At 42.1% G+C, this 119,286-nt stretch overlaps 1 protein-coding gene across 1 annotated transcript; it reads left to right on the top strand.

The window, feature by feature from the left end:
* The first annotated feature begins 37,420 nt into the window (after nucleotides 1–37,420).
* On the top strand, nucleotides 37,421–118,900 carry LOC123750924 (macrophage mannose receptor 1-like). The gene is made up of 7 exons (XM_069316581.1): nucleotides 37,421–37,550; nucleotides 51,384–51,472; nucleotides 94,964–95,182; nucleotides 96,698–96,946; nucleotides 97,892–98,089; nucleotides 99,125–99,214; nucleotides 118,556–118,900. The coding sequence occupies exons 2-7, from the start codon at nucleotides 51,418–51,420 to the stop codon at nucleotides 118,708–118,710; spliced, it is 966 nt and encodes a 321-aa protein (XP_069172682.1). The 5' UTR covers nucleotides 37,421–37,550; nucleotides 51,384–51,417; the 3' UTR covers nucleotides 118,711–118,900.
* Nucleotides 118,901–119,286: the final 386 nt, after the last annotated feature.

Genomic DNA, 119,286 nt, shown 5'->3' with positions numbered 1-119,286 from the left:
TTGTATCTTGCACTCCAGAATGGCGTGTCCATAGGCACAAGCTCCCCTGATGAATACGTAAATTGGCTCGTGTGGTTGTTAAACATGCCATCCAGCCAGTAAGATGATTCGGTGTCTCCTGTGTAAGATCAATTTGTTATTCATAGGAAATTATTATATAATGCGAAACTTTTTATTTGATTCTCATATTTATTTTGGGATACAACAAAAGGCATGAAGTAGAAATGTGTGGCAAGAATGTTTTTCCTAAATAATTTGATAGAGCCTAAGAATGCTGGCCATAACATTTGTTGGATACCATATCAAATGTTTAACCAGCTTACTAAGTGCCGTTGTTTCGTATTATGAAATCCGATCAGCTTGACATCACACATTTGCAAGTTCACAGGGAGAATCCTAAATGAGAGAATCATTCACCATCTTTCAATGAAGAATCTTGTAAAATCGACATAACATGGGTTTGTTAAAAAATAGATCCTGCCTTACAAACCTGCTCACATTTTTAGAAACCATAACCAGCTCCTCAGACAAATGACTTCCGGTTGATGTAGTATACATGGATTTTGCTAAAGCCTTGGATAAGGTACCATATGAAAGACTGGCAAGGAAATAACATACATATGGAATAAATTGAAGAATACTAGAATAGAAAAAACAATGGTTAACACAAAGGAAACAGAGTAATGTTTAATGGGAATGAATCTGACTGGGGAAATGTGCTAAGTGGGGTACCACAGGGGTCCATTTTGGGGAAACCCTTTTTGGCACATACATCAATGACATAGATGAGAGTATTACAAGCCACATCATATTTGCAGATGACACTAAGATCTATGGTAAAGTGGGAAATGATGATATTGAAGCCTTACAAAGAACTCTACATGAACTCCACAAATGGTCAGAAGACTGGCAAATGCTTTTTATTATTGACAACTGCAAGACCCTTCATGTGGGGCACAACAACACACGCCACGACTACCAAGGTAATAACATAACATTACAGCAGATAGATGAAGAAAAGGACCTTGGAATCAAAATTCTCCACTCAATGAAAGTTGCACAGCAGGTAGGGGAAGCAGTCAACAAAGCTTACCAAACCCTTGGAATAACCAAGCGTACCTTTGACTTTAAGGAAAAGAAGGTAATGATTCAATTTTATAAATCTCTGGTGCGCGTCCATCTGGATTTCTGTATCCAATCATGGAGAACTTATCTTCAGAAGGACATAGCTGCTCTGGAGAAAGTGCAACACCGGGCAACAAAAAATCATTCCAGAATTAAGTCAATTCACGTATCAGGAACGGTTGAGGGCCTCAGGGCTAACAACACTGCAAACCAGGCATGACAGGGCGGATCTCATTGACATTTTTAAAATACTGAACAGTTTGAAAGATGTTGATCAGGACAATTTCTTCAAAAGGTCAGATACAACACAAACAAGGAACAACGGTTTCAAGCTCAACAAGCTACAATGTAGGACTGAGAACAGGAGATGCCTTTTCACCCACAGGGTTATAAACCCATGTAACCGCCGAAGCCGTAAATGCCAAAATTCTGTTAAAATTTGCATTCCAACTGGAAAATATCATTAAGGCAAATGAGGGAATCTTCGGCAAACCGCCTGCTTTCTGTCCTTGTTGAGGCCACTAGTGTTAGTGGCCCTCATGTAATTCAGATAAATTATTTCCAATTTTTACAAAATATAACTGTTCATGCCAGATATCATTCATATTATCCACATTTAAAAATCTTTAAATTGCCTTTTTCCAAGTACTTAGTAACTTTCCCTCCTTTGTAATTGCTGCCAATGGGACACCAGTACTAGCATGGGGGACCCAAAAATTGCCGAGCAGAGTGGAATGAAGTAGTAATCTCAGGTCGTCCTCCTTCCGGCCAGCTGTCTCATCTCTCATGGACCTCTAGACCTCAGCACTGCTGAATCTCGCAGCAGGACACTAACATGTAATGAATGGGGTATTACAATCTGCACCCTGGGACCACTTTAACTCATCTACTCTCAGTCAAGAATTTAAGTGAACAACCATTGAAACACTGGGGAGGATAGGTACCCCTAATGACTGCCATGCTATGACTCTGCAATGGGAATTACATCGGCAATGGCACTGTGGGTTTAAACAACACTGTGGAACATGGTTAATCGTCTGGTAAGACACTGCCGGCGCAAGGGCTCATGTCTGCTTCAACGAATTCGGAAAACATACCAGATCACCATAATGTGTCCCTACAGCGTATGTTTAATGTAAATTCAGCTCAGTATCAGTCAAGGAATCATATAAGTAGAGAGAACAGAAATTGTTTCGTAAAACACATTTAATGAAATAAATATCACACAAAAAATAACCAGAACCTCATCAACTGAATGACTTGAACAAAGCAGTCCTACTACTAGGCTGTGGTAATACTGGATTGAAATAGTTATTTTTTCAGACGCTCCCAAAGGACAACAAACATTGAGGAAAATATTCTCAAATAGTGTTATGAGTATTTTCTATGGAGTTTACATGAGTAATTAGTCTCCCATCCCTTAAATGCCTCCCAGGCGCCATAAAGACGAGCTAACGTCACCAACCTGCGTCGCCACTAGCAATGGCTTTCATTTGATTAGCAATGACTTTCACTAATTGCTTATAAATTATGGCTTAACTTAGTGCTAAGGTATTAACTAGAATTAATAAGTATATTATTGATCAAAAAATTTAATTAAATAAACTAGCGTTCCTTTAAACTCTCGGTTGAGTTAGGAAGGAGAAACACCATTAACCTCGCTTCCTGTTGTTGCTGCTCTCGCCACGTCGGAGTACTTCATGTTTACCTCAGAATTATGAACTATAAGCTTTGCTCTTGATCATACAACTGATAAATATTGTACAAGGACATTTAACTCTACATAGGAAGTTCTGAAGTATTGAAGAGCCAGAATCAACATTAATATAAATATAATCAAGTATAACAAGGAGCAACTGGCCTCGAGACAGGAAGCCACATGTTCACAGCTTCAAGAAATAAGATAGTGGTATTGTGCTCAGCTCTGCAGATGGAGGATTGAGTTGACTAGAAGAAAGTTAACTCGGGCACCCGTTCTCTACAACAGCCAAGGATAGTTGTGATTGTTTCATATGTTATTAATTTAACTGTGAAGAGGAGGCACACCAGCTGCTTTCAACTGTGTGGTGGAGGGCAAACTGCCAGTTCGGGTGCACGAGGAGAATGCACCAAAATCTCATTCGTTTACTATATACCGAAAGTTTACATTGTTGGGTGTCATCGGACAGTAGATGAGACCAGCTGTCAGAAAATGAAACGGTGGCCGCCGTAGCAATTTGGATAAAGAATTAAACTCATTGGAAGTATATATTACAGGAGTAAAGAATGTAAAACCAAGTTTTTAGAGTCAGAGGGAACTCTGGCCGTTTGCGGTCAGAGAAAGCCAGACCGACTTGCCCCCAATCAGCTTAACCCCCAACTCCATAATACAGGATTTCTGTCATCAATTGATGATTGACGATAGCCCCCGTGGCCGGTTCAAAATGATGCATAACGTCCTGTACATATACCACCGAATCCACAGTAGCCACAAACACTGTCGTATCATCTGCCTACCCACACACATACTCAGGTCAAACCCGTTGGGGAGACGATAGAACCATTGGTCCGCACCGCCCGAAACAACAGTTCCTGAAATATTAAATACAAAAGCATCGACAGGAGGCAACCTTACCGAACCGAGCGCCTAATGGCAAGCAGAGCACTAAAGAAGCTAGTCACACACACCTGACTACATCACTGCGCATGCAACATGCGCACCCAACCTATTTACCAGGAGACAAAGCCAAGCTTCTCCATAAACCGCAATAAAAAATCAGTGGCCTCACGGTCGAAGGCTTTAGACCAGTCTAGATTGACAAAGCTGCTGCTCTCCTGACTGCAACACACAGACAATCATATCCCAGACCAGGTTGTTGCAAGTGACCAACGACCTACCCGGCATCCCACAAAACTGTTCCCGAGAAACCAAGGAGGCCACCACCAACTGATAGTGATTTGCTAATAACTTCGATGTGATTTGTAATCCTTAGAAAGGCTTAAAAAAGCATCGCACAATGCCAACCGATTGGGACCCCCGTCAATCGCATATGCGAAAAACAAAACTGGCCCATCTCCAAGAAATCAGTCCCAATAACATCCCATCAGGACACATAAAACTCTGCCGGCAGCCCATCAAGCCCAAGCATCTTGTCCTTCCACAAAGACTGGACCACATCCAAGACCTCCGTACGACCAACCTCACCCTCCAAAAGCGAACACTCCAACACCGACAACCTAGGAGAACAAAACCCAAGAAAAAAATCTTCCATACCCCAATCCCCCTCCACCCTCTTATCAAGAATTTTATGCTACCGCCGAGCATATAAAGGTACACCATCCGTATTCGACAAAATCGAACCATCAGGCATACGGAGACTAGTCAAAACACTGATGAACTATCTTCCTTTTCCTTACGAAGCAAGTACTGTGAAAGACGTTCCCTAAACTACCGTTTACTCCACCATAGCCTGGATCTCCGCCCCCATGGCCAGCTCCTCCCATAACCCACGAATCTGGGCTTTATACAACAAAATCTCCGCAAACCTTTCACACCCCTTATTTACCAACCCATACAAATACGACAACCTAGCCTGCAACACATTCAACAAGCCAAACCATTCCACCGACTTCCGCTTCGCCATAGAAATAAACCTCACCCTTAAACCAATCCCACCAAGTCAAAATACAAGGAAAACTACTTATCCTTTCAACGAACAAAACACACCGAACCCGAACCAATTCACGGACGTTGCAACACTGCAGTAAACTGCAATTGAGTTAAAACCAGCCCTCCCAACCCGTTCATAGCTTCGAACCCCAACCTCAACAACCACCATACAGTAGTCAGAGAAAGCAACCAGAACTGTATCAAAGGAGTACACCGTCCCTCTCCAACTTATGAACATAAAACCTATCCAACCGAAAGCTCGAAGTACGAGAGACAAAGGTAAATTCTAGAGCACCCCCCTGAATCACAGCTGCATATCTAAACCCACAACAACGCAAAGTTTACACTACTGCAGTTGACACGTTAGCAGGCATCAGTCTACTACAGTCCTGCGCTGACTTTACACAGTTTAAGTCACCCTCTAAAGGCCATTGACCTAGTATTATGTCGCAGAAAGTACAACACCTCACTTGTAAAGGAAACCTCCCTCTACCACCGCCGCCGGGCAGAACCAGAAGGCGCATAAACATTTAACAAAGGAATAACTGATCCCAAATACGAAATCCGCACAAACAGAATCCGACCATCATCATCCATCTCCGAATGCAGCACCGAAATCAGCTTTTGTTTGAATATGAGAACGAGTTTACCCCTTTCAACAATCTGGTAGGGTTCAACAAAATCCTAAACTCATCAGCTAAGCCCTGCAACAAGCTTATATCACTGACATTATGCTCCTGGATAAAAGCCTCGTCCACCTTCTTGCAAGGAAGCATCGACACCAGACCCATCTGAGTGGCCAGAGAACGAAGTCCATTGACATTTAGGGAGGCAAAAATAAGATGGGGAGCCATCGGAAAGGAAGAGCCATCGGAAAGCACAACGATCTAACTAGCGGGCGGCGGGAGCCCTGATTGCAACGGAACATCACCCAGGAAATCACCAACAGAACCAGGCAGAACGAGGGGTCTCAAAGAAGGGGAATCACCCAGAGGCTGGGCAAGCACATCCTTCTTCAACATCGCAAGTCACGACCCTTGTGACCACTGGCACCAGGCTTCATAACCTCCCACCTCCACCCCCACACTGGTTTTGATTGTTGCCGCCGGAGGCGGCTAGTTTAATGTGCATCCTATACACATCTTATGAGTGGTAATGCAAAAGGATAGGGCAAAAAAGGTCTTTATCAGACCTCCAACGGAGATTATTACATTAACAATTTCATCTATCCTTCACACCTTATAATTACAGTGTCAGCTAGTTACAGAGAATGTTCTATTTCAAGAGCTATGTATTTACATTAAATCATTATACATTTATGGTAGGTCTTATCGCTGATACATAATTGTTTGAACAACGGAGATATTACAGAGTCATAGGGGTTATTATTATTAGTAGTAGTAATAATAGTCTTGTTATTATTAGTCATCACAAATACTACTTGTTTCTTAATCTCATTATGTCGTTTATCTACTTGAAGCGAAATATGGATACAATGCAAGGATTTCTGATGTTTTATCCTTAGTAATTAGGTGGTTTGCCATTTCATACAGTGTGAGTTTAGATTTAGCTCTAAATGGCTCAATTTTACTACAGTCCAAGATATAGTGTTCGAGTGTGTGTCCCTGTCTTTGTGCACATACTTTATACGTTACTTCATCTAGATCCTTATACAAGCTAAACTGCCAGAGATACCTGTAGCCAAGTCTTATCAGAGCTGTGACAACGTCTGTTAGTCTGCTGATTTTGTTACTTGCCCCATACACATGTTTTACTTGACACATTTCATTGTGATAAACAATGCACCTGCTTGTTCCAGTTTGCAGTTGAGTTCAAACTGCAGGTGAGTTTGCAGGTGAGCTTGTTCCAGTTTAGCTGGTAACTGCTCACCGGGTTATTATCAAGTTGGCGGGGGAGGAGGTGTACCGTGCGTTCCTCCGCGTTACGAAGGGCGTTCCTTGTCGCTGCCGGATGGTGCCGGCTCTGTGACCATTTCAGACCGTAGTGGCGCCCTGACCTACGTGAGTGTGTATGGGGCGCCCTTAGAGTTTCCCGAAAATCCACTCCAGCGTTACTTCCAGCAAGTTTGGCGCGGTCGTCAGTGTGCGGGGTGCACATGCTGTCCTCAGGGAGGTATAAGGGTATGCAGGCGAACATTCGTACCCTTGGGATGCGCCTGAGGTCTGACATCCCTTCTTCGTTCCGGCTTCTGGGATACTACGTCTGGGTTACTATGCCCGGCAACCCCGTACCTGCTTTCGGTGTGGCCTGTTGGGGCATCAGGGCTGCCGGGTGCTCGGAGGCTGCTGTCTGCTCCTGTGAACCTGTTCCGGGAGGATGATTTCCCGCCGCTCCCTGTTGGGGGTGGTTCCGTGGGCGGGGATGTGGACGTCCCATTGGCTGCTGCGGCTCCCCCTGCGTCGCCCGGCAGTCCTCCTGATGGTGCGGGTCCATCCTCCGGTGTTCTGGTGCCGTTGTTCTGATTCTTCCTGCCCCTGTCAGCTGTCACAGCTGCTCCCGGGGGTCTTCCAGATGGTCTCTGCGTGTCGTCGACGTCTTCGTCTTCCTAGTCTCCTGCTGCTGCGTCTGGCCTGCGCCCTCGCAGGGTGTTTCGGCTGAGCTGGGTGCTTGGGGGCTGCGGAGCGTCCTGTTGTGTGCGGCCCGGATCCCCCTGCGGTTGAGGCGCGGCCGTCATGCGACGGGCATCGGTTCGCACGGCTTGTGAAGCCCGAGGTTCTGGGTCAGCCTCCGGCTCTGAGGATGTGCGGCCGGAACCCAAGCGGTCCTGTCGTTCTTCTACTGCTGGGCTGATGTGGAGATTTCGACTCCGGTGGGTCTTCGGGCGATGATGCGGTGGATCAGGGTGCTTCGCGCTCTATGTCGATGGTGGTTGCTGACGTCCATGTGCCTGCTGATGACGATGATTGTGCTTATGATTCACCTCCTGTTCTTTCTTCTGCAAAAGGTTCTCCACAGTGGGGGGTGGTCGCTCATCCGCACGTAGGTGGTGTGGGTGCTGGTGCGGGCTGCGGCCTCATGCTGTTGCTGAAGAAGGATGCTCTGCGTGGGGGGTCCCTGCAGGTGACGCGTCCGGTGGTTGCCGCAGAGCCTGTGGGGCTGCCAAGGAGGCTACCAGTGCGCTACCCGTTGCCCGGCCCCGTGGGGGAAAGCCCCTTCCAATCATCTTGGCTTCCGGCGTGGTGTATGATGGGAAGCAGAATCCTTTATCATTTCATTTTGCTGACCGTGTGCAGCCTGTTCCGTGGTGCCCCTCGTCCGTCTGTGTTCGCAGGCTCGGTGTTTTGTTGTGGGTGTGCCGGACTTGATGCCTAATCCTCGTACGGCTCATAATCACCCCAGTTCCGGATAACATCATGTTGCTTTGGGAGGCATATTGTATTCGTTTCCCGGCGGCAGAGTGGCTGGAAAAGTATGAGGCTATTGAGTAGTTTGTGTGCTTGCTGTGTGTTTAGTGTGTGAATGGGACCTGTGGTATGTTTTGCTCTGTGTTATATTTATTGTGCGCCCGTCAGGCCGTTGTTATGTTTAGTTTTCTCATGACCCAGTTTATAGTATTTCTTATATTTCTTACCATGCTTTGCGTGTAGCTGAACCTCTCACTGATCATCTGTTACTTTGATTGTAATGTTATGTGCCCCTCTGGCTATGATGTTTGCCCTTTTGTGTTTTGTGCTTGTGCCTCTCCTTTTATTTCGTGCACGGCCGGTGGTTAGTTGTGCGTGTTGTTATTGTGCCATGTTTGGCTTGTTTCTGTTTCTTTAACTTGTTGTATATTTTTATTATTTTTTTGTTATTTGTTATCCTTATGCTTTCCCTATGTATTTTGATGTTTGTTTGTTTGTTTTATGTGTTATTATGTTTTGGTGTATTGCTGTCCTGTTTACGCTATTTTCTCTTGTGTTCTGTTGATGTTTGCTGTTTTTTGTAGCTGTGCTGTCGGTCCTTATGGCCGGTGTTTTTTGTTTTGCTTAATTTGTTTTTTCTGTTCTTTTATTGTACTTAATTGTCTTAAACTTGCAATGCTTGCATGTAAAAATAAAAATAAATAAAAAACTTCAGTGGTTTTCAATAATTTCCGAGTGCTAATAGTATTGCTACTAATTCAGCTTGGGCTCGGTCCTTCAGGCCGGTGCTTGTTTGTTGTTGTGTGTGTTCCTATGTTTTGTTTTCTTGATTGCATGGATTGTTTGTTTCTTATTATTGTATATTTTGGCCTCTCCCTTTGTTTGTTGCGAGGCGGTTGGTTTGGTGTGAGTGTTTTTTATTCATGTTTTGTTTCTGTGAATGTACCTTGCACTGGTGTTTTATTATTGCATTACATGTTGTGCTTGTTTGTTATTTTTGTTTGTTTGTTGTTATTGTGCTTTTCTTGTTATGTTTCATGTTATACATCTTGATGTTTGTTTTGTTGTATACTGTTATGTTTTTAATGTTACTGTGCTTGCTTGTTTTGACATTGTTTTCTTCTTTTGATGTTTGCTCTTGCATTTCTCGTGTTTGTACTTTGTTGTCCTGTGCTGTCGGCCCTTCTGGTCGGTGGTTTATTATTTGTTTTGTTTTGTTATGTTTTCTAATGTACTTTTATTGTTGTTATTGTATTTAAATTGCATGTGTTACATGTAAAAAAAAAAAATCAGCTTGGATTGTGGATGCCCAGTTACTAACTCTATATTCCTTTCAATTGTGCTGGCCATCGGGCTGATGAGCAATAACAGCACTTCCTGCCCTCCCTGGTAGCTGTATTGAGTGATCCGTCAGTGTATATTTTCTGTACGATGTTGGTTTTAATTTGTGTGTTGTGAATGTATTCCAGGGTGCTTAATTTAGCAGCAAGCTGAGCAAGAGGGTTGTTTGTGATTAGTTTCTTGGTGGGGTATGCAGGCGTCAGGATGACAAAAGGTACTATCTGCCAGGGTGGAAGAAAATGCTGTACTCTTTCATCTGTACATACATCGTGCAGTCCCATCATTTTAATATGAGTGACTGTTCTTTGAATCCATTTAGACTCGCTGGTTCCATTACGTATGTGTTTTAACAGTTCAACTGACGTAATGTTGCTTTTGTTATCACGCAGAAGCTTCAGTCCCATCATAGGTATATTTAATTTTTTTTTGCTTATTGAGAACTTTGGTAGTTATAGGACAGCCAAGTATAATTCTGAGTGCTTCATTTGCATTTTTTTAGTCTATCAATACATTTGCTATTTTGCAGGACTAAAGTTGGTGCATGATAGTCTATATCAGAGACCTTATATATGCTAAGTATATCATTTTTGCTATTCTAATATTAACACCGTATTAGGGCTGTACTCCACTACAGATGTGAGAGCCTTGAGTTTGTCTCTACATAGTTTGATGTAACCTACTGACTGCAGTTAAGGTACAATGGACAAAGACACCAAGGTATTTGAAAGAAGATACATAGTCTATTGTATTTATCTTTAGTTTTCGTGGTCTACTTTCGCAATTACCAATTTGTCTGTTAAATACCTTACTTTTAGCAGCGTTGATTACAAGACCAAGGCTCTCACAAGCTGTATGTATATAAATTGAAGATTGTTTGCATTTTGTGGTGGGTTTTAGTATGTACAAAGATGTCATCGCCATAGCTTATAGCTAATGTTTGCCGGACTAGTTGGGATTAATTTAGTAAAGCATTAATTAGAACATTAAACAAGGTAGGACTGAGTACTCATCCTTGTGGGGTGCCTAGTTGCATTAAGGTTAGTTCACTCTTGTAGCCTTGGAACAGTTCAGAGGACTTCCGGTTGGTAAGATAGCCACGTATCCATTGTAATAACTGTCCATCTATATCCATTCTTGTTAATTCATACAGAATCACTTCCCTATTAGCAATATCAGAAGCATTTTTTAAATTAAGAAATGTTGTGTACTTGTGCCTTCTATCTCCATGCCTAGTGACATAACTCGCATTAAACAATTCTAATAATGTATTACCGGGTACACGATGTAGTAACCTGAGAATATCATAGGTGATACCGTCCTCACCAGGAGCAGTGCTACTGTCCCTGGAGAGGGCTGCATCCAATTCATAATCTGTATATGGAACGTCACCTTCATTCATGTTGCTTGCTCAACAATGCTTGTTCATGAAAGCATTTCTGCCTTTGAACTTCGCCTGCAAATTTCTCCCTAGTGTTAGATAGTAATATTCAAGAGCTGGAGACCTGATTTGTAATTAACTGATTGTTTCTGTAGCGGATTTAGATGTGGACACTTTTCCTACTATTTTTACCAATAATTTGCCTTTCAAGGCTTTACCCAGGGAAGTATGTAGGTAAAATCCGCTAACAAAACCCTCCCATTCATTGTGTCTCAGTTCAGTCATTCTCTTCCTTGCCGCTGCAAGCGCGGTCTGAAACAGTTTTACATTTGAGGTGTTCTTAGGCTCTTATATTCCTTACCATTATATATATGTCTAACAATTGATTTAAGTTCTTTCAGTTTAGCATCGTCAAAGTACTGGTTGTGTCTGACCTGCTTACCGCTAAGTCTTTTCGTTTGGTGTGACTGCACTATGTTTGATGGACTCATAGATTTTATTCACGAGGTCATCATAAAAACCGTTATACATTCTCAGAGCCTCATAATTGTTTTACCAATGTTTAATGCTGTCTATAAAGATTTTTTCTTGCTCTTTTCTTACTGTTAGCCTGCATCTACTTAGCTTAGTGCCAGGTAAGTCAACATTAGCCACGTGTATGTTAGCTATTATGGCTAAATGGTCAGGCATTAAGTCAGCCATAATATCAGTCTCATGAGTTGTGTATGACAGGTTAAAGTCAATGCACCTATCGAGCACTTCTCCATATATTTGCGTTGGCTGATTCTTACTGATAAGTTTGAACATCATCATATGCATCGAAAAGTACCACAATCTTCTACCGTTGGTGTTTGTGAGTTGATCCCTAATTGTTTGTGTTTAGCAATTAGGGGATTTTAACAATTAGGAGATCAACTCACAATTGGTGTTTGTGAGTTGATCCCCTAATCGTTTGTGTTTACCATATGTCAGGACGGCAGTCTCCATGTCTCAGAGGGGTTTTATTATTCATAACATTTACAATGGATATCTACACTTGAGAGCCTTGACGCTTAACACTGTCTTGCTATCATTTGTGTCCACTTTACCAGACGAACATATCTGTCTTTTATCTCCTTTGCCTCTAATTACCGTGTCAATCACCGCTAGAACATGCCAACAAGTTGGTGGAATGACTTTGGTGCTTTACTGAGATGGATTTGTGTTTAGCATTCAAATCCCCAATTAAGATTGTAGGGTCAGTATGTGCAAAATTAGGTAGGTGTGTATACTAGAAGAGGCCAGTAGGTGCATAGGCATTTCAACATTTAGTGAGCAGTTACCAAGGTGTACCAGGATACCATGACATTGAAAACTCTCTCATTGTTGAGCGGGAAGCGGCTCATGTGGCAATGACTGTTTAAACACACGTATATTTTGATCTGGATTATAACACTGATTAACTTGGCAGATTCTGCGGGGTTTTACCTGCGGGAATTAGGGTTCTTGGAGGCAGACAATATCTATGTCTTCAGTCATAACTTTATGATGGAGATCAGAATACCGTTTTCTGAAAGCAATATTCCAACTGAGTATCTTGATGACACTGTACTTGTTTTTATGAGATTGAGTGGTCGCCATTATTCCTTACTTTTACTTTACTTTACTAAAATATATTATATTCCGATACTCTTTGTAGTGCTTTATTACGGCGTTTTGTTCCCATATCAGTCAGCTCATCACCTTTCACCAGATCTCTAATACCCTTCTAACCTGAACCATCTGAGATGTGGTGTGTGCTGACCGAGGTTATCCACGTCCGGTTCGACTCCTGCATTATAACTACAAGCATCACTGGTTGCGATTTCGACTTGATCACAATCACTTGCATCATCTTTTTCACTGCTAATTTCCTTCCAATAACTTTTATCAGCACTTGTATTCGCTTCATAGTCTCCAACATTTTCATTACAATTTTAACTCTCATTAGAATTTGGTTCCATATCATGAACAGTTGCATTGTTATCCGCATCTACAACACTTTTATTTCCCATATTGAATATTTCCCCTCTATTCATTGCACACCACGTCGATGAGGCTGGAGTGTGGGGAGTGGTGGACAACCCATTGGGACATAAACCCAGTTGGTGTGAGGGCTGATGGTACCCTCAGTCTGGGTCCGCGCATAGGTACTCGCTGCCAAAGCACTCATGGTGGTACTCCGGGTTGGTATGGCCTACATTAATAACGCGTTCAACACTCACAGATTCCTGAAGAGTGGTTATCATTGTCTTTCGTTGCAAGATTTATTTCTACTGTATTCATAAGCTCAATATTTTTCTGTGCCTGATCCGGGCCCCTCGACCAACATGTATTGCTACAGACTGCAGCTGTGTCACTTGGGATACCGGTTGTGGCATTGGGGTGGTTGGGTAAGGTAGGGAAGTGTGGCTGAGTGACTGGTGGTGGCACTGTAGGTGAGCCAAGGCTGTTATTCGTGCCCCCCTGCTAGTGTACCCAGGGCAAACCCGTCTTGGCCAGAGTGCGGTGCTGTCGTTATGTCAGGGCGGAGACTCCGTCCAGATGACAGTTGGCACACTTCATTTTAACTGTTTCACCCGTTGAAGTTTTAGCATCATAAACAAATGTTGCATGCTTTCTGGCAAAGTGGCCACACCGCTCAAATTCCAGCAGTTTTTTGCAACGTGATTCCACCGTTGGCATCTGTAACACCTGCGCCTGGGGAGGGTTATACACCTTTATTGTAGAGCGCCGAAAAGCATTCGGGACAGTAAATTTGTCCGGCAGAGCCTCGGCACTGGTCCAATGGGCGAGAATCACCTCTCTGCCCAGTTGTTCTCTTTGCACTGATAATGTGCTCAAGTTGTTCGAACAGTTTGTGATCCTGGTAGGAGACAAGCCCAAAAATGATGACGTGTGTCAGCTGGGTATCAGCAGGCGGTGGAGGTTTACACATTATTACACTGCAAGCTCATTAGTACAACATATTGTACAATCTCCTCTTGTAATGAACACGCGGACATGGTTTGCATGTTCTTTTGTTAACAAATACCCACCACCAGGGTGTTTTTTGGCTGCCGCAGCTAACCATGCTTATTTCGTACAGTATCCATGTCCAGGGAAAAATGAAGGTAGATTAAATAAATCCACAAGGGCCGTGACGAGGATTCGTACCTGCGTTCAGGAGCATCCCAGAACGCAGACACAATGTATGCATGAATACATGCATGCATGTAGAACGTTTGCTAAGAGGCCGGGCACAAGGAGCCAGGCCTCTCTCTCCTCCACAGGCACTGATAGGAACGCGCCAGATTCCAAGGTCACACAGTCCGTGTTGAGATTTCTTGCCAAATGTATATTTCATGTCTCGTATGAAACACTTCAGTGTGCACAACACATCTGAGTCCAGTGCAATAAACAAGGCAAAAGATACACAGACAACGTACTGTAGTAGTTAATAGTAGGTATAGAAGTGTCTTTAAAGTACAGATACGCTTGGCAGCAACTGTTGCCATTATCTGGCACTGTGCATGACACCTATGGTATCTAACCAGTGACTTTCCAGTGTCATGCTGATACTTAATTCATTCTTACACAGTTAATAGTTTCAGAAGTATATTCAGCTCAGCACTGCCATTAGTCATATCAGCAAAGCTCTGCGAGGAGTCCGCTTTAGGTCAGTATAGCGAGGTGAGGATATCCTCGCCTCACTGTATACAAAGTGCCAGATGGGAAACGCAATTTTCTTGAGCAGGGTGGCTGGGGCACAGTTCACGTGTCTGGGCCTGAGACCAGTGCCTGATTCCTTTGCCAGGGCGCTAGGCTTACAGCTAAGCTAGGCTGGCCGTTGCCTCACATGTGGAGGGCCCCACCAAGAGTATCATCATCCACACACAGTTATTTGTATGACCTGTTTAGACTGTCACCGGCACGGCATCAAGGAGCATTCCAGCGAGTCTTTCCTGAGTGTCTGTTCACCTCAAGGCCGTGTATCCTCAGTTATTTGAACGATCCATGAGCACCATATTTGGCGTGACCCCCTCAGGGTGACGGCTGAGGGAAAGCTGTGTGTGTGTAAGAGATGAACCCTTACCGGGTGTATGGAGAGTGTGTCGGCCTTCAGTGAGTCCATGATTGTCAGCCATCCCCCTGCACGGGGGGATGGCTGACAATCCTAAGCCGGCAGTGGGGCAAACTGCTCCCTGCTCCTGTTCCACGACAAACACCGCCTCCACCACCCTTCCTTGTTCTTCCTCCATCAGCTCCACGGCGTCCCTCACAATCATGGACGTGCAACCGCACAGTCCTCTTCTGGCATTTCTGGTCAGGCACCAACGTAGACAGAAGAGACGTATCCTGAGCGCGGCGTGGGGGATGCACACCTTCCACAGCAGAGGCAGGCGGCAACGCCACCCTAACCGAGGAGGGAACACCCACCTTTAGAGATGCCAATGGGGTAGCAGAAACACTGGACACTCTCTCTACAGCATCACAGGACATCTCGAGGGCACCTTCCTCCACCACCACCACCAGTGGCATACTGTAAACCTGCACTTTCATCTCAAGCAGGACATACAGCCATGCAGGTGGAACAGCATCCACACATACCTGCCGACCTTCGATACCCTGTACCACAGGACGCACTAACTCCCCTGCACCCGTAACCGGCGCACTCTCACACACAGGCCCATCAGGAGGTAGGTTGGGAGGTAGAACAACACCCGCCACAGAATCGTCTAGGGGCTTGAGAGGCGGAAATTCTTCCTTACAGAATAGATTAACCCTGGCGGCCACTCCCACTGTACAAGCCACCAGTATGTGACCCGGCAAACCGCACCTAAAACACGTACATTGCTTGCCTGCATACATGTAGTGCAAGGTAAATCCCATCTGGGTGAGTGACGATGGAACATTCCTGTCCATGGACATCGTCAGAGTCCTGCTACTGGCGAGCTTACCCTGACATTAGCCTGCATTGACCTTGTTCCATCGTATGTAGAGCACTTTCCCATTTTCAGTGTTTACAAGACGGTCGACGGGTGAAGACGTCGGTCCGCTGCTCTCGTTTCTCCTGCACCCTTGCCAGGATAACACCTCTACAACATATTGCATTCTATACATTTCCCTCCCCCCCATGCTGGGCACTGAGATGGAGAATCGCTCAACAGAAGAACTGGCTACTCCCCACGGCAATATTCACATGGACACAGACTCAGAAAGCAGCCAGCCAGTAGGGGAGAGTAATTTTCAAGAAGTTCTAACCAAGGGACAGAAGAAACGGAGAAGACAGGATGTGGGACGTAGTGTTGACAGTGATAGTGTTCCTAATGGAAACAACAAGAGAATGAGGACGACGCTGAGACTGATCAAACCAGTATCGACGAAAGGACAGGACGATGTCAGGGAGGTGAGGGTTAGCGGAGGTGGAGGCTTCTCTTCCCTGCCTCATGTACACTGGCCTACCACCACAAGCTGCTGTGGACAGTCAAACGTGGAAGAGAGCGCCGCAAGTTCGAGCCCCTGCTGAAGGAAGATGTGAATAGACCTTACTTAACGGTAGGTTCTACGGAGGCAGTTGTGTTTCTTACCCAGCAAGTATGATGGAAATGTTATGCAAATATCGGAAAAGAACGAGAAGCTGACGAAGGTAATTATCTAAAAATACCCTCAGATTCTAGACCACGAATTCATCCTCGACGACCAACGATTTGTGTGGGCTAAGCGTCACCTTATTAAAGGTGAGGCTAGGACTCAGGTTGTTGCCTTCACTCTAGTGAAAGGTGAAGTTCCCGAGAGTGTTCATCACCGGGGCTGGCTACAGGCATGTAGCAAAGTATGTAGAAGAGCCCATAATATGCCTGCAATGCTGCAGATGGGTGCATAAATCCTGGAGCTGTCAACATGATCCACGATTTCGTTTCTGCAGAAAGTCTCTAATGTGTGTAGAAATTGACTTAATCTGGGTGAGAAAATAGTTCCCAGATGCTGCAACTGTGGAGGTGTTCACAATGCCAGCTTGGCTGTGTGTAGCAAGAGGCCGAGTACGGATGTTCCCCAGCCGGTGAATATGACAGAGCAGGCAAGAGCTCTTACCCAGACACCGGGAGCACAGCAGAATAGTCTGCCCCATACAGCACCAGTGAACCGGACGAATGCGTGGGTAAAGAAGTCACCTTTACTTCATCAGGCTAAAGCAACAAGCTGCCACACCACCACTCAGGACTCCGGCAGCGACAATGTTACAGTGAGTGAAGTGGTTACTGGGACTCAGAAAGAGGGCCATAATGTTATGGTCAAGGAGGTGTGGGCTGAACTAAGAAAAGTTGGTGAGTTCCTTCGAAATCTTGAACAAAGAATCGAGTCCATCGAGGCGAAATTAAACGTTCAGGTGAAGATCAATGAAAGTCACAAAACAGTGAAGGAAAGTAAGTCAGGAAATAGTGGTTTGAAGACAATAATGCTACAATGAGTGGTGAAATGAAGGAAAGTGAAGTGTATGTAATTGATGGTAGTCGTAGTGAAAGGAAGAACTCTATAATTAAACATAAAATGAAGGAATCATTTGGGCCAATAATGGGCATCACGGGACTGAAAAAATCTCTTGAGAAACGCAATGTTGCTTTTATCTATGAAGTTGGGAGATATTATACAAGGTATGGCTATAATTTAGTGAACTTATTGGGGATGACTTAGAAAGGGAATTGTTTAATAATGTATTATCCTTGACCGAAAATGTTGTCATGGTATGTTAATGTTTAAGAAACAGGGTTACAGATGTTCATTGTTATGTGATGGGAAATGATATTGATGTTGTAGCTGTCCAGGAAACAGGGGATAGGAATGAAGGCATATTAAAATTAAATGGCTATAAAGGGTTTCACCTCTTCGCCGCAAATAACATCAGAGGGATGTCGATTTATGTTAAAATCTCTATACCAGCGGAGTTAGTAGAACCCCCCGTCAAAAACGTAAGGTATAGAGAGTGTCTGTGTTAAATTATCATTAAGGGAAGGGGAATTTATTGTACTTAATTTGTATGTATCCAGGAACTGTCGACGCTCACTATCTACCTGACTGCATTTATACTAATCCTTCACTGTTAATTGAGGACCTTAATACACGGCACACAAGCCTTGGGACAGTGGGTAGTATTAATGCTAATGGGGTCAAGTGGTTACAGTTTCTACAAGATCATCCAGATACCTGTCTCTTGGGAAACAATGAATCAACTCGCATCAGGTGAGGACGGCTTGACTATGCCTGCATTTTAAACTCTCAAGGGATTATGGGGAAGGCTCGGGTTGCTCAGGAACTACTTAGTGACCAGTTTGCCTTGAACGTTGAATTACCACTGGGGAAAAAAAACAAGTCCAATTTCAAAGGAAAAGACTAAATATTAATAAAGATATGAAAAATTATTTTATTCAAAATATGGGAGATTGGTATCAACAATGCATGCCGCTCTGCGTTGATAGTTTTTACGAGGACATGGTCGAAAACCTAGATAAATTAGTACAGAGAAAAAATAACGGGGGCAGGGGTAGTAAGATGCATGGAACTAAGAAATTTAAATATTCCAATGATCAGCAAGTTAAGGGATGGGAGAGAATGCTACGGAGTGCACATAAAGAATGGTTAAAAAACGGAATGAGGGATGAAGAGAAAAATACAGTGTTGGAAGTGGCTAGGGATGCAGTCAAGTGAGGACGGAGACGCGGGACAAATACTGGCAAGACTTTGCTCAGTTCATTGGTAATACTAAGAACCTTAAAGACATATGGAGAGCAGTAAATAAAATCTGGGGTTGTAAGCCCAAATTCATTGCTCACTCAGATCCTGGGAAGGTTGCTAATGAGTTAGTAGATAAATGGGCTAGTGCTGCTGGTATGGAGTCCTTACCTGCAGGCACGAGAGTCACCATTGAGTCATGGCAAAATATTAGAAATGGAATAACTTTATGTGCTTTAAATACAAGGTCTGTAACATGCACTGAGATAACTCACGATGAGCTACTGGATGCTATAAAAAGTGGCAGCTCTACCTCTCCGGGGAAAGATGGAGTAACGTATGACATTCTTAATTATTTAGCCGGTATGAAACCTAGTCCCTTACTTGATTTGTTTAACATGAGTTATAGGAAGGGAAAGTAATCAAGAAAATGGAAGGAGGCGGTCATCATTCCTATCCCTAAGTCAAACGGAGGCTACAGGCCTGTCTCCTTAACATCCTGCTTTTGCAAAATGATGGAAAGGATTTTGTTAAATAGGCTACTCTACCTTGTAGGTGATAACATGTCCAATAATCTCTTTGGTGTTATCAAAGGCAAAAGTACTACGGATTGTCCTTTAAAGTGTTTGTCTAATGTGGATGACAATTGTAGAGTTTTTGTTGATCTGCAAGGAGCATTTGATAAAGCCAATGGGGAAGTAATCTTATACGAATTAGCCAATCTGGAATAACAGGGAGATTGCTACATTGGATAAGGGATTATCTACAAGGGAGAAAAGGTCAGGTGTATTACCAGGGATACATGTCTGAGAAACGGAGGTTTCAGTTAGGTACCCCCCAAAGGGGAGTTTTAAGTCCCACTTTATTCAATGTATTAATGAACAGATTAGCATCAGAGATGTATCCTCCAGGGGTCACGACGATCATATATGCTGATGACATTCTTAAACAAGGCACTTCTTGGAACAAAATACAAACTGCTCTTAACATACTTGGTACAACCTGTCACAAGTTAGGCTTAGTTATAAATGCAGACAAAACCAAATATGAGTATAGGAAACGAAGAAATATAAAACTTATTCTAAATGGTGTGGAACTGAGCCGTGTTCAGAAGTACAAGTATCTGGGCATGACATGTGAGAGTAAAAATGCTGAAATAAATCATATCAGCACCTTATGTAAAGCCCGTCTACATCCTCTAAAAGCATTGGCTTTTTCTGGTAAAGATGTTGGAGTACCTATCTTGCGGATGTTATACATAAGCACTGTTCGGTCCCTGATAGACTACGCAGCACCCGTTTTGTCTTACACAGGCCAAGGCAGAATTAAAAAAAATAGAGCTGATACAAAACAAGGCTATGAGGATTATTCTTGGATGTCAAAGAAATGCAATGATTGAAATAATGAGAATGGAATTAAATTTACGGAGTGTGTATGTTAGAGTCCGTGACATTAACGCTAGAGTATCTATTCGTTTCATGTAGAGAAAAGGAGGGGATAAGCTGTTTCAGAGCGTTCAGACCTGCTTGAGTGACGTACACACTTCCAGGAAACTGAGAGAGACATGCTACATGAGGGGATTAGCTCATGACCTCAGGAAATACGATGTACTTGACTGCTGCAAACCCTCTCGACAGTGTAATAGGTCTGCTCCTTGGAAAGTACAGAAAATAGATGTCGAAACTGAACCCCTCAAGGTGAAAAAGATTCATCATGAACCGGGACAATTACGGTGTTTGTATGGAAGCATGATATCTCGGTTACCAAGAGGCAATAGTTTACGTGTATATTGTGACAGGTCGGTGTCGGAGGATGGCAAGGCAGGGTGTGGTGTCCTAATAAGGGAATATAGGGAGTTTGGGACTGTGGACAGGATAATTGAACTTCGACTTAGTAATTATATATCATCCACACAAGCTGAACTGCAGGCCATTCTGGTGTGTTTGGAGGAAGTACGTCATGACGACAGAGATGGTTTTGTATTTGTCGATAGCCGAGGAGCACTTGATTCCTTAAACAGTCGAAATCCGGTCTTCATGTCCATAGTTGAGGATTGTAAGAAAGGATAACTGAGATACAGCTGAAAGGTCACAATGTGAAATTCATGTGGATTCCATCTCATGTTGGAATAGTGCTCAACGAGGTGGCTGATGACTTGGCCAAACGTGCCACATCAAAACCACAAGTTGACATCGAATGCGAATTCACAATGAGACAAATAAGAAGCAAACTCAAAAATATTCAGGCACAGGCGGGAGTGGCGAGGAGAGGTGTAATGTACGAGGGAAGTCAAACCATGCAACACTACATGTATGTGAGTCAAAACACCCATTTCACTTATGGTAAAAGGAGAAATGCTTGGATTGACTCTGCACATGCGGCTCAGGCTTGGGTACAAATATTACTGGGAATATGGGATAGGTGTTCATGATAATGACACTTTTATGACTTTTTAAGTCAAAAAAGTATTTGTGCGTACGTCCGATACCATACTACGCGTGTAAAGGAGGAATTGTATATGTTTATCTCTCAGAATGTTTGGCAATATGTTCATTGTTTGTGATGTGTGTCTATATATGTATGAACACGTTGTACTGAACGGGGTGAGAATAGCTTGAGCTACATCATCCCTTTGTGTGTATTTTGCCACAATAAACTTATTTCAATTTCAATTTCAATTTCCCATATTGGCTAAACAACCGGGTCAACAGCAAATCCCCCATTTTGAACGAGGTACCACACAATGCCACATAAGTCATTTTCACACTACGGTCCAACACTCGCACTGTGCCTGCTCTGTCAGGCATAGGGAATGAGTGTCCCTCACAACGGTCGATGAATTCCTGGAACACTTCCTGTAGCAGAAATTTCACCAACTCGGCGGTTGCAAAGGAGCTGAATGCCCATCACATCTTCCAGGTTGACATGAAGCACCTCAATCGAAGCCATCCCGACCGCCGTATGGTCCACTGATGTAAAAACTTCCAGCCCATCCAAAGAGGACCGCTTAATAGGAAGCAATGACATCCCCATCATGAGCAAGACTGTACCCCACACCAGCAAGGCACCACGCACAGGGCACAAAGTTAGTAGTTAGTTAGTAAACAGTTGATTGACAGTTAAGAGGCGGGCCGAAAGAGCAAAGCTCAACCCCCGCAAAAACACACAACTAGTAAACACAAAATAAGCGCCCAACCATCGACTTCACGTCAAGCTCGTCGACTGAGGACCATATAGGGGCACGTCCGCACCCTCTGGCGGCCAGCAGCAAACTCCTGATTTCGGACTAGTGAGCGAATCATGGGTTTCCCTGTGTCTGGCGCTTGCTTATGAGAGTTTAAACATGTGACTTAATGACATCCTTATAAGACCCAGAAATACAAGCAATTTCTTCTACACAATATATGCCCCACCTCTGCAACCTGCATAAACATAATAATAGTACTAGAAATAATAATAATAATGATAATAATAAATACTCATACCATATATCGTGCAAGCTGCATTAAGCTCTGGCTCTATACCTAAAACTAAAAAGTTTTCTCTCACCTACTGTTCTAATCATATCCACACTTGACCAATTGCTCACGTGTATCTTTCCGTTGTTTTCCTTGTCCCTTGTACTGCAAACCTTTGGTTGTGCCTGCGACCGTCAGAGACTCCTTGGGACAGAGTGGCCTAGTTTTGATACACTTGAGGAGCTATCATGGCTCACGTAACCTATGCAAGGGACCTAGGTCATAAAAGTAAAAGTAAAAGTATTTGTGTGTACGTCTGATAACATACTCCTTGTGAAGGAGGAAATGTATATGTTTACCTCTCAGAATGTTTGGCAATATGTTTATTTGTGATGTGTGTCTATGTATATATTAACACGTTGTACTGAATGGGGTGAGAATAGCTTGAGCTACCTCATCCCTTTGTGTGTATTTTACCTCAATAAACTTATTTCAATTTCAATTTCAAAATGCAAGGGAGACATATTTCCCTCTCCTTTCTTGCATCGCAATACCAGCTCTTAGACTGATTTTCATATACCATCGATATTATTAGTGAAAATTTCATTATTTGAAAAGACAGTTTGGTCTTCATTGATGAACTTGTAGAACTAGTGAACAATGTAATGAGTGTGAGTCGCAGTATTTTAATTCCATGTGCAGGAAGTAGCATGCTCTTGATTGGTTGGTTCAGCAGAGGCATCGCTTGTTGCAGGTCGGCGTTCAATTCCCAATGGTTCGAGTGGCTGGGCACCATTCCTTCACTCCGCCCTATCCCAGATCCTTGTTCTCATATTCTTTTAAAAACTAAGCGCTTTTTCTTCAAAATTACCTAAGCTTCCGAACTATTGCATTAAGAATTTTGTGCTTACTCTACCAAAACTTGTCGGCATTTTCTCTATAACTGTATAAGAATATATTATTTAATAATTTTGTCAACATTACCTCACACAAGGAGTAAACATCAATTTCAAATGTCATAGAGAAGGAAGAAGATTAGAATCTGTTCACCTACCATCAGTATAGATGTAGTCCATGATGGCTTTCAGCTGTGTGGCAGTCTTGATAATGGCCAAGTTCCCCCCAAAACCTTGACATAGTGCCTGGGCGACATCATAGGTGTCCAGCTGGAAGTTAACAAACAGCAGACACTGGTCCCCCAGTTGCAGGTAGGGACAGTCAGCTCGATCATCACTGTTTCTTGAATGTTTTTCAACTCCGTCCAGCACTAAACCTAAAAATATGATGTTTTAAGTTAACTTTTTCATGGCATCAGATGTAAACTTTTCCACTGCACAAGTAAGAATTTTAACCCACTTCAGGTTGTATTTTCTTTACAATACAAGACTTACAAATGATTACATTTTTACTTTTTATCGAAATTTTTTTTTGTGTTTATCGTAAAGCCTATCAACCCCTGGAGGCCACAATAATAATTTAGTGAACAACCGTCAGTTTATTATAATCCAAAACATAGTCCAGGGATATAGTAAACTCTCAGTGTATATTCACCAAGATGGAAATTGCTCCTCTTGACAGAGAAGTAGGTTTTGGAGTTTGGCTTATAAGGCCCGTCAACCTATGGAGAGTTAGTAGTCCAGAAGTTAAGGAAAGTCTAAGTGCTTCTACACACGGAAATATGGTACACCTCTCAGTGCTACACCCTGCTTAAGGGGAGGGGGCATTCTTAAGCCATTGAAATGACTAAGAAGGAAGATCTCTTAAGTCTGGATCATAATCCAGAACTAAAGTAAAGACCTTAGAGCTTCCAGTGCCTCAGCGTTGCGATACAGAGGGGAAATTCACTCTGCATTCAGGGTTCCTCCCCGCAATATCATGAGCTGGAGGAACTCGACAACCTATGATAAAAAATATATACATGTTCTTAAACACAACAACACTGTGACTATTTTTAATTTTCATATTGATATTTTCGATTCTACACTATGACGAGAAAAATAGGTGTTAGTGCAGTCTCTCTAGGCAGATGGAATGTCAGTCACATAAAACAAAAACAATAGCAAAAAAAAAGGAAAATTTTTTAAACTGCAAGTTGTCTTCATGTTGTGGTAACTGTAGGATAAGACAGAGGGAAGAAACATTTAAAAATACCTTACTTTAAAAAAATGATGTTAAACAAATTACAAAACAAAATAATATCTAGGCTTGGCTCTAATACAACGTGTGCAAAACAAACAAGATGAGCAATCAAATTTACGTTACGTTACTACGCAAATAAAATATGGTGCTAGAATACTATGAGCCAGACTGAATAAACCTGCTACCATACTAAGATATGTCAACAGGTCTAGTCAGTACAGCACTAAATTGTGGTGGGCTAGGTAGCCCTATATATATGGAATGGCGGCCGTCCAGGTGGAGCTGGTAGTCGTGGATAACTTGGAACCGGCTCACGTTAACTGCTTGTTTCGGCCGATGGCGTGAGCTCCTGGCGACCAGGTGATGTGGGGTGACGGGCCGTGGTGTAGGGGGGAGAATGGTGGTACTGTCTAGATGTCTGGAAAGTAGTTGTTGTTGCTCTAGTAGCTGCAGTTCTTGAATATATAGGCGTGATATGATAAAATAGGTGATGATGTAGCAGGCTGAATCTTATCTAGAGAGGTTACCGTGACAATGCAATTACCTTCTACCATCTGGAGGGTGAAGAAATACTAGATCACCTAATCTTTCCATTTTATTGTTCATCAGCAATGTGACATCTTCAGGAATACAATGCATTCACAACCAACTCAGGTACACTGAGCTTACATGGAGAAATCTATGCGCAGAAAATTAGTCACAATAACGTTGCAGAAAATATGATGACCACACTACACACCAGAAGATGAAAAGACGACGACGTTTCGGCTCGTCTTGGACCATTGTCAAGTCGATTGTGTCTGCTGGATGATTATCCATGATTGATGAAGACTAAGCCATCCAAGAGAGGGAACGGGCATGTTGTGAATGAGATGTTGTGGTATTGAGAATGATATTGCTTAATACCTCCGTCTTGCAAATGAAGTGTAAAACGTCTGCTTAGTGTATTCGAGGTATTCCAATGTAGCATATATTTCGGAGCACACAGTCTCCAGAGCAGCATTTGTATTGACAAACTACATTAGTACACCTCAGTTAGTCAGAGGAGGCAGAGATGTTATTTCATAATGAGGGATGCAGTACGAAAGTTGTTGTATTAAGTGATAGAACGAACCCTTGCGTTTTCACTGCACGGTTTAAAATTCCTGTCAATAATATCTCATATCACCTTTTCCTCCTTCTAAAATGCTTGAGTAAATGTATTCTTATAATACACTATAGTGTCTTCCTTTGAACGCCGAATATTCTTCCCTGAGGCCTAATTACCCTTATTCAGCTGGCGGGTTGTCTTCTTACGATTTCGTTGAATTCTGTGTTGCTGTAATAGTTGTTCACAATAATTTGCCGGATTCGTTCAAGTTCATGATCGTGCTTTCTACACCGGCCGGCAATACTACCATGGCTCCAGTCGCTACTACAATCCTGCATGCAAAAGGACTCATTTTCTTCAGTCGACTTCAATGCTTCAGTTGATATCACCAACACATCCACCGCCACCACCAACCTGTCCCCTGCCAACCGAGCATCTTCACCTGAATTAGAATCAAATCTATCGTCGTCCACTTCGACTGAAGCCATCAGATCTCCAAATTCCATATTTTGTGACGGCGTAGAATATCTTCAAAAGAGTGGCCCTCTCTCGACCCCTATGGACAGAGAATATATAATCCGACCCACTTCGACAAGATGCTTTCTGAGGACAATCGAAAGAGAATCACCAGCAAGTGGGTCATAGACGCCCCGTCAGTCAACACTCATTGCGACATTTCCAAATTGGACCGAGAAATCCCTGACCTAGCGTACTACACTCTATACCCACAGCGTACAATAGACGACCATGTCAGTGGGGTGAGGAAGCAAGATCAATCCCAGCTGCAGAAAGCACGTGTACTACGACCCAGAAAATAACATTCCAGCACTGTTGAACCTCCTGTGCGATGAATGCGAGCGTCCTCACGAATTTCAATCAACTACAAAAGATCATCACCAGTTCAAATCTAAAGTGATTGGGCTACCGCTCTGTACCTCGTCCCTCAGCCTTGTCTCCAGTTCCTAGCTGAAGTTCTCGGCATCCCCGTCCCGTCCTCTCATCCCCTGCTTACCACCGGTATCATCTTTGAAACGAAACGAATAATAACTTGAATATTTTTGTTTTTGAGATATATACAAGAGTTTTTACATTCTTGTACAGCCACTAGTACGCGTAGCGTTTCGGGCAGGTCCCTGGAGTACGATCCCCTGCCGAGCAGAATCTTTTTTTCATCCAAGTACACATTTTACTGTTGCGTTAAACAGAGGCTACAGTTAAGGAATTGCGCCCAGTAAATCCTCCCCGGCCAGGATACGAACCCATGATATAGCGCTCGCGGAACGCCAGGCGAGTGTCTTACCACTACACCACGGAGACTTAAGTTCCTAGCTGATTTCTGTAAGAATATATGCATCAAAAGGTGCCCCACTTCTCGTTTATACACAGAGTTTACTGTAGTTCTGGAATATGTCTATTGGTAAATTATACTACCGGTTGGTCAGTAATCTTCTGTGGTGGCCTTAATAACACTACCGTGTTTGATAGACCCTAAGCCCAACTTCCAAGTAACCAATTTCTGCTGATATTTGTGAATTACCTGAACAAGCAGTTGCAAATAAAATAAACTTCCAGTTCCACGTCCATGACGCCATGGCTTCCTAAGGCAGTTGGTTGCTGATTCTTGACCTACTGGAATCAGATAAAATTGTCTATTATCTTTAGACAAAATCCATCTTGTAATACATAACATTTACACATATACTTAAACACACACTTAACAACACACACTTAACAAACACACACTAAACAACACACACTAAACAAACACACTTAAACAACACAACACATATGCACTAACATAGATGTATTACAAATAAAACAAGTTCACTCGGAGAATGGGCTCAAGAAGAAAACCCAGACATAATAGCACTCACAGAAACAAAGCTAACGAAAACCATAACAAATCCAGTGTTTCCACTGGATTTGGATTTGTCCTAACAACAGGACTACTATGTTGTGGGGAAAGAGAGAGAAGGGAGAGGAGGAGGTGGTGTAGCTTTGCTGATAAGAAAAGGTTGGAGTTTTGAAGAGTTGGTTAATCAGAACTGTGAAGGTTTCAGTGACTACAAATCAGGCACCATAGCAACTGGAGGACAGAAAATTATAGTAGTAGTCATATATAGCCCCCCACCAAACGACAGAAGACCCAGACAGGAAAATGATAGAAACAACATGGCCACCATCAATATAATAGAGAGAGCAGCTTCTGTGGCTAGCAGGAACGGAGCCAGACTACTAATCATGGGAGACTTCGACCACGGGAAGATAGATTGGGAGAACAGAGACCCACATGGAGGACCAGACACATGCAGAGCCAAGCTGCTGGATGTGGCAACAAGAAACTTTCTAAGTCAACACGTCAAGGGACCGACAAGAAGGAGAGGAGAGGATGAGCCAGCTTTGCTTGATCTGATATTTACCCTAAATGAGTCGGACATGAGGGAAGTTAATTTGAAAGCCCCCTTGGGAATGAGCGATCATAGTGTATTGAGCTTTGAGTACCTGGTTGAGCTAGGAATTATCTCCCCAAAAAAAGAACTGGGAAACAAAGGGCTGGTGTACCGAAAGGGAAACTATGAGGAGATGAATAAATTCCTAAGGGATGTACCATGGGATACAGAACTCAGAACTAAGTCCGTACAAGACATGATGGACTATGTCACCCAAAAGTATCAGGATGCGGTAAACAGGTTTATCCCGGCCCGACAGGAAAAAACCGAGAAGCAAAAGAATAATCTGTGGTTTAATAGGGAATGTATAAAAGCAAAGGAGCTGAACAAAAGGGCGTGGAGGAACTTCCGTAATAACAGAACACCAGAAAGTAGCGAGAGATACCAGCGAACCAGGAACGAGTATGTTAGTGTGAGAAGGGCAGCTGAGAAAAGGTATGAAAATGATATAGCTAATAAAGCCAAGACCGAACCAAAGCTACTCCACGTAACATCAGGAGGAAAATAACAGTGAAGGAACAGGTGATGAAACTTAGAACTGGTGAGAAAGAGAATGACAAAGAGGTGTGTGAAGAATTCAACAAGAGGTTCCAGGAGGTCTTTACAATAGAACAAGGAGAGGTCACGGCGCTAGGAGAGGTGGCAGCAAGCCAGGCGACCTTGGAAGGGTTCGAAATTACAAGAGATGAGGTCAGGAGGCACCTGTTGGAGCTGGACGTGAGAAAGGCTGTTGGGCCGGACGGAATCTCGCCATGGGTATTGAAAGAGTGTGCAGGAGCACTTTGAACAAATAGTGTAGTATAGTGTCAGGAGCACTTTGATTGCCACTCTCCATAGTAGGTCATTGGAAATGGGGGACCTACCAAAAATATGAAAGACGGCTAATGTAGTCCCAATATACAAAAAGGGTGACAGACAAGAGGCACTGAACTACAGGCCAATGTCCTTAACTTGTATACCATACAAGGTGATGGAGAAGGTCGTGAGAAAAAACCTAGTAACACATCTGGAGAGAAGGGACTTCGTGACATCCCAGCAACATGGGTTCAGGGATGGTAGATCTTGCCTTAGAGGCTTAATAGAATTTTACGATCAGGTGACAAAGGTTAAGCAAGAAAGAGAAGGATGGGCGGACTGCATTTTTTGGATTGTCAGAAAGCCTTTGAAACAGTACCCCATAAAAGGCTGATGCATAAGCTGGAGAAACAGGCAGGAATAACTGGTAGGGCGCTCCAGTGGATAAGGGATTACATAAGCAATAGGAAGCAGAGAGTTACAGTGAGGGGGTGAGACCTCAGATTGGCGTGAAGTCACCAGTGGAGTCCCACAGGGCTCTGTACTCGGACCTATCCTGTTTCTGATATACGTAAATGATCTCCCGGAGGGTATAGACTCATTCCTCTCAATGTTTGCTGACGATGCCAAAATTATGAGAAGGATTAAGAGAGAGGAGGACAGCTTGAGGCTTCAAGTAGACCTGGACAAGCTGCCGGAATGGTCGAACAAATGGTTGTTAGAGTTTAACCCAAGCAAATGTAATGTAATGAAGATAGGGGTAGGAAGCAGGAAACCAGATACAAGGTACCATTTGGGAGATGAAATACTTCAAGAGTCAGAGAGAGAGAAAGACCTGGGGGTTGATATCACGCCAGACCAATCCTCTGAAGCTCATATCAAGAGGATAACATCACCGGCATATGCCAGACTGGCTAAGATAAGAACGGCCTTTAGAAACTTGTGTAAGGAATCTTTCAGAACATTACAGACCATATATGTCAGACCAATCCTTGAGTATCCGGCCCCAGCATGGAGTCCATATCTAGTCAAGACTAAACTGGAAAAGGTTCATAGGTTTGCCACCAGACTAGTACCCAAACTGAGGGGTATGAGCTACGAGGAGAGACAACGGGAATTAAACCTCCAGTCACTGGGAGACAGAAGAGTCAGAGGGGACATGATCACCACATACAAGATTCTCAGAGGAATTGATAGGGTAGATAAAGACAGACTTTTTAACAAAAGGGGCACACGCACTAGGGAGACATAGGTGGAAATTGAGTGCCCAAATGAGCCATAGAGACGTTAGAAAGAATTTTTTCAGTGCCAGAGTAGTAGTCAAATGGAATGCATTAGGAAGTGATGTGGTGGAGGCTGACTCCATACACAGCTTCAATTGTAGATATGATAGAGCCCAGAAGGCTCAGGAGCCTGTACATTAGTTGATTGACCATTGAGTACCGGGACCAAAGAGCCAGAGCTCAACCCCCGCAAGCACAAGTAGGTGAGTACACATACTCACATTGCCATTTTTTATCAATATCTTCCTGAAGTGAAGTTAGAAATTTTGAAGGAAAAAAATGGACTTTCCTTGTCATATGCCTGCATGAAGTGTATGGCTGAACTAACACACAAACATAAAAAATAAGTAGTGCCATCTCACATATAATACATATTACAAGGTCATTCTCAAGTGAGGAATAATAGAACAATCTTCACTTGAGAATGAACCTTGTAGGTTCCAAACGTTGAGTAAAATATAATATGTAAACAAATTATATAGTAAGTTTTTGTTCTTTTTGTCCATCTTGAACAAATATGGCATTTGAAAAAATCCTCTTCCAATTAAATCAAGCTGCAAGGGCACTAGTTAAATGGATAGAAGCCCTAAACAAAAAAATAATCAACCTGGAACATGAAGTCATATTGTTTGTGTCTGCAGACTTAACACCTTTGTTAAGAAGTGTTAAGTCTGCAGACATAAACAGTGCTCTCTTCTGTCATGTTAGAGATTCTAATCATCCTATTGATTGGTCTTCCTATAAAAAAAATCTTTCCTCCCTCTACACAGACGCCGCCTCGTGGACTCGGCTCCGATACACAATGTACCCAACATGAACTTGAGTCCTGGCTTTGTTGCTGTTGACTCTTCCCTTTCACAGTATATACTCAAATGTTCTAAACTTTCTAACAAACGTGACCTAACATAAGTCTACTCTTCCTTTTATCTTTCTTTTTCTTTCTCTTGTTTTCTCTTACGATACCTTTCTTATTCCTATTATTACACCCTCTATTACACTTTACCTTCCATACCTTTAGCCTTGCTATTATCTTCCTCTGAGATTTCAATCTCCTCAACTCTCTCTTGCCTATTTATTGCCCTTGCCTCCTCCGTCTCATCACAATCTACTTGATAATGGTCCAGGACGGATCGAAACGTCGTTGTCAATTCTAGTGTGTGGTTTGGTCAACATTTTTCAGCCACGTTATTGTGACTCTTCATCTACATCTAAGACACTGGTACTCTGTGATGCCCACTTTCCCTTGCTGTCCTAACCACAGGCTTATAATGTTAATTGGTTTATCCTGGGCTAGTGTTGTGCCTGCTTTTAATTCTTTTAGTTAAATGCTCTTGTAGTTTGCTACTAAGGATGTCATATTTTTCTGTAAAGGAAAACACTACAGTCTCATGGTTTAGAGAGTCCCCTAGGACATTTTGGGTTAAATGTCTGTTATTATGACCGGAGAGCCTGTTGGATTGTCTAATTAAGTTTATGCCTTTTTTCTTTACATAAATGTTGATGAAATATTTATGTTGTTAAAATTCTAGTATCAAATATATATTCATAGATTACTTTAATAATTAACATTCAATAGTAAGTCATTTATGAAACTGAAACTCTAGACAAAATATTTATCAGCCTCAGCCTGTGATGAATATGAAAGATTTTATTCAACAGAAGGATAATTCGGCAAAGTTATAAATTCCACAGTAGGAAGACAAACCATAAGACATGTAATCAATACTGATACACACAGAGTAATCACACTAACGTGATGCATCAGTGAGAAATTCTGTTGGAGCTGTGGTGAGGATTCGAACCTATGCAGTGGATGTTCTAACCCACACGCCCCAGACAACCAGGCCACGACATGGTCAAAAGGAAAGTAACCTAGAGTTCTACTGAACACACAAGAATTTCCTGAGGCTTCCACTGAAGCCTGAACAGGATTTTTACACACCTCCCCCCCCCATGCACTCTGGCTCTGTCATCCAGGCATACACAGAGTGTAATCACACTAACGTGACTGCATCAATGAGAAATTAAGTAGGAGCCTTGATAAGGGTTCGAACCTGTGCGGTGGGTGTTCCCACACATACAAGAGAATGTAACCATGTTGGTCCGAAAATAAGTGATTATTTACTATCCTTAACTGTGCTCAACTCTTTAAGACATAATGGAAACATGCTCGTGTCTGAAGCTAAACACAAATACAACAAAAAAATTCTGAGGGTGACATTCCATTTCATGTTCTAGATAAACTAAATGTCATCTTTGTTCTAGATAAGCTAAAATAATATTTAACTGTTGAATGTATTATACATATTATAAATTTAGGACAACATTTCGAACCGACATGGTTCATTCTGAACTTATCCAATTTAAGACAACGTTTCGAACCTGCATGGTTCATTCTCAACTTATCCTATTTAAGGTGATTAATTGCCCTAGATTGTGTGCTTCTTTTTCTATATGTAGGATTTCAGTGATGAGTTTCACAAGAAATCACTTCTAAATTCATGGATTGTGAAATACTAAAGAAATTGTTCACGGCTTTTGTTAGACCAATAGCTGGAATATGCAGCGGTTGTATGGTGCCATATCTTGAGAGGCACATCAACAAACTGTAAAAGGTACAAAAACATGCTACTAAGTGGCTCCTAGAACTGAAGGACAAGAGCTACGAGGAGAGGTTTTGGGCATTTAATATGCCAAAACGAGATGATAGAAGAAAAAGAGGCGATATGATCACTACGTACAAAATAGTAATGGGAATCGATCAAATTGACAGGGAAAAATTCCTGAGACATGGAACTTCAAGAACAAGAGGTCATAGATTTAAACTAACTAAACAAAGCTAGAACTACCCACTGCCTAGATTCGAGCCTTCATCTAGGTTCTTAGGAAATTTCTCATTGGTGCACTCACGTTATTGATTACTCTCTGTGTAGTGAAAGGAGCGTCAGAGGTAGAACAAGCCTGGACGACAGAGCCAGAGTGCATGGGGGGATTGTGTGAAAATCCTGTTCAGGCTTCAGTAGAAGCCCCAGGAAACCCTCGTGTCTTCAGTTGAACTCCAGGTTGCAATTCTTATACCTGTCGTTGACTGATTGTCTGGGGTGTGTGCACGGGACTACCAACCCCATAGGTTTGAACCTCATCACTGCTCCAACGGAATTTATCTATAGTGACTTTATAGCAGTCAGATGGTACGTCACACGAATAAAATATTTTAACTTTGAACAGTAAAGATTCTTCCAGGAAAATGTCTAAACTTAATAAATACTATGCATAAATGATGCACCAGTCTTACCTGGAGTGTATGTACAGTGTAAGTACCCGAGGCAGGTATCGGGGAGAGCTGGTGGTGCAGCAGGTGATCTTTACAGCGTCACGGGGAGATAAGAGACAGCCCTCTCACGCTGCACATGTTGTGTTCCCTTCACTTCCCCGCCTCATATCATACTTCCTCTTCAAGGAAAACACACCCACCTCCCACACTGATATTGAAGACACAGATTATGGGTACATCTACGCGTTACCATGGGAAATAAAGATGGTGTGGAATGTCTTCAAAGTGGGATGGAAGGATAAGATTGGGGTATTTATCTGTACATTTGCATGGGAGTTAAAAGTGATATTATTCCACAACCTCTGATGGAAGTGCATGAACGTGTTATGGGTGGACTACACACCTCTGAGCTCTAATGTAATGGGTGGACTACACCCCTCTGAGCACTACTGTAATGGGTGGACTACACCCCTCTGAGCACTACTGTAATGGGTGGACTACACACCTCTGAGCACTACTGTAATGGGTGGACTACACCCCTCTGAGCACTACTGTAATGGGTGGACTACACCCCTCTGAGCACTACTGTAATGGGTGGACTACACCCCTCTGAGCACTACTGTAATGGGTGGACTACACCCCTCTGAGCACTACTGTAATGGGTGGACTACACACCTCTGAGCACTAATGTAATGGGTGGACTACACCCCTCTGAGCACTAATGTAATGGGTGGACTACACCCCTCTGAGCACTAATGTAATGGGTGGACCATACCCCTCTGAGCACTAATGTAATGGGTGGACTACACACCTCTGAGCACTACTGTAATGGGTGGACCACACCCCTCTGAGCACTACTGTAATGGGTGGACTACACCCCTCTGAGCACTCCTGTAATGGGTGAACTATACCCCTCTGAGCACTACTGTAATGGGTGGACTACATCCCTCTGAACACTCCTGTAATGGGTGAACTACACCCCTCTGAACACTACAGTAATGGGCGGACTACACCCCTCTGAACACTACTGTAATGGACAGACTACACCCCTCTGAACACTACAGTAATGGGCGGACTACACCCCTCTGAACACTACTGTAATGGACAGACTACACCCTTCTGAGCACTACTGTAATGGGTGAACAAGACTCCTCTGAGTATTGTGACCCCAAATCGATATGAACAATTAGTTATGGCTCCTCCAAAGTATAAGGGAGGCAGAAGCATTTATGATTGAGGTGTATGAATGAGAGGAGTTTGAAGGCTGGTATGGTGACGGGATGTGGCGTTATGGGACGCCAGTATGTGTCGAGTCTCCTAAGAGCTGCCGCAGTTATGAGGATCTGAAGGTAACTAATATGACCCCGCAATGACTGGAAACTGGTAGTTAGGTGTGGCTAATGAGAAGGAAATTTGACGACTCTTTCCTGACTGGCGAGTACTCGCACAGCTCTCTTGATTTCATTGACTATTGCAAGGTTTTCTACCTGTTATTTACTAAGGCTTTGTAGTGTTCTTTTTTAATCGGTGGAGATCACTGCACCGTTTTTGTTTCAAGGAATCTTAATGCCATAACAATGACAGTTAGCTTTGCTTGCATTGAAGAAGCATAGTTCTCACTACGTGCTTTTTCTTCCTTTCCACATTGAAAAGTATTATTCCTAATTACAGTGTATGCTGCTCCAACCCTTGCCATTGGTAGGCTATATATGACCCATCAGTGTAGATTTGATCAAATTTATTTCCGTCTTCTTTATTAATTTTCTCAATATACTTATGAATTATTTATTGTAGTATCATGTTGGAATTTTTCGTTGTCATGTCGTTTATAATAATCTTACATGGGTCCTCCTCCCAGAGGGGTATTACCCCCTACCCCTGGAGGGAGGAGGACCCATGTAATAGGTTACTCCTGCCTCTCATAATGGTTGGACTCATAATGACCCTCTAAGGGGGTCACTCGTGCCTCTCTACAGGCAGCAGCTCGAGGGCTTGCTCAAGCAGGTGAAGTTCTTCGAGGTAGACTGATCTGTGACACCATTTTTTGCTTTTTCTGTTTTCTGCTGTACGTGTTTTTTTCTTGGCAGTATCATTGTAATGAGAGTCTCTGGCTCTCTTAGTTCCAAGCTTAGTATTTAGTTCCTTGAACCTGCGGTACATTGGATGAATGAGAGTACATAATATTGGTTTTCTTTCATTCTTGCAAAGCTACTAACATGCGTACCGTCTCTAGTAACAATAAGTTTAATAAGAGGTATATTGTAGCAAATTTTGAGTTTAACATTGTAACTACAATATAAATTGACCGGTATAATTACGCTTGTGACGATGCATGTCTTAGGTTCTAATATTAGGGAAATGGATAGTACAAGATACAGTGTGTGTTTGAAGCACAAGGTAGGAAACTATGAGGATGAAATTAGGTACTTTTTAGTTTTACTTTTGATTAATTAAGGCAGTTGGACAGATTTTTTAATTAATTTGGGAGTGAGTTCCATAGACTCGGTCCTTTTATATGCTGTTTATTTACATATTTACTTCATCTCTAACCGGCTTCACCACCAATCAACACAATCCTAGTCTCGGGAGATCAACTTGACTCAAATTACTGTCCTTTTATTAATCATTTTCAGAACAACACACACATATTACTCACGATATCACCTCACAAGTTCCACCACGGGTCAGCCCACATAATGGGAGGGGAAGATAAGCCATTTAGGAAAAATGTCACCTTGTCCGAGCCACCTGTGGCTACGCTCCTCGACTGCTCAAAGAGGACTCCAGAACAGAATTGCCTCCCCCCACCATCATTGAACCAGTATGTGATGTCTGCCTCATCTGTGACATTCCCTCTGGCCCTCCTCAAGACAATCTTTTGGCTCTTAGCTTCCGATCACGCCCGGTCATACATGTTACCGTCAGGTCCTCGTAACTGCGGCAGCTCTTAGCGGACTGGACATATACTGGCACCCCAGTAATGTCTGGTCGTGTCACCATGCAGCCTCCGTACACCCATGCTGCTCAACAGTAAATACTTCCGCTGGCCTCATACTTTGAGAGAGCTTTACGTAATTATTCATATCAATTTCGGTCATAACATGAGAACTACTGTAATGAGAGAACTGGACTCCTCTCGTCACAACTGTAATAGATGGACAAAATTACTTTGGAGCATTACAGTAATGGACAGATTAGAATCCTCTGAACAATACTGTAATGTGCTGAGTCGACTGCTCTGAACATTGCTGTAATGGATATACTAGACTCCTTTGAACACTACTGTAATGGGGCGATAACACTCATCAGCTAATTCTTCCTAAAAAGTAATGAAGATGGAAAAAGAGAAAGGAGACCAGAAGGTATCTACACCTCAAGAGGAAGGAACTACAGGCTCGGTGAGGGAAAAGACCTTGGGAGTGGGTATAGTTCTAGCACACTCTCCAGAGCCACACATAAACGGGGTAACATCGGCAGCATATGGGACGCTGGCAAACATTAGAACATTGTTTAGAAACATAAACCAGGGCTCTTTCATGGCAATCTACGCAGTCTTTGGTAGACCACTATTGGAATCAGTAGCACCAGCTTGGAACCCCACACTGTGAAGTATAAAACCAAAATGGAAATGAATAAATGTTTCAACATCATTAGTGCCATAGCTAAGAGAGCTTTGCTATGAGGATAGGTTAATGGAATGGAACTTCGCATTCCTGGAGGAAAGAAAAAACAGATGGGACATGATTAGAACATACAAGATTCTGAGGAGAATTGACATGGTGAGGAAGGACAGTCTCTTTAAAGTGAGGAAAAGTATGATGTGAGGATGTAAGTGGAAAATGGAAACACAAATGAGTCTATGTAATAAGTAAATACACATACTCTGTACAGGAGGTCAACAAGGGGAATACAGTGAAAGAAGAAGTTATAGAAGCCACCTCCCTCCACAACCATAAGACTAGATTTAATAAAGCATTCGACCATCAGTATAATTAGATTATAATAACTAGGGTATTAGGCGGAGCATATAAAGAGCTTGACCTCACTTCCCCGTAGTCGCCGTTGGGTAGGTAGTGATAGGATGATAGGAAAGCACCCTAATCTTCCAAGTCAGGATTATATAGTCGTATATAATCCTGACTTGGATTATATACAACTATGACCTTCCATGTCAACGTGCAGATATATACTATTACCTCTTCACTGCCCAGGTCAGTGTGCAGATATACTTTACCATCTTCTGCGATGACAGCGTGTAGATATTCAATAACATTTTTAACTCTCATGACAGTGTGGGAGGTGGGTGTGTTTACCATGGAGAGGGCGCTTGATAGGGGGCGGGGAAGAGAAGGGAACACAACATCTGTAACATAAGAAGCTAAATCTTATCTCCCGTGACCCAGAACCGCCAGCTCCTCCACCACCACCTCTTCCTGGTCTCCGCTTCAGCTACTTGCACACTACATACACTCCAGGTAAGTTTGGTGCATAATTTATGTATATTATTTATTTATTACATAATATTCTTGGAACCATCTTTACTGTTGAACTCTATTAAGTTAAATGTTTCCTGTAAAGTTTGTAAAGTTGTTTTGGAATGCGGCCTTGTTCCATATTTGAAGGCCTTCTGGTGGTTCTAATTATCTTACAAGAATATTAACCAGAAAGTTTCAGCACACATTTGGCTACTATCAAGTTCCTTGCACATCCAATATTTCTTGACAGTTTATAGTCGAGTGAAGAAAGTGTCATTGTGCGACAGCTCTGTTCATGAGTTCGAGACCCTAAGTTTTCTCTTATGTTGATTTGTTACACTCAGCATATTGTGATTATCAGTTTATTTAGACAATAATAAAGAGGAACAATACACCACGATGCCTTGTGTTATAGGGACAGGTTTGTTGTTTAAGAAGAGGATTTGTATGCTAGTACATGGTGCTCAGCTCATGTCAGTGTTGGGTCAACTCTTGCCAAGTGTAGACATGTTACACACTTGTTTATTCTTTCAATGAATATGACGATGCATTTGTGTCAGGATCCGCATAAACTTTGTCTTTCTCTCTGTAGTTTGATTGACAATCTAAGAGAGAAAGCACAATGTTTGTGAGTCTGTGCAAAAGAATAACAAAGATTGCAGCAAAACGAGACATCGGGGAAGCTGGAAAGAGGTGAGAAGATGAGACAAAATCCTCAGAGAATAAAGAGCTGAAACTGTAGTTAAGACGACAACCACTTCAGCAGTACATTCACAAGAGTTCATTGAAGACGTAGTAAAGAATACGAAAGTTTGAATATCAAATATATCATTGTATATGTTAACAATAAGGACAAGAGGAGGATTACATAATAGCTGAATATTAATACAAATTCTTTGGTTCCCGGTATAGTGGTTATGATTCAGGAAAATTTAAGAATGAGGCATTGATCATATATTATTTTCCCTGAAATAGGATTTGCCGATGAATGGTTATCAAGGGCAGTTTGCTTGAACTGCCTCCTGCTGGCTGGAATAAATTAATACCTAATGATTTTATTGAACCCAAAATATATTGGTGATATTAATCAGCTCCTATCAGTATTCCAATATCCCTTATTTGGTCGGGACCGATTGGAGAACCTGCTAGTTTAAATCCTTTATCTTTTAGGAATTTAGAGGTGGCTTTGAGACCATACACATGTTGGTCTGTCGGAACTTTGTCCACCAATATTACTATGATTGTCTATTGGCATGTCCCTAGCCACTGCACTGCACAGAGCGTCTTGTGACGCTGGATCGAGGGCGTGCAGAACACCATGTGGCACTTTTAAATATAGGGAACGATTCAAAACTCCCGCAGGTACACGTAGTTCACATCCTGCGTCTCACGACTCCTGTAAACAGACGCCATCTTGAAAAAAAAAACGTCAGCATACGTGAGAGCCTAAATATTGAGAAAGCGACCAAGGCTGGTGCATGCAGGAGCCGCACACAGCACCGCTGTGCAGCTACGGGCCACAGCACCACTTAGTAATGATAAATAAAATAGGTAACTGAAGTTATTCTGCGTTGATAGTGTTATAGATGATCCCGACTGTCATAAAGACTATGAAGAATGTTCAGATATCAATGAACACATTGTTAGTTATGATATTCACAGCATGAGGTAGAGAGACACAGCACCCAGTCTTTGTTTCCTGCATCTGCGCATCATGAAACGACCTAATGTTTCGTCACCAATGTTCATTTTGTTATGGAAATGGATTCATATTCGGAAATTTGTGACAGGAATGTGATAATAACAGCAGTTTTGTAGCTAGTCATAGTGAGATGAGTAGAATATTGGTATCATTGTCTTGCATCATGTGACTGCTGGCGTCGTCTGCTTGAGGCACCCTGCTGTGTTTTGATTTCGTCACCATATCCACCAGAACTGCTTATTAGTATGTTATGATTTATAAATGTTGACAGTGATATGTAACATGCGTATATAGCGTAATAACAACAAGAACACTGTGGTTGATCTAAGAATATAATATATGTCACCATATATGAGCTCCATATTTTTGAGAATAGCAAAGTTCCACACATTTAGCTATATACATTTCATATATTGCACACTATTGAATAAAATTACTGCAAAAATCTAGATATAAAATCATTTACAAATACTGAAATAATTATGTAAATATGTATTTGGTGCAGCCTCTGCCACACTCACCTCTCGAACGCTAGGCTGACTTTGAATTCTTGTTCTGTGAATATAAACTTTCAACACACGATATGTGTGGTTCTTTATGGTGCTCCAAAATGTAGATTGGTATATACAACGTGTATGTGTATATAGTGTAATAACAGCAAAAACACTGTTTGATTGATCGTAGAATATAATATGCATGTCACATACATGAGCCCCATAACTTTTAGCATAGCAATGTTCCACACATTGAACTATATAAATTCCTCAACAACACACTTTTGAATAATATTACAGCAAAAAGTCAGAGAAGAAACGAATGAGAAACATCAAAATAATTCTGAAACATTATATTCGCAGCAACACTGCCGCCCCACGGGGTGGCGGGGCCCAGTGGCCCCAAGCGCTCTATCACTCAGAGCCCATTAATTAGTCCCGCAGGGACTATTAATTTGGTGGTCTTGGGGTAGGTTGTTAAGCCCCACATGCATTTGTTGATATAAAATGCCGAGGGGGGTTGGGGTGTATATATATATATATATATATATATATATATATATATATATATATATATATATATATATATATATATATATATATATATATATATGTCGTACCTAATAGCCAGAACGCACTTCTCAGCCTACTATTCAAGGCCCGATTTGCCTAATAAGCCAAGTTTTCATGAATTAATGTTTTTTCGTCTACCTAACCTACCTAACCTAACCTAACCTAGCTTTTTTTGGCTACCTAACCTAACCTTACCAATAAAGATAGGTTAGGTTAGGTTAGGTAGGGTTGGTTAGGTTCGATCGTATATCTACGTTAATTTTAAATCCAATAAAAAAAAATTTACCTCATACATAATGAAATGGGTAGCTTTATCATTTCATAAGAAAAAAAATAGAGAAAATATATTAATTCAGGAAAACTTGGCTTATTAGGCAAATCGGGCCTTGCATAGTAGGCTGAGAAGTGAGTTCTGGCTACTAGGTACGACATATATATATATATATATATATATATATATATATATATATATATATATATATATATATATATATATATATATATATATATATGTGTGTGTGTGTGTGTGTGTGTACTCACCTAGTTGTACTCACCTAGTTGTGTTTGCGGGGATTGAGCTCTGGCTCTTTGGTCCCGCCTCTCAACCGTCAATCAACAGGTGTACAGATTCCTGAGCCTATTGGGCTCTATCATATCTACACTTGAAACTGTGTATGGAGTCAGCCTCCACCACATCACTTCCTAATGCATTCCATTTGTCAACCACTCTGACACTAAAAAAGTTCTTTCTAATATCTCTGTGGCTCATTTGGGCACTCAGTTTCCACCTGTGTCCCCTTGTGAGTGTTCCCCTTGTGATAAATAGACTGTCTTTATCTACCCTATCAATTCCCTTCAGAATCTTGAATGTGGTGATCATGTCCCCCCCTAACTCTTCTGTCTTCCAGCGAAGTGAGGTTTAATTCCCGTAGTCTCTCCTCGTAGCTCATACCTCTCAGCTCGGGTACTAGTCTGGTGGCAAACCTTTGAACCTTTTCCAGTTTAGTCTTATCCTTGACTAGATATGGACTCCATGCTGGGGCTGCATACTCCAGGATTGGCCTGACTTATGTGGTATACAAAGTTCTGAATGATTCTTTACACAAGTTTCTGAATGTCGTTCGTATGTTGGCCAGCCTGGCATATGCTGCTGATGTTATCCGCTTGATATGTGCTGCAGGAGACAGGTCTGGCGTGATATCAACCCCCAAGTCTTTTTCCTTCTCTGACTCCTGAAGAATTTCCTCTCCCAGATGATACCTTGTATCTGGCCTCCTGCTCCTTACACCTATCTTCATTACATTACATTTGGTTGGGTTAAACTCTAACAACTATTTGTTCGACCATTCCTTCAGTTTGTCTAGGTCTTCTTGAAGCCTCAAACAGTCCTCTTCTGATTTAATCCTTCTCATAATTTTAGCATCGTCTGCAAACATTGAGAGAAATGAATCGATACCCTCCGGGAGATCATTTACATATATCAGAAACAAGATAGGACCGAGTACAGAGCCCTGTGGTACACCACTGGTGACTTCACGCCAATCGGAGGTCTCACCCCTCACCGTAACTCTTTGCTTCCTCTGCTTAGATACTCCCTTATCCACTGGAGCACCTTACCAGCTACACGAGCCTGTCTCTCCAGCTTATGTACCAGCCTCTTATGCAGTACTGCATTAAAGGCTTTCCGACAATGCAAGAAAATGCAGTCCGCCCAGCCCTCTCTTTCTTGCTTAATCTTTGTCACCTGATCGTAGAATTCTGTCAAGCCTGTAAGGCAAGATTTACCCTCCCTGAACCCATGTTGGCGATTTGTCACGAAGTCCCTTCTCTCCAGATGTGTTACCAGGTTTTTTCTCACGATCTTCTCCATCACCTTGCATGGTATACAAGTCAAGGACACTGGCCTGTAGTTCAGTGCCTCTTGCCTGTCGCCCTTTTTGTATATTGGGACCACATTCGCCGTCTTCCATATTTCTGGTAGGTCTCCCGTCTCCAGCGACTTACTATACACTATGGAGAGTGGCAAGCAAAGTGCCTCTGCACACTCTTTCAGTATCCATGGTGAGATCCCATCTGGACCAACAGCCTTTCTAACATCCAGATCCAGCAGGTGTCTCTTGACTACCTCTCTCGTAATTTCGAACTCTTCCAAGGCCACCTGGTTTACCTCCCTTTCTCCTAGCACAGTGACCTCACCTTGTTCTATTGTGAAGGAACCTGGAACCTCTTGTTGAGTTCTTCACACACCTCTCAGTCATTCTCAGTATACCCGTCCTCGCTTGTTCGAAGTTTCAATACCTGTTCTTTCACTGTTGTTTTCCTTCTGATGTGACGGTAGAGTAGCTTTGGTTCGATCTTGGCTTTGTTTGCTATATCATTTTCAAAACTTTTCTCTTCTTCTCTTCTCACCCTGACGTACTCATTCCTGGTTCTCTGGTATCTCTCTCTGCTTTCTGGTGTTCTGTTATTCCGGAAGCTCCTCCACGCTCTTTTGTTCAGTTTCTTCGCTTCCATACATGCCCTATTATGCCATGGATTCTTCTGTTGCTTCTCGGATTTTTCCCTTTGGGCCGGGATGAACCTGTTTACTGCCTTCTGACACTTTTGGGTAACATAGTCCATCATACCCTGTACAGACTTATCTCTGAGTCTGTGTCCCAAGGTATTTCACTTAGGAAACTTCTCATCTGTTCATAATTCCTCTTTTGGTATGCCAGCCTTTTGATTCCTAGTTCTTTTTTGGGAGAGATAAGTCCTAGCTCTACCAGGTACTCAAAGTTCAATACACTGTGGTCACTCATTCCCAAGGGCGCTTCCATCTTAACTTCCCTTGTATCCCACTCATTTAGGGTAAATATCACATCAAGCATTGCTGGTTCATCTTCTCCTCTCATTCTTGTTGGTTCTTTGATGTGCTGGCTTAGGAAGTTTCTTGTTGCCACGTCCAGCAGCTTAGCTCTCCATGTTTCTGGTCCTCCATGCGGGTCTCTGTTCTTCCTATCTATCTTCCCATGGTTGAAGTCTCCCATAATTAGTAGTCCAGATCCATTCCTGCTAGCAACAGAAGCTGCTCTTTCTATTATGTTAATGGTGGCCATGTTGTTTCTATCATATTCCTGTCTAGGTCTTCTGTCATTTGGTGGTGGATTATATATGACTACGACTATAATTTTTTTTCCCTCCATTTGTTACGGTACCTTCCATGTAGTCACTGAAACCTTCACAGCCCTGAATATCCATCTCCTCAAAATCCCAGCCTTTTCTTACCAGCAGAGCTACACCACCCCCACCTCTTCCTTCCCTCTCTTTCCTCATAACATAATAGTCCTGTGGGAACACTGCGTTTGTTATCGTTTACGAGAGCTTTGTTTCTGTGAGGGCTATTATGTCTCGGTTTTCCTCTAGTACCCGTTCTCCAAGCTCATTTGCTTTATTTGTAATTCCATCTATGTTAGTGTACATCGCTTTGAGGCTCACTTTCTTCTGTCCCTTCTCAAATCACCTCCTTGGTGAGTGTTCTGCTGGTTGGGGAGGCTGTTCCATGGGTGTGAGGACCTGCGAGGTGGATAACAGGGTCTCTGAGGATACTGGGATGAGGGGCGGGGGATCCAGTGAAGGATGAGGGACAGGGAGGGTATGGGGTGAAAGGGGAGGGAGGACGGGAAGGAAAGGGGGGGAGGGAGGACTCGGGTGGAGGGGAGGGGTAGAAGGGTGGGGATTGGGTGTGGGGGAAGGGAGATTTGGCTGAACATTTGAGTGGGGGCAGGGAGGGTTTGGGGTAGGGGGATTTTCTATGCAGAGGTTGTCCTCTGCAGGGGTTGTCCTCCCTTCTGGTGTTACTGGGTAGCTGGTTGTGGGTTCCCCCCTCGCCTCTGGGGGTGTTGTGTTGGGAGCTGTGACTTCCTGGTTTTCCCCTCTCGCTCTGCGCCTCTTCCTTGCTTCTGCCGCCACGGCTCTCTCCTCCCTTGTCATGTCTCTCTGGAGGAATACATTTTTTAATTTTCTCACGTTTTTCAGGGAGCTCTTCCTTGATAGGATATTCTCCTTTGTGCTCTCGTTTGCAAACACTATCTTTATCATTCGGTCTCGGTCTTTGTTGTACCAACCTAGCCTGAAAACCTTCTCAATGCTATGCTCAGCCCCTTCCATGTCTAGTGCCTTTAGTACTTCATTAACTGCTGCTTTGTCCTTGTCATTCCACTCTGTCCTATTAGAGTCTTCCTGCTCTTTAATACCCACAGCAACCACTGATCTGTTCCTTTCCAGCAGTTGGCTAGTGGAGCGTGCCGCCTCCTGTGAGGTGGCTGCTTTCATGGCCACCTCCATCACTGCAGTCATTACTTCAGAGTTTTTTTTTTTAGTGTTTCTGCAAATGTTGCTTTTATTGTGTCATTCTCATCCAAAAAACTATTACCACCTTCTCCCTGGATGGTTTTCTGAGTCTCAGCCTCGATACCATTCTCTTTGAGGGCTCTAATCTCCTCCTTTGCAGCTGTCAGTTCTCTTTTCAGGTTGCTTATTTTGTTCTTCATTTCCTGCATCATTTCTTGCAACTCACTCTTGATGTCCTCCAGAAACTGGGTGAACATTTCCTTCATTTCGTCACTTTGGCTCTTCCCTGTTCCCCTGGTACCTTTGGCTGCCATGCTTGCCCCTGTTCCTATAGTTTTGCCGTGATAGGATTCGTCAGAAGGGCAGAGCGGGATGGGGGAGGGAGAGAGAGAGAGAGAGGAAGAGAGAAAGAAAGAGAGAGAGAGAAAGGGAGTGATAAAGGGAGAGATATATGAGTGGGTTGGGGCGATCCGACCCTTCCACTGAAGTGAGAAGAAAGTAGAAGGGGAGGGGGGAGGAGATGGAGAGAGAGGCGGGAGGGAGAGAGAGAGGGAGAGAGAGAGAGAGATGGAGAGGGAGAGAGGGGGGGAGGTGTGTGTGTGTGTGGGCAGAGAGGGAGGGGGAAGGAAAGAGAGGGAGGGAGGGAGGGAGGGAGAGAGAGAGAGAGAGAGAGAGAGAGAGAGAGAGAGAGAGAGAGAGAGAGAGAGAGAGAGAGAGAGAGAGAGAGAGAGAGAGAGAGAGAGAGCAAGAGAGAGAGAGTGGGAGAGAGATAGAGAGTGGGAGATAGAGAGAGTGGGAGAGAAGAAGAGAGGGGGAGAGAGTGGGAAGGGGAAGAGTGTGTGTATGGGGGATGCGGGGGACTGGGGGTGGGGGGGGCGGAGATGGCGACCAGGTCAGGTCAGGTCAGAAGGGGGTTTAAGAGGGGGGGATAGTAAGGTCCTATCCCTTGATCCCAGGTGTCAATGCCTTTTCCCCTGACTGAACATTTGTATGTACTTTACTTTGTGTGTGTGTGTGCATGCATGTGTGTGTGTGTGTGTGTGTGTGTGTGTGTGTGTGTGTGTGTGTGTCTGTTTTAGCGTGTGCACGCTTGTGTGCGTGCATACGTACGTGGACGGGCGTGCGTGTATGTGCCACGAGATCCCTTAAGCGTTACCTCTACCTAAATGAGCCACCCAGAGATTTTTAAATATATATGATATCCTGAACAAGAATTTGATAATATTTTACCTCAATCTGTACGCCTGATTAATTGACCAGAGAGGGGGTACATACCAGTCTGCCTCCCGCTCACACAACCAGATGAGTAAGGACAATGTATGATGACGATGGTTATCCGTTGTTGTCTCCCACTAGGTGATTCACTAAGTGCTGGTAGATTGATGAGGTCGGTTCTTCTCTGTCTACACAAAGCTCTGGAGTCAGTCACTGTATCGTTGTGTGACAGTTCACTAATTTACTGTACCACTGATCACAGTCACCACTCAACAATACAATCAGGTTGGTCCACGGCGGGTCGCCCCACCCGGTCAGGTCGCACACTTACATGCACCGGTGATGCGACTAGCTCCACTTTGGTTTCTTCGCCAAATCTTCGCACTATCGCTAGCAATATGACTATGCTATGTTGCACCCTGTTAGCTACACACTGCAAGAGGCCAAATACTATGATCTAGCCTCTATACTCCTTCAATGTCCCGAGAAATTGACGAATTTCCGCGGACCTCACTAATCGTGTGTGTCCCACTACTGGTTCACGGCTACTGTCTGTGTGTGTGTGTGTGTACTCACCTAGTTGTGCTTGAGGGGGGTTAAGCTCTGGCTCTTTGATCTCGCCTCTCAACCGTCAATCAACTGATGTACAGATTCCTGAGCCTACTGGGCTCTATCATATTTATATATGAAACTGTGTTTGGAGTCAGCCTCCACCACATCACTGTCTAATGCAATCCATCTGTTAACTATTCTGACACTAAAAAGTGCTTTCTAACATCCCTGTGGTTCATTTGGGTACACAGTCTCCACCTGTGTCCTTTTGTTCGCGTACTACCCGTGTTAAACAATTTATCCATATCTGTCCTTTCAATTCCTCTTGAGATTTTTGTAGGTAGTGATTATGTATCCCCTTACTCTTCTGTCTTCCAGTGTCGTGAAGTGCACTTCACGCAGCTTTCCTCGTAACTCATTCCTCTTAGTTTTGAGACAAGCCTAGTGGCATACCTCTGAAATTTTTCAAGCTTCGTCTTGTGCTTGACAAAGTACGGGCTCCATGCTGGGGCCACATTCCTTACACAGGTTCCTGAAGTCTGTTCTGATGTTAGCCAGCCTCGCGCCTGCCGCAGATGTAATCCTATTTATGTGGGCTTCAGGAGAAAGGTTTGGTGTGATATCAACTCCTAGATCTTTCTCTCTGTTCGTTTCATGAAGTAATTCATCTCCCATTCTATATCCTGTGTCTGGCCTCCTGTTTCCACCGCCTAGTTTCATTACCTTACATTTACTCGGGTACTTTACTTTAGTAGCCATTTGTTGGACCATTTATAAAGTCTGTCTGGGTCATCTTGTAGTCTCATACTATCTTTCTCTGTTTCAATCCTCCTCATAATTTTTGCATCATCAGCAAACAATGAGAGGAACTATTCTATACCCTCTGGGAGATCATTTACATATATCAGAAACTGCATAGGTCCAAGGACTGAACCCTGTGGGACTCCACTGGTGACACCTCGCCAATATGAGACCTCACCCCTCACAGTGACTCGCTGTCTTCTGTTGGTCAGGTACTCCCTTATAGAATGGAGTACCTTTCCTTTCACTCCTGCCTGCATCTCCAGCTTTTGCACTAGCCTCTTGTGTGGTACTGTGTCAAAGGCTTTCTTGCAGTCCAAAAACATGCAGTCTGCCTATCCCTTTCCTTCTTGCCTCATTTTTGTTGACTTGTGGTTGAATTCAATTAATCCTGTGAGGCAGAACTTGCCATCCCTGAATCCATGTTGATGCTTTGTTTCAAAGTTCATTCACTCCAGATGTTCCACTAGCTTTTTCCGCACAATATTCTCCATCAGCTTGCTTGGAATGCAAGTTACGGACTCTGGACTGTAGTTCAGTGCCTCTTGTCCATCCCATTTCTTGTATATCGGGACTACATTTCCCGTCTTCCAAATTTTTGGCAGTTCCCCTGTTACCAGTGATTTGTTATACACTATGGAGAGTTGCAGGCACAGTACTTCTGCTCCTTCCTTTAGTATCCAAGGGGAGATTCCATCTAGGCCTATAGCCTTTGTCACATCCAACTCTAGCAAAAGCTTCCTTACATCCCACTGGTAATCTCAAACTCTTCTAGTAGTGCCTGGTTAACTATTCCCTCTCTTATCTCTGGAACTTCCCCTTGTTCTAATGTGAAGACCTCCTGGAATTTCTTATTCAGTTCCTCGCAGACTTCCTTGTCGTTTGTAGTGAATCTGTCGGCCCCTATCCTTAATCTCATTACCTGTTCCTTTACTGTTGTTTTTCTCCTGATGTGGCTGTGCAGCAATTTAGGTTGAGTCTTTGCCTTGCTTGCGATGTCATTTTCGTATTGTCTTTCTGCCTTTCTTCTCAACCTGACATATTCATTCCTGGCACTCCTGGTATCTTTCTCTGCTCTCAAGTGTCCTGTTATTTCTATCGTTTCTCCAGGCCATTTTACTCTGTTTCTTAGCTAGCCTACATCTCTGATTAAACCATGTGTTTCTCAACTGCATTTCGTTGTTCTCATTTTCGACCGGAACAAACTTGACTGCTGCCTCCTTACACTTCTGCGTGATTTATTCTATTATGTCTTGGTCCGTCTTTTCACTGAGCTCTGTTTCCCATGTTATATCTGTTAGGAATTTGCATATCTCCTCATAGTTTCCCTTTCGGAATGCCAGCCTTTTGTTTTCAGTTCCCCTCCTTGAGTTCATTAACTCTTCTTCGACCAGATACTCAATCGTCAGTACACTGTGGTCGCTCATTCCAACTGGGATCTCGAAACCGATTTCCCTTAAGTCGGAGTCATTCAGAGTGAAGACCAGGTCGAGTCTCGCTAGTTCATTGTTTCTTCTCATTCTAGTTGATTCCCCTGACATGCTGGCTTGAAAATTTTCTTGTCGCCACTTCCAATAGTTTCGCTCTCCATTTATACTCACCTCCATGTGTTTCCTTGTTCTCCCAGTCTATTCTTCCATGATTGATGTAGTCCATGATGAGCAGACGGATCTGTTTCTATAGGCAGCAGAGGCGGCCCTCTCAGTTATAGTGTTAAATGCCATGTTGTTGTTGTCATATTCTTGCCTGAGTCTTCTGTCGTTTGGTGGAGTGTTATATATCACTGCTACTACTACTCTTTGTTCTCCCATTGTCATGTTGCCTATTATGTAGTCTCTGAATCCTTCGCAGCCCGGGATAACCATCTCCATGAAACTCCATTCCTTTCTCATTAGTAGGGCCACTCTGCCACTCGGCCTCTTCCTGCCCTCTCTTTCCTTATTACAGTGTAGTCCTGGGGAAACACCGCATTCATTATGATTTCTAAGAGTTTTGTTTCAGTGAGCCCAATGATGTCTGGGTTTGCTTCTTCTGCTCTGTTCACATGCTTTGCTTGTAATCTCATCTATGTTTGAGTACATCAGCTTGATGCTGCCTCTTGTCTGTCCTTTCTCAGTTTCTATTGATTTCCCCCAAAGCAGGGAAACAGGGAGGGCCCTGGATGGGAGGGCCTAGGAAGGGTACCTGGGTGATCTGGAGTGTGAGAAGGCTGGGAGGATCTGGTATGGGGAGAGTGGTGAAGGAGGGAGGGGGCATGGGCGGCAGGAGAGGAGGGGGGGCAGAAGAGAAGGCAGGGCTTGGGGGGTGGGGGAAGGGGGGGATTAGGTGGGTAAAGAAGAAGGGAAGGCTTAGTGGAGTAGGGGAGAAGGGAGGGCTTAGGGGGTTGGGGGGGATTGGATGGTTTGGGAGGGTGGGGGAGAATGGAGGGATTGGGGATGGAGGAGAAGGGAGGGCGTGGGGAAGACGAGAGGGCGTGCGTAAGAAGGGAGGGCTTAGGGGGGGGCGGGGGAGATTTTGTACAAGGGAGGGTTTGGGGGGTGGGGAGGAAGGGAGGTCCTGGGGAGAGAGGGAGTGCGGGGGAGGGTGCCCTAGGTGTGCACTTAGTGGGGGTCTGGCAGGGGTTAGGGCAGGTACACCTTCTATTGGATGGAAGGTGGCTGTTGAACTGCTTGTGGAGGGTTCCTCATTCCCCTCTAGGATTGTAGGGTTCGGGGTTGTAGTTCTTAGACTCCTTTATTTCTCCCTGCACTCCATCCTCATGGCTGCTGCCCTCATTCTCTCGTCCCTTGTCATATCCCTCTGCAGGAATACTTTTTTGAACTTCAGTACATTTACTAGTCCACTCTTCCTTGCTAACTGGTCGTCTTTTCTGTTCTCGCTCTTAAATACCACCTTTATCAATCAGTCTCTGTCCGTGTTGTACTGTCCAATCCTGAAAACCTTTTCAACATTCTGGTCAGCCCTCTCCATCTTTACCCCTTTAAGGATCTCATTAACTTCGTTTTTGTCCTTGTCTCCCCACTCCGCTGGACTGGTTCCTATTTGCTCCCTAATGCCTTCTAATACTACTGCTCTTTTTTGCTCTATCAGCCAGCTAGTACATGTAGCTGCTTCTTGAGAAGAAGCCACTTCCATGGTAACTGTGTTGTAAAAAAAAAATGACTGTGTGGGCTTTTATGTGTATGTCCTGATGTGTGTGCTTTTGTAAACATGTTGTTGAGTGAGTGTGTGTTTTTGTGTGAATATGTGTGTGTGTGTGTGTGTGTGTTTTGAGTGTATGGGCGTTTTTTCTTTGTTTGTTCATTAGTTTGTTACTTGGATTTTGACTTTGGTTGTTTGATCCAAAGTTTTTATTTTCAATCAACTGGTGCACAAGTTCCTTAGACTGTTTGATTCTATCATACCTACACAAGGAAGTGTGTGAATGCAGTCCGTCGTCACTCTCCACCGCCTGTCTTATGACTCTCTAAACCCAGCTCACTGTTCTTTTTGGTGAGCGAACCATCGAACGCTTGATGACTTGTTATATATTTGTTAACTTTTCAGACACTGAAAAGATTAGTTATAATGTATCATTTCCAATGCCCCATTAGAGAACTCAGTCCCACTAGTGTACCTCATGATATAGTACTACTGATGCTAATGAGTCTGTCCTCGTCTTCTCTGTTTATTCCTCTCAGAATTAAACGTGGTAAACATGTCACCCCTAATTCTTGTTTTTTTTTCTACAAAGATGTTTAATTCCATTAGTCTTTTCTCGTAACTCATACCTCATAGTTCTACGAGTTGTCTGGTGGTTTACCTATGAACTGTTTCCAATTTCATCTTGCATTTGGCTAGATAAGAACTGTAGGCTCGAGCTGCATATTCTTGGATTTGTCTGACTTATGTGATGTACAAGTTTCTGACTTTGTGTCTCCTTACACAACTTTCGAAAGGCCGATTTTAAGTTGGCCAACCAAGCATGGGACACTAATGATGTAACTGTTTCATGAGGGATTCAGGCGACAAGCTTGATTTGATATCAACTTGCCGGTGCAAGGTCTACTCGATTCTTGAAGGATTTCCTCTCCCATTTGGTACCTATTTTTCAAGCTCCTGTTTTAAAACATTATTATGTGAGGATTTTTTCTTTCCGTAATAAATAGTTTTACCTTCTTCCAGTTGCTGAAGAATCGTCATCCAACTGCCGTAGATCATGGCGCCCAAAACGTTGATCTGGAAGGTTATTATATTGGCAGCTGCTTGTACAGGTAATATATATATATGCATCAGCATTGTTTTCAGATATTAATCTTAATGAGATTGATCAAGTTTTTGTGATTACGACAAAGACAATGATTACATGCATTTCATATATATATATATATATATATATATATATATATATATATATATATATATATATATATATATATATATATATATATATATATATATATATATATATATATATATATATATATATATATATAGACATATATATATATATATACATATATTATTAAATATGACCGAAAAAGTAAGATTAATAATTCTAACACGAATTTTCTCAATCTTTCGTACATTACGCTTCACTGTTGGAGGTAAATCAAAAATCACTTCTCCAAAATTCATTTTTTAGTCTGACGCGACACGGGCGCGTTTCGTAAAACTTATTACATTTTCAAAGACTTCACAAATACACAACTGATTAGAACTTGCGTTTCTCTGATTTTATATCTACATTTGAGTGAGGTGGGAAGGGTGATGTGGCATTAACACAAGACAGAACACTAGGGGATATTAATAGGGTATTAAAAGTATCAACACAAGACAGAACAGAAACAATGGGTATTGAATAGAAGTGTTTGTAGAAAGCCTATTGGTCCATATTTCTTGATGCTTCTATATTGGAGCGGAGTCTTGAGGTGGGTAGAATATAGTTGTGCAATAATTGGCTGTTGATTGCTGGTGTTGACTTCTTGATGTGTAGTGCCTCGCAAACGTCAAGTCGCCTGCTATAGCTGTATCTATCGATGATTTCTGTGTTGTTTACTAGGATTTCTCTGGCGATGGTTTGGTTATGGGAAGAGATTATATGTTCCTTAATGGAGCCCTGTTGCAACATATATATATATATATATATATATATATATATATATATATATATATGCAGAAAATCCACAGAGAAATATGAAATGAGGTGAACGTTTCGACTTGTTAAAGCCTTTGTCAACACCAGACTGACTAAAGGAGAAGGGAGAAGGGGAGGATATATAGGCCGACACCTGACCAACCCAACCCTAGGGAAAGAATTAACCAAAAACAGGTATAGCTTAGCTTAGAATGGTCAAAGAGGATTAAGCGGTCAGAGAATAAGGATTAAAGATTAAAGAAAAGCCTCATGAACACGCAATATATGAATATTAAATTATAATGAGACATTGTAAGCCTCTCTAGAGTTTTTTCTTAAACTGTTGTGCAATATTATAACTTAAAAACGGATCAAGTTTGTACATTCCAGTACTAACATTAAGAAGATTTGGACACTGACTGATTAGAGCAGACTCAATTAAATTCCGTTCCACGAAATCCCCACAATTGGTAATGCTTTTTGCCCCATTCCAGTTAATATTGTGATCGCTTAAACTCGTATGTAGATACAATGCAATAGACGTTTGGGCAGTTCTAATACTACAAGCATGTTGTGACAACCGCAATTGTAAGGACTTTCCTGTTTGTCCAAGGTACACAGAATCACAATCATTGCAGGGAATCGAATACACACAACCTGCTGTATCAGGGGAGTTTTTTATTAAATTGGATTTGATCGTACTATTAGTGAACACCAAATTTATATTAAGTTTCTTAAAAATCAGAGACAATTTTTCAAGTCCATTCGCATAAGGTACCATCAATGAGTTAATAATTTCTGGTTTCGCCTTAGGGACGTAACTTAACAATTCTGTTCCTAATTGTCCAAGTCGATTTGTTCATGCGTTCAAAAATCTCAAAAATGATAGTTCATTACATATTACCAAGGCTGATAAGTCAAATGCAGTAGTTATTATGAATAAAGATGACTATGTCCGAAAAATGGAGTTACTCCTGGAAGACAGGGATACGTATCTATTGATTAATAGAGATCCTACTGAAAAAGTGATTGCACATTTTAACAAAACTCTTAAAACTGTGTGTAAAGGCGATAAAGAGTTGGTATCTAGGCTAACAAGTCGATCCCCCTCTCTTCCTTACATGTATGGTCTTATAAAAACTCATAAGCCATATAATCCGGCAAGGCCGATTATTAGTTCAGTTGGTTCGGCGGCTTATAAACTTTCTAAGTGGTTAGTCAAAGTTTTGTCCCCTATAGTTGGTACTATTTCCAACTCACACTTGACAAACAATGTGGACTTAGTTAATAAGCTATCCACACTGAATTTAAATTTTGATTTTAAACTAATAAGTTTCGATGTGACCTCTTTATTCACTAAAGTTCCTGTTGATGATCTGTTAGAATTTCTACGTGAGGAACTGCCTAAATATAATTTGAGCTTGCAGACCAATAAAGTATTGGAACTTATCAAATTGTGTATAAAAGACAATTATTTTAGTTTTAATAGAAAATTTTTCAAACAAACATTTGGTATGGCGATGGGCAATCCCCTTTCCCCAGTTTTAAGCAATTTGTATATGGAATTCTTCGAAACAAAAATCTTATCCAGGATTATCCCGGCTAATGTAATTTGGTTTAGGTATGTTGATGATATTTTGTGCTTATGGCCGTGCGACAAAGACCAGATGAAAGTTCTTAATGAACTCAATTCTTTGGTATCTTCAATAAAATTCACTTGTGAGACTGAGGAGAATGGTACTCTTCCGTTTTTGCACATTTTGATTCATAGAGTCACTAGAAAGTTCAAATTTAATGTGTATAGGAAACCTACCATCGTGGGGTCGTATGTTCATTTTTATTCAAATCATCATAGTAAAGTTAAACAGGCAGTATTTTCAGGAATGTTTCTACGAGCTTTGAGTTTTATGCTCAGGGGTATGCAGCCCTGCAGCTCAGGGGTAAACTCAGGGGTATGCAGCCCTGAGTTTTTTGATGAAGAGATTGCAAAAATATATGAAATTGGGAAGAGTTTACAATATCCTAAGAGGTTTTTGGATTTCTCGTTTGAACAAGCCAAGCGTACGTTTTATAATCACGTCCCTAAAGCGAAACCAGAAATTATTAACTCATTGATGGTACCTTATGCGAATGGACTTGAAAAATTGTCTCTGATTTTTAAGAAACTTAATATAAATTTGGTGTTCACTAATAGTACGATCAAATCCAATTTAATAAAAAACTCCCCTGATACAGCAGGTTGTGTGTATTCGATTCCCTGCAATGATTGTGATTCTGTGTACCTTGGACAAACAGGAAAGTCCTTACAATTGCGGTTGTCACAATATGCTTGTAGTATTAGAACTGCCCAAACGTCTAATGCATTGTATCTACATACGAGTTTATGCAATCACAATATTAACTGGAATGGGGCAAAGAGCATTACCAATTGTGGTGATTTCGTGGAACGGAATTTAATTGAGTCTGCTCTAATCAGTCAGTGTCCAAATCTTCTTAATGTTAGTACTGGAATGTACAAACTTGATCGATTTTTAAGTTATAATATTGCACAACAGTTTAAGAAAAAACTCTAGAGAGGCTTACAATGTATAATTTTATATTCATATATTGCGTGTTCATGAGGCTTTTCTTTAATCTTTAATCCTTATTCTCTGACCGCTTAATCCTCTTTGACCATTCTAAGCTAAGCTATACCTGTTTTTGATTAATTCTTTCCCTAGGGTTTGGTTGGTCAGGTGTCGGCCTATATATCCACCCCCTTCTCCCTTCTCCTTTAGTCAGTCTGGTGTTGACAAAGGCTTTAACAAGCCGAAACGTTCACCTCATTTCATATTTCTCTGTGGATTTTCCGCATAAAATGATCAGTGTTTTGTGATCGTCAATTTATATATATATATATATATATATATATATATATATATATATATATATATATATATATATGTATATATATATATATATATATATATATATATATATATATATATATATATATATATATTTATATATATATATAAATATATTTATATATATATATATATATATATATATATATATATATATATATATATATATATATATATATATATAAATAACAACACCTGTCGTCAACAACACCTGTCGGCCCTGCCCTCCCTCCTCTTTTATCAGCTGATCCTTGAGCTCTCGGCTACCAACAAATGATGTAGCATCACCCGAAGGCAGCTAAGTACACAGTGACCCAAATGTGATTGAGAAAACCAACAAGACCAACCCGTAATTCTCTCATTTCGACCTCACTAGTGTTGCTCCCTGGAGCTAGGAAGCTGTACCCGACGTTCACTACTGCTTCATCAACGAGGCTTCCCTATTTGTTCCTGCCTACATTTATCCTGCTACCATGCAAAGTAAGACCAGTAAGACCCTTAAGAAAGAAAGCACACCAAACAAGAATAACCCTACTAGCCAGGCTAACAACATGATTAATTCAGCTATCTCCCCCTCGGTGGCCGCCGTGGGGGGTACCGACTCTCCCCCCGTCAACAATAACAAACAATCTCAGCTGGGCGCAGCGCCGTCTCTGACACGGGCCATGCAACTATTATGTAGCCATATGGACCAACTTAAACGAGCTGCTGCCCCTTGTTCTGACTTCAAGCGCCTTGATGATAACCCTTGGCTCAAGTTATTAACTCAAGTACATGAAGATCAAATGAAAGTAATCAAAGAGCAGTCGGCCTTAATAATGAACCTGCAAGGCTCATTATTATCTTTGCAGAATGAAGCTGGTGACTTACACAAGAACAATCAAGATCTATCTACCAAAGTCGTCAACCTCGAACAGGAATTAAACCTCCTCAAGAACACAGTTACTAACTTTAATCCAGATGAAACCACTAAAAAACAGGAAGAAATATTGCAACAGTTTGAGAACCATCTGAACAACCTACAACAACAACACACTGTTACCCAAGACGAGACAGACCAACATAAACTACTTGAGTCTGTAATTATCTCTTCACGTGATTTTCCCCAAGAAACTGATGGTGAAGACTGTGCTGCCATCGTGATCAAAGTATTGCAGGATAAGTTAAGGTATTCGATCCAAAAAAATGACATCATAGCAGCTTATAGAGTGGGTACCAAATCATCTGGTACTAATAACAGGAGAATTCGTTTAAAACTAGATAGCTGCTCCCGCAAGTCTGATCTTATCTCATCTGCAGTCGCTAGTAAATCCACTGTTTATGTGAATGAATGTCTGACCAGGTTCAGGCAAAATCTCTTTTTTAAACTGCGTGGTTTCTGCAAAAATTCCCCGACAATTAAACACTGTTTTGCGCGAGATGGTAAAATTATAGCTAGGAGGACTGACACTGGAGAAACCTATTCAATAACCACAGAAGCTCACCTTAATTCTTTCCTCAGTGACTGTGGGATGTCTGCTGTATAGCCAGAATTCAAATTATAATCTCATTTAACTACCTTTGTGTACTTTAGCTCTGCCTTTCCTTTCAAAAGGTTTTAACTTTATTAAAAAAAAAAAAAAAAAAATAATAATATTGTCATCTTTATTATTGTCTGTTTTTCTTTTTACTCCCATGTTCCATAGTACACTGGCTTTGCCTGTGTCCTCTAGTATTAACTTCATTATCCAGTGTTCCTGAGTGTATCTCTATTTAAACTACCTCAGTTTGTTTTAGTGTAACTTTAGTATTCAACTATAGTGTACTTATAATAGTATAGTAAGCAAGCTTTTCATTTTATAGATTTCATAATTGCTTTTTTACTTTTTTGGTCATCTATTGTTATTAATTATTCTAGTTAATTTTTTACATTCCTAGTTCCCATTAAGTTTTTTTTTTTTACTTAAAATTACCATTAAGTTTATATTTCTTTAGAATTTTTATTCTACTTTTTCTTTGTTTTCTATTTTGTAATTTGCCATTCTTGCCTTGTTTTCCTGCAAACAGCCTTTTTATGCAGACAAGTATAGACCCAGAACTAAACCTCTTATCCACTATCTATGACAATCATCACTTCAGTGATCAAAATTGCAGATATTTTACAGCACATGCTTCTCTCCAGTGTATCCCCCTGCCGAGCCTGGCGGAAATGACATGATGGCTTTGTATACCTCTGACGCTTGGAGGAATAGAGGTCCCATGTCCGGGACATTTGTGTCCCGAGCAGTGGGTTCCCACGGTACTCTAGGAGGGTGCTTCTCTCTCAGTGAGTCGGCAGTAGCGGGATTTCTAGGGGCGATTGTGTCTTCGCTGGTAAGTAACCTAATTGCTCCTACTGTGTTGCCCTCTTCAATTTTTTTGGTCATTTGTGTTCCTAGTTTAAAATTGTCATTGGAACTCTTGGGTCTGCAACGACGGTTTTTGCGCTGAGGAGGGATCGGGATCAAGTTGTCAGCTCTGGGGTAATTATTTATTGCCCTAGTGATTGATGAGGCTAGTGACGTGCCTCCTCTTGCAGGTACGCCTAAGCAAATATTGCCAAACAGGAGCAAATTATAACATGCTTTGATGGTGGCCGCAGCATTAAGATTTGCAGACCGTTCATTCACTTTCCTTGGAAGGTCTGTATATTTCCCAGCTGCAAATGGGCGTGCTGCTTTAGGAATGTGGGGAAGAGTTCTGGTTGTGGATGCTTTGATGGCTTCCAGGAGGTCATCTGATGACATGAAGTTCGCTGGAATGTGTGGGGGTGCCGGGGGGACCTGTGGGCCTTCTCTCTCTACAAGTTCCGTCCACGAACCCTCACAGTTGTTGTGTTGACGTAGGGTTCCATCGTTTCTAAGGCTGTGAGATTCGTCACACACCCGACACATTCCTCTGGATCTGGGTCCTCTGGGTGCACGTCTGGATGCACTGTTCCCAGGACCGTGTTCTTGGCTGAGGGGTTCCTGGTTAGTTGGTGGAGTCCCCTCCATCCCCCGGGCGGGCTGAGACATCGGCCGGCGTGGGAGGGATGACAGGGGTGGTGGTGGCAGGGGTGGACACGGGTGGTGGCAGGGGTGGACACGGGTGGTGGCAGGAGAAGTGGCTAGCTGTCCCTCGAATTCACCACTCGTATGAGTACTTGTGTCTCCCTCCCTTTTTGGAGGAACCTGAATGCTTGCTGTGACCTGTGCCATATCTGGGTGCATGGAAGGTAACACATCCCTGCACAAGCACTGTGTGGGCGGTGAATAGGTGGGTGGGAGACACTCAGGCGCAGGGTGGGCTGGGTGGTGGGGTTGCAGGAGGTACTGTGGTGTGATGAGGCCGGCAGGCGGGGAGCGGGTGGGGGTTGACCGGGCCTCGCTCTGCTTGATGGGGAGGGGGGGCCAGGGAGACACTTACCCACTGGTATAATTTTCTTATATATCACTGTACAATGGTGAATGAATCATACACTTGTAATCCGACACACTGTGAGCTCTATTTGCTCTAAACATGATTGCTGATTTTTATTTTTTTTTCCAAACGTATTTCTATAAACACTGAGTGGCATATGGGTGACCCCCCCCCCCCTCACCCGCCTGAACAACAACACCCCCTCTTTAGCTGTGGGAGGCCTAGAGGGCGCCAGCGTGTCCCTCACTGCCGTTGTATTCCACACACTGCAAACCCACCTGTTTGATCCGTTTTTGTTGAGATGGTCCACTCTAGGCACTTGCCGCCACTCCTGCACCTTCCCAGGACATTCACACAGTACTTTGTGAAGTTAAACGCCTTGAAAGAGATGTTGTTGTCTTGCCTATATACTGGGTTTTTTGGAGCTTACAGTCCCCAAGAGGGCATTTGAAGGCATAGACGACGTTAGTCTCTTTTAAAGCGTTCTGTTTTGTGTCTGGAGAGTTTCTCATGAGTTTCTCTATAAAACCAGAAAAACGGCCAGCCTACTCATGAGAAACTCTCCAGACACAAAACAGAACGCTTTAAAAGAGACTAACGTCGTCTATGCCTTCAAATGCCCTCTTGGGGACTGTAAGCTCCAAAAAACCCAGTATATAGGCAAGACAACAACATCTCTTTCTAGGCGTTTAACGATGCATAAGCAACAGGGCTCCATTAAGGAACATATAATCTCTTCCCACAACCAAACCATCGCCAGAGAAATCCTAGTAAACAACACAGAAATCATCGATAGATACAGCGATAGCAGACGGCTTGACGTTTGCGAGGCACTACACATTAAGAAGTCAACACCAGCAATCAACAGCCAATTATTGCACAACTATATTCTACCCACCTCAAGACTCCGCTCCAATATAGAAGCATCAAGAAATATGGACCAATAGGCTTTCTACAAACACTTCTAATCAATACCCATTGTTTCGTGTTCTGTCTTGTGTTGATGAAATTAATACCCTATTAATGCCACCCCTTGTTCTGTCTTGTGTTGATGAATGCCACATCACCCCTTCCACCTCACTCAAATGTAGATATAAAATCGGAGATGCGTAAGTTCTATTCAGTTGTGTATTTGTAAACTAAAGTCTTTGAAAATGTAATAAGTTTTACGAAACGCGCTCGTGTCGCGTCAGACTAGAAATAAAAATGAATTTTGGAGAATTGATTTTTGATTTACCTCCAACAGTGAAAAGAAATGTACGAAAGATTGAGAAAATTCGTGTTAGAATTATTAATCTTACTTTTTCGGTCATATTTAATAATATATATATATATATATATATATATATATATATATATATATATATATATATATATATATATATATATATATATATATATATGCGGAAAATCCACAGAGAAATATGAAATGAGGTGAACGTTTCGGCTTTGTTAAAGCCTTTGTCAACACCAGACTGACTAAGGAGAAGGGAGAAGGGGGAGGATACATAGGCCGACACCTGACCAACCCATCCCTAGGGTTGGTCAGGTGTAATTAACCAAAAACAGGTATAGCTTAGCTTAGAATGGTCAAAGAGGATTAAGCGGTCAGGGAATAAGGATGAAAGATTAAAGAAAAGCCTCATGAACACACAATATATGAATATACAATTATAATGAGACATTGGATGCCTCTCTATCAGAGTTGTTTCTTAAACTGTTGTGCAATATTATAACTTAAAAATGGATCAAGTTTGTACATTCCAGTACTAACATTAAGAAGATTTGGACACTGACTGATTAGAGCAGACTCAATCAAATTCCGTTCCACGAAATCACCACAATTGGTAATGCTTTTTGCCCCATTCCAGTTAATATTGTGATCGCATAAACTCGTATGTAGATACAATGCATTAGACGTTTGGGCAGTTCTAATACTATAAGCGTGTTGTGACAACCGCAATTGTAAGGACTTTCCTGTTTGTCCAAGGTACACAGAATCACAATCATTGCAGGGAATCGAATACACACAACCTGCTGTATCAGGGGAGTTTTTTATTAAATTGGATTTGATCGTACTATTAGTGAACACCAAATTTATATTAAGTTTCTTAAAAATCAGAGACAATTTTTCAAGTCCTCTCGCATAAGGTACTACCAATGAGTTAATAATTTTTGGTTTCGCCTTAGGGACGTGATTATAAAACGTACGCTTGGCTTGTACAAACGAGAAATCCAAAAACCTCTTAGGATATTGTAAACTCTTCCCAATTTCATATATTTTAGCAATCTCTTCATCAAAAAACTCAGGGCTGCAAATCCTCAAAGCTCGTAGAAACATTCCTGAAAATACTGCCTGTTTAACTTTACTATGATGATTCGAATAAAAATGAACATACGACCCCACGTTGGTAGGTTTCCTATAAACATTAAATTTGAACTTTCTAGTGACTCTATGAATCATAATGTCCAAAAACGGAAGAGTACCATTCTCCTCAGTCTCACAAGTGAATTTTATTGAAGGTACCAAAGAATTGAGTTCATTAAGAAAAACTATCTGGTCTTTGTTGCACGGCCATAAGCACAAAATATCATCAACATACCTAAACCAAACTACATTAGCCGGGATAATCCTGGATAAGATTTTTGTTTCAAAGAATTCCATATACAAATTGCTTAAAACTGGGGACAGGGGATTGCCCATCGCCATACCAAATGTTTGTTTGAAAAATTTTCCATTAAAACTAAAATAATTGTCTTTTATACACAATTTAATAAGTTCCAATACTTTATTGGTCTGCAAGCTCAAATTATATTTAGGCAGTTCCTCACGTAGAAATTCTAACAGATCATCAACAGGAACTTTAGTGAATAAAGAGGTCACATCGAAACTTATAAGTTTAAAATCAAAATTTAAATTCAGTGTGGATAGCTTATTAACTAAGTCCACATTGTTTGTCAAGTGTGAGTTGGAAATAGTACCAACTATAGGGGACAAAACTTTGACTAACCACTTAGAGAGTTTATAAGCCGCCGAACCAATTGAACTAATAATCGGCCTTGCCGGATTATATGGCTTATGAGTTTTTATAAGACCATACATGTAAGGAAGAGAGGGGGATCGACTTGTTTGCCTAGATATCAACTCTTTATCGCCTTTACACACAGTTTTAAGAGTTTTGTTAAAATGTGCAATCACTTTTTCAGTAGGATCTCTGTTAACCAATAGATAAGTATCCCTGTCTTCCAAGAGTAACTCCATTTTTCGGACATAGTCATCTTTATTCATAATAACTACTGCATTTGACTTATCAGCCTTGGTAATATGTAATGAACTATCTTTTTTGAGATTTTTGAACGCATGAACAAATCGACTTGGACAATTAGGAACAGAATTGTTAAGTAAAACGCCATACATCATACCTTTGCACACATTAATATCTTCAACTGAGACATTGCTATACTTTTCAAGATTGCTGAAACCTTTGGCAATATCTACATAATTGACTGTTCCGTTAGATGTGGCAAAGCTCAGGCCATATCCTAATGCAGTAATCGTGTCATTATCAAGCTGTCTATCCGAGAGGTTTATAACAAAATCCCGGTTGGAGTGTTTATTCCAGTCACTTTGTTGAATAAGTTTCTTTAATTTGAAATCAAGTTTAGTACTCACCTTTCTGCAGGTAGACCTCAAAGTAGTATAACAGTAATCCATCATACAACGGTTCCACTCAGGCGGAATGGCTTGGAGAAAAGCGTACTTACAGTTATTCACAACTTTAAAACATTCACGAACTTCAAATTTAAGTAAATCGATGTTTTTCATAAGCACTATGCGGGGTATCTCATCAAACGGCTGATCTGACAATTTAAGAACGCTGTTGGGTAATAATGAACGGGGAAGCACTTGTTCACTGAGGCATTTTCGAAGAAAACGAAGACGAATTTTTAAGGAATGAGATTTCACTAAAGCAGAACGAAGTTTAGTAACAAAAGGTTTAAGGGAAGGGTAGAGAGAGGAGAAGGTAAGAAACTGGCACGTGGTATCCATTGATGCAATTGACGATCACAAAACACTGATCATTTTATGCGGAAAATCCTGACCGCTTAATCCTCTTTGACCATTCTAAGCTAAGCTATACCTGTTTTTGGTTAATTACACCTGACCAACCTTTGGGATGGGGTGGTCAGGTGTCGGCCTATATATCTTCCCCCCTTCTCCCTTCTCCTTAGTCAGTCTGGTGTTGACAAAGGCTTTAACAAAGCCGAAACGTTCACCTCATTTCATATTTCTCTGTGGATTTTCCGCATAAAATGATCAGTGTTTTGTGATCGTCAATTGCATATATATATATATATATATATATATATATATATATATATATATATATATATATATATATATATATATATATATATATATATATATATATATATATATATATATATATATATATATATATATATATATATATATGTCGTACCTAGTAGCCAGAACGCACTTCTCAGCCTACTATGCAAGGCCCAATTTGCCTAATAAGCCAAGTTTTCATGAATTAATGTTTTTTCGACAACCTAACCTACCTAACCTAACCTAACCTAACTTTTTCGGGTACCTAACCTAACCTAACCTTTAAAGATAGGTTAGGTTAGGTTAGGTAGGGTTGGTTAGGTTCGGTCATATATCTACGTTAATTTTAACTCCAATATAAAAAATTGACCTCATACATAATGAAATGGGTAGCTTTATCATTTCATAAGAAAAAAATTAGAGAAAATATATTAATTCATGAAAACTTGGCTTATTATGCAAATCGGGCCTTGCATAGTAGGCCAAAAAGTGCGTTCTGGCTACTAGGTACGACATATATATATATATATATATATATATATATATATATATATATATATATATATATATATATATATATATATATATATATATATATATATATATGCAAACAAGCCTGAATGGTCCCCAGGACTATATACAACTGAAAACTCACACCCCAGAAGTGACTCGAACCCATACTCCCACAACTGGTATGTACAGGGACGCCTTAATCCGCTTGACCATCACGACCGGACATAAGGAAGTGATAGCCGAGGCTATATGAACCACTTCCCCGCCGGCACTCGGATGGTAATCTTGGGCATAGCATTTTATCAAATCACCTCATTCTTTGGGGCACACGTGAGGAACACAAATGCAAACAAGCCTGAATGGTCCCCAGGACTATATACAACTGAAAACTCACACCCCAGAAGTGACTCGAACCCATACTCCCACAACTGGTATGTACAGGGACGCCTTAATCCGCTTGACCATCACGACCGGACATAAGGAAGTGATAGCCGAGGCTATATGAACCACTTCCCCGCCGGCACTCGGATGGTAATCTTGGGCATAGCATTTTATCAAATCACCTCATTCTTTGGGGCACACGTGAGGAACACAAATGCAAACAAGCCTGAATGGTCCCCAGGACTATATACAACTGAAAACTCACACCCCAGAAGTGACTCGAACCCATACTCCCACAACTGGTATGTACAGGGACGCCTTAATCCGCTTGACCATCACGACCGGACATAAGGAAGTGATAGCCGAGGCTATATGAACCACTTCCCCGCCGGCACTCGGATGGTAATCTTGGGCATAGCATTTTATCAAATCACCTCATTCTTTGGGGCACACGTGAGGAACACAAATGCAAACAAGCCTGAATGGTCCCCAGGACTATATACAACTGAAAACTCACACCCCAGAAGTGACTCGAACCCATACTCCCACAACTGGTATGTACAGGGACGCCTTAATCCGCTTGACCATCACGACCGGACATAAGGAAGTGATAGCCGAGGCTATATGAACCACTTCCCCGCCGGCACTCGGATGGTAATCTAATATAGTCCTGGGGACCATTCAGGCTTGTTTGCATTTGTGTTCCTCACGTGTGCCCCAAAGAATGAGGTGATTTGATAAAATGCTATGCCCAAGATTACCATCCGAGTGCCGGCGGGGAAGTGGTTCATATAGCCTCGGCTATCACTTCCTTATGTCCGGTCGTGATGGTCAAGCGGATTAAGGCGTCCCTGTACATACCAGTTGTGGGAGTATGGGTTCGAGTCACTTCTGGGGTGTGAGTTTTCAGTTGTATATAGTCCTGGGGACCATTCAGGCTTGTTTGCATTTGTGTTCCTCACGTGTGCCCCAAAGAATGAGGTGATTTGATAAAATGCTATGCCCAAGATTACCATCCGAGTGCCGGCGGGGAAGTGGTTCATATAGCCTCGGCTATCACTTCCTTATGTCCGGTCGTGATGGTCAAGCGGATTAAGGCGTCCCTGTACATACCAGTTGTGGGAGTATGGGTTCGAGTCACTTCTGGGGTGTGAGTTTTCAGATATATATATATATATATATATATATATATATATATATATATATATATATATTTATATATGTCGTACCTAATAGCCAGAACGCACTTATCTGCCTACTATGCAAGGCCCGATTTGCCTAATAAGCCAAGTTTTCATGAATTAATGTTTTTTCGACTACCTAACCTACCTAACCTAACCTAACCTAACTTTTTCAGCTACCTAACCGAACCTAACCTATGAAGATAGGTTAGGTTAGGTTAGGTAGGGTTGGTTAGGTTCGATCATATATCTACGTTAATTTTAACTCCATTAAAAAAAAATTGACCTCATACATAATGAAATGGGTAGCTTTATCATTTCATAAGAAAAAAATTAGAGAAAATATATTAATTCATGAAAACTTGGCTTATTAGGCAAATTGGGCCTTGCATAGTAGGCTGATAAGTGCGTTCTGGCTACTAGGTACGACATATATATATATATATATATATATATATATATATATATATATATATATATATATATATATATATATATATATATATATATATATGTCGTACCTAGTAGCCAGAACGCACTTCTCAGCCTACTATGCAAGGCCCGATTTGCCTAATAAGCCAAGTTTTCCTGAATTATTATATTTTCTCTAATTTTTTTCTTATGAAATGATAAAGCTACCCATTTCATTATGTATGAGGTCAATCTTTTTTTATTGGAGTTAAAATTTACGTAGATATATGACAGAACCTAACCAACCCTACCTAACCTAACCTAACCTATCTTTATAGGTTAGGTTAGGTTAGGTAGCCGAAAAAGTTAGGTTAGGTTAGGTTATGTAGGTTAGGTAGTCGAAAAACAATTAATTCATGAAAACTTGGCTTATTAGGCAAATCGGGCCTTGAATAGTAGGCTGAGAAGTGCGTTCTGGCTACTAGGTACGACATATATATATATATATATATATATATATATATATATATATATATATATATATATATATATATATATATATATATATATATATATATATATATATATATATATGTATATATATATGTATATATATATATATATGTATATATATATGTATATATATATATATATATATATATATATATATATATATATATATGTATATATATATATATATATATATATATGTATATATATATATATATATATATATATGTATATATATATATATATATATATATATATATATATATATATATATATATATATATATATATATATATATATATATATATATATATATATATATATATATATCTTCCCTCCAAAAATATCTTCCCTGCTCTTCCCTCCAAAAATACGTCGCTACAAATCTATAAAACTACTATGGAAGAAATATGCAACAACGACAACAACATCTCCAAGGTTTGCCAGAGAGCAAAACGTATGCAGCCAGGAACACCTGCTCCACCTCAAACCGCCAAACTACCTGTCTTGTCGCCTGCTCATCGCAGATTGGCTGCGGGTTCCAGCTGCAACTGCACTCCACCCACCATACTACTTGATGTCTGGGGCCGCCACGACCTCAGTCTTCAGAATATCCCGTGCTTTCGACAAGTTAACACGTCTCGTTGGTAGACTAAGCCCCAGGCTTACGTGTACTAAGAGAAGTGATAGCTTGAAGCCAATATTCCTGCACCTATTTACTTTGTTTGCCACACACTTGTTATTTGCTCACTTGTCTTAACGTAACTTTTCATTTTGCCATTTGATTATTCTTATTATTTTGATTGATTTTATTATACGAATTTGTATGTCCATTTTATTCATGTTTTGCTTTCTTTAACGTAATTAAAATTTCATTGTTAAAATTTACTTGTGTTTTGTGTGTCTTCTCCTTACCTTACCACAGACGAAGTTCCAGATTTTCTATTTTTTTTTTTGTTTCTATGTGACGAGGCCATACCCCTAGCTTTGAACAGTCGAACACCAACGCGTTACCGTCACAATATATATATATATATATATATATATATATATATATATATATATATATATATATATATATATATATATATATATATATATACATATACAACTGAAAACTCACACCCCAGAAGTGACTCGAACCCATACTCCCAGGAGCAACGCAACTGGTATGTACAAGAAGCCTTAATCCACTTGACCATCACGACCGGACATAATGAGGTGATAGCCGAGGCTATTTGAACCACCCCACCGCCGGCACTCGGATAGTAATCTTGGGCATAGCATTTTACCAAATCACCTCATTCTTTGGGGCACACGTGAGGAACACAAATGCGAACAAGCCTGAATGGTCCCCAGGACAATATGCAACTGAAAACTCACACCCCAGAAGTGACTCGAACCCATACTCCCAGGAGCAATGCAACTGGTATGTACAAGACGCCTTAATCCACTTGACCATCACGACCGGACATAATGAGGTGATAGCCGAGGCTATTTGAACCACCCCACCGCCGGCACTCGGATAGTAATCTTGGGCATAGCATTTTACCAAATCACCTCATTCTTTGGGGCACACATGAGGAACACAAATGCGAACAAGCCTGAATGGTCCCCAGGACAATATGCAACTGAAAACTCACACCCCAGAAGTGACTCGAACCCATACTCCCAGGAGCAACGCAACTGGTATGTACAAGACGCCTTAATCCACTTGACCATCACGACCGGACATAATGAGGTGATAGCCGAGGCTATTTGAAACACCCCACCGCCGGCACTCGGATAGTAATCTTGGGCATAGCATTTTACCAAATCACCTCATTCTTTGGGGCACAGTCTCTAGTATTAAATCAGTCTCTATAAGCATATCAGTCTCTATAAGCACAGTATTAAATCAGTCTCTATAAGCATAGTCAACTGTAATTAATTGTGAGTACAGACTAGGCTAGTACTCAGTTGACACTAACTAAAGTCCCTAAAACCTACCTAAATAGATGGTTTAAATTTCTAACCTACCTAAGTAGAGGACTAAGCTAATTGTGATAACTCACTAATTCTTAGTGGAGTTACTCTAGCTAAATGGTAAGCAGTAATGTACTCAAATTAACATTGTGAGCTGTATTGAGCTCGAATTGACAGGGTGAGCTATATTGAGCTCCTTAACAGAGTGAGCTATAATTGAGCTCGAACTAACGAGGTGGAGTATTGTTGCGTTCAATTATCATGGCGAGCAATATTGAGCTCGAATTCGCATGGAGAACAATAAAGTACTCAATTATTACGTTAATTCACAAGTGAGCTGTAAGATCAGCTCGGGTTATTAGTGCAAGATCCTTGTTGAAGAATAGCTAAGCACGGAATCTATGCAGATTCTCTGGTGAATTAGCGTGGAGAGCATTGTAGCGTTCAATTATCATGGCGAGCAATGCTCGTATTAGCATGGGGAACATTAAAGGGCTCAATTGTTACGCTAACTCAGGGTGAGTTATATTGAACTCGAATTAACGAGGTGGAGCAGTGTAGCGTTCAATTATCATGGCGAGCAGTGCTCGTGGGGAACATTAAATGTTAACATTTGGGCATGGGGAACATTAAATTGCTCAAATATTACGTTAACTCAAAAGTGAGCTATATTGAGCTCATTAAGCAGGTTAGGTAACAATGCTGATGGTTTAATGATAATGCATTGAACGAAAGGAAACCTAAGGTTGCTGGAAATTTAATTACTGCTACGATTAATCCTACTCAAAGATAATTTGTAACATTTTCCCAACCTAAACGTTTCATGAGTTATTAGTTCTTTGTAGATTCACTTACGTTTTGGTAAGTTTGCAAGTTTGTTCGTGCTGCGCTCCTACAACAATTAAGCAGAAACGAGAATTAATGCCTCTTCTGAATTCACCGCAACTGTACCCACATCAGTTTCCTTACATGGAACTCCTAAAATGACACTGTCACCAGGTAACAAGGGTACTAATAATCGATGTAATAACAATAAGTTAAACACTGATTCATCAGTAAGGCCCAAGGGCCCCATATGTGCTTCTAAGGGACCTAATAGTCCAAAGAGCACTCCCAAGAACCCAGTAATTGCTCCCCAGAGTACACCAAGTACTCCTAAGAGAATAAATAACAAGCAAATGCAAGCAGCAAAACCATCACAACCTGCAGTTCCTGTTTTACCTAAACAGGTAACCCCTAAACGAGCTGTAGGATGAGGAATATGCTTGTTTTGCAATAAAAAACATTCTCTGTACAAATGTACGAATTATCCCAATAGAGACACACGAGTCAGACGACTCAAACAGTTACACAAATGTACTAGGTGTCTCAAATCACGTAATGTTAATAGCTGTGACACCCCACTGAACACCTGCAATAGGTGTAGAAGGGGCAAGCATCATGCTGCACTGTCCAAATTTGTAAAGACAAATTATGTTAATCCTAGAATAGGAGGTAGAGAATCTACACCAGTGCAGTGCTACAAGGTGCGAGATGTGTAAAGCGTAATTTCACCAGCATCTCAAGTGGATGCAACTTTGCCAACTGCCCAACTTCAATTAAAGAACAAAGGAGCCAAGATCACCACTCGTGGATTATTTGATCAAGGATCCCAGAGAACTTCCATTACTCAGAAAGCGGCAGAGGCACTCAATTTACAACCAATCAGACAGGTAAAATTAAACCTGTCAGGGTTCATGATAAATCGAGGAACCCATGAATACTCAGTAGTTCAACCGCTTGTACGACTAGGTAGTCATGTCAAGGCTATCCAAGCCATTGTTGTAGATCAAATACCTTTTGACCTAAATATTAAGGGTCTGGGGTACACAGCCCACTTCCTGCAGGAACGTGAAATTAATTTGGCTGACAACAAGTTAACGTCTGACCGCCTTAACAATGTATATGTACTAGTAGGAGCAGACTACTATTACCAGTTCATAACTTGACATGTTAAACGATTGGGCATGAATATGTTCCAATCTGCAGGTGGCTATTTACTCACAGGTAAAGTTTTGAATGTGAACAAGCCTATGCCTGCCAACAATAATAAATTAGTCAGCAGAAAATCAATTCTCCAGCAGCAAGCTAAAATGAGAAACACAGCTGAGTAATAAACCCAGATTGAATGTAGTACAATTAGTATTCGCCGAGATGTTTCATAGCTCTCAGTGGAAAAACAGTGGTCCGTTCCTAAACAAGTACAAGTCACAGCGACCAAGCCATTCAATCCACTGCAGACCTAGAATTATCCTCGACAAGTAATAATTGACCACACTCAGTCTCCCTAGGTAATTAATAATATTAGGCTAGAGAATCTAGCACTCCCTAGGTAATCAATAATAGTAAGCTAGAGAATCTAGCACCCAATGCATTTAGCATTTCCTGAATTTAGCAATACTATGAAATCATCAAGCAACTTCTATAATTATAAATTCACTAGGACTAAGGTCCACAATACCTGCGCTTAAGGCTTGCCAAGAAAACCTTATTATTTCAACGTTTTCTGCACTAAGAGTTAGTAAAAAATATTTGCATCAATTTTTGTTTCAGCTGTTTAAGTGCCTGGTTTGCTGATTGATTGCTCATATTGCGCAAACCTGCAAATATATCCTGCATTGACAGGACATTACCATTCTGGTATAAATATAATTTATTGAGTGTGTTATCAGACAATTTTCTCTGGATGATAATTTTAGTCACCCACTCAGCAGTTGGGTGATCCACCTCATAACTGAAGGGATTTAACAGTGACTCAAGCTGAAAACTAAAAGTTAGTAAAGAGCCCACTGATTGTTTTGGTGGAGATAAATCTAGTAATTGGTGTACAAGGTTTATAACAGTCTTCTCATTGTTAGCACTTAATCTAGAAGGCTGGTGTGAGTAATTATGACTATTACTTGTGTTGCTTAAGGCTTCTTGCTTAGCCTCAGATTTAATTACAGCTTTGGCTGCTGCTGCAGCTTCAGCTTTATAATTTTCTGGTTCAGATTCACTGATTATTACAGCTTCATTAAGAGTTTCATCTGCAACTTCACTTGTTTCTCTGGGTTCCTGTGAGGAGCTACTTAATTCAGTAGCCTCATGCATTGAATTTATAGAATCCAGGGAATATTGAGAAGAGCTGTCTGAAAACTGATCAGACTCTGTAAATAAATTATTACGTGAAGTTGTATTAGATGAGATTGTAGAAAATGAAGGTTGAACTTCAGTTGTTAATCCTGTGTAGTGATCAGAATTGATTAGATGTTGTTGTTGTTAAAGATTCGCTACTTGGAATAAAGTTTCAAGTAGCATGGGCTATGGTGTAAGGATTCTCATCATTTTGAGGTCGCTCATGTATTTCATCTGAGCTGTGTGCTTGCTTGGATGTAGGTCTACTACAAAAATGTTCTAACCAATCAGGAACATTTTGTGTCGCAAGCACTTTGTTATAGTGATCTAACTTGTCTTGAATTATATCTTCATAGTCGGCAAGGTCAGATTCTATCAGACTCAATTCGTCTGGGTCAGTATTACTGACAAGGAGTATGTTCCTATAAGACTCGATTATATCCTTTACTTGGTCATATTTTTGGCTAGCCACCTTTGTGGAAATTTTTAGCCTGAAGACGTCAACTGAGTTAGTTCCTAAACAGTTGTTACATTTGCCAAGTAGTCTTGACAGGTGACTTTGAAGACCTTTCAAGATTCTTCCAGTTTTTTCTGGAGTAGCCATTCTGGCTGTAAGTTTGAGCCTTATAGGGCTTATATAGCCACTTAGACAGCTATGGTACTTGCTCCTATATGTAGAGCAGTATCTTGAGATGATTTTGGGGGTTTTAGTGTCCCCGCGGCCCGGTCCTCGACCAGGCCTCCACCCCCAGGAAGCAGCCCGTGACAGCTGACTAACACCCAGGTACCTATTTAACTGCTAGGTAACAGGGGCATAGGGTGAAAGAAACTCTGCCCATTGTTTCTCGCCGGCACCTGGGATCGAACCCAGGACCACAGGATCACAAGTCCAGCGTGCTGTCCGCTCGGCCGACCGGCTCCCTTTGTATAGGTATAATTATTGACAGCCTGATATTTTCTTGAGGCTGATTGTAATTTACCTCATTGGGAGGTTAGCTACCTATCTAATAATAAGTAGCTAAGATTTGAGTGGTGCTTTGGTATCACTACAGGTGTTCCTTAGCTTAGCTCTTCAAAATCAGCCTTGGATGGGTAGTGAACTTACAGTAACACTCGAAGATGTACATAGAAACATGTAATAAATGTAATTACGCAATAAATGGTTAATCCCACTCATTAGGGTCAGCACTACATAAAATAATAATGCTCCAGCACTGTCTAACAGTACTAGTTAGGTAATAATCCTACCTATTAATGCAGCTAATGGTGTAGAATGAATTTGTACAAATCTTAGTACTGTGTCAATCTGAAATATCCTACCTCTGTTGGGTTGGCATAATAACTACAATAAATGTGGTGCAATAATGTGTAAAATAGTGCTATGTTTTCTATTTTTTATTTTATATAATATATACACTGGTAGAAATTATGTGTATAAGAAATTAAATGAACACAAGAGTATTAATTGTGTTTTGCAAGTATTCTACTGTTGTAAATAATATTTAACACCTGAAAGTACTTTCTAATTGTGGAATATAATGTTATCGGGGTTAGTAATGATTAATTAGTATGGATCCGGTTCGAAAAGGACCAAACTGTTGGGTATCTTGGGCTTTAACTCAGATATTAAATTATTTGATTATTATGTTAAACATAAATCGAAGGACCACCCACTTTTGAGAAAAGAGGGAAAACAAACAAAGGTGATTATTAGATTGACACTATAGAACCAGTGCCTATGTACGAGATTAACTTAATAATCACTTGAAAATAATGAATAGACTGTATTATTAATTAATTAAAGTCAAAGCCTCAAATATTAACATTGAGGGGGTATTTCTAGAAGTTCATATATATCTAGGAACCAGTGTGGTTCGTCACCAGTTCATTGTTGAGTTAGTAACATAGCAAATCTAAACTAATATAGATTCAAAGATATGATACCTCAAATAATGATATATTAAAAGATTATGAAATATTGAGCAATAATAAGAACAAAACACCTTAAACACTGAGCCATAAATTCTGGCATTAAATGATTCACTGTGAAAATCGTATATGTGAATTTATATAGAAACTATTAATAATCTTAGCTAAATTTATACGAAAGCGGGTGTCTTAGCTGTAAGACGACTTCTGTAATTCTGTTTCGTTATTTGTCCTCGTTACTACATGCTCCCTATAAGGAAGAAACCCATGGAAATTATCATGAGTGATGAGAAACAACTTGTTAACTCCTTGTCTACATGCTGCAATCAGGGAAAATTAAGAAGCATTGTATTAGGCTATAAATTATTTCAATATTCATTGAAATTGAAATAAATGAAGAAAATCAACTAACGTTTTGTTGTTATTGGTTTTGCATCGTAACGACAGACTACCCACAAATATACAATCTGAATTGATGCATCAGACTAGAAAGGTATACTTAACATGAGCATATCAAATACTAAAGTCTGCCAGTCCAAGGCGTCCACTGCTGTGTTCGCGTAATTACGGGCCGTGACTTCAATTGTTGACGCGTTATTAAGTGGTAGGGCACTGTTGAACACGTGGGGAGGTAATTGGTGACTATTCATGGAGTTGCAACGTAATTAATGTTAGAAAACTTTTCAGTCACACCACCACCACGCGTCTTCCCTTCCTGATCGCTAGTCGAACACATGAGGACTAATGGCGGCTCGACGCTCGCATCTCCCTCAATCCCCTCCTCGCATTCACAATAGAATTTAGTAATCACAGAGAATTCTTTTCCGTATAATTATTGAAGTAATGCTTTAAGAATAGGGTTGCAATTGTAGGGAACTATATTGTTTATATTCTCACTAGATAGTGTTGATTTAGCACCGTTTCCTTATTAACGAGAAACGGGAAATATTTTCATGGCATTCGTATATATCAGACAAAACTGTTATTTAGTGATAATCAGTTAATAACTCTCGGTTATTGGATCATTAGGAGTTATATTACCAGTAACTAATTATTATACAGTATATTGATAAAAGTAGAGAACCATATTCAATTCTCTAACACATTGGTAATAAATGTGTTTAGATAGACATTATCTGATGCAATCCTGCCTCTCGATGTCGTGAGAATTTCAACAATTCATGCGCAGATAAAGAAATATTAATTTATGTTAGTATTACAGTTAGTAAAGTAATTGATATTGTGTAAAATATTCAACAATAGTGTATTGTGATACAATAGAGATGTATCGGTGTTGGAAATTTCCAACAATAGTAGGCCGAGTATGACGTTCTCGCTACTAGGTACAACACACACACACACACACACACACACACACACATACACACACACACACACACACACACACACACACATATATATATATATATATATATATATATATATATATATATATATATATATATATATATATATATATATATATTATATATATATATATATATATATATATATATATATATATATATATATATATATATATATATATATATATATATATATATTATTAAATATGACCGAAAAAGTAAGATTAATAATTCTAACACGAATTTTCTCGATCTTTCGTACATTCCTTTTCACTGTTGGTGGTAATTCAAAAATCAATTCTCCAAAATTCATTTTTATTTCTAGTCTGACGCGACACTTGAGCGCGTTTCGTAAAACTTATTACATTTTCAAAGACTTTAGTTTACACATACACAACTGAATAGAACTTACACATCTCCGATTTATTTATATCTACATTTGAGTGAGGTGGATGGGGTGAGGTGGTATTAATAGGGTATTAAATTCATCAACACAAGACAAAACACGAAACAATGGGTATTGAATGGAAGTGATTGTAGAAAGCCTATTGGTCCATATTTCTTGATGCTTCTATATTGGAGCGGAGTCTTGAGGTGGGTAGAATATAGTTGTGCATTAATTGGCTGTTGATTGCTGGTGTTGACTTTTTAATGTGTAGTGCCTCGCAAACGTCAAGCCGTCTGCTATCGCTGTATCTATCGATGATTTCTGTGTTGTTTACTAGGATTTCTCTGGCGATGGTTTGGTTGTGGGAAGAGATTATATGTTCCTTAATGGAGCCCTGTTGCTTATGCATCGTTAAACGCCTAGAAAGAGATGTTGTTGTCTTGCCTATATACTGGGTTTTTTGGAGCTTACAGTCCCCACGAGGGCATTTGAAGGCATAGACGACGTTGGTCTCTTTTAAAGCGTTCTGCATTGTGTCTGGAGAGTTTCTCATGTGTAGGCTGGCCGTTTTTCTGGTTTTCTGGTGCCAATGTGGGACCCATAGCCTCGGAGAAGAAAATAAAAAGTATTCAGAGGAGACCTTGTGGTTTCTCACTGAACACTAATATTATCTTCTACCACCCCCATTCTTTTGTATGTACACATATATATTTGTTTTTTTGAACTTTGTTACAAAAAAGGAGTTACATATAGGGTACAAAGATGTTTATCATAGGTTGTCGAGTTCCTCCAGCTCCTCGGATGGTGGGCAGGAACCCTGGATGCAGTGTGCATTTCCCCTCTGTATCGCCACCCTGAGGCGCTGGAAAAGAAAGCTCGCAGCTCTAGGATCACCTTGGTGTTTCAACAAGGTGAAACCGCGCCGGGTGTCTCAGAAGCAATGGGGACAAAATTGCACTGGTGATCCAGTTCTCTGTACTTATGGGGTTTGGCTGCTTCCCCGTGGGTGGCAGCGCCACCTGGTTGTGCAACACCGAGGTCAATGTAGGTGTTAGCCAGGGTTGATACGCACGTGTAGTCCCATACCAACTGCTTGCCATTCTTCCAGGGTTTCACTATGATACCATCCGGGCGACCAATAAGAACATCAGAGTTACGGGGCATTAGGTAACGGGGCTCTCTTTCAGCTGGGCATCCAGCTGTGGTGAGGCTCCTCTTGATGATATCGTTAACTTCACTGTGCTTCGAGTGCCATCCCCCTGTGCTTTTGCAGAGTAGGCCATGGTGGCCGTACCTGTCAGCCACCACCTCGCCGCAAATACACCTATATCTGGTGTGGGTTGGGGCAGCATGGCAGAGGGCCACAGCAATTCGGAGGGCGTGTGGTGTGAGACGCGTGCCAGTTGCCGACTTTGGGGTTGCTAACAGGAAATCCCCTGCATGTGAGGCTGCTACTGCTGTGAGGCGAGCAATGTCGTGTTGTGTTGTTGCAGCAACTTGGTCTACAATGGGGCCATCCCGGCTGGATTGCTTGTGGGCTTTCAGGGATGGTAATTGAGGTGATGGGCCTGCACGAGTTGCCCACTCTGTGGCACAGCGTGTAAAATTGGGATCATGTACACCTGCCAGCTGATGTAAGTGGGCAGGTAGAATTTCTTTCACAAGGTGGTCGGATGCCGATGAGGAGGACAGGAAGGCTGGAACAGCGATTTGTGTTGCTGTTCGAACTCCGAGGCCCCCAAGTTTTACGGGAAGAGAGGCTTGTTTCCACTGTAGGTCATCAAGGGAGAGGTTAAGGGCTTTTTCTAGCATTGATTTCAGTAACCGGTCATACTCAGCTAGTGTTTGGCTACTGTAAGATGGTGAACACCTCAGAAAGTAGGTTAACCTGGGGAGGGACAGACATCTGGTGATGAGGTAGAGTGCATCATGAGCATCAATATCCTCAATCCTCCCATCCATCCTCTTATGGTCGGCGATTTTCTTGTCAAGGACCTCATCGATGGCTTTCAACCCCAGGGGAGCTCCTAGGAGTGTGCTGTCTTCAGGTTTAGTTTTATGTATAGAGGGCAGAAGACCCTCTATTCTCTCTACGATGCCCTGGTTGGAACACATTATTTCACATTTAGAAGGGTTCAGGGTGGGGCCTAAAACTGCACCTTGCTCCTGGACTTTTCTGATATCCTCTAGGAGGGAGTCTTGGGAACCAGCTAGGGTACCATCATCCAAGAACCAGATGTTAAGCTCGCTGGACAGGACCTCTGTGACTTGTTTGATGACTAAGCAGAAAAGGAGAGGAGCAAGGGGGTCACCCAGTTGGACGCCTTCTCGCGAGTCAATTTCATGTTCTCCAAAAAGTAGCTTTAGATTCATACTGTAGCATGAATGTACGAAAGGGTAGAGGGAAGGGAAATGACTATGAACCGCATGGAGTACAGCATCCCTCCGCACCAAATTGAAGGCATTTTTTAAATGTAGCTTGATAAGGGCCTTTTCGTCTGTGATGTTGGCGATGAAGGCTCGAGCTGCATGGGCTGCTGCCTCACACCCTTGTGGAATGCTGAACCCGAGCTGTTTTGGCTTCTGCATGTTGGCCGCTGCATCACTAACTGTTCTTGCAGCAGCCTTTGCGACGAGACACTGGAGAGAATTGCCTACTGCTATTGGCCTGATCCTTCCATCCTCTTTCTTTAAAGCACAGAGAGATGCTCCAAAAAAGGTAGGTCTTATGGTCTCTGGTATGTTGCCAGCTAGACATGTGTTGGTGAATCTTTTTAGTTCCACCAAGAGGTTCTTTGCAATGTCACCCAGTGTCGGAAAATCCGACACCATTTAATAATATCATACAGGCAGATAATATTGCTGCATTGTATAAACAAGTTAACCCATAGAAAATATAACTTGTAGTGGAACTTTCTGTCTATAGAAAACGGGATATCATTACTACATACTATTATAAATTCACCACCTATTATGGTGGGAATTATTCTTAAATACATTAGTCTTTGAACTTTACCATCATAAAAACATCTCATATAAATTAACTTAATTATCAATATTAAAATAGAGTAAATGTGACCCTTCTATCACTTACTGTCATCTGGACAATGTAGGCCAGTAGCGTTAGTGAGGAGGGAGTGGTCAGCCATTGTTATTGTACTTAGACCAGAGGCACGGGAGCAATTCGGCTCCTGTTAATTTTACTTGGACGAAGTGTTATGGAAACCAAAGGTGTACCATCATCAACACACTGTCAACAAATACAAGTTAAGTGTTCTGCCGAAACCCATTTATCTAACATTTGTGGTCATTAATGTCAGTAGATAGGGGCGAGCTGGTTAGAATACGAACTGCCTCTTAATAAAAGGTAATTAAGCCTAGGTCTTTATGGTTCATTGTACAGTATTTTCTCTGATATAGCTGTCATATATTAGGATTCTGGCTTCATAGCTAGCGCCCTTTTGACAGGTCAAGACGAGGAAGCATGCTTTGTGCATCAGTTACCAGGGTGATGGAAGCTACCTCAAAGAGAATTATTTGGTGTCTACAGCCTGGTTATATCTGGTGGATTAAGGCCTGCTGTACAAGAAGATAAGGAATCTATTCAATGTATGTAGTCTAATACTGTAGTTTGATTGGCTGCATATATATAAATTCAATATAAACCCCCCCTAATGTGTAGTGGATCGATATGTGAGATTATTGCAGAAATACAGTCCACTTATCATCATACAAATTGCTATCAAAATATATAAATTAACGTATATATAAATTCTATATAAACTCATATAAATTAAATAAATATAAATCTCACAGGTCGGTTCCCACACCCAGTGCAGGGTTGAGCATTTGCGTGAGGTGGTTGGGTTTTAGTCTTGTGAACCCACCTGCTGATCCTGTTGGGAAGGACAAGGCTGCTTATATATAAATATATGTATGTATGTGTATATATGCGAACAAGCCTGAATGGTCCCCAGGACAATATGCAACTGAAAACTCACACCCCAGAAGGGACTCGAACCCATACTCCCAGGAGCAATGCAACTGGTATGTACAAGACGCCTTAATCCACTTGACCATCACGACCGGACATAATGAGGTGATAGCCGAGGCTATTTGAACCACCCCACCGCCGGCACTCAGATAGTAATCTTGGGCGTAGCATTTTACCAAATCACCTCATTCTTTGGGGCACACGTGAGGAACACAAATGCGAACAAGCCTGAATGGTCCCCAGGACAATATGCAACTGAAAACTCACACCCCAGAAGTGACTCGAACCCATACTCCCAGAAGCAACGCAACTGGTATGTACAAGATGCCTTAATCCACTTGACCATCACGACCGGACATAATGAGGTGATAGCCGAGGCTATTTGTACCACCCCACCGCCGGCACTCGGATAGTAATCTTGGGCATAGCATTTTACCAAATCACCTCATTCTTTGGGGCACACGTGAGGAACACAAATGCGAACAAGCCTGAATGGTCCCCAGGACAATATGCAACTGAAAACTCACACCCCAGAAGTGACTCGAACCCATACTCCCAGGAGCAACGCAACTGGTATGTACAAGACGCCTTAATCCACTTGACCATCACGACCGGACATAATGAGGTGATAGCCGAGGCTATTTGAACCACCCCACCGCCGGCACTCAGATAGTAATCTTGGGCATAGTATTTTACCAAATCACCTCATTCTTTGGGGCACACGTGAGGAACACAAATGCGAAGAAGCCTGAATGGTCCCCAGGACAATATGCAACTGAAAACTCACACCCCAGAAGTGACTCGAATCCATACTCCCAGGAGCAACGCAACTGGTATGTACAAGACGCCTTAATCCACTTGACCATCACGACCGGACATAATGAGGTGATAGCCGAGGCTATTTGAACCACCCCACCGCCGGCACTCGGATAGTAATCTTGGGCATAGCATTTTACCAAATCACCTCATTCTTTGGGGCACACGTGAGGAAAACAAATGCGAACAAGCTTGAATGGTCCCCAGGACAATATGCAACTGAAAACTCACACCCCAGAAGTGACTCGAACCCATACTCCCAGGAGCAACGCAACTGGTATGTACAAGACGCCTTAATCCACTTGACCATCACGACCGGACATAATGAGGTGATAGCCGAGGCTATTTGAACCACCCCACCACCGGCACTCGGATAGTAATCTTGGGCATAGCATTTTACTGAATCACCTCATTCTTTAGAGCACACGTGAGGAACACAAATGCGAACAAGCCTGAATGGTCCCCAGGACAATATGCAACTGAAAACTCACACCCCAGAAGTGACTCGAACCCATACTCCCAGGAGCAACGCAACTGGTATGTACAAGATGCCTTAATCCACTTGACCATCACGACCGGACATAATGAGGTGATAGCCGAGGCTATTTGAACCATTTGGTAAAATGAAATGCCCAAGATTACTATCCGAGTGCCGGCGGTGGGGTGGTTCAAATAGCCTCGGCTATCACCTCATTATGTCCGGTCGTGATGGTCAAGTGGATTAAGGCGTCTTGTACATACCAGTTGCGTTGCTCCTGGGAGTATGGGTTCGAGTAACTTCTGGGGTGTGAGTTTTCAGTTGCATATTGTCCTGGGGACCATTCAGGCTCGTTCGCATTTGTCTTCCTCACGTGTGCCCCAAAGAATGAGGTGATTTGGTAAAATGCTATGCCCAAGATTACTATCCGAGTGCCGGCGGTGGGGTGGTTCAAATAGCCTCGGCTATCACCTCATTATGTCCGGTCGTGATGGTCAAGTGGATTAAGGCGTCTTGTACATACCAGTTGCGTTGCTCCTGGGAGTATGGGTTCGAGTCACTTCTGGGGTGTGAGTTTTCAGTTGCATATTGTCCTGGGGACCATTCAGGCTTGTTCGCATTTGTGTTCCTCACGTGTGCCCCAAAGAATGAGGTGATTTGGTAAAATGCTATGCCCAAGATTACTATCCGAGTGCCGGCAGTGGGGTGGTTCAAATAGCCTCGGCTATCACCTCATTATGTCCGGTCGTGATGGTCAAGTGGATTAAGGCGTCTTGTACATTCCAGTTGCGTTGCTCCTGGGAGAATGGGTTCGAGTCACTTCTGGGGTGTGAGTTTTCAGTTGCACATTGTCCTGGGGACCATTCAGGCTTGTTCGCATTTGTGTTCCTCACGTGTGCCCCAAAGATTGAGGTGATTTGGTAAAATGCTATGCCCAAGATTACTATCCGAGTGCCGGCGGTGGGGTGGTTCAAATAGCCTCGGCTATCACCTCATTATGTCCGGTCGTGATGGTCAAGTGGATTAAGGCGTCTTGTACATACCAGTTGCGTTGCTCCTGGGAGTATGGGTTCGAGTCACTTCTGGGGTGTGAGTTTTCAGTTGCATATTGTCCTGGGGACCATTCAGGCTTGTTCGCATTTGTGTTCCTCACGTGTGCCCTAAAGAATGAGGTGATTTGTTAATATGCTATGCCCAAGATTACTATCCAAGTGCCGGCGGTGGGGTGGTTCAAATAGCCTCGGCTATCACCTCATTATGTCCGGTCGTGATGGTCAAGTGGATTAAGGCGTCTTGTACATACCAGTTGCGTTGCTCCTGGGAGTATGGGTTCGAGTCACTTCTGGGGTGTGAGTTTTCAGTTGCATATTGTCCTGGGGACCATTCAGGCTTGTTCGCATTTGTGTTCCTCACATGAGCCCCAAAGAATGAGGTGATTTGGTAAAATGCTATGCCCAAGATTACTATCCGAGTGCCGGCGATGGGGTGGTTCAAATAGCCTCGGCTATCACCTCATTATGTCCGGTCGTGATGGTCAAGTGGATTAAGGCGTCTTGTACATACCAGTTGCGTTGCTCCTGGGAGTATGGGTTCGAGTCACTTCTGGGGTGTGAGTTTTCAGTTGCATATTGTCCTGGGGACCATTGAGGCTTGTTCGCATTTGTGTTCCTCACGTGTGCCCCAAAGAATGAGGTGATTTGGTAAAATGCTATGCCCAAGATTACTATCCGAGTGCCGGCGGTGGGGTGGTTCAAATAGCCTCGGCTATCACCTCATTATGTCCGGTCGTGATGGTCAAGTGGATTAAGGTGTCTTGTACATACCAGTTGCGTTGCTCCTGGGAGTATGGGTTTGAGTCACTTCTGGGGTGTGAGTTTTCAGTTGCATATTGTCCTGGGGACCATTCAGGCTTGTTTGCATTTGTGTTCCTCACGTGTGCCCCAAAGAATGAGGTGATTTGGTAAAATGCTATGCCCAAGATTACTATCCGAGTGCCGGCGGTGGGGTGGTTCAAATAGCCTCAGCTATCACCTCATTATGTCCGGTCGTGATGGTCAAGTGGATTAAGGCGTCTTGTACATACCAGTTGCGTTGCTCCTGGGAGTATGGGTTCGAGTCACTTCTGGGGTGTGAGTTTTCAGTTGCATATTGTCCTGGGGACCATTCAGGCTTGTTCGCATTTGTGTTCCTCACGTGTGCCCCAAAGAATGAGGTGATTTGGTAAAATGCTATGCCCAAGATTACTATCCGAGTGCCGGCGGTGGGGTGGTTCAAATAGCCTCGGCTATCACCTCATTATGTCCGGTCGTGATGGTCAAGTGGATTAAGGCGTTTTGTACATACCAGTTGCGTTGCTCCTGGGAGTATGGGTTCGAGTCACTTCTGGGGTGTGAGTTTTCAGTTGTATGTATGTATGTATATATATATATATATATATATATATATATATATATATATATATATATATATATATATATATATATATATATATATATATATATATATATATATATATATATATATATATATATATATATATATATATATATATATGTCGTACCTAGTAGCCAGAACGCACTTCTCAGCCTACTATTCAAGGCCCGATTTGCCTAATAAGCCAAGTTTCCATGAATTAATTGTTTTTCGACTACCTAACCTACCTAACCTAACCTAACCTAACTTTTTCGGCTACCTAACCTAACCTAACCTATAAAGATAGGTTAGGTTAGGTTAGGTTAGGTTAGGTTAGGTTAGGTTAGGTAGGGTTGGTTAGGTTCTGTTATATATCTACGTAAATTTTACCTCCAATAAAAAAAGATTGACCTCATACATAATGAAATGGGTAGCTTTATCATTTCATAAGAAAAAAATTACAGAAAATATAATAATTCAGGAAAACTTGGCTTATTAGGCAAATCGGGCCTTGCATAGTAGGCTGAGAAGTGCGTTCTGGCTACTAGGTACGACGTATATATATATATATATATATGTCGTACCTAATAGCCAGAACGCACTTCTCAGCCTATTATGCAAGGCACGATTTGCCTAATAAACCAAGTTTTCATGAATTAATTGTTTTTCGACTACCTAACCTACCTAACCTAACCTAACCTAACTTTTTTGGCTACCTAACCTAACCTAACCTATAAAGATAGGTTAGGTTAGGTTAGGTAGGGTTGGTTAGGTTCGGTCATATATCTACGTTAATTTTAACTCCAATAAAATAAAATTGACTTCATACATAATGAAATGGGTAACTTTATCATTTCATAAGAAAAAATTAGAGAAAATATATTATTTCAGGAAAACTTGGCTTATTAGGCAAATCGGGCCTTGCATAGTAGGCCGAGAAGTGCGTTCTGGCTACTAGGTACGACATATATATATATATATATATATATATATATATATATATATATATATATATATATATATATATATATATATATATGTCGTACCTAGTAGCCAGAACGCACTTCTCAGCCTACAATGCAAGGACCGATTTGCCTAATAAGCCAAGTTTTCCTGACTTAATATATTTTCTCTAATTTTTTTCTTATGAAATGATAAAGCTACCCATTTCATTATGTATGAGGTAAAAAAAATTTATTGGAGTTAAAATTAACGTAGATATATGACCGAACCTAACCAACCCTACCTAACCTAACCTAGCCTATCTTTATAGGTTAGCTTAGGTTAGGTAGCCGAAAAAGTTAGGTTAGGTTAGGTTAGGTAGGTTAGGTAGTCGAAAAACAATTAATTCATGAAAACTTGGCTTATTAGGCAAATCGGGCCTTGTATAGTAGGCTGAGAAGTGCGTTCTGGCTACTAGGTACGACATATATATATATATATATATATATATATATATATATATATATATATATATATATATATATATATATATATACATACATAACTATCAGGGCAGCGGGAGGACGCGTGGAGGAGGCTCTGTTGTTTACTGAGCCAAAACTTAGGGACATCCTGGCGTCACCGTGCCTAGCCTTCACAAAGTACTGTGTGAATGTCCTGGGAAGGTGCAGGAGTGGCGACAAGTGCCTAGAGTGGACCATCTCAACAAAAACGGATCAAACAGGTGGGTTTGCAGTGTGTGGAATACAACGGCAGTGAGGGACACGCTGGCGCCCTCTAGGCCTCCCACAGCTAAAGAGGGGGTGTTGTTGTTCAGGCGGGTGAGGGGGGGGTCACCCATATGCCACTCAGTGTTTATAGAAATACGTTTGGAAAAAAAAATAAAAATCAGCAATCATGTTTAGAGCAAATAGAGCTCACAGTGTGTCGGATTACAAGTGTATGATTCATTCACCATTGTACAGTGATATATAAAAAAATTATACCAGTGGGTAAGTGTCTCCCTGGCCCCCCCTCCCCATCAAGCAGAGCGAGGCCCGGTCATCCCCCACCCGCTCCCCGCCTGCCGGCCTCATCACACCACAGTACCTCCTGCAACCCCACCACCCAGCCCAGCCTGCGCCTGAGTGTCTCCCACCCACCTATTCACCGCCCACACAGTGCTTGTGCAGGGATGTGTTACCTTCCATGCACCCAGATATGGCACAGGTCACAGCAAGCATTCAGGTTCCTCCAAAAAGGGAGGGAGACACAAGTACTCATACGAGTGGTGAGTTCGAGGGACAGCTAGCCACTTCTGCCACCACCCGTGTCCACCCCTGCCGCCACCACCCCTGTCATCCCTCCCACGCCGGCCGATGTCTCAGCCCGCCCGGGGGATGGAGGGGACTCCACCAACTAACCAGGAACCCCTCAGCCAAGAACACGGTCCTGGGAACAGTGCATCCAGACGTGCACCCAGAGGACCCAGATCCAGAGGAATGTGTCGGGTGTGTGACGAATCTCACAGCCTTAGAAACGATGGAACCCTACGTCAACACAACAACTGTGAGGGTTCGTGGACGGAACTTGTAGAGAGAGAAGGCCCACAGGTCCCCCCGGCACCCCCACACATTCCAGCGAACTTCATGTCATCAGATGACCTCCTGGGGGCCATCAAAGCATCCACAACCAGAACTCTTCCCCACATTCCTAAAGCAGCACGCCCATTTGCAGCTGGGAAATATACAGACCTTCCAAGGAAAGTGAATGAACGGTCTGCAAATCTTAATGCTGCGGCCACCATCAAAGCATGTTATAATTTGCTCCTGTTTGGCAATATTTGCTTAGGCGTACCTGCAAGAGGAGGCACGTCACTAGCCTCATCAGTCACTAGGGCAATAAATAATTACCCCAGAGCTGACAACTTGATCCCGATCCCTCCTCAGCGCAAAAACCGTCGTTGCAGACCCAAGAGTTCCAATGACAATTTTAAACTAGGAACACAAATGACCAAAAAAAATGAAGAGGGCAACACAGTAGGAGCAATTAGGTTACTTACCAGCGAAGACACAATCGCCCCTAGAAATCCCGCTACTGCCGACTCACTGAGAGAGAAGCACCCTCCTAGAGTACCGTGGGAACCCACTGCTCGGGACACAAATGTCCCGGACATGGGACCTCTATTCCTCCAAGCGTCAGAGGTATACAAAGCCATCATGTCATTTCCGCCAGGCTCGGCAGGGGGATACACTGGAGTAAGACCTCAGCATCTCAAGGAGATGGTAAAACCAGTTCTCGGAGAAGTTGCCGAGACACTCTTGTCAGAGGTCACGAAGTTTGTCAACGACTGCCTGTCTGGGTTGATCTCAGATACAATTAAACCCTTTTTCTTCGGAGCATCCTTTTGTGCCTTTAAGAAGAAGGATGGTGGAGTCAGACCGATTGCCGTGGGTAACACACTTCGGCGCCTTGTTGCTAGGGCAGCTGTCACAAAAATCAGCATAGATGCTACAACGATGCTTGGACCCCATCAACTAGGTTTTGGTGTCCCCCATGGCTGTGAAGCAGTCGCTCATGCAGCGCGAGCTAATATCAAGCACCTCCCAGAAAATAAGGCAATAATTAAATTAGACTTTAAAAATGCCTTCGACCAGGCAAAAAGGGATGTGGTACTGGAAGCAGTTCGAACAAGCTTTCCTTCTCTGCTCTTCTTCGTCTCAGCAGGGTACAGTAGGGAATCGACGCTGTTGTTTGGGGAACATGAAGTTGTTTCCACAGAAGGTGTCCAGCAGGGAGACTCGCTGGCCCCTCTTCTTTTTTGCATGGCTGTTAAAGAGGTCATTAGCATGTTGACCCGTGAACTCAACATCTGGTTCCTGGATGATGGCACCCTGGCAGGGACACAGGAGTCCCTGCTAGAAGATCTGCAGCTGGTGAAATCTAAGGGAGAGGAGTTAGGACTCACCCTAAACCCATCAAAGTGTGAAATCATCTCATCCAGCCAACCAATCATAGATGCAGTGCAAATCATATTGGTAGGAGCCCCAGTGATCGCTCCCACCGACAGTATGCTGCTAGGGGCACCTCTGGGCTCGAGCGCCATTGAAGTAGTCCGCGAAGAAAAGCTGAAAGACCTGAGGAGGATGGAGGGAAGAATAGGGGCTTTGGACACCCACGATGCTTTGTACCTTCTCACAAGGTGCCTGGCTTTGCCCAGATTGACCTATTTCCTAAGGTGTTCTCCCTCCTTCAATAGCCCAAAATTGACATAATATGACTCGCTCCTAAGGTCAATAACCGTGAAAGTGTTAAACCTCTCCCTGCAAGATGACCAATGGGACCAAGCAACGCTCCCAGTTAGACTCGGAGGTATTGGTATTCGCAAGGCGACACAGCATTGCCGGCATTCTTATCCTTAACCAGTGCTACAGGTGAATTAGTTAAGGAAATACTACCGGAATACCTAAGAGGCTCCATTGGGATTCATGATCCCAAATTCACGGAAGGAGCCGGTCAGTGCGACTCTCTCGTCAACCCTCACCCTCGACCGACTTTTCCAAATGACTGCAAACAGTCCAAATGGGATAGCCCCATAGTGAAAAACATCGCCACATTATTGCTGGAGGCAGCTTCCAGGAAGGACAGAGCGCGTCTTCTAGCTGTGCAAGCGCCCCATGCCGGGGACTTTCTATTGGCAGACCCTTATTCCGCCTTGGGCACCCGCCTGGACTATCGGACCCTAAGTATTGGTGTTGCCCTGCGCCTTGCCGCCCCTATCTCCACCGAGCACCGGTGTATCTGCGGCCATGCACAGGCAGACCAATACAGCAGCCATGGTCTCATCTGTCGTAAGACACAGGGAAAGATTGCCAGACATGAAGCAGTCGATGACATCATCAATAGAAGTTTGGCTACAGCTGGGTGCCCAGCACAAAGGGAACCTCAGTTGTGCAGACCTGACAACAGCCAAAAACGTCCAGATGGAGTCACCCTGCAGCCATGGAGGGGAGGTAAACAGGTCGTATGGGACTACACTTGTGCATCCACATTGGCTGATACCTATCTACATTACAGCACAGCTGAGGGAGGCGGGGCGGCCACCTTCAGGGAGACCCAGAAAACCAACAAGTACAGGGACATATAACGTTGTTACAGGTTTGTGCCAATAGGCTCTGAGACTCTGGGCACCTGGGGTAAATGTGCACATAAGTTCCTGAAGAAGCTGGACATTGAGAAAACTAGAGACCCAAGAGTGGGGAATTTCATGTTCCAGCGCCTGAGTGTCGCTGTTCAGAGGGGAAATGCGTGCTGTATCTTGGGTACGCACCCGACTTCCGAAGAGCTGGACGAGGTCTTCAAACACTGATTGTTATATTGTTATACAAGTGTGTGTTTTCTGTATACTGAAGCATTTCAATAAAATCAAATAAAAAAATATACTAAAACAAATAATAGGGGTGATAGGAGAGGAAAAGATTAAAGTATTCAGTGAGAATCCACAAGGTATTCTCTGAACACTCTTTATTTTCTTCTTCGAGGATGTGGGTCCCTTTAATTAAACCAGTGGTGGTACCCCTAAATATATATATATATATATATATATATATATATATATATATATATATATATATATATATATATATATATATATATATATATATATATATATATATATATATATTTCTTGATGCTTGTATATTGGAGCGGAGTCTTGAGGTGGGTAGAATATAGTTGTGCAATAATTGGCTGTTGATTGCTGGTGTTGACTTCTTGATGTGTAGTGCATTCCTATGTTAGGCACTACACATCAAGAAGTCAACACCAGCATTCAACAGCCAATTATTGCACAAATATATATATTTATATATATATTATTAAATATGACCGAAAAAGTAAGATTAATAATTCTAACACAAATTTTCTCAATCTTTCGTACATTACGCTTCACTGTTGGAGGTAAATCAAAAATCACTTCTCCAAAATTCATTTTTATTTCTAGTCTGACGCGACACGGGCGCGTTTCGTAAAACTTATTACATTTTCAAAGACTTCACAAATACACAACTGATTAGAACTTACGTCTCTCTGATATTATATCTACATTTGAGTGAGGTGGGAAGGGTGATGTGGCATTAACACAAGACAGAACAGGAGGGGATATTAATAGGGTATTAAAAGTATCAACACAAGACAGAACAGAAACAATGGGTATTGAATAGAAGTGTTTGTAGAAAGCCTATTGGTCCATATTTCTTGATGCTTCTATATTGGAGCGGAGTCTTGAGGTGGGTAGAATATAGTTGTGCAATAATTGGCTGTTGATTGCTGGTGTTGACTTCTTGATGTGTAGTGCCTCGCAAACGTCAAGCCGCCTGCTATCGCTGTATCTATCGATGATTTCTGTGTTGTTTACTAGGATTTCTCTGGCGATGGTTTGGTTATGGGAAGAGATTATATGTTCCTTAATGGAGCCCTGTTGCTTATGCATCGTTAAACGCCTAGAAAGAGATGTTGTTGTCTTGCCTATATACTGGGTTTTTTGGAGCTTACAGTCCCCAAGTGGGCATTTGAAGGCATAGACGACGTTAGTCTCTTTTAAAGCGTTCTGTTTTGTGTCTGGAGAGTTTCTCATGAGTAGGCTGGCCGTTTTTCTGGTTTTATAGTAAATCGTCAGTTGTATCCTCTGATTTTTGTCTGTAGGGATAACGTTTCTATTAACAATATCTTTCAGGACCCTTTCCTCCGTTTTATGAGCTGTGGAAAAGAAGTTCCTGTAAAATAGTCTAATAGGGGGTATAGGTGTTGTGTTAGTTGTCTCTTCAGAGGTTGCATGGCTTTTCACTTTCCTTCTTATGATGTCTTCGATGAAACCATTGGAGAAGCCGTTATTGACTAGGACCTGCCTTACCCTACAGTGTTCTTCATCGACTTGCTTCCATTCTGAGCTGTGGCTGAGAGCACGGTCGACGTATGCGTTAACAACACTCCTCTTGTACCTGTCGGGGCAGTCGCTGTTGGCATTTAGGCACATTCCTATGTTTGTTTCCTTAGTGTAGACTGCAGTGTGGAAACCTCCGCCCTTTTCCATGACTGTTACATCTAGAAAAGGCAGCTTCCCATCCTTTTCCGTCTCGTAAGTGAAACGCAGCACGGAACTCTGCTCAAATGCCTCCTTCAGCTCCTGCAGATGTCCGACATCAGGTACCTGTGTAAAAATGTCGTCAACATACCTGCAGTATATGGCCGGTTTCAAGTTCATGTCGACTAAGACTTTTTGCTCGATGGTATCCATGTAGAAGTTTGCAAACAGGGCACCTAGGGGAGAACCCATGGCGACCCCATCTACTTGCTTATACATGTGCCCATCCAGGCTCAAGAAGGGTGCCTCTTTAGTACAAGCTTGGAGTAGTTTCCTCAGAATACTTTCTGGCATGTCAAGAGGAGTACAGGCTGGATCACGATACACTCTGTCGGCTATCATTCCGATTGTCTCGTCCACAGGTACGTTGGTAAACAGCGATTCTACGTCCAACGAGGCTCTTATCCCTGTGGCCTGTGTGCCCCGCAGTAAGTCCACAAATTCCTTTGGAGAATTTGTACTCCTCTTGACATGCCAGAAAGTATTCTGAGGAAACTACTCCAAGCTTGTACTAAAGAGGCACCCTTCTTGAGCCCGGATGGGCACATGTATAAGCAAGTAGATGGGGTCGCCATGGGTTCTCCCCTAGGTGTCCTGTTTGCAAACTTCTACATGGGTACCATCGAGCAAAAAGTCTTAGTCGACATGAACTTGAAACCGGCCATATACTGCAGGTATGTTGACGACATTTTTACACAGGTACCTGATGTCGGACATCTGCAGGAGCTGAAGGAGGCATTTGAGCAGAGTTCCGTGCTGCGTTTCACTTACGAGACGGAAAAGGATGGGAAGCTGCCTTTTCTAGATGTAACAGTCATGGAAAAGGGCGGAGGTTTCCACACTGCAGTCTACACTAAGGAAACAAACATAGGAATGTGCCTAAATGCCAACAGCGACTGCCCCGACAGGTACAAGAGGAGTGTTGTTAACGCATACGTCGACCGTGCTCTCAGCCACAGCTCAGAATGGAAGCAAGTCGACGAAGAACTCTGTAGGGTAAGGCAGGTCCTAGTCAATAACGGCTTCTCCAATGGTTTCATCGAAGACATCATAAGAAGGAAAGTGAAAAGCCATGCAACCTCTGAAGAGACAACTAACACAACACCTATACCCCCTATTAGACTATTTTACAGGAACTTCTTTTCCACAGCTCATAAAACGGAGGAAAGGGTCCTGAAAGATATTGTTAATAGAAACGTTATCCCTACAGACAAAAATCAGAGGATACAACTGACGATTTACTATAAAACCAGAAAAACGGCCAGCCTACTCATGAGAAACTCTCCAGACACAAAACAGAACGCTTTAAAAGAGACTAACGTCGTCTATGCCTTCAAATGCCCACTTGGGGACTGTAAGCTCCAAAAAACCCAGTATATAGGCAAGACAACAACATCTCTTTCTAGGCGTTTAACGATGCATAAGCAACAGGGCTCCATTAAGGAACATATAATCTCTTCCCATAACCAAACCATCGCCAGAGAAATCCTAGTAAACAACACAGAAATCATCGATAGATACAGCGATAGCAGGCGGCTTGACGTTTGCGAGGCACTACACATCAAGAAGTCAACACCAGCAATCAACAGCCAATTATTGCACAACTATATTCTACCCACCTCAAGACTCCGCTCCAATATAGAAGCATCAAGAAATATGGACCAATAGGCTTTCTACAAACACTTCTATTCAATACCCATTGTTTCTGTTCTGTCTTGTGTTGATACTTTTAATACCCTATTAATATCCCCTCCTGTTCTGTCTTGTGTTAATGCCACATCACCCTTCCCACCTCACTCAAATGTAGATATAATATCAGAGAGACGTAAGTTCTAATCAGTTGTGTATTTGTGAAGTCTTTGAAAATGTAATAAGTTTTACGAAACGCGCCCGTGTCGCGTCAGACTAGAAATAAAAATGAATTTTGGAGAAGTGATTTTTGATTTACCTCCAACAGTGAAGCGTAATGTACGAAAGATTGAGAAAATTCGTGTTAGAATTATTAATCTTACTTTTTCGGTCATATTTAATAATATATGTCTACAGGAAAGACTGCTACCAAAATATACTAATATTTATATATATATATATATATATATATATATATATATATATATATATATATATATATATATATATATATATATATATATATATATATATATATATATATATATATATTACTGGAAAATGGAAAAGTTCATATATATATATATATAAAATGGAAAATCCAAAAGTATATATAAATGTAAATGTTCGTTCGTTCAAAATCGCTAATCTCGGAAAGTACTTCACCGATTGCTTTGAAATTTTCACACAATGTTCCATTCGCCTCTGAGCAGGTTTTTATATATATATACTATATAGATGTCACGTCTGTGACGGTAAAAAAAAAAAACATGTTTTTTCTGAAAAATTGCGTTTTTCATGTGAGGGAAATCTTCGAAATCTTCGAAAGGGGCAAAACAGGGAAAGTCGGCAATCTTTACGTGTGTATTGAGCGCTCCTGGCCGGCCTTTCTTTCCTTTACCTCACGGGGAGCCCATCTTTGACATCGGCTTGCTTCTTCCGGCCAGTGTGTGCTCACTGCAGTTACCCAAGGGGGCTCCCAGCACCAAAGGGGGAGCCTCCTTAATGGACGCCTCCCTGAGCAGGGGCACTATCGACGTTGACAGCAAGTCCTAGAGAGGCAAACGTCTGTTGGAGAATGAGCCAGCTGAGATGCTAAGAGGATATCCTCGCCTTCAGAAGACTTTCCTTCTGTGGCACCTCATTCCTCGTTTGTGGTTGTCTTAATTTAGTCAACAACAGGTCAATGTGTGCTTGCGAATTCTCGTACCTTAAGTGCAGCAATTGAGGCTTCGGTATTGTGACCACATTACCTGTCTGCGACCGTGCATACCCTTGGTAGGGGTGCAGCACTAAAGCTACACATCAGGCAGGAGGCTCTATTGCTTGTCAGTGTATCCAGCATTAACAAGTTGGGGGACTGACCTGTCAGGTGCCGACAGGTATTGTCGCAGGAAAAGTCTCGGGCCAGGTACGGGAAGATTGTCCCAATTGACCCAAGTGTTGAAGTGGATGACATTCAGACTGCTCTGCAGGTGTCAGGGGGTGCATCAGCGGGATTACTGGAAGTTATCAGGATTCGCGGAACAGCAGGGCCGACGTCCATGCCTATCGTTGCTTCTCGCCTCTCGGTTCCCTCTGATTGGGACGCTTCACAAGTAAGGTCTAGCAGATGCTCTTGCCTGTTCTGGCCACACATACCTCATACCCCCCAAGCTGCTAATTGATTTTTCCCTTCTGGGTCGCCTCGACATGGACAAAAACTCCACCACGGATACAGACATGCACGCTAAGTCTCGGCCGGAGCACGGCACTCCAGCCCCTTCACAGAGAAGCCACCACCGACGTCGTTGACACACCCGTCGACCAGGAGGATTTCCTCTATTGGATAGCCTTGATGATTCTGTCATTTCCCAGGGGATTGTGACACTGGTGGAACATGAGGCCCAGAGTGAAGCACCCAACAGTCACAAGCGCTGTCAAGAGGGTTCGCGAGCCAATCACCGCTTCTGTCAGGCAGAGAGAAGCATTGCTCAACAATCTTTGGACTGGCGGTCATTGATACCACACATATTACCTACTTTGTATGAGGACTTTATGGCTTTTATTAGTGGTTCTTCTTTTGGAGATGTCTGTTCGCAGGTGGTCAGAAAGTTAGCTGCTGCATTTCAGTGATAATGGAGCCCCATTCTGAGAATACTGTGGTATTTTCGGATGCCCGTTCCCTTTTCAAGAAGACGCATTTCCTAAGCAATTTTATCGCCAGCGCACTACCGTTGATGTGGGACTCTGTGAGACTTGGCATACTGACAATCTTTAATTCACGGTGCCGGTATATTCAGTCTATAGGCAGGATCAGCCAGTATGGGATGGAGGGGGGCTTGCCCTCTTAATCAGGGACTCAGTCTCGAGCTCCTTGCTCCGGATTCACCCCCCCCCCCTTCCTGGGCGGGCATTTGGAGTTCATGGCAGTGAAGGTGGCCCTCTTCCATGGGTGGGGCACCTTTGGAGTTCTGTATAACCCTTGTCTACCTGTAACTGCGAAGAAACTAGAACACTATTTTGGTCAGATCACGGACACCTGCCTCGTCATGGGTGACTTTAATGCTCGGCACTCATCATGGCAACCCATGCTATCGAGTTGCCACCACAACATGGCTGGCTGAGCCCATGTTTCAGTTTCTTCTTGATTCCCCAAGACTTCTTACTGACGCCACCAGATTTGAGACCCAGATAAATCCGCTCAATGGGCATACAATGGGCCCCTTTACGATGGTGCAGATATGGATAGGATTGTACCTGAGTAGTGATCACCTGACCATCGTCATTGCCTTTGGGGGCACTGTTCGTCCTGCTCTGACCACCTGAGGATCCAAGTGGATCTTCTCGGAGGAGGGGTGGCTTGGCTGCGAGGCCCGATGACTGGTCGACCTTTCCCCCAGTTATGGCAGATCTGCATGGGTCAGTGGATGCTCTCTCCGAGTCCCTCTTCAGTTTAGGCTCTCGGCATTTCAAGAGGACTAGTGGTCAGACAACCAGTCCTTCCCGCCGTGGGGCACCCTGGTGGACTCCTGAATGTGGGCATGCAGTGCTGGACCATCGACGTGCATGGAATTCCTGGTGACGCTACCCTACACCATTGCAGCGCCAGAACTTCCGCAGGGTGGACACCAAGTGTAGGTGGGCAGTCCTCTTTGCTAAACGCAAGGCCTGGGGTGATTATTGTGCCTCTCTCCGATTTGACTCCTCCTCTGCAGGAGCCTGGGGCCTTTATTTGCAAAATGACAGGGAGGTACTCCCGGTCTTCGGAGTCTACTTCAGCGTTGGACAAAGGAAAACTTGTTGGTTGGTGAGTGACTTCCTATAGTATTCTTAATAACCCTCCCGTGGTTAATAGGCGTTAAGTATAATTCCAAACCTTTAAGTATATATACACTGAAATTTTAGTCCAGGGAAAAAAGTATACCTGCTGATTGGTCAGCAAGCTATTGTGGTAGCCTTACACCAGGAAGTGTAGCCTGCTTCTAAGTGTAGGTCGTTCTGATTGTTCACTCTTGTCTTGAATTATGTTTTTGGTGGAAGTATTCGTGATGATTGATCAGTAAGCTGTTGTGGTGGCTTTAATAACTCTGACAGGTCTTAAGACGAACATCAGACGAACGAAAAGTTAGAACATAATCAGTTGAAATTAAGGCATTGTTGAGAAAATATAACTTGACGAAGGTTAACTACTTGTGAAGTGAGAGAATTCGCACCTAATCGTATGAAAAAGCACATTTCCAGCATCACAAAAATTTTAGGTTTTGTTCTGGACGAAGTTGAAAGTCACTCGAGCAGCAGTAATGAGCGAGCTGACTGTCCCTACCTGCAGTTGGGAGACCAGTGTCTGCTGTTTGTTAACTTCCAGAATGACACCCGTGATGTCGCCCAGGCACTATGCCAAGGTTTTGGGGGAAACTTGGTCGTTATCAAGACTGCCACACAACTGAAAGCCATCATGGACTACCTCTATACTGTTGGTAGGTGAACTGTTTTAAGTCCTTCCTCTGTGGCCTCTACTTATTAAGTGAAGTTTTCTTGGCAAAATTTCGTGCCTATTGAATGATAAAAAAAATTCTTGCGATTTCCAGAGAGTAAACCAGGAATTATAGGAGGTATAGTTTGTTAATAGTAGAACCCTTAGATAAGAGAGAAATATTTTTTTAGAATATCAGAATATCGACTACAATAAAATTACGTTCAAACGATTCTGTGGTTATTGTGAGTGTAGGCATCTCTAAAGAGAGTTTTACCCCATAGATCCCTGACGAAAGAATAATAATAATTCCAATGGAAAGTAAACAAAGTTATAGACCCTATAGAAATTACGTGGTAACATACAAATTCAAATTTGTTCAAATTTTGGATATATCAATTCCTTGTGGTATAACCCCCATTCCCAATCTTACCAAGAAAAATTTAAATAAATATATCTGTATTATTCACATGAGGCTAAAGTAATCAAGTATATTTGTATTATTCATATGAGGCTGTAAACAAGTATATATCTGTATTATTCATAAGACTTCTAGTAAACAAGTATGCAGAATATTCGATAATTACCAGTAATAATGTCAAACCAGGACAATCCACAAGAGTGTAGTCGGCATCACAATGGTCAATAAGCAACATCTTTAAATATTAGACCAAAAATCGTGATTAATTTTACTTTGCAATTTGGTTAGCAAGATAAGATAAAGCATATGGAACTTACATATCACGATGTTCATGAGAGAACTCGATAAACACCTCCAAAGTATACCTGATCAACCATGCTGGAATTCATACGTCAGGCTGCGAGTAGCCACGTCCAACAGCCTGGCTGATCAACGACTCGGGCCGCAGGGACATAGATCCTCGGAATCACCACAGATTAAGGTACATGACAAATATTTTGTTAGAGCTATGAAAAGATTTTTGCTTCTTGATTTTTAAATTTACCTAATTTGCAGCAGTTAAATACCCATAAAGTATTGAGAATGAATATCAGAATAAAATTTGTGTAAATATGTAGAGATAAATTACCTCAACAATAGTTAAATAAAGACTTAACGGAAACCCGAAATACTTTTCTAATATTCCTCAAAGCTCAGAGTTCACCATCAAATATTCTCGCATTTTAATATTAGACTTTCTAATATTATATTTGTATGTTAATATTTGGATTTAGGCTTTTTCATTGTATTAGAAGGTAGTTTATATGAACAAGATCTGTAATGAAGTTATACCATGTAACAAATGGGAATATTGTTGAACAGCCGTAGTTGGAAGATAGGGTTAACACTTGTAGCGGGCACCAACAAGTGTTTTGATGTCATGGCCTGTAAGTTTGATCTCACCTTGAGAGTCTGTCAAATAGTTAATCCCATAACTACTCTTGCCACATATTGCTACTCCATGTTTCCTTTTACATATTGGAGGAATGTGCGAGAAATTAGTAGGGAGTTTGATATGCTTTACTTATGTCCTATAAATAACAATATGATCTTCTGCAGGAGACATCTCAAACTCCTACTGGATTGATGGCATGTTGGACAACAGCCTGGGCAGCTTCACCTATTCATCAGGGGAGTTAGTGCCCATGGGCACGCCGTTCTGGCGGGCATTGACCACCTCTTTCGAACCTACTGGTGACGGCCCTTGCATTCAGCTTTACCAAATTGGGCATCACTACCTGAATGACATATCTTGTGATCGCTTCTTTTTCCCTCTATGTGAATTTCCTTTCTCCTCAGCAAATGAAGGTATGTCATGTCTCAAACAGTGTCCTCAGTAACATGTTACATTTCTTGTCACTCTACAGCATAGATTAAATGTTCTTACTCGTGAATTTTTTATCAAATTTTAAGAGTGCCAGTAAAAATATATAATTTTACTTTAGCAAACGAAATATGCAGTTATTATCTAAGTATTACGACAGCATGAATAATGTTGAAAAACCTGTTTGAAACTATAGCACCTTCGACATAACTGGAATCAAACATAATTAAAAAAATACAACAAAAAAGTTTTCAAAACATATTTTTGGAATTTGTTTAACACATTTTGCAACTATACCGTAAGTGAAAAAAGTAAGAAAAAAGATAAATCTTTGATTATAACAAAGTTAGTGAAAGTGTGATTAGTGTGGGATCAGGGCGCTTCTCTAAAGCCCCATTCCAGGTTCCCAAGGCCTGGCGTACGGCTGTGTGGTGGTGCATGCAAGCCGCTAAAGCACTGAACATGCAATCGGCTTGCATGCACCACCACACAGCTGTGCGCCAGGCCCTGGGAACCTGGAATGGGGCTTAAGTGCAGCGCCGGACTGTATGGGACAATAGGACTATATAAATTTAATTAGTCTTATATTTCTAGTACAATTGTAATTTCTTTAAATTCTAGAAGACTTAAAACGGACTCAAGTCTTGTAGTTCCAAGATTTTTGTTGGAATCTATAACGTGCCTACTTTTATAACCTTTAAATTATACATATTATGAATAATAATAGTCCCAGATAAGAGACCTTGCGTACACCACAGTGAGTGAAACGATACTTCCTTAATATTATGTTTGTTTAAGATCTTTCAACGAGGTCCAGAAAATATTTTGCCACAAATAACAGGCTTCATTGTATCAGTTTCATTCATATTTTGCTAATACCACAAGCATAACTGGAGTAATAATATTGTAATAATTCTCGTGCATGAAAGAGTCAGAGGAGGCGGTGCAGGAGGTGGTGTGCGAGGCACCGTTCACTGCCGTGGGAGACATGTGTCTCACCTTCCTCACCCAGGAACACATGTCCTGGGAGGAGGCTGTGGGCACCTGCACCCTGCTGGGAGGACACTTGGCCATGTTTGATGATATTGAGATGCTCAGAAGCATTTACTTACATATACACGACCAAGGTAAGCATTCAACAGCATAAACATTAATCTCTTCTTTTAGATTTAGTTTGGATGTCTAACTTCTTATTCGATTTTTTCCCCCAAAAATTAAAAATATTTACTTATAATAAATTCTAAGAAATGGTGAAACTAAAAAATAATTACAAAGTTTCAGATGGTATAGGATGCCATCCAACCCTACTAATTTTGTTAGCATTTTCCAAAAAAATATATGGAGATTATATGAAAATAATGTTACAAACTCAGTTGAAATTATTGCCTTCTATCTTATTGAGAAACAAAAGAAGTTTACCGGAAAATTTACAAAATTTCTAGTTACTTAAGATGTGACAATATACAAAAAAATATTGCAACCACGTCTCACAGATCCCAAATATATATATAAACATTGTAAAATAAATGTTTCATTAAAGTTCGTAAATTAAAAATATGTGATGTGATATAAGAAAATATTATACAAACTTGAGTTTCCATACGTTTGATCCAAAATGTTGCCATATTATTGGTCCAAAAAGTTACTATATTTTTGGTCCAAAAAGTTGCCATACGTTTGGTCCAAAAAGTTGATGAAATATTATGATAACATTGTGGACATGATGAACCTCAGCTGTGTTGATATATAAATTTTGCCACACTCCCTTCCCTACCTCCCTCTCTCTCCCTTCCTCCCTCCCTCCCTGCGTCACACGAGTATGACCCCGTGCCACACTCTCCTCACTCACTCACTCCCTTTCTCTCTCCCTCCCTCTCTTCCTTTCTCCCTCCCTCTTTCCCTGGACTTCCCTAGCACAAATATGACCCCGTGCCACACTTCTCACCCCCCCTAATTATACCAATAGAACTCTGCACCACACTCCTTGTCACTAATATGACCTTGCTCCTTCTCTCCTTCCCCCCCCCCCCCCCCCGCCATCTCAAATTGTTCTATCCACGTTGCTTATTGCTTTATCAATACAGTTCTCCCATTTCCAGTTTAGTGAATATGGGTTAAGCAAACATCTATATTGATGCTCATCAACTGTTTCTTTATTCCAGCAATAGAGAGCAAATCGTTCTGGCTGGCGGGCTCAGATATGATTACGGAAGGAACCTGGCTGTGGACCAATGGCAACCCCGTTCCTATGGGTATGTTGTCTCTGACATATTTAGGAATACTGTGCACGGGGGAAATTCACAATCATATTTTTGTGATATACTAGATATGATCAAACTGTGTCACAGTAAAAGGTTCTAACAAATGATAAAATGAGAGACAAACAGGATGAAACAGAAAACAAATAAAGCGCAATGGAGGAAATAAATACAATAGAGTAGTGTACGCACCACACATGTTAGTTACGTGGTCTCTCCACGTTATGTCCAGGATGTGTCTCAGGTTTCGCATGTGAAAGGCATTGAGCCGTCTCTCCTGGCGAGAGCGCAGGGTCCAGGATTCCGAGCCGTAGAGAAGTGTACTCACCACACATGCCATGTATATTTGCGCCTTGGAGTGCACTGTCTGTTTGACATTTTCCCAAACGAGCTTTGTGAACCTGGCTAGTGTTGTTGCGGCCTTCCCGATACTCCTGTTGAGCTTAGTGTCCGGGGAAAGGGTGTCTTAGATTGTGGTGCCCAGGTACACAAAATCGTGGACTGCCTCCAGCACACAGTCTGTGATGTTTATACAGGGTAACTCATTGAAGTTTTATTCTATCACTTAAGTCTTCTTCAGGCTGATTGTATGCCGAATGTGGAGCAGGCTGCGGCAAAGCGGTTGAATAGCTGCTGCAGACCTTCTGCTGTGTATTCACCTAGTTGTGCTTGCCAGGGTTGAGCTCTGCTCTTTCGGCCCCCCCCCCTCTCAACTGTCAATCAATCAACTGTTACTAACTACTAACTTTTTTCACACACACACACACACCCAGGAAGCAGCCCGTAGCAGCTGTCTAACTCCCAGGTACCTATTTACTGCTAGGTAACAGGGGCATCAGGGTGAAGGAAACTCTGCCCTTTAGTTTTTCCGGAGGGTGCCGCGGGAACGAACCCCGGTCCCTAAGTCCACGAGTCTAGAGCGCTGTCCACTTAGCCACCATCCACCCAAGGTCAGTGTGTGTGTGGAGATTGCTCTATCATCGACGAAGAGAAAGTCCCTGAGAAGTCTCATCTGTACTTTCGTCTTTGCTCGGAGTCTGGATAGATTGAAGCGCTTTCCGAAGCGCTTGTACAGAGATAGATGCCCCTCTGTGGTTGTTCCAAAGGCATGCTTGACGAGGATCCTGAAGAAAATTCCGAACAGGGTTGGAGCAGGAATGCATCCATGTTTAACACCACTGTTGATGTTGAATGGTTGAGAAGTTGAGCCGTTGTACACGACTGTGCCCTTCATGTCCTCGTGGAACGATTGTATCATGCTGAGTAGGGTGGGTAGCCAATTTTGGCCAAGATCTTGAAGAGTTCGTCTCTACTCACGAGGTCGAAGGACTTTGTAAGGTCAATTAAGGGATTTTCTCTGCTCCTTGCACTTTTCTTGAAGCTGTCTCAGGGAGAACACCATGTCAGTGGTCGACCTCTCGGCTCTGAAACCGCACTGTAATTCTGGGTACACTCGTTCAGCAAGAATCTGGAGTCTGACCAAAACAACCCTGGCGAAGAGTTTGCCAACAGCGCTGAGGAGGGGGATGACGCGATAGTTGTTGCAATCGATTCTATCACCTTTATTTTTGGAGAGAGTCATGATGATCGTATCTTTCGTGTCTTGTGGCACCGAGCCCTCCCTCCAGTACTGACACAGAAGTTCATGAAGCTCAGTTTTAAGTGCTCCTCGAGAGCACTTGAGAACTTCAGGTCGAATGCCATCGTCTCATGGGGATTTCCCTGAGGAAAGTGAATTCAGTGATTTCTCAACTTCTTCCACAGTCAGTTCAAGGTCAAGTTCTTCCATGATGGGCAGGCACTCGATTGCATCAAAGGGTCTCTACGCTGACCATGTTTTCTCTGGAGTAGAGTTCGTAGTAATGTTCCATCCAGTGATTCATCTGTTAATCACGATCTTTAATGATCTCTCCAGTGGCTGACTTCAGAGGAGATGTCCTGTTTTGTGTAGGGTCTGTTGCCTGTTTGTTCCCTTCGTACATACTTCTTATGTTGTCGACGGTGGCCACGGTCTGGATGCTGGAACAGAGTCGGAGCCAATAATCATTAGCACAGTGCCTAGCAGCTTGCTGAATTCTACTGCAGGCAGTACAGAGGGCCTGTAGGTTCCTTTCTGAGGGCAGGTTCTTGTAGGCTGAGAGAACTCGTCTCTTTTCCTCTACGAAGGGTAACAGTTTCACTGTACTGGTCTCGAACCAGTTTGCTGACTTGTTCTGCCTCTTACCGAAGATGGACATGGCAGTGTTGAAAATAGTGCTCCTGAGGTGTGACCACCTCTCGCGCTATCGCAGGATGGTCGAGGTAGGGCATTTACCAGTGCAGCAGTGAACTCCTCTACCTTGTGAAGATCACGGGTCTTGTTTACGTTAATGCGTGGTCTTCCCTCCTTTGCTCTGTGGATTTTCCGGGGTTGGAACTTTACTTTGCAAACGACGAGAGAGTGGTCGGTGTCACAATCTGCGCTCTGGAAGCTGCGGGTCAGTTTGACGCTTCTCAGATTGCTACACCCAGTAAGTACCAGGTCGAGTTGGTGTCACTGCTTAGACCTGGGGTGTCTCCAGGAAACTTAATGCTTGGGCTTGGTGATCCACTCTCTCCACGCCACTGATGTGGTCCAAGGGAAGGACAGGCGCCGATACGCTTGGCACCAGTGTCGTCGCAGGAGTTGCCAGAATGTATCTGTAAACAGTTGCAAACCGCCTTAGGGACGAGGCAGGGCCTCAAGAGCCCCCGACGAGGTCGAACCCTCGTCACGACCCTTGTGGATTTGTTTATTTGATGCATCACGCTATTGTGATTTCTGTGTGTAATGAAGTAAGGGCGAAGAGGTAGAACAGCTTATTGATAGAGCTCAGGTGCATGGGGGAAGGAGTAAAATCCTCGTTTGAGTCTCAGAGAGGCTGCAGGATCCGAGTAAGGTCGGTTATCTTGAGGTTATCTTGAGATGATTTTGGGGCTTTTTAGTGTCCCCGCGGCCCGGTCCTCGACCAGGCCTCCACCCCCAGGAAGCAGCCAGTGACAGCTGACTAACACCCAGGTACCTATTTTACTGCTAGGTAACAGGGGCATAGGGTGAAAGAAACTCTACCCATTGTTTCTCGCCGGCACCTGGGATCGAACCCAGGACCACAGGATCACAAGTCCCGCGTGCTGTCCGCTCGGCCGACCGGCTCCCTTCAGGTTCTACAGTTCTACAGGTCAGTAGAAGTTCCGGCTGCAATTCTTTTATCATGTCGTAGCTCAGTCGATTAAGGCAGCGACTGGGATCCTCTCGGACGTAGGTTCGAACCCTCGTCACGGCCCTTGTGGATTTGTTCATATGATGCATGACGATATAGTGATTTCTGTGTGTAATGAAGAAAGGGTGAAGAGGTAGCACAACTTATTGATAAGAGCTCGGGTGCATGGGGGAATTGTGTAAAATCCTGGTTTGTGTCTTAGAGAGGTTGCAGGATCCGAGTAAGGTCAGTAGAAGTTCCGGTTGCAATTCTTTTACCATGTCGTAGCTCAGTCGATTAAGGCAGCGTCTGGGATCCTCTCGGATGTAGGTTAAAACCCTCCTCACGGCCCTTGTGGACTTGTTCACCCACTTGCACCCTTCCTCTTTTGCATAGTGGTCTGAGAAATTACGACCAGACTGTCCAGTGAGCTCAACATCTGGTTCCTGGATGATGGCACTCTGGCAGGCACACAAGACTCCCTGCTGGAAGATTTGCAGCTGGTGAAGACTCGGGGGGGGGGGGGGGGACCCTGGTTCTCGTTCTTAAATCCTCCAAGTGTGAAATTATTGACATATGACAGCACACTACTTGGAGCACCTCTGGGCCACAATTCCATTGCTGCAGTCCTTGCGAAAAGTTTAACGACCTAAAGAAAATGGAAGAGAGAATAGGGGACTTTGACTCCCATGACACCCTCTACCTTCTCACAAAGTGCCTTATCTTGCCCAGGCTAACATACTTTTTAAAGTGTGCACCCACTTTTGGCAACCCACTTCTAAGTCAATATGATGAGATCCCCAGGTCAATATTCAGGAAGGCGCTCAACCTAGATTTAGATGACAGTCAGTGGGAGCAAGCAACACTAACTGGGGGGAGATTTGGGTGGATAGGCATATGAAAGGAAACTGAGGTAGCACTTCCAGCATTCTTATCTTCATGTGCCAACGAATTGATAGGGTAGATCCTACCAGAGCGTATGAGAGACACAGCGGAAACTCATGATCAAAAGTTCATCGTAGCAGCCAAACAATGGGAAACCATTGCACACCTTGTACCCCGACCACAAGCCCCAAAAGACCACTAGCAGGCTCACTGGGATAGCCCTATAATGGAAAAGACTGCCACAGCAATGCTTGAAAAGGCAGTGGCTGAAAACAAAGCCCACCTCCTAGCGGTAACAGCACCCCCATACCTGGTTGATACCAGGTTGATGGGGTCCTGCCTGGGATTTTTTATTTGCTGTGCCCAATACAGCCCTGGGAACTCGCCTCAATCATGACGCTCTCCACATTGGAGTTGCCTTTTGCCTTGCCGTCCTCACCAAACATAGGTGTATCTGCGGAATTGTGATGGCAGATCAATATGGTCGTCATGGTCTGGAAAATCACAGGGTAAGACTGCAAGACATGAAGAAGTAAAAAGTAAACGACATCATCAAGAGGCACCTCGCCATGGCCCGCTGCCCAGCACGAAGAGAACCACACTTATTCAGACCTAACGAACCTCTGAAGCACCCAGACAGGGTCACCTTGCTTCCTTGGAAGGATGATAAGCAAGTGATGTGGGACTAAACATGCACTAAACCCTGGCAAATACCTACCTCCACTACAGCACACACGAGGGGGCGGCGCTGCTTCTTTCAGGGAATATCAGAAAATTATTAAATACAGAAGTCTGGCACATTGCTACAGATCGATTCGGTTCGGAGACCCTCGGTCTGTGGGGAAAATGTGCATTAAAGTTCCTGAAGGAATTGGTGGACAACTTGATGGGCGCTACAAAAGACCAAAGAGCGAAAAGTTTCTTGTTCCAGCACCTCAGTGCCGCGATTCAGAGGGGAAATGCCTGTTGCGTCTTGGGCACTAGTCCAACTTCGAAGGAATTAGAAGAAGTGATTGACTTGCAGGAATGATCGAATCTGCCCCCCTGACATTTATCAATGTTTCCCATTGGCGTGTTTTTCATTTTACTTTTACTGTTGTGTAGTGTACGTGTTAAGGCTACATTTTATAATCATGTAATCCTGTACAATAAATTTCCCTATATATATAAATATATAAGGGGTGGATGATAGGAGAAGACAATATGTGCCAGTCCACGAGAGAGCCCGACATGGCTCTCCCGGGTGCTGCATATCGTCTTCTTCAAGGCTTATGGGGCCTTACAATCAACCAGAGGTGGTACCCCTATATTAATATATATATATATATATATATATAGATATATATATATATATATATATATATATATATATATATATATATATGTCGTACCTAATAGCCAGAACGCACTTCTCAGCCTACTATTCAAGGCCCGATTTGCCTAATAAGCCAAGTTTTCATGAATTAATGTTTTTTCGTCTACCTAACCTACCTAACCTAACCTAACCTAGCTTTTTTTGGCTACCTAACCTAACCTTACCTATAAATATAGGTTAGGTTAGGTTAGGTAGGGTTGGTTAGGTTCGGTCATATATCTACGTTAATTTTAACTCCAATAACATAAAATTGACCTCATACATAGAGAAAAGGGTTGTTTTATCATTTCATAAGAAAAAAAATATAGTAAATATATTAATTCAGGAAAACTTGGCTTATTAGGCAAATCGGGCCTTGAATAGTAGGCTGAGAAGTGAGTTCTGGCTACTAGGTACGACATATATATATATATATATATATATGTATATATATATATATATATATATATATATATATATATATATATATATATATATATATATATATATATATATATATATATATATATATATATAAATTATATAAATTAAATTAAATTAAATTAAATGTGACGGGAAAAGTGTTGGTGTGTAGATGTTCGGCTGTCCTCCAATGGCAGGTGTCAATGCCTAGTCACACTTACAAAAAAAAAGATAGACTGCTTGCCTGTTTTCTGTCTGTGGTAAAGTAAAGGAAGACATGCAAAACACAAAGTATGAACAATGAAACCTAAATTAATATAGAAAACAAATTATAAACAAAGACAATCCCTTGGCAATGTACAGTGCAAAAGAACAAGTCAAAAACACATAATATAAATGAATAATAGGGATGAAGTTACTCTACAATAATATAAAGTTAAAGGTGAAAAATATTCAGGTGCTGAGAATATGGCGCTGGCTGCGAGACATCCACCTGATACAGCATATATCAGTTAGTTGTTCACTGCTTGAGAGCACAAAGATATTCTGACTTCAATGGCTGGATCAAGCCCAGACATCGACTCAGGTAGAGGGCGCTGAGATGTGATGTGCAGTCGGCGAGTCACCAATCAGGAGCAGGCAGGCTGGGAAGGGTAGTTGGCTGGTTGATGACCAAAAAAAAAGATAGACTGCTTGCCTGTTTTCTGTCTGTCTGTGGTAAAGTAAGGGAAGACACGCAAAACACAAAGTATGAACAATGAAACTTTAATTATTATAGAAAACAAATTATAAACAAAGACAATCCTTTGGCAATGTACAGTGCAAAAGAACAAGTCAAAAACATATAATATAAATGAATAATAGGAGATGAAGTTACTCTACAATAATATAAATATACAGGGAAAAATAATCAGGTGCTGAGAATATGGCACTTAGCTGAGAAACATCCACCTGATACACAGCGTATATCAGTTGTTCGCTGCTTGAGAGCACAAGATATTCTAACTTCAATGGCTGGACCAAGCCCAGACATCGACTCAGGAAGAGGGCGCTGAGGTGCAGTGTGCAGGTGTGCAGTCAATGTCTGGGCTTGGTCCAGCCATTGAAGTCAGAATATTTTGTGCTCTCAAGCAGTGAACAACTAACTGATATACGCTGTGTATGTGCTGTGTTGTGATGGGAAAGTGTTGGAGTGTAGAGGTTCGGCAGTCCTCCAATGGCAGGTGTCAATGCCTAGTCACACTTACAAAAAAAAGATAGACTGCTTACCTGTTTGTCTGTGGTAAAGTAAGGGAAGACACGCAAAACACAAAATATGAACAATGAAACTTTAATTAATATAGAAAACAAATTATAAACAAAGACAATCCCTTGGCAACGTACAGTGCAAAAGAACAAGTCAAAACAATATAACATAAATGAATAATAGGAATGAAGTTACTCTACATTAATATAATGTTAAAGTTGAAATATAATCAGGTGCTGAGAATATGGCGCTAGCTGCGAGACATCCACCTGATACACAGTGTATATCAGTTAGTTGTTCACTGCTCGAGAGCACAAGGATATTCTGACTTCAATGGCTGGACCAAGCAAAGACATCGACTCAGGTAAAGGGCGCTGAGGTGCAGTGTGCAGGTGTGCAGTCAGCGAGTCACCAATCAGGAGCAGGCAGGCTGGGAAGGGTAGTTGGCTGGTTGATGATGAGCCAGGGTGGAGGGAGTGTGGAGTCAGGGGGGGAAGGAGTAGGGTACGTTTTGCCTCCTGGTCAAAACATTTTGTGCTACTGGTAGACGTATCTTGAAGGTAGCAACTTATTGTTGTATAATATACGTAACTTGATGTAGGCAAGAGCAGGCTCAATCTCTCTTGAAAGAGATTATCGTTACAACTCTCCCCCAAAGCCCGCACTTACGGGTGAAGTTACGTCTTCAGGTGGTAGAGTTGTAGGTGGAGCTGTCTCTACCTCATAAACTCTGGAGAGGGCGTCTGCTATGATGTTGTCAGAACCTTTGATGTAGAAGATCTCCAGGTTGAAATTCTGCAGATATAAAGCCCATCGTAGAAGCCGTTGATTGTTGAATTGGGCTTGCTGCAGGAAGCGTAGGGGATTGTGGTCCAAGTAGATTTTGGTAGACCGAGCACCTTGCAGGTATGATTCAAAGTGCTGCAAGTTCAGGACGATGGACAGTAGCTCCTTTTCGATCGTGCTGTAATTCTTCTGGTGTGTTTTTAACTTGTAGCTGTTGTAGGTAACAGGTAGAACATCCTCGCCTCGTTGTGGCATCAGTACACCCCCGATGCCGGTACCACTGGCGTCGACATGTAGGATGAAAGGCTTCGTGAGATCTGGCGAGGCGAGAATAGGATTAGAACAGAGCAGGAATTTAAGTTGTTCAAAAGCAATGGTCTGCTGAATGGTCCAATTATACCGTTGCCTGGGGCTGGTTAAAGTGATCAATGGTGTCGCCACCGTACTAAAATTTTTCACAAACGTGCGGTAGTAGGAGGCAAGACCAAGGAAGTGCAGGAGCTGCTTCCTGGTGGTAGGCTATGGGTAATGCTGGATGGCTTGGGTATGTATGTTTAACGGAGCTATGCTGCCACTCGCTATCTCATGACCAAGATAACGCACTTTACCTTTGGCAAAGGTGGACTTGCCCAAGTTGATGGTGAGGCCGGCTGTCAAGAGCTTGGTAAACAATCGTTGCAGCTGGAGCAGATGTTCGCTCCAGGTGTTGGTTGCCACAACGATGTCATCCAAGTAGGCGTAGGTGATATCTAAGCCGTGGATGACGCGGTTGATAGCCCGCTGGAAGGTGGCCGGGGCATTATATAGTCCAAATGGAAGGCGTTCGTATCTGTAAAGGCCAAAGGGAGTGGTAAAGGCAGATATTTCCTTAGCTCGCTCTGTCAAACATACTTGGTAGTATCCCTTGAGTAAGTCTAACTTTGATAGATACCGAGCATTACCAATGGCGTCAAGAATGTCATCTATTCTAGGTAATGGATAAGCATTCTTGATAGGCACAAGATTCAATTTCCGGTAATCAGTACAAAACCTCCCTTTACCTTGCGGTTTCGGCACCAAGATGCCGGGTGAGGCCCAAGGGGACTCACAAGGGGTGGCCAGCCCATTATCCATTAGGTACTGTACCTCAGCACGCATGACTTCCTTTTTGCTAGGGCTGATTCTGTAGAAAGGTTGACGAATCGGCCGGGTGTCGGGGAGTAGCTGGATGTCGTGCTGAACCACATTACACTCCTGTGGATCATCGCTGAACAACTTCTTATGTTCCTTGAAGATTCTGATGAGAGGAGCACTATTACTGTCCTCCAAATAGGTATGAAGATCATTAAGGATTTCCGAGTTGGAAGGCACTGACTGAGTGTTAGTGCTTTCGGGGGGAGAAGCAGGGAAGGTCTCACTGTGGAGGTATGGACCTTTAAAGGTGGATAATGATACCAACACAGTAGGGGGAATACCTTGATACTGCTTCAGGAGGTTGACATGGCACAACTGGGTCTTCCGCCGCCTATCTGGAGTCTCAAGAACGTAGTTGTGATTGTTTCTGCACTCCTTGATGCGGTAAGGTCCTGAAAACTTGTTTTGCAATGGAGAACCTGGGATAGGAAAATATGCCAACACGAAGTCTCCTGGTTTAAATTTCCTTAGTTTGCTGAGTTGGTCAAAATGAGTCTTCATTCTCTCCTGAGCTTTCAATAGATTGTCATGAGGAAATTTACGTACTCTCTCAAGAATGTGTTTTAAGTTTTGAAGAAACTGGGGCACATTCTGAGGGTCACTGAAGGTGGCATTACGTAGAGAGTCTTTGAAAGCTTTGAGAGGAGTACGGCACTTACGTCCGTAGACCATCTCATAAGGAGATACTTCTACAGATTCATTGGGGAGACTTCTGAAAATGCACATAATGAGGTCAAGTTGTTTATACCAGTCCTTCAAGGTTTCATTGCAAAATTTCTTTAGGAGTGCTTTAATAGTGTGATGACGACGTTCAAGAGAACCCTGTGAAGCAGGATGATAGGGGCTGGACAGTACCTGTGTGATGTTGAACTCTTCCAGTGTCTTCTTGAAGAGATCACTGGTGAAGTTGGTGCCACAGTCACTTTGAACCTCTCTTGGAAATCCATACTGGGTGAAGATCTTCATTAGTTGTTTCACCACAGTAGCAGCCGTAATGTTCTTTACTGGAACTGCTATGGGGAATCTGGTGGTAGGACATAAGATAGTTAGTATATAGGCGTTGCCAGAACTGGTCTGGGGTAAATGACCAACACAGTCTATAATGAGTCTGTGGAAAGGTTCCGCAGGCACCTGAATAGGAGTCAATGGGGCCTGGGGAATAGAGATGTTAGGTTTACCTGCCATCTGACATGTATGACACTGTTGCACGTACTTTTTGACGTCCTTAACCATACCTGGCCAGTAGTAGTCTTGTCTGATTCCGTGGTAGGTTTTGTTAAAACCATAGTGAGAAAGTGCTCCGTGGGCCAGGTGTAGAATATCGGGCCGTAGGCTGGTGGGAACCACTAGTTGTTTGACATTTGCCCAATCGTCATCCTCCTTCAGCTTGCTGGGTCTGTACCTGCGGTAGAGCAACTGATTCTCTAGGAAGAACCCAGGGATACTGTCTTGAGTCTCAGCCTGGAAGAATAATGGTGTTAATGATATATCTTTCCTCTGTAACTTACGGAACTCCAAACTGGTAAGATTCGGTGGTAGATTCTGAGGGTCTCGAGGGACAGAGGTAGCAGTAGAGTCAGCTGGCTGTGGTCGTGCAGCTTGTGCACGGGTGGTCACCAAAACCGGAGGAGAAACTTCATCACTTTCTTGGACCTCTGCTAAAACATACTCAAAGATGGGATTGTCCACAACAGAGGTACACACCTGGGGTTTGTCCATGATGATCAGGTTGGACGGTTGCAGATCTTCTGCCAAGTCGTTGCCCAGGAGAAGTTGCACTCCAGACATGGGAAAAGGCTTCTCCTTGATGGCGACTTGGACTTCACCGGTCACAAAAGGGCAATCCAGGTGGACTCTGGCGAGCGGATACGGAGTGGTAGCAGTGAGGTCAGTGATAAGGACGGTTTTCCCGGTGTAGGTGATGTTAGGCACAGCTGATTTCAATATTATTGACTGAAGAGCCGCTGTGTCCCTCAAGGTCTTCAATTTGAAACGTCCCTCCGAATCTGTACCGTTGGTAGAGACAGTTCCAGGATACAGGTGTTTGCTGAAGAGAGAAAGATCATTAATAGGAACACCAACATTCATCACAGGCTTACCGGACTTAGGAGGAGTCGGTTTGGGTTTAGTAGTTTCATTGCCTTTGTATTGAGCTTTCCCACATCTATCCATGGTATGTCCATAGAGTTTGCAATACTTACAATACAATTGAGAGCTTGCTTGATCTGTACCTACTTTATCATAACAATACCAAGACTTCTTACTGGAAGGTGGTTCTGGTGTAAGCCGATGGATGAGGTTGTAGGTGTCAGCTGGTTTCGCACATTTGATGTAGTCGGTTTCTTCTTTATCTGCTAGACATAAACGGACGGAAGGGGGAACACGTCTCAAGAATTCCTCAACAAGCATGAGGTTGATGAGGTCTGAAAATGTAGAGACATGTGCTGCTTCCAGCCATTTCATGAAATATCTTTTCTTGGTATTGGCAAATTCTAGAAAGGTGGTGGTACTTGCCTTTAGATGGTCACGGAATTTTCGTCAGTAGCTTTCGGTGGAGAGAAGGTAGGCGTCCAACACTGCTTACTTCAGGGTCTGGTAGTCATTCTCAGACGCAAAGGTACTGAGAGTAACTGCAGCTCTACCTGTAAGATGCACTCTGAGAAGGGTAGACCATTGATCTGCAGGCCAGCTAAGTTTATTAGCTAGGGTCTCAAAAGTGGTGAAAAAGACATCAATCTCTGTCTCAACGAATGGTGGCATTAACTTACTTGCATGGGAGACATTGAACTTACGGGAAGACTAGCGGTAGCTTGTTGGCATTGAGTGTGGTGTGTAGTTTCCAACGTGAGTTCTTGTTGACGACATGCTATAGCCAAATCGGCTTGCTGTTTGTCATGCTCGCGTTGTATCTCCAGGTGACGTTGTTTTGCTCCAAGCTGTACTCGCTCACGCTCTCTGAATAGGGCCATTTCACGTTCCTTTAGGGCCGCCTCTCGTTCTTGTTCTTCTTTCCTGATTGCAGCTTCTTGTTTCCTAAGGGTCGCCTCGCGTTCCCTTATTTGGAGAGCTTCTTTCACCAGGGCAGCCTCTCTTTCTTGCTCTTCTTTCCTCAGGGTCGCCTCGCGTTCCCTCATGTGGAGAACTTCTTGCTGTTGCTCCCGCTCGAGTTTTGCAAGTTCGAGCTTGAGTTTCATAGTTGCCAGAGCATGTTTATCTGCAATAGAATTATTTTCGTAAGTTTCAGAGTCAATCGTCCCTTCATCAAAGAGGTGATCCATTATTAAATTATGCAATTCATTTTTGTTGACTCCATGGGGAGCATCTAGTGGATACTCGTGTGCAAGAGTTTGTAATTCGGTCCTCTTGGCACGACTTAAGGTGTCCCTATTTAACCTGCTGGATCGTTACGAAAAGCTTGGAGACGAAACATGGTGAAAAATAGCAAATAAATGTACAACGAATACTTGTGATATGGTAAGTGTCAGTAACAGGATAACGTGGCAACTGGTAACTATCCTATGGAATTTAATATTTAGCAATTAATGTTAATTTTAGAATGGTAAATGATTAGTCAATCAAAAGCGCAGGAAATCTTGTACTCGGTATTCAATGTAAGAGAATAAGGGCAAGAAAATCCTACTAAATAAATGAAACTGAGTTTCTAAAACAAATGAAACATTTAATTGTTCCAAAAGTGAATAAGGTAGTCCAAGAATGTAGGCATACCTTGCCGAGTCTCTATAGGACAGAAGCAAGGGTTTTCCCACTAAATGAAATATGATACTTATAGAATTAGCGAACTTTGTGCTCTGAAAAAAGAAAGCTAATTCCCTACCTAAGTAAATATCATCATCTCTGACCGACGTGTAGGGGTGCGAGTGTCAACTGGTGACGAGAACTGCTGCTGAGGTCCCAACTCAGCAACGTAGTCCGTGCTAGAGGAACTATGGCCCTCTGTATCCTCCTTCGGTCGGATTGCAGAAGATAGGGTGCTTTGACCCGAAGACAAACCAAAGTACCAGGGTACCAAAATGATGATCTGTATGAGACTGAGAAATATCCTAGGGACAAAAGGTGGTAAACACGAGTAATAACACGGAGGGAGGGATGACCAATTAAGAGAATGACTGAGGCCTTCAGTCACCACGTAATCCAACACTCACTATATGCTACTCCCGGAATGCACAATACACACAGCACCATATAAATATTAAAAGTAATGAAAATATTGAAAAGCAACTGTATCAAAGCCAAGTACGCTTACCACAAATTGACGTTCTGGTACTAGTACCTGAGTGAGGCTCCTAGGACAGGCCCCCATTAAATGTGACGGGAAAGTGTTGGAGTGTAGATGTTCGGCTGTCCTCCAATGGCAGGTGTCAATGCCTAGTCACACTTACAAAAAAAAAGATAGACTGCTTGCCTGTTTTCTGTCTGTGGTAAAGTAAAGGAAGACATGCAAAACACAAAGTATGAACAATGAAACCTAAATTAATATAGAAAACAAATTATAAACAAAGACAATCCCTTGGCAATGTACAGTGCAAAAGAACAAGTCAAAAACACATAATATAAATGAATAATAGGGATGAAGTTACTCTACAATAATATAAAGTTAAAGGTGAAAAATATTCAGGTGCTGAGAATATGGCACTGGCTGCGAGACATCCACCTGATACAGCATATATCAGTTAGTTGTTCACTGCTTGAGAGCACAAGGATATTCTGACTTCGATGGCTGGATCAAGCCCAGACATTGACTCAGGAAGAGGGCGCTGAGGTGCAGGTGTGCAGTCAGTGAGTCACCAATCAGGAGCAGGCAGGCTGGGAAGGGTAGTTGGCTGGTTGATGATGAGCCGGCGTGGAGGGAGTGTGGAGTCGGGGGGGGGGAAGGAGTAGGGTACGTTTTGCCTCCTGGTCAAAACGTTTTGTGCTACTGGTAGACGTATCTTGAAGGTAGCATCTTATTCTTGTATCAAATATGTAACTTCATGTAGAGAAGAGCAGGCTCAATCTCTTGAAAGAGATTATCGTCACAATATATATATATATATATATATATATATATATATATATATATATATATATATATATATATATATATATATATATATATATATATATATATATATATATATATATATATATATATATATATATATATAAACATTTCACAAATATAATTTGATGTCCATTGACTTTATTAGCACTTGTATTGAGTATTTACCTGTATTGTTATTTATGGCACAACAGGTGAACAAAAATTGCAATAAATTATTAGGTAAAACACAAATATCTTTCAGTAACTTTATTGCCTATGGATAGATGATAATAGATGGCATTGTGTGGTACTGAAGTGGTGTGATGGAGTTTGGTACTGAGGTGTGTGAGGGAGTTTGGTACTGAGGTGTGTGAGGGAGTTTGGTACTGAGGTGTGTGAGGGAGTTTGGTACTGAGGTGTGTGAGGGTGTGTGGTACTGAGGTGGTGTGAGGGAGTGTGGTACTGAGGTGTGTGAGGGAGTGTGGTACTGAGGTGGTGTGAGGGTATGTGGTACTGAGGCGGTGTGAGGGTGTGTGGTACTGAGGCGGTGTGAGGGTGTGTGGTACTGAGGTGGTGTGAGGGTGTGTGGTACTGAGGTGGTGTGAGGGAGTGTGGTACTGAGGTGTGTGAGGGAGTGTGGTACTGAGGTGTGTGAGGGAGTGTGGTACTGAGGTGTGTGAGGGTGTGTGGTACTGAGGTGGTGTGAGGGAGTGTGGTACTGAGGTGGTGTGAGGGAGTGTGGTACTGAGGCGGTGTGAGGGAGTGTGGTACTGAGGTGGTGTGAGGGAGTGTGGTACTGAGGTGGTGTGAGGGAGTGTGGTACTGAGGTGGTGTGAGGGAGTGTGGTACTGAGGTGGTGTGAGGGAGTGTGGTACTGAGGCGGTGTGAGGGAGTGTGGTACTGAGGCGGTGTGAGGGAGTGTGGTACTGAGGTGGTGTGAGGGAGTGTGGTACTGAGGTGGTGTGAGGGAGTGTGGAACTGAGGCGGTGTGAGGGAGTGTGGTACTGAGGCGGTGTGAGGGTGTGTGGAACTGAGGTGGTGTGAGGGAGTGTGGAACTGAGGTGGTGTGAGGGAGTGTGGTACTGAGGCGGTGTGAGGGAGTGTGGAACTGAGGTGGTGTGAGGGAGTGTGGAACTGAGGCGGTGTGAGGGTGTGTGGTAGTGAGGTGGTGTGAGGGAGTGTGGAACTGAGGTGGTGTGAGGGAGTGTGGTACTGAGGCGGTGTGAGGGAGTGTGGAACTGAGGCTTTTTTCTTCGACAGACTTGGCCACACATTTACCAAGCTAACCAACATATATACATTTTCTTCTGTCCTCCATGGACAGGGTGAGAGATCTGTTAAACATATAGTTCAGTGATTTATTGAACATCTGTGGTTGATTGTAATATTATTGGAATTTATGTGCAATTGTTCTGCCTTACATAACAACAAAGGTAAATACACAATACAAGTGCTAATAAAGTCAATGGACATTAAATTATACTATAAAATGTTTTAAATATATATAACACTTATATGTATATATTTAGTAAATATGTGAAAATAATAATTTTTATATATTTTTTTTTTTTACTTCTTTTCACAATATATTGACCTACAACTTATATTGACCTACAACTTTATCATTTTGAGTACAAATGCTCAGTGTTGATTTTTTTGGAGGTTATATCTTTTGATATAAGATGATAAGGGTAACCGTGACGAGTTCTTAATGTTTTACAATACTGAATGAATGAAATTGGGTTTGAAATTTATTAAATTGGTTTTTGAAATGAAAGTATTAAGCCAGCCGGAAGATGATGGTCGTTGCCAAAATCTTAAAGGTCAGTATGTGGCCATGGCACTCTGTTCTCTCTTGAATGGTGGGGACCCAAACTCGACCATGTTGGACATGTACCCCACAGCAACCACAGTGTAAAATTGGCGAGGTTAGCCTGAGGCATGCTGCCTCAAGCTTAGAGGCATTATGCTTGAGACCGACATTCTCACCTATAGATAGATAAATATAATTCCCATTGTTGGGGAAATACAGCTTTTAGTTAGGTAATTAGCTTGTAATTAGGTCCCTAGAAGGTAATTTGTTGGCCTTAACCTGGATGTAACTCACAGTCATTGCCAAACTCTCTAGTACGTATTGACTGCTAGATGAACAGAGTCATCGTCTTAATGGAAATGTGTCCAACTAGCAGTCCCAGCGGCGCAGTGGTAAAACAGTCGCGCGGCGCTTCGTGAGTGATTTGGGCTGTTTTTATTTTTATTTTTGAGATATATAGAAGAGTTGTTACATTCATGTACAGCCACAAGCACGCGTAGCGTTTCAGCCGGGTCCCTAGAATACGACCCCCACGAAGAATTGTTTATACAACCAAGTGCCCATTTTTACTGTTGAATTAAACAAAGGCTACAGTTAATAAGGATTTGCGCCCAGTAAATCCTCCCCGGCCAGGATACGAACCAATGACAAAGCGCTCGCGGAACGCCAGGTGAGTGTCTTACCACTACACCATGGAGACTAGGTTCATATCTTGGCCGGGGAGGATGGATTACTCGTTAATCCTAACGCCTAATCCATTTGAGAAAATTTGGATTAAGGACCTGCCCGAAACGCTATGCGTGCTAGTGGCTATACAAGAATGTAAGAACTCTTGTATGCATATATATATATATATATATATATATATATATATATATATATATATATATATATATATATATATATATATATATATATATATATATATATATATATATATATATATATATATATATATATATATATATATATTGGTGTATACTGACAGCAGGTTTTCTTTCAAACATGTTTCATTGAATATGACCGCATATTCTGTATTTATTATTTTCTGGTTTAGGGCTTCTATCCCTCTAACTATTTTCTTAGCATCAGGGCTTAATTGGAATAGGAGTTCTCCAAAACTCATTTTCGTACTTTTAAGGTGAAGAAAAGAAGTGATTTACTATAGAGTGTATTACACTTATTTGTATAATTTGCACGACGTTTCGAACCTCCATGGTTCATTCTCAAGTGAACAGATCTTACAATACTAGTTGATTTTATACCCGCATTAGGTCAGGTGATAAAACAATGAAGGTGAAAACATGGGGGGATACATAAGGGATAAATGTGAGGTGAAACATAGAGGCTGCAGAAGGCTTATTGGCCCATACGAGGCATCTCCTATCTAAACACAAAGATTAATCCAGTGTAATTGGCCTGTTATGTTGGACATTGTCTTCTGTGTTCGACAAGACAAGAACATATCGATGCCAACACAGAAGACAATGTCCAACATAACAGGCCAATTACACTGGATTAATCTTTGTGTTTAGATAAGAGATGCCTCGTATGGGCCAATAAGCCTTCTGCAGCCTCTATGTTTCACCTCACATTTATCCCTTATGTATCCCCCCATGTTTTCACCTTCATTGTTTTATCACCTGACCTAATGCGGGTATAAAATCAACTAGTATTGTAAGATCTGTTCACTTGAGAATGAACCATGGAGGTTCGAAACGTCGTGCAAATTATACAAATAAGTGTAATACACTCTATAGTAAATCACTTCTTTTCTTCACCTTAAAAGTACGAAAATGAGTTTTGGAGAACTCCTATTCCAATTAAGCCCTGATGCTAAGAAAATAGTTAGAGGGATAGAAGCCCTAAACCAGAAAATAATAAATACAGAATATGCGGTCATATTCAATGAAACATATATATATATATATATATATATATATATATATATATATATATATATATATATATATATATATATATATATATATATATATTTCCTCCGTTTTAAAACGGAGGAAAGGGTCCTGAAAGATATTGTTAATAGAAACGTTATCCCTACAGACAAAAATCAGAGGATACAACTGACGATTTACTATAAAACCAGAAAAAACGGCCAGCCTACTCATGAGAAACTCTCCAGACACAAAGCAGAACGCTTTAAAAGAGACCAACGTCGTCTATGCCTTCAAATGCCCTCTTGGGGACTGTAAGCTCCAAAAAACCCAGTATATAGGCAAGACAACAACATCTCTCTCTAGGCGTTTAACGATGCATAAGCAACAGGGCTCCATTAAGGAACATATAATCTCTTCCCACAACCAAACCATCGCCAGAGAAATCCTAGTAAACAACACAGAAATCATCGATAGATACAGCGATAGCAGACGGCTTGACGTTTGCGAGGCACTACACATTAAGAAGTCAACACCAGCAATCAACAGCCAATTAATGCACAACTATATTCTACCCACCTCAAGACTCCGCTCCAATATAGAAGCATCAAGAAATATGGACCAATAGGCTTTCTACAATCACTTCCATTCAATACCCATTGTTTCGTGTTTTGTCTTGTGTTGATGAATTTAATACCTATTAATACCACCTCACCCCATCCACCTCACTCAAATGTAGATATAAACAAATCGGAGATGTGTAAGTTCTATTCAGTTGTGTATGTGTAAACTAAAGTCTTTGAAAATGTAATAAGTTTTACGAAACGCGCTCAAGTGTCGCGTCAGACTAGAAATAAAAATGAATTTTGGAGAATTGATTTTTGAATTACCACCAGTAGTGAAAAGAAATGTACGAAAGATTGAGAAAATTCTTGTTAGAATTATTAATCTTACTTTTTCGGTCATATTTAATAATATATGTCTACAGGAAAGACTGCTACCAAAATATACTATTATATATATATATATATATATATATATATATATATATATATATATATATATATATATATATATATATATATATATATATATATATATACACTTAACAAAAGAATAGGGGTGGTAGGAGAAGAAAATATCAAAGTGTTCAGTGAGGATCCACAAGGTCTTCTCTGAGTACTCTTTATTTTCTTCTCCGAGGCTATGGGTCCCTACACTTGCACCAGAGGTGGTACCCCTTCTAGGTATAAAAAAAAAAAAAATATATATATATATATATATATATATATATATATATATATATATATATATATATATATATATATATATATATATATATATATGAAATATTTCTGTCCCACCGGGGGATCGAACCTAGAAGCAGATTACAAAATATCTACTAATGATCATAATGAAATAGTAGACTAATGATCGAATGAGGTCTGATGTTCTTGTAATATGTCAATTATATTGTTCTCAATTTTTTTTTCTACTTCAGGTTCACCTTTCTGGGGGGCCTCGTATCCTGCTCCCTGGATAGAACCCCATATGAACCCTACTCTAAACTGCCTTGGTCTACAGACCCCCGGAAGGCATTACTTTAGGGCTGTGGACTGCCAAACCTTACAGTACCCACTGTGCATGGCTTCCTAGCCCAATGGGTTAAGTAGTCACTTGCAGGGAAAAATGAGGTCATGTCGTCTACCTGGGGCCTTGACTACAGCATGTTACGTCTATCTGGAAGCCTCACCTCTGCTGGCCTCGACAACAGTATCTCCATTGCAGAAAATGCTGAAGCTTGTTCAGCTTTTACATGGCATAAATATATTGATTATAATTCAAATTTGATTTAATTCCCTGTGATTAAATTACACGAGTATTAACTTTTAGTAACATTTCAATAATAATTATTAACTGCAGAAAATTTCATGATAAATTTCATTGTGGTTTAGTATGATTTAAAGAATAAATATTGATATATACTTAAAACAACCCTCATTCCAAAATTTATTTGTGATTAAAATGCTGATTCAATTATTCACCAATAGGCTACAACCATATCTGAGAAGCTGACATATATAGATTTGAGTGCAACTGTTAAGATGTACTCATGTTTATTATAATGCACATTCACTGTTCAGGTGGCATGTACGCATGATAATTTGCACACCTAAAGTTGCTAACTTTTATATCTTGTGTGAGCAGTTCGACATCCCCAGCTGGTCCATG

Source organism: Procambarus clarkii, chromosome 84 (genome assembly GCF_040958095.1).
Source record: "Procambarus clarkii isolate CNS0578487 chromosome 84, FALCON_Pclarkii_2.0, whole genome shotgun sequence".
Taxonomy (NCBI): Eukaryota; Metazoa; Arthropoda; class Malacostraca; order Decapoda; family Cambaridae; genus Procambarus; species Procambarus clarkii.
Note: the sequence above shows the minus strand (reverse complement) of the source record. Positions and strands in the feature narration are given on the sequence as shown.

What these genes read in the sequence shown, in the direction of transcription:
- LOC123750924 (XM_069316581.1), top strand. Translation starts at nt 51,418, where the DNA reads ATGGCGCCCAAAACGTTGATCTGGAAGGTTATTATATTGGCAGCTGCT. An exon ending in CTTACATATACACGACCAAG is followed by an intron (nt 98,090 to 99,124) that starts GTAAGCATTCAA and finishes TCTTTATTCCAG; the next exon opens with CAATAGAGAGCAAATCGTTC. An exon ending in TGGCAACCCCGTTCCTATGG is followed by an intron (nt 99,215 to 118,555) that starts GTATGTTGTCTC and finishes TTTCTACTTCAG; the next exon opens with GTTCACCTTTCTGGGGGGCC.